The following is a 119,057-nucleotide window of genomic DNA, read 5'->3' on the forward strand; positions in this document are numbered from 1 at the left end:
CCGGCTCGGGTGGGGTGGCCTGGTGTGAGCCGCGCCGTGCTCCCCAGGGGTGGGGGTGGGGTCGGAGGGCCCTGGTGCTGGTGAGGCGCCGGCTGCGGGGAGTCTCTGGGCTTCCCCCGGGCGGGGCGTCCCGTCTTTCTGCCCGTGTGGGGGGTTCTCTCTTGCTGGCTTGAAGTCTGGCCGTCCACTGCTTCTCTCGTGCCCTGTCCTCTGCCGGGCGCGTCTGTGTGCGGCCTGCTGCCGGCTCTTCCGGGCGGCGCGGTGGGCTGGGCTCTGGGGTTCGCGCCGCTGGCCGGCCTGGCTGCGTGGGGCCGGTGGGCCCTGGTTCCCTGGGTGCCACACCTGCTGTTTGGGTTGGGCTCTCTGGGCGGCTGGGGCCGGACTCTGGCTCCCACGCACACTGGGAGTCAAATATATTGTGCACACAAACACACGTATACTCACAGACACACACACACCGTTATTCATACATACAAACGTACATACATTGGTACCTACGCTCCCACATACATACACAAATACATTACATCCGTACATACTCCAAGTCCGTCCATCCACACGCACATTCACGGTACAAACATACACATATTGTACATATACATTCACTGTACAAACATACATACATATACTGTACATATACATTCACTGTACAAACATTCATATACACATTCTGTTTATATACATACATACACTCATGCACATAATCACGTTTCATCAAACATATATCAACGTTGTGGCCCTAGGGTAAACTGGGTAACACAAGGCATATTGACAAACCCATTGTTACTATAACAATCCACAAGATTAATATAGGTTGCCTCTCTCTCTTCCCTTTCATCTTTCGGTATTCCTTTTTTTTTTATTTCATTTATTTATTTTTATTATCTTTCTAGCTATCATTATGTATACGTATTGTTGCATTTTAACAACTGTATTGTTGATAATAGAGGTAAACTATTGATTTTTTTCATGATCAATAGTGCTTTTCTATTGATATTTGTATTGCTCCTGTTTTAGTGTAAAAATTCTCATTGTCATTACTATTTTATTTCGCTAATTGCTTATTTACTATCACTTTTACAATCATATTTGTACATATTGTATGGGCTGGTGTCGTTCTATTGTTGTTGATGTTATTGTTGTATTTGCTGTTGTTTTTGTCTCTCTGTTTAATCCCCCTCTTATCCCCACAATTTCCCCGTCTTCCTTTTTTCCTCTTTCTATCCCCTCCTGCTCCGGCCCGGCTGCACCAAATGATAATATAAATACATTTAATAAAGTCAAATTCAAATAAGCCAACAAGAGAAGTATCCTACACTTCTCTTTTGTAAAGTAAATCCGAACAGCCGATATGGGCTATCAACTATATGATTTGCCTGAAAAGCTGGACAGGACAAAAAAAAAAAAAAAAAAAAAAAGGGTTGGGAGACAAAATCGATTCGAATACCAATCGAATCTTATTTTTTTTTATCAATCCAACAAACCACTACACAGCAATACCATAACAATGCAATCCAATTCCAAAACCAAACCTGACCCAGCAACACTCAGAACTGCAATAAACAGAGCAATTGAGGAGACACAAACACTACACAGAACAAACCAAAAGTAGTGAAAAAAAATATTTACACACAACAGTAGCAATACTAGTTATAATTTCAGCATAGCAGTGATTAAAAATCCCTCATTTACATTATCATTAGACATTTATAAAAAAAAAAAAAAGAACAATAGTGTCACAGTGGCTTACACTCGCATCGCATCTCATAAGCTTGACAAAACACTGTGTCCAATGTTTTCACAAAGATAAAATAAGTCAGATTTCTGGTTAATTTAATAGTTTAAAAAAAAAGTACATTATTGCAATCAGTTGATAAAACATTGTCCTTTACAATTACAAAAGCTTTTAAAAAAAAATCTACTAGTCTGCTGGCATGTCAGCAGACTGGGGTAGATCCTGCTGAAATCCTATGCATTGAATGAATACAGAAACGTTTTGAATCCTAAGAATATCGTTTTTGAATCGAAAAACTCGATATCAACACGTGACCCCAAGAATCCATATTGAATCGAATCGTGGGACACCCAAATATTTGCAGCCCTTTATATATATATATATATATATATATATATATATATATATATATATATATATATATATTTATATATATATATATAATATATATCCACAAAACATTGGAAGGTTTTAAATTTGCTTGAGGGCTTTGAAGGCTACAACGGTGACTCCCACTAGAATTATTTTTAAAACTCTAAAAAAAAAAAAGTGTTCTCTCATTATTGAGAACGAGAGGCAAAATTCCCCAAAAATGTATGCAGTTCCCCTTTATGCTTTCCTAAGACTTATTTTACTGAGGCAGATCTCAACAATGAGGCAAACAAAAACATACTTGTGAGCTTGATGTATTTTTAATGACAGTTCAGTATCAAACAAAGTACAAACGGTACCACAATTAAATCAAATTAAATTCAATGTACGTAAAATAAGAATTGCTTTTTTTTTTTATTTACAGGCGACAGCATTGACTACCCCCAAAAATACAATGACAGTAAAACAAAAGTTTCTCATAATAAAATACAAAGTACTTTATTGATCCCTGGGAGGAATTCAGCACAATAATCATGGCATTCAGTAAGAAAATATAAAAAATGTCTCCCATCAAAAAACAATTTATGGGGTTCAAACAAGAACAACACTTGAGCCTGCTTAATGTCAAATACCCATGTTTCTTTCACACAAACATAAGTTGGATTTTTCGAGCACCTACTGGCCTTCCACTAAGATCCTTAATTGCTACTGCAGCCTCCTGCCGGGTCTCAAATACCACAGTTGCAGTACCTTTAGTTAATCCACTCCTGTTGTACTGCAACGAGACCGACCCAGGGATGATACGATACCCATGGCAAAAATCATAGATTTCTTCCATTTTTACTTGGAATGGTAAATTAGACAACTTTACACAGGTAGGACCACTGAAACACTGCTCTTGTAGACCACCGCTAACATGACAACCGTTGCCTGTGTCAAGTGGGACCCTGTAGTCTCCATATGACTCATCATAGCCTCTGTGGGCTTGAGGCCCAGCATTCATAGGCATATCAGCAGGAAGACCTTTAAAGTCAAGGTACTCGCTGGTACCAGCCCCAGAGAACTGATCAAATCTTCTCTGTGGACTTTGAAACGCAGGTGGCTCAGAGCTCAATTGCCGCATCTGGGCCTTTGATATACATTCGAGGGCAACCTCCGCACCAAGATATCGCTGTCCATTTAGAGTAAGGGCGCCCATGGCTGCTGACTCAGAAGGAAAGACAACCAAAGCTTTCCCGATTCCTGCGCCTGTATTATCATGTAGGAGAAGCACATCATTTTCTGTGATGCTGAACCCAAGGAAGAAGTCCATAACCTCAACTTTCCGTACATCGTAGGGAAGATTCTGTACATACAGGCACACCTTCTGCATGTCAGGATGTCTGGGGAAAGATGGTGAACTCTCATTAAACCTTTGTGTGTTTTCAGAAGGGCTGACATTGGTACTATTTTTCTCCAAAATAGATATCATTTTTTCTCTTGAAATGGAGCGGGTATGAATCCATCGATTGAAAAATGATTTTTTCTCCTGGGCTGTTGCCTCACGGTACTCTCGCAGGGTCTTGAACAGCACAAAAGCAGACCTACTTTTGCGATCATCTGCGGTAACAAACAAGATCTGGTCATCCGCAAGGTTTGCGTGGCGAAATAATCTTTTCATGTCTTCTTTCTCTACTGCAAAGGAGAGATTTTCCACGAGAACACAGAACTCCTCACGAGAGGATGAGGAGAGCCTCATCGGACCTGTAGGAGATTGGGACCTCATATTATGTTGAAAATTCCGTGGAACCTGTAACGGTGATCCTCGTGTTTCAAGCCGGCTATCTCTCCGCAGCCAATCCTGTTCGCATGTTGAACTAACCTCCACATAGCGAGAACCAATGTACTCCCTATCCTTTTTCAGGGCTTCCTGTACTTCCTCATAGCTGAAAAATTGTACTCGACACATCCCGTTGTTTTTTCCAGAATGATTTTTCATCAGATTCATGTTAACGATTCGTAAACCACTGAAAAACTCATAAAGATCTCTTTCAGTCACAGTGTATGGCAGTCCTTTGAGAAAAACCCAGGTAGACTTGTCATTTGATGAGGATCTCTGTTGGCGGGTCGGGGGGGAGATCTCACGTCGACTTGCTGCTCTTGTGCTTGCGTCAGAGTCCATGGATCGTCGGGCATGCCTGACATTGTCTTCATTGTGGCTCTTTTGAATTGTCTCCACCTTTTTTGCGCTTTTTTCAAGTAAAGTCTGCATCTCGGTTTTGCTACTGAGTAGCAAAGTAACACGCCCCCCCTTAATTTGACCCCCTGATCGGGTCATGGCTCTCCTCGCATCTTCATCAGAAGCAAAAATAATAAAAGCTTCTTCCCTCTCCCCGCCAATTATGTGTACTCCGCTGTCTGGAATTTTGAGGCCGGTGAAGAACTTGCGAATATCCTGAGAACCAGCAGCAATCCTCAATCCCTGTAAACGGATGACGACTGCCATGCTGAAGCACAAACAACAGCACCTGCAGACAAAAGGGTATAGAATAGCATTATTCCCAATAGAGCTTTCAGCTCTACACTTCCTACCATTCCAATATGTCACCACATAACCTCATTAGCAATGCCAGCTGAGGATTTTCATTAGACAAGAAAAGGGTCTAAAAATGTGTGACACTCCAAAGCTCAAAATGGTAAGAGGAACAACTTGTGTGGACAATGTCTCACCACAAGAAGATTTATGTTATGTTAAAACCTAATGTGGATCAATACCATTCCTGTCAATCACACCATTATTGTAAAATATGCAGATGAAAAATGCCTTCAAATGCAACCAACTTTCCCCGAAATGTTCCCGTCGACAGAGAACTCTGTCGTAGCCTCAGTGGTACAATCCTCCATCCAAGGTTGACGAGCCATCCGGAAGTTGTCCAACAGTAGAGTACACAACAAAGGAGCCCTTTGTTTCCCATTGCTGCAGTATCATTACAGCAACATCCATCCATCCATCCATCCATTTTTTACCGCTTATCCGTTTTGGGGTAGCAGGGGGTGCTGGAGCCTATCTCAGCTGCATCTGGGCGATCGGCGGGCAGCATAAGAACTGGAAAACATCCCGTAGAATTGTGACACTACACAAGCGTGTTCTATGATGCAGCCCATTAAAAAGCAGCTCTCTGGAAGCATATATTTCAAGGCGAAAAAGAACCTGAGTCTATGTTTAGAATTTCCTCCATTTCCTATACCACTTGTCCTTATTAGGGTCACAAGTGTGCTTGAGCTAGATCGGCTAACTGTGCACCATTTAACTGCTCATATAGACAAACAACTATTCAAATCTCTATACAATTCTGTCTCCAATGCAGCATTTCTGTAAACTCCACACATTACGTCCTACAATTCATACAACAAAATAGACAAAACTCAATTCTATTCATTGTACTGTATTTTCAAGTGTAACTCTCACACAATAGAAAAGAGAAGTTACCACATAAGAGGGACCAAAAGGGTACAGTACAATAACCATCACAAAACACAGATTAACAACAACCTTATATTCAATGGTGTATATACTGCTCTAATTTTATAATAGTATCACCCATATACTGCAGCCACAACACAGACTTGGGTTGCACAATTAATACAATTTTAATCACAAATTAGGATAATTTTATGCACTATTAACATTAAAATCTAGCACTTTCACAACCAAAAATCAGCCAACCACCAGGTAGGGAACGAAAGATTAAGGTTTAATTAAGATGGCTGCATGACGAGCAAAAAGTGGCCCGGTATCAACTTTTGCAACAGACGACTCATGTAAGAGTGAGTCGTAACGTTGAGAGCAGAGGGTGACAGTGAGGTGGTTTTTGGTGGTCACAACCAGGAGCAGTGGTCTCCAATCTAGGACATTCCTGTTGGTGTTCTCCCTTGCAGCACACCTCGCTGCTTTCCAGACACGCACACTGCCGGCCCCAAACCAGATCGAGCTCAGTCCAGGAAATGTGACTAACTGACCAGCTCTAAAGACACTCCACCTTTACCCTCAACCACCATCGCTCGCCTGCAATGGGAATGTTTCTTTTTAATTTTCAAATTTATTAAAAAAAGAGAAGAAACAAAAAAATGCATGCATATAAGGATGGACAGCCTCTGGCAGTAATTACAACCTCAAGTAATCATTAAACCCACAATCTCCTCCCGTGGCACTCACCCTCATCATAATGAAGTGCTCCAAGAGGATGGTAAAGGATAACATTGTCTCCAGAACCCCCCACCCCACCACCACATTCGACCCGTACCAGTTTGCTTATTACCCTATCCGTTCCACAGAGGACACCAACTCCTCTGAATTCCACCTGAGCTTAGAACATCTGGAAAGGAAGGAGACACACGTGCGGAGGTTGTTTCTGGACTTCAGCTCGGCGTTCAACAATCATCCCGCAGCACCTGGTGAGGAAACTGGCACCCCTTGGATTCAGCACCCCCCAATGTAACTGGCTGTTTGACTTCCTCACAGACGGACCCCAGTCTGTGAAAGTTGCGACATTTCCCTGAGCATCGGCTCCCCCCAGGGCTGTGTCCCGAGTCCGCTGCTGTTCACACCGATGACGCATGCCTGCTGCGCCAGGTCCACTACTAACCACATTATGAAGTATGCGGATGACACTACAGGGAGGAGGTGAAACATCTGGTTGATTGGTGCAGAAGCAACAACCTGGTCCTGAACATTGACAAGACCAAAGAGATAATCATCGACTTCAGGAGGAACCAGCCCAGCCCCACTCCACTCTTGATCAACAGCATATCAGTGCGGAGGGTAAGCAGCACCAAGTTCCTGGGAGTGCAGATAACTGTCAATCTGACCTGGACCCTACAAACCGGAGCTCTTACAAAAAGAGCTAAGCACCCAACCCACTATTCTCACCACATTCTACAAAGGCACTATAGAGAGCCTACTGACCAACTGCATCTCTGTCTGGACTGGTGCCTGCAGTACCTCAAAGTCTGCAGAGAGTGGTGAGGACGGCAAAAAAGATCATCAGGACTCCTCTTCCTCCTATCCGGGTGATTGCAAAAAGCCGTTTGCCCGACCAGGGCTCAGAAAATCAGTAGAGACGCCTTCCACACCCACCAAGGACTGTTTTCACTGCCGGACTCTGAAAGGAGGTTCCGCAGACTTGTAACAGCTTCTTCCCTCAAGCCATAAACCTCATGAACTCATCAAAATAATCCCCTCAATTACCCCCAAAATGGATTACCTTGCTGGACTATACAGACAATATGACATACATCCATAAACGTGGTTGCATATGCAAAAGTGCAATATATTTATCTGTACAGTATCTATATCAGCACCTTCTTATGTAAATGCAAACACTCTGCACCTTATTGCTCTTTTATTCTGCACTACAACCAGCTAATGCAATAAAATGTTGTTCTTATCCGTACTGTTAAGTTCAAATTTGAATGACAATAAAAGAAGTGTAAGTCTAAGTCTGTTTGAATACAATGCCAAAAGCTTGGCACACCTATCTTTGGCCAGTTTTGCCCATTTCTCTTTGCAGTACTTGCCAAACTCCATCAGGTTGGATGGGAAGTGTTGTTTTTCATCCAGGCTGTCTCTGTACATGGCTGCATTCATCTTCGTCTAGTCAGGGAGGTGCCCATCGGGTTGATGGTCACTTTGTCAGAGATACAGCATTTCTCTGTGGAGACAGGAGAACCTTCCGGGAGGACAACCATCTCTACAGCAAACCAACAATAAGGCCAGTATGGCATAGTGGCCAGTTGGAAGCCATTCTATGGCGTTACATTAGTGCCAAAAATCATAAAAACTGTTATCGCGCGCTGATTCTCCACACTTTCCGCGCACGGCGCCTTTTTGCGTGCGCCCGGTGTCTTTGTGCGCGCGCTCCGTCTCGGTCTAGCATCTCTCCTCGCGCTGTCATGTTTGTTTTGGTACTTTGGGGGCGGGAATGGTTAGACGGCCCCTTCTTTCTGATTGGCTCTGTGCGCTGTCAGTCAATGGCAATGTGGCGGCCATCTTACCTCAGGGAGTAGGCCCCGCCCTGTACATAGTTGTCAAGGAACATGTATTATTTAAATAACCATAAGTTGCTCAATTTTCAACTAATTTCCAAATGGTTCGATTTGTTATAAATGTCACGTTTTCATGGGGCTATCATGGCTGAACAAGTAAGTATTACACTATTATCTCTCAGATTTAATTTGCCTAATATATGGGGCTAGCTTTTTTTTTGTTTTTTTAGATACATATTTTTAACTCTAATCTATACTGATCTGGGCTGATATCTAATTTTCCATAATTTGAGTTGTTTGCAGAAACCTAAATACTTTTTAAAGTAATATTAAAACCATATTCATTAATTGTAGTGATAACCTGTCATTCATTATTTGACTAAAATAGTAATTGCAATCATAACAACAATAATTAGGCCAATATGCTAATCATGTGGTCCTGATATGAAGTATGCATGGATAAGTGAGTTCGCGTAGACTCTGGTGTAAACTTAAAGTAGATAGAGGAAAGAAAACTAATAGTCCCCCATTGTGGCATACATTCAATATTTACATATACAAGTATTAAATAAATAAAAATATTTTTCAAAACAGACAAGTGAGGAAAGAAAACATATTTGAAAATATAATTTCAATCATTGACTGACATCTGTCAAATGGTTGTATGTGTATGAAAAGAGAGATATTGATCTTGACACAAACAAATTCTAAGAAGTCCAAATTTAGTGGAGTTGTGGAAAATGCCAATTGAATTTTATCTAAAAGTCTTTGAAAAAGGTAGTCTCATCTGTTGAGAGAACATCACATAGTTAATGAAGTGTCAAGATCAATATCTCTCTTTTCATACACATACAACCAGTTGACAAATGTCAGTCAATGATGGAAATTATATTTTCCATCCATCCATCTTCTTCCGCTTATCCGATGTCGGGTCGCAACAGCCTAAGCAGGGAAACCCAGAAATCCCTCTCCCCAGCCACTTCGTCTAGCTCTTCCCGGGGGATCCCGAGGCGTTCCCAGGCCAGCCGGGAGACAGTCTTTCCAACGTGTCCTGGGTCTTCCCCGTGGCCTCCTACCGGTTGGACGTGCCCTAAACACCTCCCTAGGGAGGCGTTCGGGTGGCATCCTGACCAGATGCCCGAACCACCTCATCTGGCTCCTCTCGATGTGGATGAGCAGCGGCTTTACTTTGAGGTCCTCTCGGATGGCAGAGCTTCTCACCCTATCTCTAAGGGAGAGCCCTGCCACCCGGCGGGAGAAACTCATTTCGGCCGCTTGTACCCGTGATCTTATCCTTTCGGTCATGACCCAAAGCTCATGACCATTGGTGAGGATGGGAAAGTAGATCGACCGGTAAATTGAGAGCTTCGCCTTCCGGCTCAGCTCCTTCTTCACCACAACGGACCGGTACAACGTCCGCATTACTGAGGACGCCGCACCGATCCGCCTGTCGATCTCACGATCCACTCTTCCCCCACTCGTGAACAAGACTCCTAGGTACTTGAACTCCTCCACTTGGGGCAGGGTCCCCTCCCCAACCCAGAGATGGCATTCCACCCTTTTACGGGCGAGAACCATGGACTCGGACTTGGAGGTGCTGATTCTCATTCCGGTCGCTTCACCCTCGGCTGCGAACCGATCCAGTGAGAGCTGAAGATCCCGGTCGGATGAAACCACCAGGACCACATCATCTGCAAAAAGCAGAGACCTAATCCTGCGGTCACTAAACCGGAACCCCTCAACGCCTTGACTGCGCCTAGAAATTCTGTCCATAAAAGTTATGAACAGAATCGGTGACAAAGGACAGCCTTGGCGGAGTCCAACCCTCACTGGAAATGTGTTCGACTTACTCCCGGCAATGCGGACCAAGCTCTGGCACTGATCGTACAGGGAGCGGACCGCCACAATAAGACAGTTCGATACCCCATACTCTCTGAGCACTCCCCACAGGACTTCCCGAGGGACACGGTCGAATGCCTTCTCTAAGTCCACAAAGCACATGTAGACTGGTTGGACAAACTCCCATGCACACTCAAGAACCCTGCCGAGAGTATACAGCTGGTCTACAGTTCCACAACCAGGACGAAAACCACACTGTTCCTCCTGAATCCGAGGTTAGACTATCCGGCGTAGCCTCCTCTCCAGTACACCTGAATAAACCTTACCGGGAAGGCTGAGGAGTGTGATCCCACGATAGTTGGAACACACCCTCCGGTCCCCCTTCTTAAAGAGAGGAACCACCACCCCGGTCCGCCAATCCAGAGGTACCTCCCCCGATGTCCACGCGATGCTACAGAAACTTGTCAACCAAGACAGCCCCACAGCATCCAGAGCCTTAAGGAACTCCGGGCGGTCCTCATCCACCCCTGGGGCCTTGTCACAGAGGAGCTTTTTAACTACCTCAGTGACCTCAGCCCCAGAAATAGGAGAATCCACCACAGATTCCCCAGGCACTGCTTCCTCATAGGAAGACGAGTTGGTGGGATGGAGGAGGTCTTCGAAGTATTCCTTCCACCTGTCCACAACATCCGCAGTTGAGGTCAGCAGAACACCATCCGCACCATACACGGTGTTGATAGTGCACTGCTTCCCCTTCCTGAGGCGGTGGACGGTGGTCCAGAATCGCTTCGAAGCCGTTCGGAAGTTGTTTTCCACGGCTTCCCCGAACTCCTCCCATGTCCGAGTTTTTGCCTCTGCGACCGCTGAAGCTGCACACCGCTTGGCCTGTCGGTACCTGTCCACTGCCTCCGGAGTCCTATGAGCCAAAAGGACCCGATAGGACTCCTTCTTCAGCTTCACGGCATCCCTCACCGCTGGTGTCCACCAAGGGGCTTTAGGATTGCCGCCCCGACAAGCACCAACTACCTTGCGGCCACAGCTCCGATCAGCCGCCTCGACAATAGAGGTGCGGAACATGGTCCACTCGGACTCAATGTCCAGCACCCCCCTCGTGACATGTTCAAAGTTCTTCCGGAGGTGGGAATTGAAACTTTCTCTGACAGGAGACTCTGCCAGACGTTCCCAGCAGACCCTCACAATGCGTTTGGGCCTCCCAGGTCTGTCCGGCATCCTCCCCCACCATCGCAGCCAACTCACCACCAGGTGGTGATCGGTAGAAAGCTCCGCCCCTCTCTTCACCCGAGTGTCCAAAACATAAGGCCGCAAATCCGATGACACAACTACAAAGTCGATCATGGAACTGCGACCTAGGGTGTCCTGGTGCCAAGTGCACATATGGACACCCTTATGTTTGAACATTGTGTTTGTTATGGACAAACTGTGACGAGCACAAAAGTCCAATAACAAAACACCACTCGGGTTCAGATCCGGGCGGCCATTCTTCCCAATCACGCCTCTCTAGGTTTCACTGTCGTTGCCAACGTGAGCGTTGAAGTCCCCCAGTAGTACAAGGGAATCACCCGGGGGAGCACTTTCCAGTACTCCCTCGAGTGCTCCCAAAAAGGGTGGGTACTCTGAACTGCTGTTTGGTGCGTAAGCACAAACAACAGTCAGGACCCGTCTCCCCACCCGAAGGCGGGGGGAGGCTACCCTTTCGTCCACCGGGTTAAACTCCAACGTGCAGGCTTTGAGCCGGGGTGCAACAAGAATTTCCACCCCAGTCCGTCGCCTCTCACTGCCGGCAACGCCAGAGTGGAAGAGGGTGCAGTCCCTCTCGAGAGAAGTGGTTCCAGAGCACTTGCTGTGCGTCGAAGTGAGTCTGACTATATCCAGCCGGAACTTCTCCACTTTGCACACTACCTCAGGCTCTTTCCCCCCCAATGAGGTGACGTTCCACGTCCCAAGAGCTAGCTTCTGTAGCCGAGGATCGGACCGTCAAGTGCCCTGCCTTCGGCTGCCACCCAGCTCACATTGCACCCGACCTCTATGGACCCTGCTATGGGTGGTGAGCCCATTGGATGGGTGATCCACGTTGCCTCTTCGGGCTGTGCCCGGCCGGGCCCCATGGGAACAGGCCCGGCCACCAGGCGCTCGCCATCGTGCCCCACCTCTGGGCCTGGCACCAGAGGGAGGCCCCGGTGACCCGCGTCCGGGCGAGGGAAATCTGGGTCCATGTTTTTTCTTCTTCATAGAGGTCTTCGAGCTGCTCTTTGTCTGATCCCTCACCTAGAACCTGTTTGCCTTGGGAGACCCTACCAGGGGGCGTAAAGCCCCCGGACAACATAGCTCCTAGGATCATTGGGACACGCAAACTCCTCTACCACGATAAGGTGGCAGCTCAGAGAGGAAAAATTATATTTTCAAATATGTTTTCTTTCCTCACTTGTCTGTTTAAAAAAAAAAAAGTATTTATTTAATATTTGTATATGTAAATATTGAATGTATGCCACAATGGGGGACTATTAATTTTCTTTCCTCTATTTAACTTAAGTTTACACCAGAGTCTACCCGAACCCTCTTTTCTATGCGTACTTCATATTCAGACCACATAATTGGCATATGGGCCTAATTATTGATGTTATGATTGCAATTACTATTTTAGTAGAATAATGAATGACAGGTCAGGGTTTCCCACACATTCATTTATTTGTGGCGGCCCGCCACGAAAGAATTACGGCCGCCACAAATAAAAATAAAAAATTTTTTTTTTCCTGTTTTGACTCGGTTGATCGCTCATAAAAGCAATGGGACTCTGTCTGTGAATGGAACTTGTAAATACATATATACATATTATATAAATATGTACATAAGGTGTTGTAATTACATTCCAACTCCGCGTTCTTCTTGGTCATCGCCGCCGCAGCCTCCCCACCCCTTCCACCCCCCGCCGCCCGACCACACCACCACAAATAGATGCCTGACCTGTGGGAAACACTGCAGGTTATCACTACAATTACTGAATATGGTTTTAATATTACTATAAAAATTATTTAGGTTTCTACAAACAACTCAAACTATGGAAAATTAGATATCAGCCCAGATCAGTATAGATGGCAGAGTTAAAAATATGTATTTAAAAAAACAACAAAAAAAGCTAGCTCCATACATTAGGCAAATTAAATCTGAGGGATAATAGTGTAAGACTTACTTGTTCAGCCATGATATCCCCATGAAAACGTGACATTTATAACAAATCGAACCGTTTGGAAATTAGTTAAAAATTGAGCAAGTTATGGTTATTTAAATAGTACATGTTCCTTGACAACTATGTACAGGGCGGGGCCAGCTGCCTGAGGTAAGATGGCTGGCACGTTGCCATTGACTGACAGCGCTCAGAGCCAATCAAAAAGAAGGGGCCGTCAAACCATTCCCACATCCAAAGTGCCAAAACCAAAATGACAGCGCGAGGAGAGATGCCAGACCGAGACGGAGCGTGCGCACATAGGCACCGCGCGCGTGCACGCAAAAATGCACCATGCGCACACAAAAAGGTGTTGCACGCACGCGCGAAGTGGAGAATCAGCGCGCGATAACACTTTTTATGCGCTTGGATTTTTGGCACTAATGTGACGCCATACCATTCCCTCATAGTTTGCTAATGTGTGCCTGAAAGACTCTCAGACCAAGAGAAATGCAAATACTCTGGTCTGATTAGACAAAGATTGAACTTTTTGGCGTGAATGCCAGGCGTCATGTTTGGAGGAAACCAGGCACCGCTCATCAACATCACCAATACCATCCCAACAGTGAAGCGTAGGGGTGGCAGCTTCATGCTGTGGGGATGATTTTCAGCAGAAGGAAGATAGCGGGAACGATGAATGCGACAATGTACAGCGACAGCCTGGATGAAAACCAAGGCTTCTCAACCAATCTGACAGCGCTTGAGAGGTGCTGCAAAGAGGACTGGGCGAAACTGCCCGACAGGTGTGCCAATCTTGTGACATCGTTTTCAAATAAACTTGAGGCTGCAATAACTGCCAAAATGCATCAACAGAGTACTGAACAAAAGTTGTAAATACTCATGTACATGTGATTTTTTAAAATAAAATTAAAGAAAAAGCATTTTAGATTGTCATTATGTGGTATTATCTGTGGAATTTTGAGGACAAAACTTAATTTATTCCATTTTGGAAAAATGCTTTTAACAAAATCTGTAAAAAGTGAAGCGCTGTAAATACTTCACAGAGCGGACGTCACGCATGCCAAACCTCCAAGGTCCACAGAATAGAATATAAAGCAGAAGTGCCCAAAGTAGAGACGACTGTAACAGCAAACCTGAACCAGGTGACACCATATCTAGCCGTTTTCAAAGGCACAACACAATATCTGATGCAAAAACGGCATATATGGCCAATATTCACATATATATATATATATATATATATATATATATATATATATATATATATATATAATATATATAAATTGGTTGTCCAAAAGTACGCAGTATAGTACAGGCTCTTCGTGAACAATTCCCATTAATGGGCTGCGGTTTTTCAGTTTTGCAGGTATTTTGTGCGTGTAGCTGTGCTAGCATTCACATTAAAATGAAGGATAGGAAGTGTACGCATGTCAGTGCCACAGTCTACTCGTCAAATGCAGCGCATCCCACTGCCCAGCTTTTAGACTAGCAGGAATCATGGCTAGCAGAGTCATGGCTAGTGAACGCTGTAAACTTATTAGCTAGAAATATCGCCCCAAATGCTTTATAAAAATAATATCAAAAGTTTCCCTCTAGTTAAAACAATTATTTGTGGTCTTAATTTGTGTAATTAAAATAGAACACACGAACATGCTTAATCATGATCGTTTTGACAGCTCCTCCTCTCAAAATGGACTATTGCATCTTACTGCACATGTGCAGATTTGATTCAAGAAGACATAAAAACGCAAATTTTTGTGTTTTGAGAGGTTTTAAGAAGGCAAAAGAAGTGTAGAGATGAGGAACGGTGCTATAAACTAACTTTTTTTGTTGAATATAAAAAAAAACTCCATAAAATTTGCTCATGTCCTTTTTTCTGTATTTTACTCCTCACTTACGCTCTATTTTTACACATTTTCTAATGCAGAGTGTTTGCATCTGTTATTCAATCTATAACTATATTCTACATTATTTTTCTATTGTGTTCATTGGGGAATTAACCACCTGCCATTTGAAATATATATTTCTACAGGATTGTCTCAGAAAATTAGAATATTGGGATAAAGTCCTTTATTTCCCGTAATGCAACTAAAAACATGAACATGCCATACATTCTGGATTCATTACACATCAACTGAAATATTCAAGCCTTTTATTTTAATATTGCTGATTATGGCATACAGCTTAAGAAAATCAAAAATCCTATTTTAAAAAATTTGAATATTTCCTCAGACCAAGTAAAAAAAAAGTTTTATAACAGCAAAACAAAATCAAACATTTGAAAATGTCAATTAATGCACTCAGTACTTGGTTGGGATTTATTTTGCACGGATTACTGCATCAATATGGCGTGGCATGGAGGCAATCGGCCTGTACACCAGTTACTGCTGGTTTTGGCACTGTGAGCAGGTGCCAGATCATGCTGGAAAATGAAATCATCATCTCCATAGAGCTTTTCAACAGATACAGCTTCAATAGCCGTATTCCCATGGTCAAGCCACTCCTGAAATCTAGACAACGCAAGTTGCCTCAGTCAGCAATGGTTTGGGGAGCCATGTCAGCTGCTGGTTTTGGTCCACTGTGTTTCATCAAGTCCAGAGTCAATGGAGCTGTGTACATGCTTCCATCTGTTCTAAAGCTCTGTGGAGATGATTTAATTTTCCAGCATGATCTGGCACCTGCTCACAGTGCAGAAAACCAGCAGTAACTGGTGTACTGACCATGGCATTACTGTCCTCGATTGGCCAGCCAACTCTCCTGACCTAAACCCCATAGAGAATGTGTGGGGTTTTGTGAAGAAGAAGCTAAAAGACACCAGACCCAATAATGCAAATGAGCTGAGGGCCGCTATTGAATCATCCTGGGCATCCATAACACCTCAGCAATTCCACAGGCCGATTGCATCCATGCCACGCCGCATTGATGCAGTAATCCGTGCAAAATGATTCCCAACCAAGTACTGAGTGCATTAATTGACATTTTCAAATGTTTGATTTTGTTTTGCTGTTATAAATCTTTTTTTTTTACTTGGTCTGAGGAAATATTCAATTTTTTTGAGATAGGATTTTTGAGTTTTCTTAAGCTGTATGCCATAATCAGCAATATTAAAATAATAAAAGGCTTGCAATATTACAGATGATGTGTAATGAATCCAGAATGTATGGCATTTTCATGTTTTTAGTTGCATTACGGAAAATAAAGGACTTTATCACGATATTCTAATTTTCTGAGACAGTCCTGTACATACATACATTTACACATTAATAAATACATTAATATCAGGGCTGTTAAAAATAAAAGTATCTTGTGATTGATCCAAAAAAATATTGCATTTATCATTAACACTCATTACTCAGATTTTTTTTTTATCATTAGACAGCCCTAATATATGCACTCACACATAATTGAACCACTATTACTACTGTGAGAAGCACAGAGTATTGCTTGTGGAATTAGCCTTAATATGCACATAAGTATGTGCCAATGAATATTTTTCTGTTTTCATTATGCAATGGTATATTTATTTCTACTTACCCCTCTGTCATATGTCAATTTAATTTAATTATTTATGCTTTTTTTAAAGTTTACTTTTAAAACAAAAGCCTTGCTAACATACCACTGCTTAATATAAAATTAAAATAACAGTTTTATCCAAATAATTAATTAGACATGATGAATAAACGTGATTTTGTATATTGATAAATCATCAACAATAACTGTGCACCCCCCCCCAAAATGCAGGTACATCCACACCTGGAAATGTCCATTAAAGAAAAATATTGCTAACATTCATCGCAACATCCACTTATTGCATTTCTCGTCACGATATAACAAACTCGGCGTCCTCCACACAGTCTGTGAAAAAACAGAACATGGTGCATTGATGACGTCACATGCACAAGTCCCCATCCGCCATTACGCACACCCACTGTTTCCAGGCTACCATCATAATAAAAACGTTGTGGTGTATCCGATGCGTGGAAATGACTTTTCTTGACTGAACCTCAGTCGTTCCAAACAGGGTTCACGTTCCAAACAAACCAATGGTTTAGAAAAAAACAGTAGCTAGCAAGCAGACCATCTTGCTAATCCTTGGGCACACCAGACAATGACGACAAACAGGCTTCAAATAGAGTCAATGTGACTACATAACCCCAACAGCCGATAACATAACTTACACAACTCAGGACTTTCGTCAAAGTATTTTAGGGGGAAAAAGCGAAAATCGTTGAGCTGGACCACGATGTGCCTGCGTCTTCACCTCCCTTGTTGTTCGCTGTTTTCCTTGCTTGGAAATAAATGGCAATGACTTGTAATAATTGTACACAGCGCCACCTACTGTCCGCGAAGAGCAACGCAAATGCAAAACATCCATCCATCCATCCATTTTTTACCGTTCAAATACAAACCAACACTATTTTATTGTATTCCAAGGCAAAAAAATGTTTTTTCTAGAACAGGGGTCGGGAACCTTTTTGGCTGAGGGAGCCAAGAAAGCCAAATATTTTAAGAGAGCCAAATAATATTTTGCTTGCATTTTTAAAGTACAGTGGGGCAAAACAAGTATTTAGTCAGCCACCGATTGTGCAAGTTCTCCATCTTAAAATGATGACAGAGGTCTGTAATTTTCATCATAGGTAGGTACACTTCAACTGTGAGAAACAGGATGTGAAAAAAAATCCAGGAATTCACATTGTAGGAATTTCAAAGAATTTATTTGTAAATTATGGTGGAAAATAAGTATTTGGTCAACCATTAAAAGCTCTCATTGATGGAAGGAGGTTTTGGCTCAAAATCTCACGATACATGGCCCCATTCATTCTTTCCTTAACACGGATCAATCATCCTGTCCCCTTAGCAGAAAAATAGCCCCAAAGCATGATGTTTCCACCCCCATGCTTCACAGTAGGTGTGATGTTCTTGGGATGCAACTCAGTATTTTTCTTCCTCCAAACACGACGAATTTAGTTTATACCAAAAAGTTCTATTTTGGTTTCATCTGACCACATGACATTCTCCCAATCCTCTGCTGTATCATCCATGTACCCATTTTGGTATAAACTCAACTTGTTGTGTTTGGAGGAAGAAGAAAACTGAGTTGCATCCCAAGAACACCACACCCACTGTGAAGCATGGGGGTGGAAACATCATGGTTTAGTGCTATTTTTCTGCTAAGGGGACAGGACGACTGATCCGTGTTAAGGAAAGAATGAATGGGCCCATGTATCGTGAGATTTTGAGCCAAAACCTCCTTCCATCAGTGAGAGCTTTGAATGGTTGACCAAATACTTATTTTCCACCATAATTTATAAACAAATTCTTTAAAATTGCTACAATGTGAAATCCTGGATTTTTTTTCACATTCTGTCTCTCACAGTTGAAGTGTACCTATCATGAAAATTACAGACCTCTGTCATCATTTTAAGTGGGAGAACTTGCACAATCAGAGGCTGACTAAATACTTTTTTGCCCCACTGTAAGTCCAACATTTTTGGAGGATAATAAGTCTCTTATTATTTTCAATAACATTGTTATTCTAAAGCTAACCAATAATAAATAAAATACTTCTTACCATTAATGCGACTTTTTGAACAGGTGCGGTAGGAAACGGATGGATGGATTAAAATCCATGAGAATGTTTTATATTTTGAACGTTATTTTTAACACTGTGATTACCAGCGGAATTATTTATTACTTATCGTGTTAAGCAATGTCAGCTCAGATTTATCTGAAAGCCAATGCAGTCATCAAAAGAGCCACATCTGGCTCGAGAGCCACAGGTTCCCTTCCACTGCTCTAGAGCTTCACTTTGTCCATGCACAAACTAAAATGACCTCATCAGTTCTTATGAACAAAGATATGCTTAAATTACGTGTATATAATTAGCAGTGATGAGGAATGTGGCCCTAGTGTGTGAGTGTGAGTGTGAATGTTGTCTATCTACCCCTTAATCGGAGCAAAGCATTTTTGGTTGAAAAAAAGAGATAAAGAAGTAAAATACAGCACTATGTCATCAGTTTCTGATTTATTAATTTGTATAACAGTGCAAAATATTGCTCATTTGTAGTGGTCTTTCTTGAACTATTTGGAAAAAAAGATATACAAATAACTTAAAGATTGTTGAAAAATAAACAAGTGATTCAATTATAAATAAAGATTTCTACAGATAGATAGAAGTAATCATCAACTTAAAGTGCCCTCTTTGGGGATTGTAAAAGAGACTCATTTGGATTCATGAACTTAATTCTAAACATTTCTTCACAAAAAAGAAATCTTTAACATCAATATTTATGGAACATGTCCACAAAAAAACTTAGTTGTCAACACTGAATATGGCACTGTCGCATTTCTTTTCACAGTTTATGAACTTACATTCATATTTTGTTGAAGTATTATTCAATAAATATATTTATAAAGGATTTTTGAATTGTTGCTATTTTTAGAATATTAAAAAAAATCTCACGTAACCCTTGGCATACCTTCAAGTACCCCCAGGTGTACGCGTACCCCCATTTGTGAACCACTGCCCTAAACAAATGCGAGAGTAAAATGTTGCAATTTAAAATGCTGCAATCACATTAATGTCACAAATCAAACATAAAAGCAAAAAATGCTGCATTTACCAAAAAAAAAAAAACACAAACAGCATGAAATAAATGCTGCATGTTCACGGGACAGAACAAAAGGGTGGATTTTTGGCATTTGCAGCACTTTTCATTTTGCATTTATGTTTTCAAAACCTGTAGCATTTATGTGACTGCATGCAACAAATTAAGCATCACTTTCTTTCTGTGGGTCAATAGAAAATACCTTAATAATTGCCAATACAAACAACCTGCACAATAGAACTGTACATACATTAGAGCAATTGTTAAAAAAAGGTAAAACTATAGTCCGCTGTTATATGTTGAATAAAGTATAAATATATATTTATTAATATAATGTACGTTTTTACATTAGTTGTTTCTGTGAGTGAATAAAAAAGGCACAGTACTTTAACACTTGACGGATTAAAATGCAAACAACCTGTATATACAATTGCAAATTTAAAAAGAAGATAAGCTTAGTACTAGGTTACATTTTTAGTACAGTACAAATAATAATATTTAATAAAATAGCATATATTATGTTTTTACATTAGTTACTTGTGTTAATGAATGAAACATATTTCAATACTTGACAAATTAACATACAATTAACTTGTACATTAGACTCCACATTAGGGCAAGTGTTAAAGAGGGAAACACTGGTACTCCGTTACATGTTGAGTACAGTATAAAAAAAATTCAAATACTATAATATATGTTTTTACATTAGTTGCTTCTGTGAGTGAATAAAAAGAACAATACTTAAATACCTGCCGGATTAAAATGCAGTCATCCTGTATATACATTAAGGAAATTGTTAAAAATAAAAAATAAAGTACTTTGTTACATGTTTAGTACAGTATTCATAATTAAAACATACTATAAGGTACATTTTAAATGAATTGCTTTTGTCAGTGAATAATAAGTATTGTAATACTTGACATATTAACTGGCAAGAAGGGCAATTGGTAAAGAATAAATTAAAGTAAGACTAGTACTACGTTACATGCTGAGTAAAAGTAAAGTGATGTATCTTTTTGCATTAGTTGGGTCTGTGAGTGAATAAAAAGTGCAGTACTTTAATATTTGCCAGATTAAAATGCAATTAACATTAGGGAAATTGTAAAAAACAAAAAATATATATATATATATAATTAGGTTTTGTATTCTGTTACATGTTTAGTACAGTATAGCTAATAATACTACGAAAACAAATACATTAGTTGCTTATGTGATTGAATTAAAAGTTTAAAATGCAATTGACCTGTACATTAGAATTCACATCCATCCATCCATCCATTTTCAACCGCTCATTCCCTTCGAGGTTGCGGGGGGCGCTGGAACCTATCTCAACTACAATCAGGCGGAAGGCGGGGTAAACCCTGGACAAGTCGCCACCTCATCACAGGGCCAACACAGATAGACGGACAACATTCATATTGATTGTTATAAAAAAAGATAAGCTTAGTGCTTTTGTTACATGTTAAATAATACATAATAAAACAATACTATATAGTTGCTTCTGTGAGTGAACAAAAATACTTTAATGCTTCCATCCATTCATCCATTTTCTACCGCTTGTCCCTTTTGGGGTCGCGGGGGGTGCTGGCGCCTATGTCAACTGCATTCGGGCGGAAGGCGGTTTACAACCTGGACAAGTCGCCACCTCATCACAGGGCCAACACAGACAACATTCACGCTCACATTCACACACTAGGGCCAATTTAGTGTTGCCAATCAACCTATCCCCAGTTGCATGTCTTTGGAGGTGGGAGGAAGCCGGAGTACCCGGAGGGAACCCATGCAGTCAAGGGGAGAACATGCAAACTCCACACAGAAAGATCCTGAACCCGGGATTTAACTCAGGACTACTCAGGACACATGCACTAACCCCTGTTCCACCGTGTTGCAAATACACTTTTGTACAAATAACCTGCATATTAGAACATTTATATATTTAAATGGGTTATACTTATTCAGCGCTTTTCTACCTTTAAAGTGCTCAAAGGCTGTATAGCCTGGTTGGTAGAGTGGCCGTGACAACAACTTCAGGGTTCCAAGTTCGATCCCCGCTTCCGCCATCCTAGTCACTGCCTGTCAGGTAGTGTTGGTGACGAACCCCAAGATGCATAGATGACCGGCTTGGAAAATGAAAACATGTTTTCAATGTTAAAAAAATAAGGCAGGGAAAACACAAACCAGAAACCAGGGAAACAGTAAACGGGGACAGGAGTCGGGATCCAGGGAACAGCCCTCAGTAGTGATGGGTCCGGCAACACCGATGCATCGGCGCATGCGTCGAGCTCATTGAGCGAAACCCTGTGTCGGTGCACGCAGGGGTGCCGAAAAGAGGGGGAGAGACGGATTCCAGGGGCCCATGATGGAGGGGGGCCCAGAGAGCCCCCTAATGATGATGAAATTATATGAAATTATGTGTTGGGGGCCCTGTAGATTATTTTCATGGGACCCAAAATCCCTAGCGGCGCCCCTGGGTGCGCGTACCGCTCTTAGAAAGTCACGTGACCGATCATGAGCTGTGTTGGTCTCGTGACCGATACGCGAACTGTCGCACTGACGACTGCGCGCCAAACTGTGTTTATAAGGAAGCGCATCTGTCAAAGAGATGCTGCTGCCAACAGAATCGCCGCACTTCTGTCAGTGGTCATTTGTAATTTATCGTCGTCAGAGATCATTTCCACCGTGTGGGAATATTTTGATCATATATCGGAAAATAAGGTATTTGTGTTTATTTCCTATGTCGTTTCATCCTGTTCTCTCAAAGTTTCTAGCATTGTCACACCCACACAAACATCCTATTGGTTACATTAAAAAGCAGAAGGCCAACAATCCCTTCGACAGCTCAGTTGGTTGAGTGGAGGACTGTAGACGTTCACGCCGAGTTCCTCAGGGCATTTATCGAATCCAGCTCGAACTCATTACCTTTTTACCATGAATTGATTAACGTGGACCCCGATTTAAACACGTTGAAAAACTTATTCAGGTGTTACCATTTAGTGGTCAATTGTACGGAATATGTACTGTACTGTGCAATATACTAAAAAAGTTTCAATCAAACAATCAATCAATTAACAGTGCATATTCAGAGCCATGTAAAAAAAAAAAAATTTAAAAATCCCAGTCCACAAGTATCCTCATTCACTACACGTTCTCTTAGATTTCCATGTTATGATATATGTGCATACCATTTAGTGGTCAATTGTACGGAATATGTACTGAACTTTGCAATCTACTAATAAAAGTTTCAATCAATCAATAAATCATGTTCACATTATTTATTGAATGTATCTAAAAAAGATAAAAATATATTTTTATTTAAATGCAGATATGAAATAATCCTAAATGAAATACAATGCCTTGGTTTATATTATTGTATATACTAAGGTCATAAAATCAGTGTCAGTTGAGTCGGTCCATAGGTTGCCTGTAGGGATTTTTAATGTCTAGCAGATGTCAGTATTTAGTGACACAGTATCAGTACAGTTTTGCAATGTGTCGAAACAATACATAAAGCCTCATCAACCCATCACTAGCTCTCAGCTTCCATAAAAAAAGGTAGTCCACAGCAAACAGGAAACAATACTCCAGCACTCACTGGAGGGCAAGGCAGGTTTAAATAATGCCTCTGATTAGTGCTCAAGCAGCAGGTGAGCAGGTGAACACTAATTAGAAGCAGGAGGAAATAATAAGTAACCATGGTAAACAAAACAAACAAGGGTGCACAAAAAAACAGGAACCTAAGGAGTCTTAGATTGAAAAATAAAAAACATAATCCAGACCACAGATTTGTTTTAACTATTAAACGAACCAAAAATATGACTTATTTTATCTTTGTTAAAATATTGGACACAGTGTGTTTAAGCTTATGAGATGCGATGCAAGTGTAAGCCACTGTGACACTATTGTTTTTTATTTTGTTTTTTTATAAATGTCTAATGATGTCACTGAGGGATTTTTAATCACTGCTATGCTGAAATTATAACTACTGTTATACTGTTGTTGATAATCATTTTTGTTTCACTACCTTTGGTTTGTTCTGTGTCGTGTTTGTGTCTTCTCAATTGCTCTGTTTATTGCAGTTCTTTCTGAGTGTTGCTGGGTCCGGTTTGGTTTTGGAATTGGATTGCATTGTTATGGTATTGCTGTGTAGTGGTTTGTTGGATTGATTAAAAAAACAATAATACAAAATAATAATTTAAAAAATCAAAATAAAAAAAATAGATTTTTTCAAAAATGAGAATCGATTCTGAATAGCACAACGTATTCGATTCGATTCGTATTCAAATCGATTTTTTCCCACACCCCTAATATATATATATATATATGTATATATATATATATATATATATATATATATATATATATATATATATATATATATATACACACACACAGTGGGGCAAAAAAGTATTTAGTCAGCTACCCATTGTGCATGTTCTCCCCCTTAAAATGATGACAGAGGTCTGTAATTTTCATCATAGGTACACTTCAACTGTGAGAGACAGAACGTGAAAAAAAATCCAGGAATTCACATTGTAGGAATTTTAAATAATTTATTTTTTAAATTATGGTGGAAAATAAATATTTGGTCACTTCAAACAAGGAAGATCTCTGGCTCTCACAGACCTGTAAATTTTTCTTTAAGAAGCTCTTCTGTCCTCCACTCGTTACCTGTATTAATTGCACTTGTTTGAACTCCTTATCTGTATAAAAGACACCTGTGCACAGCCTCAAACAGTCAGACTTCAAACTCCATTATGGCCAAGACCAAAGACCTGTCGAAGGACACCAGCAAAATAATTGTAGACCTGCACCAGACTGGGAAGAGTGAATCTACAATAGGCAAGCAGCTTGGTGTGAAAAAATCAACTGTGGGAGCAATTATCAGAAAATAGAAGACGTACAAGACCACTGATAATCTCCCTCAATCTGGGGCTCCACGCAAGATCTCATCCCGTGGGGTCAAAATGATTATGGGAACGGTGAGCAAAAATCCCAGAACCACACGGGAGGACCTGGTGAATGACCTGCAGAGAGCTGGGACCAAAGTAACAAAGGTTACCATCAGTAACACACTACGCCGACAGGGAATCAAATCCTGCAGTGCCAGACGTGTCCCCCTGCTTAAGCTGGTATATGTCCAGGCCCGTCTGAAGTTTGTCAGAGAGCAGATGGATGATACAGCAGAGGATTGGGAAAATGTCATGTGGTCAGATGAAACCAAAATAGAACTTTTTGGAATAAACTCAACTCGTCGTGTTTGGAAGAAGAAGAATACTGAGTTGCATCCCAAAAACACCATACCTACTGTGATGAATGGGGGTGGAAACATCATGCTTTGGGGCTGTTTTTCTGCTAAGGGGACAGGAAGATTGATCCGTGTTAAGGAAAGAATGAATGGAGCCATGTATCGTGAGCTTTTGAACTAAAACCTCCTTCCATCAAAGAGAGCTTTGAAGATGAAACGTGGCTGGGTCTTCCAGCATGACAATGATCCCAAACACACCGCCCGGGCAACGAAGGACTGGCTCCGTAAGAAGCATTTGAAAGTCCTGGAGTGGCCTAGCCAGTCTCCAGACTTCAAACACATAGAAAATCTGTGGAGGGAGTTGAAAGTCCGTGTTGCTCAGCGACAGCCCCAAAACATCAATGCTCTCGAGAAGATCTGCATGTAGGAATGGGCCAAAATACCAGCTACTATGTGTGCAAACCTGGTGAAGACCTATAGTAATTGTTTGACCTCTGTTATTGCCAACAAAGGTTATATTACAAAGTATTGAGTTGAATTTTCGTTTTTGACCAAATACTTATTTTCCACCATAATTTATAAATAAATTCTTTAGAATTCCTACAATGTGAATTCCTGGATTTTCCCCCACAGTCTGTCTCATTTTTTTTTTTTTTTTTTTTTTCTTTCCCAAGATGGCGGCGCCCGGACGGGCTGCAACATCGCGGAGCTCTTGCTAAAGATGGAACATTTGGCAGAAATTCCGGACAATTCTGCAAACTTCATGGCTGGCTCACATCGTGGTCACTCCGTGATCACGTACGACCGCCAGACACTTCTGGATGTGGACATATCGGGCCGTTTTGGACTGATAGACGCGTGGTTGCTAGACGTGCTAACTAGCATGGGAATACTTCGGCGGCTACATCCAGCGGCCTGTGAAGCAGGGGAGTATAGTAGCAGCGGGGGCCGTCTACGGAGCAGACGCCAGCGGTGTGATCGGAAACGCGGATGTCGAGCGGGGGTAAAAACAAAGCAGAAGGCTAATCCCCACAGAACACCACTTCCCTCCATCCTGAAGCCGGATTTAAATGGAAGATGCGAGACTACTGGTCTGGGTAAGGAGTCAGTTAAATTAGAACAAGTTTTTTCTGCTTTGAGTGTATCAGAGTTGGACATGTGTTCTACCAAGGTGGCTAACTATGATGCGTGCAGTTTATCAAAGCAACAAACAAACAATCGGAAAATTCCCGTTACTGAGGTAGCTAACCGATGCGTGCAGTTTATCAAAGCAACAATCAAACAATCGGAAAATTCCCTTCGTATCAATTCCTAGATATGGTCGTAATTATACTAAATGCACTGGGCATAATAAACACAACATTATTAATATTGCTACTACGGATAATTTGATCAAAAATTCCCTAAAACAGCACACTAACTATAATATAGTTTTTTTAAACATAAGATCATTGTCTCCCAAAACGTTGTTAGTTAATGATATTATCAGAGACAACAATCTTAACGTCATCGGTCTCAGCGAAACCTGGCTTATACCAAACAACTTTTTTGCGCTAAATGAGGCATGTCCTCCTAACTTTACACATGCGCATATTGCCCGTCCTCTTAAAAGGAGTGGGGGGGTCGCACTAATATACAACGAAAACTTTAACCTTAGTCCTAACATAAATAATAAATATAAATCGTTTGAGGTGCTTAATATGAGGTCTGTCACACCGCTGCCTCTACAACTGGCTGTTATCTACCACCCCCCCGGGGCCCTGTTCGGACTTTATCAATGAATTCTCAGAGTTGGTTGCTGATCTAGTGACACACGCCGATAATATAATCATAATGGGGGACTTTAATATCCATATGAATACCCCATCGGACCCACCGTGCGTAGCGCTCCAGACTATAATTGATAGCTGTGGTCTCACACAAATAATAAATGAACCCACGCATCGCAACGGTATTACGATAGACCTAGTGCTTGTCAGGGGTATCACCGTTTCCAAAGTTACGATACTCCCGTATACTAAAGTATTGTCCGATCATTACCTTATAAAATTCGAGGTTCAGACGCATGTTCGTCAAACTAATAATAATAATAACTGCTATAGCAGCCGCAACATTAATACGGCCAAAACGACAACTCTTGCTGACCTACTGCCCTCGGTAATGGTACCATTCCCAAAATATGTGGGCTCTATTGATAACCTCACTAACAACTTTAACGACGCCCTGCGCGAAACCATTGATAACATAGCACCGCTAAAGTTAAAAAAGGCTCCAAAAAGCGCACCCCGTGGTTTACAGAATAAACTAGAGCTCAGAAATTATTATGTAGAAAGCTGGAACGCAAATGGCGCACGACTAAACTTGAGGTGCACCAACAAGCATGGAGTGATGGTTTAATAACTTATAAACGCATGCTTACCTTAGCTAAAGCTAAATATTACTCAAATCTCATCCACCGTAATAAAAACGATCCTAAATTTTTGTTTAGTACGGTAGCATCGCTAACCCAACAAGGGACCCCTTCCAGTAGCTCCACCCACTCAGCTGATGACTTTATGCAATTCTTTAGTAAGAAAATTGAAGTCATTAGAAAGGAGATTAAAGACAATGCGTCCCAGCTACAACGGGGTTCTATTAACACTGATACGATGGTATATACGGCGGGTACTGCCCTCCAAAATAGTTTCTCTCGTTTTGAGGAAATAACATTAGAGGAATTGTTACAACGTGTAAATGGAATAAAACAAACAACATGTTTACTTGACCCTCTTCCTGGGAAACTGATCAAGGAGCTCTTTGTATTATTAGGTCCATCAGTGCTAAATATTATAAACTTATCACTTTCCCCGGGCACTGTTCCCCTAGCATTCAAAAAAGCGGTTATTCATCCTCTTCTTAAAAGACCTAACCTCGATCCTGACCTCATGGTAAACTACCGACCGGTGTCTCACCTTCCCTTTATTTCCAAAATCCTCGAAAAAATTGTTGCGGAGCAGTTAAATGAACACTTAGCATCTAACAATCTATGTGAAACCTTTCAATCCGGTTTCAGGGCAAATCACTCCACGGAGACAGCCCTCGCAAAAATGACTAATGATCTATTGCTAACGATGGATTCTGATGTTGCTGCTCCTCGATCTTAGCGCTGCTTTCGATACTGTCGATCATAATATTTTATTAGAACGTATCAAAACACGAATTGGTATGTCAGACTTAGCCCTGTCTTGGGTTAACTCTTATCTTACTGATAGGATGCAGTGTGTCTCCCATAACAATGTGACCTCGGACTACGTTAAGGTAACGTGTGGAGTTCCCCAGGGTTCGGTCCTTGGCCCTGCACTCTTCAGCATCTACATGCTGCCGCTAGGTGACATCATACGCAAATACGGTGTTAGCTTTCACTGTTATGCTGATGACACCCAACTCTACATGCCCCTAAAGCTGACCAACACGCCGGATTGTAGTCAGCTGGAGGCGTGTCTTAATGAAATTAAACAATGGATGTCCGCTAACTTTTTGCAACTTAACGCCAAAAAAAAGGAAATGCTGATTATCGGTCCTGCTGGACACCGAACTCTATTTAATAATACAACTCTAACATTTGACAACCAAACAATTAAACAAGGTGACACGGTAAAGAATGTGGGTATTATCTTCGACCCAACTCTCTCCTTTGAGGGACACATTAAAAGCGTTACTAAAACGGCCTTCTTTCATCTCCGTAATATCGCTAAAATTCGCTCCATTCTGTCCACGAAAGACGCTGAGATCATTATCCATGCGTTTGTTACGTCTCGCCTCGACTACTGTAACGTATTATTTTCGGGTCTCCCCATGTCTAGCATTGGAAGATTACAGTTGGTACAAAATGCGGCTGCTAGACTTTTGACAAGAACAAGAAAGTTTGATCACATTACGCCTGTACTGGCTCACCTGCACTGGCTTCCTGTGCACTTAAGATGTGACTTTAAGGTTTTACTACTTACGTATAAAATACTACACGGTCTAGCTCCATCCTATCTTGCCGATTGTATTGTACCATATGTCCCGGCAAGAAATCTGCGTTCAAAGGACTCCGGCTTATTAGTGATTCCCAAAGCTCAAAAAAAGTCTGCGGGCTATGGAGCTTTTTAATTTCGGGCTCCAGTACTCTGGAATGCCCTCCCGGTAAAAGTTCGAGATACCACCTCAGTAGAAGCATTTAAGTCTCACTTTAAAACTCATTTGTATACTCTAGCCTTTAAATAGACTCCCTTTTTAGACCATTTGATCTGCCGTTTCTTTTCTTTTTCTCCTATGTCCCACTCTCCCTTGTGGAGGGGGTCCGGTCCGATCCGGTGGCCATGTACTGCTTGCCTGTGTATCGGCTGGGGACATCTCTGCGCTGCTGATCCGCCTCTGCTTGGGATGGTTTCCTGCTGGCTCCGCTGTGAACGGGACTCTCGCTGCTGTGTTGGATCCGCTTTGGACTGGACTCTCGCGACTGTGTTGGATCCATTATGGATTGAACTTTCACAGTATCATGTTAGACCCGCTCGACATCCATTGCTTACCTCCTCTCCAAGGTTCTCATAGTCATCATTGTCACCGACGTCCCACTGGGTCATTATTGTCACCGATGTCCCACTGGGTGTGAGTTTTCCTTGCCCTTATGTGGGCCTACCGAGGATGTCGTAGTGGTTTGTGCAGCCCTTTGAGACACTAGTGATTTAGGGCTATATAAGTAAACATATTTATTGGTTGATTGAAGTGTACCTATGATAAAAATTACAGACCTCTGTCATCACTTTAAGTGGGAGAACTTGCACAATCGGTGGCTGACTAAATACTTTTTTGCCCCACTGTGTGTGTGTCGGTGTGTGTGTGTGTGTGTATATATATATATATATAACCCCTCATGAAACAGATCTGTAGAGATGAAGTAGTCTTGTGATTTTTTCCCACACCTACATATATATATATATATACACACACAACGTATATAAAGTTACAGGACATTTTAAATAAATATATACATATATAAAACTATGGATGTCATTGGTCATTCATCCACCCTTCAGCATATTTTTTTTAATCTAGTTTTAGAACAATGAAAACAGAAATAACCATTTCAATCGATGGTCTTTGTTTGTGGCCCGAACTTGAAAGTGGAAGAAAATGTAAAACATTCTATCTTTAAAAAAAATTAAGAAAATAGGTGATTGAGAAAATGTTTTTCTTTGGTGTTGTGATGTAGAAATATGGCCTGGTAGTCACCTACATTGAACAACAAATGCTGTAAGTTCACTATGAGCTAAGATGTTGCAAGTTTATACTTCTTCCTGCTCCTTTTCATTCATAATTTACTTTGTCAATTGTTTATTTTGTTTTGAATTTAATGAAATAAAATGGGAAACGCAATTGCTTTCATGATGCATATGCTTAAAATGACCAAAACACGGTAAATATTGTACACATATATATATATATATATGTGTATATGTATATATATGTGTATATATATATGTATATATACGTATGTATCTGTACATACAAACATATATATATATATATATACATATATATATATATATATATGTCTTGATTGGATTATCCAGAGAATAGTGCTCGATACCGTGGTAGAGCGCAATATGTAGGTGTGGGAAAAAAAATCACAAGACTACTTCATCTCTACAGAACTGTTTCATGAGGGGTTCCCTCAATCATCAGGAGATTTTAATGGAAGCATTCACATACAATGGTTTATATAGAGCACAGAGTGGGTGGGTACAGGCAGGCGTAGGGTGTGGTGATTGGCTCATGTGTTACCTAGGAGGTGTTTCCGTCTGTGGCGGCATGTTGAAATGATTTCACTGCGCTTGTTGAGGGATGATAGATCTGGATGATATATAATAAACAGTTTCTCTTTTAAGCATAGGTTGCATCTTTTATTACCACTGTTGTAAGGTGTGCTGGATGCTGGAATTTGCCATGTTATTGAATATTCAACATTATTGTCTATGAGGTTCCAAATGTGTTTGCTGAGTTCTGTAGAATTCTGCAAAGTCTGGTTTCTAAAGGAGGCGTTGTGATTATTCCATCTTGTTTTGAACGCTCCTTCGGTTAATCCTACGTACGTGTCGGATGTGTTAATGTCCTTGCGTATTACCTTTGCTTGGTAAACGACTGATGTCTGTAAGCACCTTCCGTTGAGAGGGCAATCAGGTTTCTTGCGACAGTTACATTCATTATTGGTTTCAGAGTCGTTTAGTCTGGGGGTAGGCAGTCCTTTTGCAATTGCTTTGTTGTGGTTTGAAATGATTTGTTGCATGTTATTCATACAGCTGTAGCTCAATTTAATGTTGTTCTTGTTGAATATTTTTCTTAGGGTGTTGCCTTTGGGGAAGTGTTTGTCGATCAGAGTGAGGAACTTGCGGCCAATGCTGGTTGAGACGTCTTTGCTGAATGGCGGATTGTACCAGATGATGTTGTTTCGTTTTCTGCTCTTTTTTGGTTGGTTTCCTGGAGTGGGTTCATAGGTGAGGGTGAAGTTGTATCCGCTTTCATCAAGTGCTTTCTGGTACGGGGGGGTTGCTTGGTCGAATTCAGCTTTGCTGGATGACAGCATCGATAGCCTTTTATTAATTCCGGTAGGTATTCTTTTCGTGGTGGTGGGTGGGTGGTTGCTGTCATGGTGCACGTATTGGAGTGTTGTGTTAGTTTTATATATAGTTTCCATAGTTTTCCATAGTTCCATATCCATAGTTTTATATATGTATAAAAGAGGAGGAAACTCCCAACGAGTTCGCACGTCAACACAACACACACACAACGTATATAAAGTTACAGGACATTTTAAATAAATATATACATATATAAAACTATGGATATGGAACTATGGAAAACTATGGAAACTATATATAAAACTAACACAACACTCCAATACGTGCACCATGACAGCAACCACCCACCCACCACCACGAAAAGAATACTTACCGGAATTAATAAAAGGCTATCGATGCTGTCATCCAGCAAAGCTGAATTCGACCAAGCAACCCCCCCGTACCAGAAAGCACTTGATGAAAGCGGATACAACTTCACCCTCCCCTATGAACCCACTCCAGGAAACCAACCAAAAAAGAGCAGAAAACGAAACAACATCATCTGGTACAATCCGCCATCCAGCAAAGACGTCTCAACCAACATCGGCCGCAAGTTCCTCACTCTGATCGACAAACACTTCCCCAAAGGCAACACCCTAAGAAAAATATTCAACAAGAACAACATTAAATTGAGCTACAGCTGTATGAATAACATGCAACAAATCATTTCAAACCACAACAAAGCAATTGCAAAAGGACTGCCTACCCCCAGACTAAACGACTCTGAAACCAATAATGAATGTAACTGTCGCAAGAAACCTGATTGCCCTCTCAACGGAAGGTGCTTACAGACATCAGTCGTTTACCAAGCAAAGGTAATACGCAAGGACATTAACACATCCGACACGTACGTAGGATTAACCGAAGGAGCGTTCAAAACAAGATGGAATAATCACAACGCCTCCTTTAGAAACCAGACTTTGCAGAATTCTACAGAACTCAGCAAACACATTTGGAACCTCAAAGACAATAATGTTGAATATTCAATAACATGGCAAATTCCTGCATCCAGCACACCTTACAACAGTGGTAATAAAAGATGCAACCTATGCTTAAAAGAGAAACTGTTTATTATATATCATCCAGATCTATCATCCCTCAACAAACGCAGTGAAATCATTTCAACATGCCGCCACAGACGGAAACACCTCCTAGGTAACACATGAGCCAATCACCACACCCTACGCCTGCCTGTACCCACCCACTCTGTGCTCTATATAAACCATTGTATGTGAATGCTTCCATTAAAATCTCCTGATGATTGAGGGAACCCCTCATGAAACAGATCTGTAGAGATGAAGTAGTCTTGTGATTTTTTTTCCCACACCTACATATATATATATATATATATGTCTTGACTTTATTAATTCATGCTTGCAGTTGAGCCAAGGCCCTATATATATATATATACATATATATGTATATATATATATAGGGCCTTGGCTCAACTGCAAGCATGAATTAATAAAGTCAAGACATATACATATACATATATATATATGTATACACATACATCCACACACACTGCAAGTGTGTATACAAAACAGAGGGTTTTTTGAAGATTATTGAGGGCTTTGAAGGCTACAATGGTGACTCCCACTAGAATTATCTTTAAAACTCTAAAAAAAAAAAAAAGTGTTCTTCTCTCATTATTGAGAACGATAGGCAAAATTCCTAAAAATTAATTCAGTTACCCTTTATGCTTTCCGAAGACTTATTTTACTGAGGCAAACAGAAACATACTTGTGAGTTTGATGTATTTTTAATGACAGAACAGTATTAAACATACAGTTAGGGACATTGTATAATATACAAACAGTACCACAACTAAATCAAATTAAATTCAATGTATGTAAAATAGGAATTGCATTTTTATTTTTTTTATTTTTTTTTTTACAGGCGACAGCTTTGACTTCCCCCAAAAATACAATGACAGTAAAACAATAGTTTCTAATAATAAAAAAGAATAAAATACAAAGTCTTTTATTGATCCCTGGGGGAAATTCAGCAAAAATAATCACAGCATACAGCAAGAAAATAAAAAAAAATGTTTCCCATCAAAAAACAATTTATGGGGTTCAAACAAGAACAACACTTGAGCCTGCCTAATGTCAAAAACCCATGTTACTTTCACACAAACTTCAGTTGGATTTTTCGAGCACCTACTGGCCTTCCACTCAGCTCCTTAATTGCTACTGCAGCCTCCTGCCGGGTCTCAAATACCACAGTTGCAGTACCTTTAGTTAATCCACTCTTGTCGTACTGCAATGACACCGACCCAGGGATGATACGATACCCATGGCAAAAATCATAGATTTCTTCCATTTTTACTTGGAATGGTAAATTAGACAACTTTACACAGGTAGGACCACTGAAACGCTGCTCTTGTAGACCACCGCTAACATGACAACCATTGCCTCTGTCAAGTGAGACCCTGTAGTCTCCATATGACACATCATAACCTCTTTGGCCTTGAGGCCCAGCATTCATAGGCATATCAGCAGGAAGATCTTTGAAGTCAGGGTACTCGCTGGCACCAGCCCCAGAGAACTGATCAAATCTTCTCTGTGGACTTTGAAACGCAGGTGGCTCAGTGCTCAATTGCCGCATCTGGGCCTTTGATATACATTCGAGGGCAACCTCCGCACCAAGATATCGCTGTCCATTGAGAGTGAGGGCGCCCATGGCTGCTGACTCAGAAGGAAAGACAACCAAGGCTTTCCCGATTCCTGCGCCTGTATTGTCATGTAGGAGGAGCACATCATCTTCTGTGATGCTGAACCCAAGGAAGAAGTCCATAACCTCAACTTTCCGTACATCGTAGGGAAGATTCTGTACATACAGGCACACCTTCTGCATGTCAGGATGTCTGGGGAAAGATGGTGGACTTCCATTAAACCTTTGTGTGTTTTCAGAAGGGCTGACACTGGTACTATTTTTCTCCAAAATAGATATCATTTTTTCTCTTGAAATGGAGCGGGTATGAATCCATCGATTAAAAAAGGATTTTTTCTCCTGGGCTGTTGCCTCACGGTACTCTCGCAGGGTCTTGAACAGCACAAAAGCAGACCTAGTTTTGCGATCATCTGCGGTAACAAACAAGATCTGGTCATCCGCAAGGTTTGCGTGGCGAAATAGTCTTTTCATGTCTTCTTTCTCTACTGCAAAAGACAGATTTTCCACGAGAACACAGAACTCCTCACGAGAGGATGAGGAGCGCCTCATCTGACCTGTAGGAGATTGGGACCTCATATTATGTTGAAAATTCAGTGGAACCTGTAACGGTGATGCTCGTCTTTCATGCTGGCCATCTGTCCGCAGCCAATCCTGTTCGCATGTTGAACTAACCTCCACATAGCGAGAACCAATGTACTCCCTATCCTTTTTCAGGGCTTCCTGTACTTCCTCATAGCTGAAAAATTTTACTAGACACATCCCGTTGTTTTTTCCGGCCTGATTTTTCATCAGAGTCATGTTAACGATACGTAAACCATTGAAAAACTCATAAAGATCTCTTTCAGTCACAGTGTATGGCAGTCCTTTGAGAAAAACCCAGGTAGACTTGTCATTTGATGAGGATCTCTTTTGGCGGGTCGGGGGGGCGATCTCACATCGACTTGCTGCTCTTGTGCTTGCGTCAGAGTCCATGGATCGTCGGGCATGCCTGCCATTGTCTTCATTGTGGCTCTTTTGAATTGTCTCCACCTTTTTTGCGCTTTTTTCAAGTAAAGTCTGCATCTCGGTTTTGCTACTGAGCAGCAAAGTAACACGCCCCCCCCTAATTTGACCCCCTGATCGGGTCATGGCTCTCCTCGCATCTTCATCAGAAGCAAAAATAATAAAAGCTTCTTCCCTCTCCCCGCCAATTATGTGTACTCCGCCGTCTGGAATTTTGAGGCCGGTGAAGAACTTGCGAATATCCTGAGAACCAGCAGCAATCCTCAATCCCTGTAAACGGATGACGACTGCCATGCTGAAGCACAAACAACAGCACCTGCAGACAAAAGGGTATAGAATAGCATTATTCCCAAAAGAGCTTTCAGCTCTGCGCTTCCTACCATTCCAATGTCACCACAGAACCTCATAAGAAATGCCATCTGAGGATTTTCATTAGACAAGAAAAGGGTCTAAAAATGTGTGACACTCCAAAGCTCAAAATGGTAAGAGGAACAACTTGTGTGGACAATGTCTCACCACAAGATGATTTATGTTATGTTAAAACCTAAAGTGGATCAATAACATTCCTGTCAATCACACCATTATTGTCAAATATGCAGATGGAAAATGCCTTCAGATGCAACCAACTTTCCCCAAAATGTTCCCGTCAACAGAGAACTCTGTCATAGCCTCAGTGGTACAATCCTCCATCCAAGATTGACGAGCCATCCGGAAGTTGTCCAAGAATAGAGTACACAACAAAGGAGCCCTTCATTCCCATTGCTGCAGCATCATTACAGCAACATCCATCCATCCATTTCCTACCGCTTGTCCGTTTTGGGGTGGCAGGGGGTGCTGGAGCCTATCTCAGCTGAATCCGGGCGGTCGGCGGGCAACATAAGAACTGGAAAACATCCCCAAGAATTGTGACAGTACACGAGCGTGTTCTATAATAAAGCCCATTAAACAGCAGCTCTCTGGAAGCATATATTTCAAGGCGAAAAAGAACCCGAGTCTATGTTTCGAATTTCCTCCATTTCCTATACCACTTGTCCTTATAAGGGTCACAGGTATGCTTGAGCTAGATCGGCTAACTGTGCACCATATAACTGCTCATATAGATAAACAACTATTCAAATCTATATACAATTCTGTCTCCAATGCAGCATTTCTGTAAACTCCACACATTACATCCTACAATTCATACTCACAACAAAATGGACAAAACTCAATTCTATTCATTGTACAGTATTTTCAAGTGTAACTCTCACACAATAGAAAAGAGAAGTTACCACATATGAGGGACCAAAAGGGTACACCATCACAAAACACAGATTAACAACAACCTTGTATTCAATGGTGTATATACTGCTCTGATTTTATAACAGTATCACCCCAATACTGCATCCACAACACAGACGTTGGCTGCAAGATTAATACAATTTTAATCAAAAATTAGGATAGTCTTATGCGATAGTAACATTCATATCAAGCACTTTCACAACCAACAATCAGCCAACCACCAGGTAGGGAACGAAAGATTAAGGTTTAATTAAGATGGCTGCATGACGAGCAAACAAGTGGCTGGTATTAACTTTTGCAACAGACAACACATGTAAGAGTGAGTCGTAACGTTGAGAGCAGAGGGTGACAGTGCGGTGGTTTTTGGTGGTCACAACCAGGCGCAGTGGTCGCCAATCCAGGACATTCCTGTTGGTGTTCTCCCATGCAGCACACCTCGCTGCTTTCCAGACACGCACACTGCCGGCCCCAAACCAGGTCGAGCTCAGTCCAGGAAATGTGACTAACTGACCAGCCCTAAAGACACTCCACCTTTACCCTCATCCACCATCGCTCGCCTGCAATGGGAATGTTTCTTTTTAATTTTATAATTTATTAAAAAAAAGAAGAAACAAAAAAATGCATGTATATAAGGATTGACAACCTCAAGTAATCATTCCAGTGTCTAAAAAACCCACAATCTCCTCCCTCAATAATTATCGTCCCGTGGCACTCACCCTCATCATAAGGAAGTGCTCCAAGAGGATGGTAAAGGAAAACATTGTCTCTAGACCCCCCCATCCGACCACCACCACCACCACCACTACATTCGACCCGTACCAGTTTGCTTATCACCCTAACCGTTTCACAGAGGACACCACCTCCTCTGAATTCCACCTGAGCTTAGAACATCTGGAAAGGAAGGACACACACATGCAGATGTTTCTGGACTTCAGCTCGGCGTTCAACAGAATCATCCCGCAGCACCTGGTGAGCAAACTGGCGCCTCTTGGATTCAGCGACCCCCAATGCAACTGACTGTTTGACCTCCTCACAGACAGACCCCAGTCTGTGAAAGTGGCGACAACACCTCCACTGCCATCTCCCTGAGCAACAGCTCCCCTCAGAGCTGTGTCCTGAGTCCGCTGCTGTTCAAACCGATGACCCATGCCTGCTGCGCCAGGTCCACTACTAATCACATTATGAAGTATGCGGATGACACTACAGGGAGGAGGTGAAACATCTGGTTGATTGGTGCAGAAGCAACAACCTGGTCCTGAACATTGACAAGACCAAAGAGATAATCATCGACTTCAGGAGGAACCAGCCCAGCCCCACTCCACTCTTCATCAACAGCACATCAGTGGAGAAGGTAAGCAGCACCAAGTTCCTGGAAGTGCAGATAAGCACCCAACCCACTATTCTCACCACATTCTACAGAGGCACGTTAGAGAGCCTACTGACCAACTGCATCTCTGTCTGTACTGGAGCCAGCAGTACCTCAAAGTCTGCAGAGAGTGGTGAGGATGGCGAAAAAGATAATCAGGATTCCTCTTCCTCCTATCCGGGTGATCGCAAAAAGCCGTTGCCTGACCAGGGCTCAGAAAATCAGTAGAGACGCCTCCCACACCCACCAAGGACTGTTTTCACTGCTGGACTCTGAAAGGAGGTTCCACAGCCTTGTAACAGCTTCTTCCCTCAAGCCATAAAACTCATGAACGCATCAAAATAATCACCTCACCCCACAAAATGGGTTACCTTGCTGGACTATACAGACAATATGACATACATCCATAAACGTGGTTGCATATGCAAAAGTGCAATATATTTATCTGTACAGTATCTATATCAGCACCTTCCTATGTAAATGCAAACACTCTGCACTTTATTGCTCTTTTACTCTGCACTACAACCAGCTAATGCAACAAAATGTTGTTCTTATCCGTACTGTAAAGTTAAAATTTGAATGACAATAAAAGAAGTGAAAGTCTAAGTCTGTTTGAATACAATTCCAAAAGCTTGGCACACCTATCTTTGGCCAGTTTTGCCTATTTCTCTTTGCAGTACTTGCCAAACTCCATCAAGTTGGATGGGAAGTGTTGATTTTTATCCAGGCTGTCTCTGTACATGGCCGCATTCATATTTGTCTAGTCGGGGAGGTGCCCAAGAACCCGATGGTCACTTTGTCAGAGATACAGCATTTCTCTGTGGAGACAGGAGAACCTTCCGGGAGGACAACCATCTCTACAGCAAACCACCAATCAGGCCAGTATGGCATAGTGGCCGGTTGGAAGCCATTCCCTCATAAAAGTTTGCTAATGTGTGCCTGAAAGACTCTCAGACCATGAGAAATACAAATGCTCTGGTCTGATTAGATAAAGATTGAACTGTTAGGCGGGAATGCCAGGCGTCATGTTTGGAGGAAACCAGGCACCGCTCATCAACACAACCGATACCATCCCAATAGTGAAGCGTAGGGGTGGCAGCTTCATGCTGTGGGGATGATTTTCAGCAGCAGGAAGATAGCGGGAACGACAGCGACGGCCTGGATGAAAACCAAGGCTTCTAAACCGATCTGACAGCGCTTGAGAGGTGCTGCAAAGAGGACTGGGCGAAACTGCCCGACAGGTGTGCCAAGCTTGTGACATTGTTTTCAAATAAACTTGAGGCTGTAATAACTCCCAAAATGCATCAACAGAGTACTGAGCAAACGCTGTAAATACTTATGTACATGTGATTTTTTTTAATTGAATTAAAGAAAAAGCATTTTAGATTTTAATTATGTGGTATTATCTGTATAATTTTGAGGACAAAACTTAATTTATTCCATTTTGGCAAAAATGCTGTTAACAAAATGTGGAAAAAGTGAAGCGCTGTAAATACTTCACAGAGCGGACGTCACGCATGCCAAACCTCCAAGGTCCACAGAATAGAATAGAGAGCAGAAGTGCCCAAAGTTGCGACGACAGTAACAGCAAACCTGCACCAAGTGACACCATATCTAGCCATTTCTCAAAGGCACAACACAATATCTGATGCAAAAACGGCATATTTTTGGCCAATTATTTATATATATATATATATATATATATATATATATACATACACAGTGGGGCAAAAAGTATTTAGTCAGCCACCAATTGTGCAAGTTCTTCCACTTAAAATCATGACAGAGGTCTGTAATTTTCATCATAGGTACACTTCAACTGTGAGACACAGAATGTGAAAAAAAATCCAGGAATTCACATAGTGGGAATTTTTAATAATTCATTTGTACATTATGGTGGAAAATAAGTATTTGGTCAGCCATTCAAAGCTCTCACTGATGGAAGGAGGTTTTGGCTCAAAATCTCACAGTACATGGGCCCATTCATTCTTTCCTTAACACGGATCAGTCGTCCTGTCCCCTTAGCAGAAAAACAGCCCTAAAGCATGATGTTTCCTCCCCCGTGCTTCACAGTAGGTGTGGTGTTCTTGGGATGCAACTCAGTTTTCTTCTTCCTCCAAACACGACAAGTTGAGTTTATACCAAAATGGGTAAAAGACATGCACCTGGGGATAGGTTGATTGGCAACACTAAATTGGCCCTAGTGTGTGAATGAGAGTGTGAATGTTGTCTGTCTATCTATGTTGGCCCTGCGATGAGGTGGCGACTTGTCCAGGGTGTACCCTGCCTTCCGCCCGATTGTAGCTGCGATAGGCGCCAGCGCCCCCCGCGACCCCGAAAGGGAATAAGCGGTAGAAAATGGATGGATGGATGGATGGGTACATGGATGATACAGCAGAGGATTGGGAGAATGTCATGTGGTCAGATGAAACGAAAATAGAACTTTTTGGTATAAACTCAATTCGTCGTGTTTGGAGAAAAAATAATACTGAGTTGCACCCAAAGAACACCAAACCTACTGTGAAGCATGGGGGTGGAAACATCATGCTTTGGGGCTGTTTTTCTGCTAAGGGGACAGGACGATTTATCCGTGTTAAGGAAAAAATGAACGGGGCCATGTATCGTGAGATCTTGAGTCAAAACCTCCTTCCATCAGTGAGAGCTTTGAATGGTTGTCCAAATACTTATTTTCCAACATAATTTATAAATAAATTATTTAAAATTCCTACAATGGGAATTCTATGATTTTTTTTCACATATTGTCTTTCACAGTTGAAGTGTACCTATGATGAAAATTATAGACCTCTGTCATTATTTTAAGTGGTAGAACTTGCACAATCGGTGGCTGACTAAATACTTTTTTGCCCCACTGTATGTATGTATGTATGTATGTATGTATATGTATATATATATATATATATATATATATAAATTAGTTGTCCAAAAGTACGCAGTATAGTACAGGCTCTTCGTGAACAATTCCCATTAATGGGCCGCGGTTTTTCAGTTTTGCAGGTAATCTTGTGCGTGTAGCTGTGCTAGCATTCACATTAAAATGAAAGATAGGAAGTGTACGCATGTCAGTGCCACAGTCTACTCGACAAATGCAGCGCATCATGCTGCCTAGCAGGAATCATGGCTAGCGGAGTCATGGCCAGTGAACGCTGTAAACTTATCATTAGCTAGAAATCTCGCCCTGAATGCTTTATAAAAATAATATCAAAAGTTTCCTTCTCGGTAAAACATTTATTTGTGGTCTTAATTTGTGTAATTTAAATACAATACACAAACAAGCTTAATTATGATAGTTTTGACAGCTCGCCCTTCTCTCAAAATGGACTATTGCATCTTACTGCACATGGGCAGATTTGATTCAAGACATAAAAACGCAAATTTTTGTTTCGAGAGGTTTTAAGAAGGCAAAAGAAGTGTAGCGATGAGGAACGGTGCTATGAACTAACTTTTTTTTGTTGAATATAAAAAAAATCCATAAAATTTGTAATTTAGCTATGTGGTATATTGTACACTTGCTTATGTTTTCAGAAAGCATCGCTTAGTTATATAACATATATAACAGTATACTGACCTATCTTTAACCATCTGTAAAGCATAGAATGTCACAATGGCCCATGTATAGGGATGTAACGGTACACAAAAATTTTGGTTCGGTACGTACCTCGGTTTAGAGGTCACGGTTCGGTTCATTTTCGGTACAGTAAGAAAACAACAAAATAAACATTTTTTGGTTATTTACTAAATTTGTAAACAATGGCTTTATCCTTTCAACATTGGGAACACGAAAATAATTCTGCCCATGTTAATCCCCATTAAACTGCCTCAAGTTGTTGCTTTGATTAAATAAAATGACAAAATCTTTCTTCTACATATAAAAAGTGCAACATTAACTAGTTTCAAATCAACTCATCATGCTTAATTTATTACAGCATTTGGGAAGCCTGTAGTTGACTTTTATTATGTAAATGTTGTATTTTTGTCCACATGTGATAGCAGGGACCCTGCCAATCAAAACTAGGCTGCTACATTACTAATGATTAATATAACTATAGCTGAAAAAATACTACAATGGCAATAGGAGAGACTATTCATCCCTGGAACATCATGGACTTCATGTTAGTTCATGTGAAATAACACAGACAAGGCTTTGCTGCCCCTAACACACACACACGCGCACACACACACACCCACACACAGCAAAGTGAGCTAACGTTACGCTAAAAGCTAATTAGCCTTTACCTCAAGCCAGAACTGCGAGCGAGCTGAGCTGCAATTTAAGTTTCTAGAAGGTCAACGGGCTCATAGTGATGCTAGAAGTAGTTGTGACTAGGAAGTGTTTTTTATCATTTGGGGAGAGCACGATGTCCGCTGCTAAACACATATCTGCTCGACGCTGAAGCATTGAGAACATGCGAATACGTACTGCTGATTAGTTTTGTATATAACCAATCAGGTGGTTGTGTGGACGCGACAATGGTGGGTGCTCAGACAGAGGCAGAAAGCAGAGCAGCTTGTTAAGACATTAGCTTACAAACTCGTTCGATACACCTCCGAACCGGACCGAAAACCCCGTACCGAAACGGTTCAATACAAATAAACGTACTGTTACACCCCTACCCATGTATGTCCTTTTTTGTGTATTTTACTCCTCACTTACACTCTATTTTTACACATTTTCTAACATAGAGTGTTTGCATCTGTTATTCAATCTATAATTACATTCTACATTATTTTTTTAATGTGTTGATTGGGGAATTAGCCACCTGCCATTTGAAATATATATTTCTACATACATACATATACACACAAATAAATTAATATCAGGGCTGTTAAAAATAAAAGTATCTTGTGATTAATCCAAAAAAATATTGCATTAATCATCAACACTGATTACTCAGATTTTTTTTTTAATCATTAGACCGTCCTAATATATACACTCATACATCATTGAACCACTATTACTACTGTGAGAAGCACAGAGTATTGCTTGTGGAATGAGCCTTAATATGCACATAAGTATGTGCCAATGAATATTTTTCTGTTTTCATTATGCAATGGTATATTTATTTCCAGAGGTGGGTAGTAACGCGCTACATTTTCTCCGTTACATCTACTTGAGTAACTTTTGGGATAAATTGTACTTCTACGAGTAGTTTTTATGCTACTTTTATTACTCCGCTCCATGTATCTACATTCAGCTCACTACTCGCTCCTTTTTTTATTGATCTGTTAATGTTTGTTTCGGTTTATGACAGACCTTCAAAGTAATATAGTATACAAAGTCACTGGTGACGTTGACCAAACAAACAGAGCCAGGTGGTTACATGACCCGACTTAAACAAGTTGAACAACTTATTGGGGTGTTACCATTTAGTGATCAATTGTACGGAATATGTACTGTACTGTGCAATCTACTAATACAAGTTTCAATCAATCAATCAAAAGTGTAAAGGAAAAAAGACACTTTTTATTTCAACAGTACTTCCCGTCAAAAGCCTAAAGACTGATCGCACAGTTCCTATCTTCACAATCAAAGTGCCGCTCCATCGCGCCTGCGCTAACAAAATAAGAGTCCGAAAGCCAGAGCAAACAACCTAGCAAGCTACGGAGTTTGCCGCCAATGTATTTCTTGTAAAGTGTATTTAAACGAATATGGAAGCTGGACGAATAAGATCCCAAAAACCAACGACTTTTATGTGGTATTAGACAGAAAAGAGGAACTTTTTTTCTCTTCCATTTGAAAACGTGGACGTTATCAGCACTGTCTGATTCCAATCAATGCAAGTCATCAGAATCAGGTAATACACCAACTTATATTCTTGTCTTCATGAAAGACAGGAATCTATGTGTTAAACATCATGTATGTATATTCATTAAAACACCTTTAACATGTCAACAAAAACGGCAAATTAAATAAATATAAATTATATACTGTATATATAAATGTATGTATATATATATATATTTCTATATATATATATATGATATGTGTGTGTACGTATATGTATATATGAGGTAGATCACCCACTTGGTAATTTATTAAGTAATTGATAAACGTTGAAAAACTTATTGGGGTGTTACCATTTAGTGGTCAATTGTACGGAATATGTACTGTACTGTGCAATCTACTAATACAAGTTTCAATTATTTAATCAATCAATGAATGCCTACTAAGCCTATGGTGCTGTTAAGTTATTGTGGCTCAATGTGCCTTAATTTTTTTTATTTTAATGTACTATTATTTAATATATATTATTGTTTTAGTTGCTTAAGAGATATTACTGGCTCTGAATTTGCTAATTGTTTTTTTATGTTTTTGTGCGTTATTTGTTGCCGTAATCATTAAACAATCAGGTTACTCATCAGTTACTCAGTACTTGAGTAGTTTTTTCACAACATACTTTTTACTTTTACTCAAGTATATATTTGGGTGACTACTCTTACTTTTACTTGAGTAATAAATCTCTAAAGTAACAGTACTCTTACTTGAGTACAATTTCTGGCTACTCTACCCACCTCTGCTTATTTTTAGGTACGTCAATTTTATTTCATTATTTAAGTTTTTTTTTAAGTTTACTTTAAAAAAAAAAAAGCCTTGCTAACATACCGCTGCTTAAAATACAATAAAAATAACTAATAATTAGTTATTTTTATAATTTATAATTAGTTATTATAACTAATTATTATTCACCATGACTAACTAATTAGTTATCCAACTAATTAGTTAGTCATGGTGAATAAACGTGATTTCTATATTGATAAATCATCAACAATAACTGTGCAGCCCCCCCCAAAAACGTAGGTACATGCAAACCCGGAAATGTCCATTAAAGAAAATATTGCTAACATTCATCGTAACATCCACTTATTGCATTTCTCGTCACGATATAACAAACTCGGCGTCCTCCACACAGTCTGTGAAAAAACAGAACATGGTGCATTGATGACGTCACATGCACAAGTCCCCATCCGCCATTACACACACCCACTGTTTCCAGGCTACCATCATAATAAAAACGTTGTGGTGTATCCGATGCGTGGAAATGACTTTTCTTGACTGAACCTCAGTCGTTCCAAACAGGCTTCACGTTCCAAACAAACCAATGGTTTACGGAAAAAAAAAAGTAGCTAGCAAGCAGGCCATCTCGCTAATCCTTGCAAACACCAGACACTGGCGACAAACAGGCTTCAAATAGAGTCAATGTGACTACATAACCCCAACAGCCGACAACATAACTTACACAACTCAGGACTTTCGTCAAAGTATTTTGGGGGGAATAAGCAAAAATCGTTTAGCTGGACCACGATGTGCCTGCGTCTTCACCTCCCTTGTTGTTCGCTGTTTTCCTTGCTTGGAAATAAATGGCAATGAGTTGTAATAATTGTACACAGCGCCACCTACTGTCCGCGAAGAGCAACGCAAATGCAAAACATCCATCCAACCCTCCATTTGTTTACCGTTCAAATACAAAACAACACTATTTTATTGTATTCCAAGGTAAAAAATAAATAAGGGGTCGGGAACCTTTTTGGCTGAGAGAGCCATGAAAGCCAATTATTTAAAAAATGTATTTCCGTGAGAGCCATATAATATTTTGTCCAACATTTTTGGAGTATAATAAGTCACTTATTATTTTTAATAACATTGTTATTCTGAAGCTAACCAATAATAAATAAAGTACTTCTTACCATTAATGCGACTTTTTGAACAGGTGCGGTAGGAAACGGATGGATGGATTAAAATCCATGAGAATGTTTTATATTTTGAACGTTATTTTTAACACTGTGATTACCAGCGGAATTATTCATTACTTATCGTGTTAAGCAATGTCAGCTCAGATTTATCTAAAAGCCATTGCAGTCATCAAAAGAGCCACATCTGGCTGAGAGCCACATCTGGCTGAGAGCCACATCTGGCTGAGAGCCACAGGTTCCCTTCCCCTGCTCTAGACCTTCACTTTGTCCTTGCACAAACTAAAATGACCTCATCAGTTCTTATGAACACAGTTATGTTTAAATTACGTGTATATAATTAGCAGTGATAAGGAATGTGGCCCTAGTGTGTGAGTGTGAGTGTGAATGTTGTCTGTCTATCTGTGTTGGCCCTGCGATGAGGTGGCGACTTGTCCAGGGTGTTGGCCGCCTTCCGCCCAATTGTAGCTGAGATAGGCACCAGCGCCCCCTGCAACCCCAAAGGGGATAAGCGGTAGAAAAAAGGATGGATACTAATTGTTTATATACATGTTACAGGTTGTATACCCTTTATTATTTAATGTATAAAATGTGATGAATATTTAATGGTCCACAATTGAAACAAGCCTTTTGGCTTTTTGTGCCATCCATTTGCCTTTTTAAAGCATTACATGGATTCAATTCTTTAAGATGTCAATGAACTTCTCAATCAATCAATCAGTCAATTTCAACATTTCAGCTTTTCCCCCACAAAATAAATACAGCGGCTGATAGGAGCAAACACATAGCAATGCCCAGACGCTTTAAACACAGAAAATAATTCAGAACCAAATACTGTAAAGACAAAAACCCTAAAGCCTAAACAAATGCAAGAGTAAAATGTCGCAATTTAAAATGCTGCAATCACATTAATGTTACAAATAAAACACAGAAGCAATAAATGCTGCATTTAACAAAAAAACCCCACAAACAGCATGAAATAAATGCTGCATGTTCACGGGACAGAACAAAAGGGTGGATTTTTGGCATTTGCAGCACTTTTTATTTTGCATTTATGTTTTCAAATCCTGCAGCATTTATGTAACTGCATGCAACAAATTAAGCATCACTTTCTTTCTGTGGGTCAATAGAAAATACTTTAATAATTGCCAATACAAACAACCTGCACAATAGAACTATACATACATTAGAGCAATTGTTAAAAAAGGTAAAACTATAGTCCGCTGTTATATGTTGAGTACAGTATAAATATATATTAATTAATGTAATGTACGTTTCTACATTAATTGCTTCTGTGAGTGATTAAAAAAAGCACATTACTTGACGGATTAAAATACAAACAACCTGTATATTGTTGCGTTCGGACCAGATCTTCTGCTGGTCAACCCCCAGGTTTTTTTGATGACACATACGCTGGTTTTAAATGAATCCCAGACAGAGTAGCTTATTTTGACCTTTATTCCAAAGCTTTGGGAGACCAAATCTATGCACGACACATTAAAATCGCATCGGCCTTTATTGTGCAATGACAATAAAAACCTATCCTATCCTATCCTATGGAAGTCCTGCCTTTTACACTATTTCGCTCCCCCCCCTCCCCTCCTTTCCTCTCCCTCCAGAGCGAATCAACATATCTATTCTCCTTCTAAGCCTGGGACATTTGAGATAAGAAGGGTGTTATGGCTGCTAGTTACATTCCAAGCTTCAAGGTCTACACATGCCCACCACTTAGCTGTTTTCAAATATGACTAGGATTTAAAAAGATATATATCCCCGCCAATCTTCTACACAAGATCTCTAACACAATTACAAAACTTCTAAAGCACCTGCCCCACATTAAAGTTTTAGCAAGCACTAAAATAAAAGCCTAGTTACATGGGAGATGGATGGATGGAGTCCACATCAAAGTCGTCATGGTCAGCGAGGGAAACAAGCAATTCTCGAAAGTCATCACTTTGCTTGACCCCCTTCAGAGACATAGCAAACCCAGAAACAGGGTGGGGTTGACCTTCTACGGCTCTAACAATGATGCGGGTGCATAGAGACCTAGCACAAGGTGCGATAAAGCAACCCCATGAGCTAGATTGGCCAAGAAAACTGCAAAGGAGACCAGGACAGACTTAATTAGGTCAGTACATCTGCCAAAAGTGCCTTGAAGCCAATCTTTGAAGGGGTCAGAGACTCCGGACACTTCAGTAAGTTCCTTAGACAGGGCTTGGAGGCCCTCTAAGGCCCTCTGGACCGAGCCATCGGGGGCGGTGTTTTTAGGATTGAAGGTACAACATTGGTCACCAAACATTGCACACACACCTTCTTCCTTGGCTAGGATGTGGTCAAGGGCTATGCGGTTCTGGATGGCCATGAGGGAGGCCGGGGCAAGTTGTTCAACAAGTCCCTCAACAGCGTCACGAGTCAGATTGGTCAGTCTCAACCGATTATAAAAAACATAGTTAATGCGTTCTACATTTTTAGTAGCAGTCACAGGGAAAATAGCACCAATGATAGGAAGGTTCTCGAAACCTGCACAGGATTCACACCACAATTTATGTTGTCCGGGGACCCCCCTTGGTTGCCCTATTGCATCAAAGTAAACACTATCAGGGGTTCTCATCAAATCAAAAGGAGCCCCTTACACTCCTCCTAGATAGTCACTGTCGTCAGGAAGGAAGGACTGAGGAAGGAAGGACTGAGGCACAAGGACATTCGAACAAGGCTAAGTACCAGTCTGTCAGGGAATACTGCTGGGTGTAACATCCTGCCTTCCGTCTATCAAAATCAGGGTAATTCAGGTAACGAAACGGGGATCAACATCAAACATTTCACTTATTGTAACGACACCAATAGTTATGCTGAAAACAAGTAAGAGAAGTTGTATAATATTGAGTACATAGGCTGGTCTCAAGTAAGGATATATGATAGCTTTGGATATATGATACAGAAGTTGAGCAGATCTGGTAGATCTACACGACGGTAGACGGTAGCTCAACGGTAGATCTCTCTCGGCGTCTTCTTCTGGGCTGGGAGACAATGTGTGTAAGTTACTAAAGCCTCGCTCTTCTATGACCTGGGGGGAGAGGTTACAAGCACATCACCCCCTTCAGTGGCTACCAGTGAGTCTTCTGCCTGCTCCCGTTCTTCTTTAGATGCCTCAGGCTCAAAAGGCGCTGCTAGGGGGATGAGTGGGGCAGGTGATGTGGCGATGTCGGCAATGACATCTGCTGGAGATCTGTCAGGTTCTTCAGCAGGAGTGCAAAGGGAGAGGTGGTACCAGGTGTCCCGTTTACCCACCAGTCGAAGGGCGTGGGACGTCCGTTCCACGACCTTGAAGGGACCGGTCTATCTGAGCTCCGTCCACTTGCGCTTGATGACCTTGATCTTGACCCACTCAACGGGCGGAAGGGTTCCTTGAGGGGTGGATTGTTGCCCACGAATCTGTGCAGAGAAATTATTACACAAATTCTGAATTTGCTCAACGTACCATTTTGTTTTTAGGCTGATTCCTCCTTCCAGGGTGGTGGCTGGACCTGGGAAGGGCTGACCTGTGTGCAGTTCATAGGGTGAAAAACCAGTTTTGTTCATGGACGTTCGAATGGTCATTAAAGCCAATGGTAACCCGTCAACCCACTTCAATTTGGTCTGTGCACAGATTTTAGCCAATTTTGTCTTGATGTTTTGGTTCATTCCCTTGACCTTACCTTGGGACTGAGGATGGTACACCAAACCGAACCTGTGTTTTAGTCCGAGAGCTTTTTCGACCAAGGCTAAGTGAACATTTTTAAAATGGGTGCCGTTATCTGACCTACTCTTTTCGGGGAAACAATGTCGGGCTATTTGGCCATTAACAAGCCATTTAATTACTGATTTTGCGTTCTCTTTTGAGGTTGGGGTTGCTTCCGGCCAACCACTGTAATGGTCAGCGCAAGTCAGCAAATACATTTTCCCCTGTACCTGATTGATCATCTCAATGAAATCACAAACTTTACACAGATGTTACCTCACCTATTCCATATTCCAAATTAATCTACTAAACCACTATCGATGTGCAAAATCGTTATTTTCAAATAAAATTTAGTTATAACTTTCTACCTACTGAAAAATGTTAAAACTACTCCAATTCCCCCTTACGGCAAGCGCCCTGACAGCAGTCAAGCCTACATCAAATCATGGCACCTTCTACATTCCTGTTGTGACAACCAAGAGAGCAACAATTGGGAAACTTAGCCACCCTGCTAACCTAAACAATCGTATTCCTATCTTCTCCAAATTAAAGCCAACACCGAAGCCTATTAATAACACCATCAGGATGGGTCTGTTCAATGTCTGGTCTCTGAATAACACATCATTTCTAGTCAATGATTTTATTACCACTTCTAAACTTGACTTTGTGTTTTTACCTGAAAAATGTTAAAACTATGGAATGTGTCAGAGTCGGATGATTGTCGATTTTGTTGTAAGGAGTCTGAATCCACCCTCACCTCCTCCCCCTTCTGTTTCTGAAAAAGGGACTGTGTTTGTAGTACTATCACTCTCAGAAACATCTAAGAAAAAAGTCAGCTGATAGTCAAGTAAATTATTCAATATGGTGAAAGCGACAAAATATGCTTATAATTTATATTGACATAAATACTAGAAAAACACTAACCTTATAGCGGATACTTTTACAATAGTAATTTGACATTCTACCACACCTGGTGGCCACAATAATTCGTTAAATAAAGCTCATGTTGTAGAAAGTTGAATGATGCGGACACGTTTGTTACCGAATGCTTTCTATCAGACTTCTGTCTTGGCGACTTTGTGTATGTGAAAAGCAACTATAATTATTTGATATGCTTAAATGTCATGTGTACTTTTAGCTCCGCTGTTATGTATTTGCTAGCTCCTCGTAGCCTACAACCGGGGTGTCCAAAGTGCAGCCCATAGCTATGTGTTTAACAGACAAATCAAATCAAATCAAATCAAATCAACTTTATTTATAAAGCACATTTAAAATTTACCACAGGGGTAGCTAAAGTGCTGTACAATGGGCAGGTTAAAAGATAATACGAAGACCGAGCAAACAACACAATACAAACAGAACATGATAAAAAATAAATAAATAAAACATAAAAACATAAAAACAGGTTCACAGCAGGTGTATAATGGGGTGCCATTACAGGATGGATATCACTTAGTGTTAAAAGCCAAGGAATAAAAGTATGTTTTTAAGAGAGATTTAAAAACAGGAAGAGAGGAGGCTTGTCTAACACTCAGAGATAGGTCGTTCCAGAGCTTGGGAGCAGCAGCAGCGAAAGCTCTGTCACCTCTAACCTTCAGCCTTGTGTCAGGGACCGTCAGTAGCAGCTGATCGGCTGATCTTAGGGATCGAGTGGGGCAGTAAGGCTGAAAGAGGTCGGAGAGAAATGTTGGCGCAAATAGAAGGAGTTTAAAATTGATTTGATAACGCACAGGGAGCCAGTGAAAGGACGCTAATATAGGGGTGATGTGCTCACGTCTGCGGGTCTGTGTTAGCAGACGAGCAGCAGAGTTCTGCACGAGCTGCAGGCGGGCGAGGGAGGCCTGGGTAATGCCTACATACAGGGCATTGCAGTAGTCTAGACGATTCGAGATAAAGGTGTGAATTAATTTCTCGAGGTCATGTCCTAACAGAAGCGGTTTCACTTTCGCTATTTGGCGTGATTGATAAAAGCTTTTTTGAACGATGCTGCTGATTTTTTTTTCGAATATAAAATCTGAGTCGAACTTTACCCACAGGTTTGTGACACAGTCGCTGAGATACGGGGTCAGAGTGCCGAGATCAACGTTGGGGGAGGGAGAGCGACTTGGACCGAACAACATAACTTCTGTTTTGTCTTCATTTAGACTCAGGAAGTTAGCTGAAAGCCAGGCTTTGATGTCGTGTAGGCAGTCAATGAGACGTTGAACTTTTTTGTTTTGTGCCATGGGAAAATAGATCTGGCAATCATCGGCATAAAAATGAAATGCAATACCATACTTCCTAAAAATAGAACCAAGGGGGAGAAGGTAAAGCGCAGATAAGATTGGGGCAAGGATTGAGCCCTGGGGGACCCCGTGTTGTAGAGGAGCTGTGGAAGACATAAAACTGTCTATTTTTACACAAAAACTCCTGTCGGCTAGGTACGACCGGAACCAGTTGAGGGCGGCGCTCTTAATACCCCCACAGTTCTCAAGACGAGTGATTAAGGTGGTGTGGTCGACGATGTCGAACGCAGCAGACAGCTCTAAAAGCACCGGGACGACATATTTGCCAGAATCAGTTGACAGGAGGATATCGTTAAAAACTTTTAGAAGCGCTGACTCTGTGCTGTGGAGGGCTTTAAAACCGGACTGGAACAACTCAGTGATACCATTATCCTCTAAGAAGGGCAACAACTGACTGTAGACAACTTTCTCTAATATTTTGGAAATGTATGGAAGATTAGAGATAGGTCTAAGGTTAGAGAGGAGAGAGGGGTCGAGGCTTGGTTTTTTAAGTAGAGGTCGTACCACTGCATGTTTAAACTCTACTGGAACTATTCCAGAAGAGAGGCTACTATTGATAATGTTAAGGACACTTGATCCAATAGTAGCAAATACCTCCTTAAACAGGCGAGGTGGGAGGGCATCTGCAGGAGAACCAGAGGGTTTCATATGACTAACTGTGTCATTTAAAAAAGAAAAGAACCCCGGCTCAAACTGATGGAAAACAGAAGAGAAATGCAGAGGAACAGAAGGGTCATATGAAGGCTGGGATAAACTGGCTCTAGTTGACGCAATTTTGTCAGGGAAAAATTGGAGCCAATTTTCACAGAATTCAGAAGAAGCATCAAAACCAACAGATTTAGGAGCATCAATGACAATGTTAATAGTTTTGAACAGAACTCTGGGGTTGTTACAGTTATAAGATATAATCTGAGATAGATACTGTATATAGTCATCTCTGCTTTTACAGTCATCTGAAAGGAAAGCAGGCTTTCTCTAAAAATGGCAAAGGACACATGCATCCTGTCCTTTTTCCATCTTCTCTCTGCTCTTCTGCATTCACGCCTGGCTGCACGAGTGACGTCATTCAACCAGGGCTGAGGCGTGGCTTTAGAGCGGCGGCACTTGAAAGGAGCGATCGTGTCCAGTGTTTGTAAACAAATAGAGTTGAACCCAGAAACCAACTCTTCAGTATTTGGACATACAGAGGCTGCAGAATTATCATCACAAAGAGTTGAAAAAATGGACGAGAACATAGCAGGAGATAACAAATTAAACATGCGAGAGCGTTGAGGCGGAGCGCACAATTTAACCGGACACTGAGAGGGAATATCAAACAGGATCGGCATATGATCAGAGAACACAGCGTCGCAAATGTCCAAATTTAAAACACACAAAACCATAAGAGAGCACTAAATCGAGTGTATGCCAGCGTTCGTGTGTAGAACCACACACAGACTGTACAAAGTTAAAAGAGTCAATGACATTCAGGAAGCTCCTGGATAAAGGTTCATCTGGGCAGCAGGTGTGAATATTAAAATCACCAACAATTAGGACACAATCATATTTGGGGAGGATTTCGGCCAGAAATTCAGAAAAGTCATTTATAAAGTCTTTGTGGTACTTGGGTGGTCGATATACGACGGCACACAGGACGACATCAGAAAGACCCAGTTCAAACATGCATAGTTCGAAGCTTGAAAAGGAGGATTGCAGGTGGATCTGACGACATTTAAAGTCATTTTTAAAAACGACTGCTAATCCTCCTCCTTTTCGGCCGGACGACCGCGGACAATTAAAATAGGAACACTCCGGAGGCGGAAGTTCATTAAGAGCGGCGGACTCACCGACTCCCAGCCATGTTTCTGTCAAACAGAGGAGGTCCAGTCCGCGGGACACGTATAAATCCTTCAGGATAAATGTTTTGTTGGTCAAGGATCTTGCGTTAACAAGACCGAATTTAACGGGGGCCGGCGCGTCCAAGGCCGCTGCTAATCCAGGTGGGGCCCGACACACAGCCCGCAGGTGGCGGGAATTCACGCCGCGCCTCCGGGGGCGGGGACAGCAGGAGCGAGGCGGGCGAGATTCCCCCTGCGGACCGACGACGGGAATAATCCAGGACCCGGCGGGATCCAGCGAACACGGGTGCAGGAAGAAACCAGGCACTGGACCATACCTCCTTCGGGAAGCCACGGAAAGCCGGGGTAGGAGTGCCCTAACTCTCACCAGCTGGCTGCCACGTTTGCCGCGGCGCCGGTGGTGCTTTCGCGGGGGGGGGGGGGGCCAGTGGACGAAAAAGGAAAGCAGGAATCCGGCCAGGTGAGAATGATGACTTGGACGTCGAAAAACCAACGTCGAAGTTGATCATGTCCGTGTGAGAGGGACACAGATCCAACAGCGTCTGGCGATTATACACCAACGCTGACAGGGACAACAAAAAAAGTGAACAGCACACAAACAAACAGAGCTGACAGCAGGAGACGGCAGGCCACAGCACATACTGGCGCCATCTTGGATTTTCCCATCCAACTGTAACAATTGAAAATCTGGTATTTATGTGTCGGTTCAATCACTGGCAGCTACGCCTTGTTTCATCATTTGACCTAAGTCCTTGGTTTTGTAGGCGGGACAGAGACCAAGGGAACAATGTGGGACAGCATCTTATACCATACTAGTTCTTGCAAAGGTATGTCAACATCAGCAGCCACACCTTGAGTTCCAACACACACGTATATATATATATATATATATATATATATATATATATATATATATATATATATATATATATAAAGGAGCCAAAGGCCTCCTGGTATAAGTCGTCTAACTGGTTACCATAACATATGGCGGGTCGGGTGGTGGTACACACGGAAACAGCTCAGTCAGCCAGGGTTTTCACTGATAGAACAGTTGGAGCAGGAGTTGGGGTACTCAGCAGGTGTCAGCCATTCCTGGTGCTCCAGGCTGTGGTATGAGCTCATGCTCATGGAGGAGCCTTGATAGTGGTGTCGCAGCTTGGTGGTTGTATCGTCAGGTAACACCAGGAAGGTCCCTTCTGTGCGATATTGAATGTTAGGGTACAGTTCGTAAAGCAGGTCATTACCAAGCAGGCACGGTGTGTGCAGGTCGACCACAAAGGGGTGCTTCAGTGCGTGTCCAGCAATTTGAACCGGAAGTGGTTTGGTGACAGGTAACATTCTTGTGACCTCAGCCAAGCCTTCGACCTTCAAAAGGGAAGTACACAGTTTCTTTGGTACCTCTGCATTCAGAGATGAGTGTGTGGCACCAGTGTCAATCACGAACTGATAACATTGTCCATTGACACTTATGTCCAGCATGGGGCCTGTCTGTATTCCCTGCTGGGGCTTCTGCTGTGGGCGCCCTCTGCCACGCCTTCGTGTTTGTCTAGCGGCATGACGGGACCTTTCCCGTTCGGAAATGTTGGGACAGTCTTGAACCCAGTGATCAGGTTGGTCACAGCCGAAACAGTTTCCACCCCGGACTGGCCTTAAAGCATCGCGTTGTCCACCACCCGAGTCCATCTTTCTGGTCTCACGTCTGTTGAGGATTCTTTTCTCCGCCTGCTGGAGCTCAAAAGGAAGGTCACCCACTGCTGAATATACTTTAGCTGATCTTTGACCTTTCGGTTCTTTTGACATTTTTGCTTCAGTGATTTGTAAATTAAGGATTTGTTTCCTTGTTACTCTGTCACAGCCTTGTCGTTGTCCTCTTGCTTAGTCTAATTCTGCATATCACGTTTAAAATTACAGCGATAATTGTCTCATTAAATGTTAATCAATACCCCTATTTCAAAGATTATACCTACTACTTTGTATATATTTAAGTAACGTTTTAAATCAACGAAAGATTATCTATAAGTTAATGAGACTATCATTTGTATCTATCAGTTAGTTAGTTGTGCACTCTGGCTTCCTGTCGTGCATGATATTCTACAAAATAAAAGCATGCATTTATTTCAGTTATTCTTTGTAGTTTGCTCTCTGTCTGTTTACTTAAGCTCTCATAGCTCAGTATGTCCTCTGATTAGAATGTGTTTAACGTTTGGGGGACGATTTGTTATGACTGGAGCGGTAAGTGTGGCGACTTTCGTTTGTACTTTTTCTGCCCTCTTCAGACGCCCTTGTTACTAAGACACATTCCTTATCTCAAATGTCTCACCCAGAAGCACAGCTGTATTATATCAAACCTTAATAATAACAAACAACATTTATCATTCACTCTGACCTACACAAAATGGCCCGGGAGAGTGAAGTCACTGGGCTTCCCTGCCTCCCGCGACCCGACCTTCGATAAGTGGAGGAATAAATGGATGGATCATTCACTCATATGATTTCTGAACTAGGTATTATAACAACAACTATAAATACAAATGTATTTCAGCTTTAGGAGTTAACAACCAACCAAACAAACAAACAAACTTGCAGCGAACCACCACCAACAGCATACGCTGACACACGAATACCATTTACGAATACTTTAATTTGTCACTTTCTCATCCTTTCTTCAACTTGCTTTTTCATTTACAAACCACATCCTGTATCCCTCTCTTCCTTACACTTCACACAATGTTTCTATTTCTATTCTCCTCTCCTAGAAACCATTCACGTAAGGTTATAACCATCCATTCTCTTCACCTTCCCTTCAAACCTCTCCTGCTCTCTCTTTCTCTACGCTTCACTTTACCATAAAACTTCCAGTTACTTTTCTTAATTTACCAAACGTTTGAGTTCACTACTTTACGAGTGTTGTAAACTCCCTCTTAACCCTTTCAAGAAACGTTTTCTTTTTATTTCTTTTTTAACCTCCATCCATCCATTTTCTACTGCTTAATCCCCTTGGTTCCCAACTCAGCTAAAACCGGGCGGAAGGGGGCGTACACCCTGGACAAGTCGCTACCTCATCGCAGGGCCAACACAGATAGACAGACAACATTGACACACTAGGGCCATTTTAGTGTTGCCAATCAACCTATCCCCAGGTGCATGTCTTTGGAAGTGGGAGGAACCCAGAGTACCCGGAGGGAACCCACGCATTCACGGGGAGGACATGCAAACTCCACACAGAATGATTCCGAGATTGAACCCTGACAACTCAGGAAATTCGTATTGTGAGGCAGACGCACTAACAACTCTGCCACCGTGAAGCCCGTCTTTTTTAACCTCTACCTGTTAATTTCTTTGTCTACAACAGTACATTAAATTGATCATTAAACAGTAACGAGTCATCACATTTTCCCTCGCCGCCATCACATTCCTGTCTGTCATACTCCTTGGCCATTGTGTCGCTTTCGTCTCAGTATCTATCGTCCCTGACGACTAGTTTCGAACCCTTTACTCCGAGTCAATTATCCCAGACAATGAGGTCCGAACCCTTTAAGACATCCCCGATGACGGGTTTCGAACCTTTTACACAGAGTCACTCGTCCACGACGATGGGGTTCGAATCCTTCACTCTTTTAGGGGAGACCAAATCCCAAACAGGGCGAGTGACACCCAACTATTTGCTTACTCGTCAGCAGAGGTGGGTAGTAACTTTTTATTTCAACCGTACTTCCCGTCAAAATCCAAAAGACTGATCGCACAGTTCCTGTCTTCAAAATAAAAGTGCCGCTCCATCACGCCTGCGCTAACAAAATAAGAGTCTCCGAAAGCCAGGGCAAACAAGCTAGCAAACGACGGAGTTTGCCGCCAATGTATTTATTGTAAAGTGTATAAAAACAAGTATGGAAGCTGGACAAATAAGATGCCAAAAACCAACGACTTTTATGTGGTATTAGACAGAAAAGAGGAACTTTTTTTCTCCTCCATTTGAAAATGTGGACATCTGATTCCAATCAATGCAAGTCATCAGAATCAGGTAATACACCAACTTATATTCTTGTCTTCATGAAAGATAGGAATCTATATGTTAAACATGCATGTATATTCATTAAAACACCTTCAACATGTGAACAAAAACATGTTCACATGTTGAAGTTGTTTTAATGAATGTACATGCATGTTTAACATATAGATTCCTATATATATGTGTGTGTATAAATGATTTGTGTGTGCTTGTATGATATGTGTGTGTATAAATGATATGTGTGTGTATGTATATGTATATGAGGTAGATCACCTCGACTTGGTCATTTACTAAGTAATTGATAAACGTTGAAAAACTTATTGGGGTGTTACCATTTAGTGGTCAGTTGTACGGAATATGTACTGTACTGTGCAATCTACAAATACAAGTTTTAATCAATCAATCAAATCAATGAATGCCTACTGAGGCTATGGTGCTGTTAAGTTATTGTGGCTCAATGTGCCATTTTTAAATTTTATTTTAATGTACTATTATTTAATATATATTATTGTTTTAGTTGCTTAAGAGATATTCCAGGCTCTGAATTTGCTCATTGCTATTTTTATGTTTTTGTGCATTATTTGTTGCCGTAATCAGGTTACTCATCAGTTACTCAGTACTTGAGTAGTTTTTTCACAACATACTTTTTACTCTTACTCAAGTAAATATTTGGATGACTACTCCTTACTTTTACTGGAGTAATAAATCTCTAAAGTAACAGTACTCTTACTTGAGTACAATTTCTGGCTACTCTACCCACCTCTGGTTATGGCTCTTTTTTCCTTTTCAAAATATTGTACCTTTTCCTTTTTAGGGTCCACATTTTCGCCACCTTGTGGCTGTGCATCATCTTTGCCACCAGACATAATTGGCCTAGTCTCTCCCTTGTGCTGCTTTCAGCTCCACACAACTCACCCTATAGAGCTGTGAGGTGTTCCCAATCACCCTGGCTGATGAGCAGCAGCGTGGCCGTGGCGCAATTCGTCCTCTTGCGGCTTTTTGATGTCCTTCGGTGTTCTTCTTGTTGTCCTTTTCACTCGAAGAGCACCGTTCTTATTTGATTGTAATGGCAACCTTCACCTTCAAGTGTTCAAATTTATTGTCATTACTCAACAAGTTTGAGGGAGTGATCCTACGCAGTAGCAAACATTGCATATGAAGTGAGGTCCAGTCGGAAATCCAGTTTATGCATATTTATTAACGAACTTGTAGGGTGAATGAAACATACCAGGGATTATTGCAGTGATATTGTGTTATATGTTCCCCTGTCTGCTGTTGTCCGCTGTTGTCTGCTGTTGGTAAGAACGGTTTTTGCTCCCACACCTGAGTCCTTCCCCCTTGGCTCACCTGTGCTCCTACATATGCCTTCCCCCCTGCACTGCTCAACCAAAAATCCCGCCGCCTAGTAACAAAAAAAGGGAATAACAACTCAAATTAAGGATGCCGTAAATGGCTCCTACACTTACTCTTATGCTTTCTAAACTCACTATGTTCTCTACTCTCTGTACATATCCTACCAAGTCAGACCCCACACTGTTTCAATGTCCATTTCTCTGATGATGCAATTGTTGATGTCTATAGTGCTACTGTCAACCAAACCTTCCTCATCCCACCCCCCGGATTGTAAATAATTAAATGTATATGGCTCGGGATCTTTCTGTGTGGAGTTTGCATGTTCTCCCCGTGAATGCGTGGGTTCCCTCCGGGTACTCCGGCTTCCTCCCACTTCCAAAGACATGCACCTGGGGATAGGTTGATTGGCAACACTAAATTGGCCCTAGTGTGTGAATGTGAGTGGGAATGTGGTCTGTCTATCTGTGTTGGCCCTACGATGAGGTAACGACTTGTCCAGGGTGTACCCCGCCTTCCGCCCGATTGTAGCTGAGATAGGCGCCAGCGCCCCCCGCGACCCCAAAAGGGAATAAGCGGTAGAAAATGGATGGATGGATGGATGGACTCTGATGATTAACTTGTGCGATGACTGTATTATGTTGATAGTATATATTTGTACCATGAATTGATTTACGTGGACCCCGACTTAAACAAGTTGAAAAACTTATTCGGGTGTTACCATTTAGTGGTCGATTGTACGGAATATGTACTGTACTGTGCAATCTACTAATAAAATCCTCAATCGATCAATCAATCAATCAGTCAACACCCATGCTGCTTTGCACATTGAGCAAAGATTTTGCACACCAAGAAATTAAAAAAAAGTACAACCTAAATTTTAAAAATGCTTTATTGTATGTTTTTACATTAGTAATTGATTTTACATTTATACAACACTAAAAATTGGCCCTCATGTGTGAATGTGAGTGTGAACGTTGTCTATCTGTGTTGGCCCTGTGATGAGATGGCAACTTGCCCAGGGTGTACGCCGCCTTACGCCCGAAACGCAGCTGAGATAGATTCCAGCGACCCCAAAAGGGACAAGCGGTAAAAAAATGGATGGATGGATTTATATTTTTTTGATGAGAACTTATTTTGGGGAAACAAACACTGAGAGCCACTTGGGAGCTGACTCTTTTTTTTTAATGAGAAGCCATAAAAGTGTACACCGCCTTCTGCTCGATTGTAGCTGAGATAGGCACCAGCGCCCCCCGCGACCCCAAAAGGGAATAAGCGGTACAAATGGATGGATGGCTGGAGCCATAAAAGGAGCCAGAATTGCATTTGTCATGACAATGTTGTAAGCACATTACCAATGGCGCGTAATTTGCAAAATGCGCAACCGCATTTAATGTCAAATCAAATCAAATCAAATGTTTATTGGATTCATCACTATACAGTGTACATCCACGACAGAACTACTGACTAAACTACTACCACAACTTGGTTTACTATTTATAAAATATAATAATGTAGGGTTACCTGGAACTTTTAATAGGCCACCCGGCCTGAATCCACACTTGGTAGTAGTTTAGTCAGTAGTTCTGTCGTGGATGTACACTGTATAGTGAAGAATCCAATAAACATTTGATTTGATTTGATCTGTGTTGGCCCTGCGATGAGGTGGCGACTTGTCCAGGGTGTACCCCGCCTTCCGCCCGATTGTAGCTGAGATAGGCGCCAGCGCCCCCCGCGACCCCAAAAGGGAATAAGCGGTAGGAAATGGATGGATGGATGATTTGATTTGACATTAAATTTGCAAAATGCGGTTGCGCATTTTGCAAATTGCGCGCCATTGGTATTGTGCTTACAACAGGTGTCTCAAACTCACTTTACCTGGGGGCCACTGGATTCAGAAACTGGGTGAGGCTAGGCCGCAAGAAAAGATTTCTTGAAAAAAATCTAACATGCACTTTTTAATGAATTCACCTTCTTTGAATGGTTTTCCCGCCCTAGCAACATACTTGCCAACTCTCGCGATCTTTCCAGGAAACACCTGAATATCAGTGCCCCTCCCGACAATCTCCCGGAGCAATCATTCTCCCGGTTTTCACACGGACAACAATATTAAGAGTGTAACGTGATGGCACTGCATTTAGTGTCCTCTGTAACCTGCCGTCTCGTCAATAGGGGACGGGGTAGTGGGCTGTGGGGGTGTATATTGTAGCCCGGAAGACTTAGGGCTGCATGGGATTCTGGGTATTTGTTCTGCTGTGTTTATGTTGTGTTACGGTGCCGATGTTCTCCCAAAATGTGTTTGTCATTTTTGTTTGGTGTGGGTTCACAGTGTGGCGTATATTTGTAGCAGTGTTAAAGTTGTTTATACGGCCACCCTCAGTGTGACCTGTGTGGCTGTTGATCAACTATGTCTTGCAGTCGCTTACTACGTCTGCAGAAGCCAAATACAGCAGGTGGCTGGGCTGGTTTGTACAGGTAATAGAGGACGCTAAAGGCAGTGCCTTCACGGCACCCCCTTAATACTGTTCCATGGGTGAAATTCTGGAGAATGACAACCCCCGGAAGGGGCACTGAAAATTGCGAGTCTCCCGGAAAAATTGAGGGTGTACAAGTATGCTGCTGTGAAGTGCTGTTCACATAAAACTCACGGGCCGCACCAACATTAAATTTTCATAATAAGATGCGGGCCACAAAATAACGTCTCGCGGACCACAATTGGCCCGCAGGCCGTGTGTTTGAGACCCCTGGCTTACATCAACAACACGTTCATGGATGTTCATGGTGAATGAATTCCAGATGTTTGTTGTGCAAGTTTATCAAGAAGACAAAATGTGTGCAGCTGAAAGTCTTGCGGGTTTTTTTCCCTCCCATTCTGACTCACCTTGACGAACCGCAGCAGTGTCCGCTCATCGTCACGTGACGTCATCGCGCACACCAAAAAACTAATATTTTAAAATGTAATTAACGACATAATTTGTTTATTGTTTTTGGGTATTGAACACGCTGAGGCGCATTATTGTGGACTTGTGGACACTTTAAAAACGCTACTCCCAACTCCGGGCTAAAGAGTGCTAGCCGCCGTAGCACAACAGCAGGGTAGCCGAACATCAGCCACGATAACCCCGTGTGGATTTGACGTCGGCACGCATTGTGGCTTGGATGTTTGGCAAAGGGGATATCCCTGGGAATTTGGACGATGGACGAGGACTGTGACATGCAGCACTTTGTGAAGTGAGTATCCAGAGAAAGGCATCTATTTGGGTACGTTATGTAAATGGAGTCGAAACATGCAATGAAGCTAAAACAAAACCTCCCCCCCGGCTAGCATGCTCGTAAGCCGGATGGGGATGGTCAATGTGCGGTTATGATTAATATCAGCGGAACATAGTTTACCAAACTATTAAGTACAGCTGAGCTTTATTCAAATGCATACGAAGAACGAGGTTTGTAAGCAGTCTGGGCGGCGTTCATGTTGCGAGTAACATCGAACCTCGTTAGCCGCTAATGCTCGCTTTGAGATTAGCATCGTAGGCACAGAAGGACAATCCATTACTTCCCTTCGCGAGAACACTAACAAAACGTGCATACCCAAACATAAAAACATGCACTTACACGTCGCATTTTAGGCACAACAAGCAAATTAAGGTTGTCGTGAATGTAGCATACAGCTAGCTTAGCAAAGTTAGCTTCACTGGTTCGGACATAGCTTTTGGTAACACCACTGCCTCGTAAATATGAGCTGACGTTTCTTTTAACAATTGTGTATGAAGAACAGCTCAATCAAGCGAATGTGATTAAATGTCCCTGATATACACGGTGCAATGTTTCATAATGGACAGGTACTGCCTTTGAAAAAGGCCATGTTGGGCTGCATCAAAGACTTCCCGTGTTTTTTAACCACTAGTGTCCCGTGAGAGAATATGTAATTTCATCTATTTGGGTTAAAAAACATTTTTTGCAAACCGGTAATAATAATCTGCAAATGTGCCGTTTTTGGGTGTCAGTGCGGTCCAGAACCATGTAACCGTGTAATACTCTTCCATATCAGTAGGTGGCAGGAAGTAGATAATTGCACGGAGGACCAGGGGTTAGTGCATGTGCCTCACAACACGAAGGTCCTGAGTAGTCTTGGGTTCAATCCCGGGCTCTGGAGCTTTCTGTATGGAGTTTGCATGTCCTCCCTGTGACTTCTGGGTTCCCTCTGGGTACTCCGGCTTCCTCCCACCGCCAAATACATGCACATGGTGACAGGTTAATTGGCAACACTAAAAATTGGCCCTAGTTTGTAAAAGTGAATGTTGTTTGTTTATCTGTATTGGCCCTGTGCTGAGGTGACAACTTGTCCAGGGTGTACACCGCCTTCCACCCAAATGCAGCTGAGATTGGCTCCAGCACCCTTCACGACCCCAAAAGGGACAAGCGGTACAAAATGAATGCATGGATGGATGGATGGACTCTTCCATATCAGTAGGTGGCAGCAAGTAGATAATTGCACGGTGGAACAGGGGTCAGGGCATGTACCTCACAATACGAAGGTCCTGAGTAGTCCTGGGTTCAATCCCGGGCTCTGGATCTTTCTGTGTGGGGTTTGCATGTTCTCACCGTGACTGCGTGGGTTCCCTCCGGGTACTCCGACTTCCTCCCACCGCCAAAAGCATGCATCTGGGGATAGTTTGATTGGCAACACTAAATTGGCCCTAGTATGTGAATGTGAGTGTGAATATTTGTCTATTTGTGTTGGCCCTGCGATGAGGTGGTGACTTGTCCAGGGTGTACTCCACCTTCTGCCCGAATGCAGCTGAAATAGGCTCCAGCACCCCCCGTGACCCCAAAAGGGACAAGCGGTAGAAAATGGATGATTGGATGGATGGACTCTTCCATATCAGTAGGTGGCAGCAAGAAGATAATTGCACGGTGGACCAGGGGTTAGTGCATGTGCCTCACAACACGAAGGTCCAGGGTTCAATCCTGGGCCCTGGATCTTTCTGTGTGGAGTTTGCATGTTCTCCCCGTGACTGCGTGTGTTCCCTCTGGGCACTCCGGCTTCCTCCCACCTCCAAAGACATGCACCTGGTGATAGGTTGATTGGCAACCAAAAATTGGCCCTAGTTTGTGATTGTGAATGTTGTCTGTTTATCTGTATTGGCACTGGGATGAGGTGACAATTTCTCCAGGGTGTACCCCGCCTTCCGCCCAAATGCAGCTGAGATTGGCTCCAGCACCCCTCACGACCCCAAAAGGGACAAGCGGTACAAAATGGATGGATGGATGGATGGACTCTTCCATATCAGTAGGGGCAGCAAGTAGATAATTGCACGATGGAACAAGGTTTAGTGCATGTGCCTCACAATACGAAGGTCCTGAGCAGTCCTGGGTTCAATCCCGGGCTCTGGATCTTTCTGTGTGGAGTTTGCATGTTCTCCCCGTGACTGCGTGGGTTCCCTCCGGGTACTCCGGCTTCCTCCCACCTCCAAAAACATGCACTTGGGGATAGGTTGAGTGGCAACACTACAAATTGGCCCTAGTGTGTGAATGCGAGTGTGAATGTTGTCTATCTGTGTTGGCCCTGCGATGAGGTGGCAACTTGTCCAGGGTGTACGCTGCCTTCTGCCTGAATGCAACTGAGATAGGTTCCAGCACCCCCCGCGACCCCAAAAGGGACAAGCGATAGAAAATGGATGGATGGATGGATGGATGTGGGGAACATGGTTTGTAGTGATCACATATGCAGAAGACAGCCTGCAGGTAAAAATATATCTGTTGTTTAACCAAAAATTAACAAAAGATGAGTGTCGCTAGGAAAACTTACTGAGTAGCCTAGTTGTTAAAGTGTCGTCCGCCCTGATATATGTAGGTTGTGAGTTCAAACCCCGGCCGAGTCATACCAAAGACTATAAAAATGGAACCCATTACCTCCCTGCTTGGCACTCGGCATCAAGGGTTGGAATTGGGGGTTAAATCGCCAAAAATAAATCTTGCGCAGCACCGCTGCTGCCCACTGCTCCCCTCACCTCCCAGGGGGTGAACAAGGGGACAAATGCAGAGGACAAATTTCACCACACTTAGTGTTTGTGTCATTGGTACTTTAAACTGAAGCTTAGGGAAGGCGATGCAAAACAGAACTAAAACTGAACTGGTTGCGAAGTTAACAAAAACAGAATGCTGGACTATAGTAAAGACTTACAGCGTGTGGAGTAGACAGCGTCCACAAAGTACATCCGAACATGACATGACAATCAACAATGTCTCCGCAAAAAAGGATAGCGACAACTTAAATAGCCGTGATTGCTAAGACCAAACAGGTGCGGGGAATAGCGCTCAAGGAAGACATGAAACTTCTACATGAAAATACCAGCACAACAGGAAAAGCAACCAAATTAGGAGCGTAAGACAAAAACTAAAACACTACACACAGGAAGACACCAAAAAACTCCAAATAAGTCACGGTGTGACGTGAAAGTACTTTTGAGACAAGAGCTATAGTCATGCATGGTCGGTTATGGTTTGAAATCTTATCCAAAACTTGCGAGAACAACTTTTTATTGTCAATATCAGCTGCTGAGTTTCATTTTTTAATGTTTTCTGCTGGTGGTGTGCCTCCACATTTTTTCAATTAAAAAATATGCCTTGGCTCAAAAAAGGTTGAAAAACACTTGCCTAATTAATCATTTTCAATGCTTCAGAATGTGCTCTCCAACAAACATCTATACCATTCCAGGTGCATTTTTTTGTTTGTTTTACACGTTCAACTACCATGTTTACAGCTTTATTCGGCATCGATGTGTTTTCTTGGTGTACATATACTGTATGTCTTCTTTTCTGTTAGATGAAACATTTTGTTGTTGCTGTGATGGAAAGCCACAGAAAACCATTGTGAATTTGAAAACAAAAACAGTGTTGGAAGGGCAAATGAAAACATTCAAAATACTTCGACATTGCAGTATATGGATAACCATTTAGAGACTGGTCTTCAATGGAAGTGTCTTAGTCTAAGTCAACCTAGCCAACAGTGTAAAGTAAATAGTAGTTTAACGTTTTGTGTGATACAAGAGGAAAAACTGCATTTGTTTGACAAACTGTCCCTTTTTGTGGCCACAGCCCCTGAGTTAATTGTAAACTTATCTTTGTTTTTGCCAGGTGTGGTGTCACAGTGGAGGGCTCATTTCTCTGATTTGGATTATTCTCGGCCGTGCATCATCCACGGGCCCACTAATCCTAGACCAGTTCCTCAATGGACACTCTGCTCAAGTCCGAAATCAGGTACTAGACAGCAGGCCGCATGGACCTCACTCATGTTGCCAAGGACCATACTGCACGGATCGGACACCAGCAGTATTTTCTGTTGAAAGTCATCTGTCGTCATGACTGACTAGCCCCCTTTTTTTGTTCTATTGAGCAATCGCAAACCACAATGACTTGAATTCACCTTAGTGTTGATGGAGAGGATTCTTGTACACAGTAGTCAAAAATTAGGAGTTCAGTTTTAGTGATATTTGGTAGTTTTTTCGGCCACGGCATAGTAGTGTTGTCCCAATGCTAATATTTTTCTAAAAATATTTTTCAACATGAAGGGTACCACAAAAGATTTATTTATTGACTTTATTTTAACAAAATATTATGATACATTAAACCTGTGTGTTGTTGCAATCAAATAACAATTTTGAATTCAAATAACATAGTAACCATGCTAGATAACTTCTCTTTTAGTAGTAAGTAAGCAAACGGGTTACAAAGCTCCTAATTTAGCTGCTGATGAGAAGTAACATATTGTATCTTTTATGAAAGAATTGAAGGACCAGTGGTAGAAAATGGATGGATTCATCTATCAGCTCATTAATTGTTAACATCTGGTTACTTTCTGATTTAAAATCTCGCTACACTTCTGTTAAAATGTAATAGGGACCTATTATTCTGTTGTTTGGATACTTTACATTAGGTTTGTCTGATACTACACATGTGGGTATTGATCCAATACCAAGTAGTTAAAAGGTTATACATTGGTCATAATTAAAGTTCTTCTGTGTCCAGGGACGTATTTTCTGAGTTCATGAACAATAAAAAAAATGACAAAATATTTTGTGACCATATCGATGTAATCATTTTAGTATCGGATATATAGGGCTCTTGTACTTGGTTCTGTTACAGTCAATATTTGTACAGATCCACTTATTTGTTTACATTCAGGAGCATTAGTTTGCTATTAGCCGTTAGTTACTGTATCCTCCTACAATGTGTTGTCAAGCATATTTCGCTATTCTTTGTCCTGCAGGGAATGTACTTGTAAGACTCGTAGTTTATTTGTCACCATGGAAGCAAAGACTAGTTATTTAGGAGTAGCTAAAGCATTGCGGTCGGACGTTAGCTGCTTGCGAGCTATGTTTTAAAGCACCGCCTCCTGAGCGGCATTTCAGTGTTTATAGCCTCACCTTTATTGTTCATTTTGAAGTAAAAATATGTTAATGCTTTCTCTTTTGTCTCCAAACTGTTACCACTTCTAAGTGCTGTGTGTGTGTGTTGACTCACGACATGCGCCTCGATTCATATTACCAGCGTTGACACTACAGGGCGCCATCATGTGCATTAAAAAAAATGAAGGCAATATAGTACCTTTTTAATTCTTTAGTACCACCTTACTTTATTAGTAGCGGCATATCATACAACATTAGGGCATAGTATTCAGTAACACTTTGAGGAGTGTCAATGCAGTAAAACCTTTCAAGCTGCTGCTGTATGTCACACGCTCGAAATAAAAACAAAAATTCAAACCAAAAATATGACAACACTGCTACCGACTAGCTTATGCTACCAATAGTGGTGTAAAAGAACAAATTCAAAAAATAAATGTCAATATATTTCACAATTACAAATAAAACGGCTGGTGTTCATGTTGTGCGTGCACACACACTATAGTTACTATGTTATTGTTGAACCAATGAGTAAAATCATATGCTTTGTCAAACACTGCAGACCAAGTACCAATAAAAAAAATAAAGTGTGGAGTGAAAGCACAGTCCAAATGGCAGCAATAAAAACTACCGGGTAACAAAAAGTATGAAATCTATTCAGCTTCCTCAAAAAGAAAAGCACATTTTGTGAGGATGATGTGTTTAGGGAGATGCACACAGGTATATTGACAACATATAGTTGAAAGACTTTGGTTAAAATGATAGTTAAATCTATTTTACACACAACCTCTCTGTGCTAACTGTCGAACCGAGAAAGGCGTAGACCGCATCTTCCAGAGGTTCGACATGCCTCCGCTTTAAATGTTCGTGCATCACAGACATACTGCAATTAAAAGAGATCCTCCGTTACGTGTTAAGGGGAAATTGTTCCTATATTTTCCATGTTCTCATCCACGTTGTTTAGCAAGAGGCCGCTAGAGATAGGCACCATTCACATTCACACATTGTGTACCAATTTCCGGTACCTGGGAATCAAAACCGGTGCTCAACGGTAGCAATTTTCAGTACTTTTGTGTTTGTTAATAGATATTGGGTTGTTTTTGAGAATAAAATCAAATTTGTTTATTGCAACATTTACAAATGTGCAGGTTGTGATCACCGCTGTCCAGTTGTTGTATGACATTAAGTTTCAATTAAAGTTGTAAGTCCAAGACGTTAGATGGTAGTAGTGTACAAGTTTCTAGTGTTTTTTTTGTTGCACCCTAAAAAGTGTATGCACAGTAAGTATTGTACCTATTACACACCAACAGTTTGTTTGTCACACATAGAACAATAAAACAACCAGTCTTCACGAGAGCTTAGTGCAGTGTTTCAAAAGAATGGTGGGGACAAAACGAATTATTTCTAACAAAACATGTAAAATGTTCTTACTGTTGTAAACTTAAAGAAATGTCAGAAGCGAGTGTATTGTTTCTATAAGTATGAATGTTTTTGGTTTTTTTAGTAAAGCGTAGACAATACTTCTTTTATAAGCATTACGTCATCTATTACACGATATGTGGGAAAAATGGCATCACATCCGGTAGTGTTTGGCCCAAAATATATGATCTGTCCATCAATATAGTGATATATTACATGTACCATGATTTGTATGTCATATATTTAAAATCAGAGCACACTTACATGGAGAAGAATGTTGTTTTATTCGCCAATGAACCGCTGAACGAAATGGAACAAACCTTCATAAGTAAATTAATTTCATGTTTTGTAGTTAAATAGGGTGAACCAAGCTGCCGTGATTGACATGTCAGTTTTCCACCCGTGTGCATGTAACTTACACATTAATAATCGCTTTAATAATACTCTTTACATACATACAGACATTTCGAGCTGTGCGCAACATTACATTTGTAAAATAATATTGGCAAAAATATTATATTTTATACAGTAATATTATGTACATATCTGAAACTTTTGTATCGTATTGTTCAGTAGATCTGTCATGTAAAACATACATATATCAATCAATATTACCCTTCTGATGTCTTCATATCTAACTTTTTGGCAACATTTAAACATCACAAAATAGTGATTTAAGCGTTAGGAAATGGATGGAATTTATATCGTCATACATATTGATACCTATTATGAAAAAAGTCCATCATGATGATTTTTTTTCCCCCGTTATTGCCCAACTCTATGTGTAGTAGGGATGTCCTGATCCAGGTTTTTGCACTTCCGATCCGATAACGATATTGTTTTTCCACTTCCGATCCGATACCGATACTGGCCGATACTGGCCTATCTGAGCATGTATTAAAGTTTAAAGTTATTTAGCCTACTTAATTGTCAGATTCATGCTGGAAAGGATTTTAGTACTCTTGATAACAACTAGCCAGCTGAATTAGGTGAGTTTGAATAATACACAATAGTTGGTATTCAGGGATAAACACAAAATATCAAAAATTATACATGACAAACAGAAATGGCATCATTAAACAGTAAAAAAGTGAACAGTATAAAGTGCAAATAATGTTGTAAACATTATTAAAAAAAGCAAAACACACAAACATGAGTGGGATAAAATGTCTGTAACTCAGCATCAATACTTGCTCTTGAACAAGTGTAAACTTTAAAAAAAAAAAAAAAAATCTACACACTCCCTTCAATTGTTTGCCCCAGTCAGGGGGGGCAAACAATTGAATTCCAAGCATAATGGGGAGATTCTTTCTAACAAAGACGAGCACTTCAAGATGCTCAGGTGTCAGCCTGCTCCTGTCTTCATCTATGATGAGTGCTAAAAGCCTCTCACTCTAAAGAGTCATTAAAATGTCTTACAACTTTACCACCATGCTTGACTTTATTGTGGCATGTTTTACACTCCACCTCATCTTTTTCGTTTTGTAGGGTAAAATAATCCCACATAGCTGACATTTTTACCGTAACTTTTAATTCACATGGTCGCCTGAACGGTTAGAACACAGACCTGTGGATGTTTTGAAGGTGTGCTGGAAAATGCAGAACGGAAAGTAGGGAGCAGCAGAAGAGTGGAATGTATTATTTAAATCGGTGCGTTGGAAAACACGGATCAGAGGTTTTTTTTAAACTGGATCTGGATCGGCATTTTCCTATGCCTTGTCAATACGCATTTTTGGGCAAATATCGGCGGATCGGATCGGGACAACCGATCGGGACTACACATTGTGTAGCATAAAATGACGGGGAAAAAACAAAGCGCCTGTCCAGTTAATCTCTTGATGCACTGTACTCAGCTCTTGTGAAGGTCACACATTTTTGGAGGGATTTTAGATTTTTTTTTATTTTGAATTATACCATCTGAGGTATATTGAATTATAAAGATTCAACATATTGTGCATTGTATGTCGTCACAATCTTTTATTTGGTTTGTCTTTTCATTTGACATTGTCTTGTTTATGTGTTCTGTATAGAAGTTCCACAAATGCAGTGTCAGATAATTACATCAAGTCAAAGCTGGAAAAACTGAACTGATTTCCTTTAACTCACTCTCAGGTATTAATTCTCTTCTCTGTGTTGACAGTGTTTAAACACACACCATTAGTGGAATACACATCTAAAATCAGTGTCTTTGTTGTGAAAGTTTAGCACTTGAACAATGTGAGTGTAGATCTTGTAGCAACTTTGCTGCAAATTTGTCTTGAAGGCTTCATTGGAGACTAGGAAAAAAATCTAATCTTAAAAGAACAAATGACCCAGATACCAAACATTTATAAGATTGCCCTAAGTAAAGTAGATATGCACTTGCCAAAAAAGAAGTACAGTGGTACCTCGGTTTTTTAAATCCCTTTCCAAAAGTTTCAGAAGAAGAAGAAATTTTAACCCAATTAATCCGTTCCGGACACCCAAAATAATGAAAACAAAACACATTTCATAGAGAATAATTATAGTTTTGCATGCAGAAAACAATGTAAAATACATATACTGCAGCAGCTGACAAATGTTACCTTTATTAAAAATTCTTGTTGGCCAATACAGCAATGGAGGAAGTGATACACAGGAAGCCGACTACTTTGTCAGGTGCAAATACCTTCTTAAGCAATGCTTGCATCTTCTCTATATTTTTTTATATTTAAACCGTTATACTTGTTAATTTGATTGTTTATTCTATTTTATATCTGTAAATACCCTATTAACATCTCTCAACTCTGCTAGCAATTTAAGTGAGGCACCGAGACAAGATTTGTAGTCAATAAAGAAACATAAATATCTAGCAGTATGTATAAAAAGCCGGGGCAAATTTTGAAACTTTTTTTAATTTATTTTTTTTCAAAGACTGAGTCCTATGAAATCGGGAAACCACTGTAATGATTCTTATGTTGTTGTATGAAGACACCTTTGTGCTTTGTTGTCCGTTGTTACTAGGACATATTTAGGTTGGCAAGACAATTTTTACTTAAGTCTCAACAGGTGCAACTGCAACTTAATTCTATTTTTGAAATCACTATAAACCATAGATGTAAAACACAGATGTACATTTCAAAAACTGGAATGTTTTCAGCTTCCAGAAATTAACATGAAGCCGTGCATTATCATGCTGCAACATAAGGTGATGATTGAGGATAAATGGCACAACGATTCAAAATGTCATCAATAAAAGAAGTGCTCATTAACACAGAATTTTCAACAATGTTAGTCTTTTTGTGTGCGTAGACAAAATTAGAGTTCTTTGAGTTTAGCCTATGAAAAATGGGAGCAAAAACAAGAGAGTTGTGTCCATATTTTTGTTGAGTGTAGATTGGCCAACATGGCCTGTTACACAATAATCTGCTTTATATGTGTAGCAATACCTAATCAAAAAATGTTGTACTAATAATCTTCTCCTGTCCTCCCCACTTTATTTCTCTTGATGTTGTCATTAAAACGCAGAGACGAAGGAAGTGGTGCTTCGGTGAGTAAATTTGATTATTTCATATATCTGCTATGCTGACAAATGCTTTGATAGAGAAGGGGGTTCAGAGGTTCAGACTAATGTATTGGTTTCTTTTATTGTAGGTAAAAGTGGAAGGGCTGTCCAAGGCGGCGCTCATCAAAAGTCTATCTCCCAGAGTCATGCTGTCCAATCATCTGTTGCCTAAAGGGGCCAAGATGAAGGTCAACCTAGAAGATCAGGGTCGTCAGAAAGTGTCCTTCAGCTTCTCACAGACCAAGAAGCCACTGCACAGCCTCTTCGTTATACCCTCCAGTCCAGAGAGGTCTGACGCTGAAACTCTCACTGCTTCGCCACAGCCAACAGTCGACAAGGGAAAAGCCGCTGACAGCAAAAATGAGCAAAAGCAGACACGCACCTCGCTAAATGAACAGACACCCTCACAGGTTCCAGGCTTTGCTGCTAAACTGAAAATGGACTTGGCCAAGATGCATTTCAAGAAGCAAATACTGAGCGTGTCGATAACTAGGCAAAAACGAGCATCTCTTGATTCAGATGAGACATCGACCTGTGATTTGCTAGGTATGCAAACATCGACAAATAACAGTGTTATCAAGTTACCAAGTACCCAGCATCAGATCCCTATCGGTGTGAGCCCCTCTAAGGATTCTAACAAGGACTCATCTGAGAGTCGGCTACTGTCCAGCCTCAAGAAGCTTGCTGCATCTCCAGGAAAAGAAGAAAGATTTTGTAGTAATGAACAGGATGGTAACACATACAGAAGGAAAACCAGGTCGCAAACTGGCACAGAAATGGATGAAAATTCTATCCAAATGTCTTCAAGACACAAATCATCTGATTCTAGAAGTAAAAGTAATTCGGAAAGCAGTAGCAAAACAGCAACAAGAAGGTTTTCACCTGGGTCACAGGGGGAAGAAAAGGAAAAAAGTTCATCTAGGAAATTTGAGAATCACGAAAGGTCATCCAGTTACACAAAACCAGACCGCGACTCCAGATACACATCAACGCGGTCAATGCGAACAGAGAAAGATCGCAGAAGATCCAGATCCAGGTCCAGATCGCAATCTAGATCTAGAGGCTCTCGAACAAGTTCATCTTATTCCAGATCAGAGCGATTGAGAACCGACAGAGGTTCCCGCATAGAAAAATCCTACTATCATGATTCGGATCGCAGATCGTACAGGAGTCCTCCGCGCAGAGACAGGCGACGATCTCGCTCGCGCAATGACAGAACTCGTGAAAGTTCTGGCTCTGAAGATGACCATCGCAAGACGAGGTCAAGGACAAACGACGCCAATAAATCATCTTCCTACTTGAACTCTCAGAAAGATTACAAGTCTTCATCTTACTCAAAATATGGGAAGACATCAAAGGATACACATCATTCATCTGAGTTTGATAAAAAAAGTCAATCCTCATTGTCAATATCAGAAAGGACTTCAAAGCGGTTCTCAGAGTCTGATTCCCAGCGCAAGTCATCTCCTGGTGTAGAATTAAGGTACTATAAGTCTAGCGGCCATCATATAGAAGAGACCAGCAAGAAATCCAATTCTTTGAATCTGCAGACGTTAGATCATGTAAAACGTTACCATGAAAATCATCCAAAAAACAACTTGATTGAAATTGAGGCAGATCAAAGGACTGAATTACAAGCAAACTCTGAACACGCAGGTAGTAATCCAGAGTCAGTACAGATGACCTGCTCGCCAGAGAAAACCAGTGAGCATGATAATGACATATGTCACAACCTCAGTGAAAAAACAGGACATAAAACTGTAGAAACGTGTTTACCTGGTGAAAAAGAAATATCCAATCATACAGCAGAGACAAGAGAATGTGACCACCTGGATGCTGAGGAAAGTTTAGAGGGAAGAAAATCAAGTCTCGAAGGTGAGAAAGAACATGCATCAAATACACCTTCAAGTGAAAGCCTGCAGCATGCCGATGTACTCCTTAAAGGAATAAACGATGTGAATGAATGCTTTTCTCTTCATACATCAGATGTGACATCAGATGATGCAGTGGAAAGTTTACTCAGTAGTAGTGATGGCAAAGTGTGCAACCAAGATGTGAAAGATGTTGATTATTCCCAAGGTTCAAAGTCTTTATTTACCATTGAAGACATACCTTTCACACTAGATGTCCAGAACTGTAAACCAGAGGATGAGGTGGGTAAAGCTGTGATTCCCATTGAGCAGGCTGACACAAACCCACCACTGCAATCTGAGACACCCTGTAAAACTGAGACTCTCATGACACTTGAACAGCCAAACACAGATGACGCTAAAACGAGCAGCGCCACAAAAAAGTCCCGATGGGATATTGTCGGGCAGAAAAACCCATGGAGTGATGATTCACAACAGGCAAATTGTGCAGAGAGTGAACAGTATGTTGAAAAGCTTCCTTGTGTAAAGAAAATCGAATTTTCCACAAATGAAAGTACACCGGAACCTGAAAGACATTCTATATCGGGGAAAGGGTGTGAGAGGCTAATGCAGGCAGATTGTTATGATGACCAAGAAGGGCATTTGCCGGGTGACACTGGCATTGAGAAAACAACTCCCGTCCTGCCTCTGTGCCTCAGTGATGCACCACAGGTCAACAATACTACACAGATGCAGAGCTGGACTAGTAATTTGAAAGAGAAATCTGGAGGCCAGAGCGAGGCCAGTGATAGTGAAAACTCTGATTATGACTCCGATTGTGGCAAGGCAAGTAAACGATTGCACTCTGTAGTGGTAGTACCAAAGAATTCATCCCTTACAAGTGAATCACGTGACACTGGAGCTTCTTCAGCCAGTCCAGTGAATAAACCAGAACCCCACAATAGCAGCATTAATAGTTGTGAAATGCAATATCAAATCAATGCTCAACAAAGGCTGGATGGTGTTGTATCCAACACTAGTATGCTTTGTCAATCCCAGAGTAATACAATTGACAGCACCAGTCACTCTGAGGGAACCACCTCAGCAGGCGTCTCACAGCCTTACTTGACTGGTCCCATCAGTGTCCACGAAGGTATTCCTAATCCCCCCCATAGCCTTGACATTTCCAGACATACTCAACAACTGCAACATTATGTTAACAACGTTGACGGGACACTCACCCATTACCAACAATCTTCAATTGTTGACGTCAATAACATGATGAGTGGATTCAACCAGAGTTGGAATTCTTCACAGCCAGAGCTGCCCAGTAGTACATATCAACAGCCAGACAGCAGCCATGGACCACTGTTACCAAACTGTAAACTTTTAGAAGCCGTTCCTAAGGAACAGCAACATGGACATCACAATCTCTCGTGGCATCATCAAGGCTCCAAAATACAGACAAGCCAAAATCTCTACCAACATTTGCATGAACAGTATCATGATCGTGCAAGTGAAATCCACCCAGATTCTCTCACGAATGACCATGATGACTACTGCAAGGCTAAACTATCCTTGCGTAACAAAACAACCATCGAGTACAGTGGACCCCCAGGGTCGACAAGTTTTGTGCAAGGTCATGAAATTAGCAGCAACAGCAGGTGCTCTGCAGTCCCTGATCCCCCAAGAGAGATCAGTTTTAGGGCCCACAGGAACAGGGGCCCACCAAAGAAAAGGCGGCCAGAGATCGAGTCTGATTCTGACAATGAGGCTGAAGCTGGACCTGCGGGCAAGAGGGATCGTCTATTAGGAGAGCTTGAAGAAGCTAAAGAAAGTCAAGTCAAAGCTGAGGTGGTGCGGCCATCACTCGCTCTCCGGGACTTCCAAGACTCCAGTAAATGGAAAGAACTGGCCAAGACAAAAAAGATGCCTCCTTATTTTGACCTAATTGAAGAGAATATGTACCTAACTGAGCGGTATGCCCAAACAAACACATTCTCAAAACTTTGAATGTTTTCAGTTTTTGTTTAAAGTTTAAAGTTTTGAAATTTTTGCAGAAAGAAGAGCAAATCTCACAGAGATATCAAGAGGATGCAGTGTGAGTGCCCGATGCTTCCCAAAGAGGAGCGTTCAAGGGGAATGTTGGCTTGTGGGGAAGACTGTTTAAATCGGCTGCTGATGATCGAATGGTAAATTGATTATATAAGTTGATAGCGCACTTCTTTGAATTTTCTTTGTCAGGGGTTTTCAAAGTGTGGCACAGTGAACTGACATTCTAAGAATATAATGCTGTTGAGGCCTCCCGTGCTCGCTAAAAAACACATTTTCTGCGGCATATTTCTCACTTTATTCATAAACCAAGAACTAAATACATTCTAAATTCTAATCTTTTCAATTAACCTTTGACATAACTGAAGTTAGCTTAGCAGCTTTGAACAATGAAAAAAAAATTCTCAAGATGCTGTGCCTTCCTCAAAGTATGCTTTAAACCCATGTTCTGTTTTTTTGTGTTTTTCCGAAGCTCCTCACGGTGCTTAAATGGGTCATACTGCTCGAATCGACGTTTTCAAATGAAGCAGCATGCTGATTTTGATGTCATCCTCACAGAAGACAAGGGCTGGGGTCTCCGTGCAGCTAAAGACTTGCCTTCGTAAGTGTGGAGTGTCATCTGCTTTTCTGGACTGTGTCAGGGTCAGATTTAAATAATCGTCTCGCATTTCTGCCTCAGAAACACTTTTGTGCTAGAATATTGTGGGGAAGTGTTGGACCACAAAGAGTTCAAAGCAAGAGTGAAAGAATATGCACGCAACAAGAACATCCACTACTATTTTATGGCTTTAAAGAATAATGAGGTGAGTCAAATTGATTACTTTGATAATTAAGGGCTGGTAGAAATGTTTGACTTTGCGTTGTCTCTCCAGATCATTGATGCAACACTAAAGGGTAATTGTTCTCGGTTTATGAACCACAGCTGCGAGCCCAACTGCGAGACTCAAAAGGTACGTAAGCAAAAATAAGCAGTCCAATTTATTATTTGCTCGTCATTCAATGTAACCATGTTCACACACGAATTATCATATTATTTTAGTGGACGGTCAATGGCCAACTTCGAGTTGGCTTTTTCACCACAAAGGCAGTCGCTGTGGGAACCGAACTGACATTTGACTACCAGTTTCAGAGATATGGGTATTTGATTCATTAATGAAACTTTAACTGCATGACATATATATTATGACATATGTGATATATATTGACTGATGATTGAGTTGTAATTTACCATGCCTTTAGGAAAGAAGCCCAGAAGTGCTTCTGTGGAGCCCCCAGCTGCAGAGGCTTCCTGGGAGGGGAGAACAGAGTCAGCGTCCGAGCAGCTGGAGGGAAGATGAAGAAAGACCGTAGTCGAAAGAGTGCGCTCACCACGGTCAGTTCTCGTTTTTTCCTGTAGCAAGTCTGATATGGTAGGGTTTTTTTTTACTTAAATGTTTAACTAAATTCAACACTGTTATCTATTCTGAATTCCCTAAAACATACAGTGTACATGTTGTTCCTCAGGTTGATGAGGAACTGGAGGCCTTACTAGAGAATGGTGAAGGGCTCTATGATGAGAAGCAAGTGGTGTCCCTGTGCAGACTTATGGTCCGTGTAGAAACCATGGAGCAGAAACTCACCTGTCTCAAGCTCATACAAGTATGTAACAAAATCAACATTGATTGCATTAGACAGATTTTTGGGGTTTTTCATTGTCATGTCTCAATGTTCTTATCTCCTGTTTCATTGTGTGTCATATTGGGCAGCATAATGCTGACTTGAGTCATTGCACAAAACATTGGACAATAACCTTGAGACAAAGAATCGTGTATGGCCAACTAAACAGGCGCCATGATTGCTACCAAGGACGTGTGCAGCTCTGCTCGGATGCATGCAATTGCTGCCGTTTTGTTGTTATTTTTTCTGACTAAATACAAACCCCGTTTCCATATGAGTTGGGAAATTGTGTTAGATGTAAATATAAACGGAATACAATGATTTGTAAATCCTTTTCAACCCATATTCAGTTGAATATGCTACAAAGACAACATATTTGATGTTCAAACTGATAAACTTTTTTTTTGGGAAATAAATAATTAACTTTAGAATTTGATGCCAGCAACACGTGACAAAGAAGTTGGGAAAGGTAGCAATAAATACTGATAAAGTTGAGGAATGCTCATCAAACACTTATTTGGAACATCCCACATGTGTGCAGGCTAATTGGGAACAGGTGGGTGCCATGATAGGGTATAAAAACAGCTTTCCAAAAAATGCTCAGTCTTTCACAAGAAAGGATGGGGCGAGGTACACCCCTTTGTCCACAACTGCGTGAGCAAATAGTCAAACAGTTTAAGAACAACGTTTCACAAAGTGCAATTCCAAGAAATTTAGGGATTTCAACATCTACGGTCCATAATATCATCAAAAGGTTCAGAGAATCTGGAGAAATCAATCGACGTAAGCGGCATGGCCGGAAACCAATATTGAATGCTCTGACCTTCGATCCCTTAGACGGCACTGTATCAAAAACCGACATCAATCTCTAAAGGATATCACCACATGGGCTCAGGAACGCCTCAGGAAACCACTGTCACTAAATACAGTTTGTCGCGATATCTGAAAGTGCCAGTTAAAGCTCTACTATGCAAAGCGAAAGCCATTCATCAACAACACTCAAGAACGCCGCCGGTTTCGCTGGGCCCGAGCTCATCTAAGATGGACTGATGCAAAGTGGAAAAGTGGACTGTGGTCTGACGAGTCCACGTTTCAAATTATATTTGGAAACTGTGGACGTGGTGTCCTCCGGAACAAAGAGGAAAAAAAACATCCGGATTGTTATAGGCGCAAAGTTCAAAAGCCAGCATCTGTGATGGTATGGGGGTGTATTAGTGCGCAAGGCATGGGTAACTTACACATTTGTGAAGGCACCATTAATGCTGAATGGTCTTTACAGGTTTCGGAGCAACATATGTTGTCATCCAAGCAACGTTATCATGTACACCCCTGCTTATTTCAGCAAAACAATGCCAAGCCATGTGTTACAACAGCGTAGCTCCATAGTAAAAGAGTGCGGGTACTTTCCTGGCCCGCCTGCAGTCCAGACATGTCTCCCATCGAAAATGTGTGGCGCATTAAGAAGCGTAAAATATGACAACAAGACTCCGGACTGTTGAACAACTTAAGCTGTACATCAAGCAAGAATGGTAAAGAATTCCAATTTCAAAGCTTCAACAATTAGTTTCCTCAGTTCCTAAATGTTTATTGAGTGTTGTTAAAAGAAAATGTGATGTAACACAGTGGTGAACATGCCTTTTCCCAACTACTTTGGCACGTCTTGCAGCCATGAAATTCTAAGTTAATGAGTTTGAACATCAAATATGTTGTCTTTGTAGTGCATTCAATTGAATATGGGTTGAAAAGGATTTGCAAATCATTGTATTCCGTTTATATTTACATCCAACACAATTTCCCAACTCATATGGAAATGGGGTTTGTTACATACTAAAACCAATCAATATAGTTTAATGCATGCTAAGGTATCTGGGGGTGGAAAACCCTCTCAGATTGGTGTTACATGTAACAATGCACATTAGTCCATCTAATTGTCTCAAAAATAAATATATTTTATATTTTATGCTTAGATTATGCATAGGGCTAATAAAAAAAAAAAGCAAAAACACAAACTTTGGGTATGAAAATGGCACCCCTGTCTAAATTGCTTTGAGACCCTGACCATGTTCTTAGGCATTAACGCATGTATTATTATGCCCATCCACTGTTTGCATCTTTGGTGAGATTTATTGTGCCTAATCTCTGTGTCATGCAGGATACTCAGAATCCTTCATGCCTAAAGCAGTTCTTGGATCATCACGGCTTGTCTTTGCTCTGGATCTTCATGGTGGAAATTTCTGAAGCCAAAGGGAACAACGCTAACAACATCAAATTGCAATCACAGGTGATCAGTATGAATTTATTTAAATTGTGATGTTGTTATTAAGAATTATAATAATAATTGAATCGGTACGGCTTTTTAGATCCTGCAGGCCTTGGCTGTGTTACCCATCTCCACTAAAAACATGTTGGAAGAGAGCAGGATCCTGACCTTCATTCAACGATGGGCCCAGACGAAAGCGCTCCTTCAGCCCACTGAGATGGACGGCTACTCCAGCGAAAACACCTCTCGGGCTCAGACACCCCTCAACACCCCTGACGGCTCCTCAACGAAAGTCGGACCTGAATCGGACGGGGATGCCTCAAAACCGGCTGTGTACCAACGCCCCAAAATGATCAGCGAGAACAGTCTGGACAGCGCCCTCTCTGATGCCAGCAAAGCATCTGACGGCAAGGAGGAGGAAGAAGAGGATGATGATGAGGAAGAAGATGAATCCACACAAAGCGCAGTTGGCGATAAACAATCAAAGGTAGATACTGCGAGTGAACCAGCTAATCTGGTAAACGAAACACAGGAAGACGAGGTAAAAGATGTTAAAAAGGAAAAACAGGAAAAGACAGAAATGGCTTCAGCTAGTCAAGACCAGACTCACAGTGAAGATATAAAAAACCCTACAGAGTTAGAGTTGGAGCAGAAGGATGCTGAAGTAAAAGTGGAAACAATTGATGAACTAAAGAAGGAACATGAGGAATCAGACAAACTTAACATAGAACAGCAGACTAGTAAGACAGCCGCAGAAAGCACTAATGTGGTAATCGACCAGCCTCTGGTTGAGACTCTGCAGGAACCAGCTATCCAGACGGTTGAAATGGATGTTACTGACACTCCAATTGAGCAGCCTGCAGAGGAGGTGATTGCAGAGGAGGTGATTGCAGAGGTGGTTGGAGAGGCAAAAGCATTGACTGCTGACAAAGCTATTCCAGGCCCTGGTATTCAAGCAGATGAATCAGCCATTATTGCTCCCCCAAGCTGTGACACCCCTGAGGTCTGTATACCCGCGGAGGTCACAACAGCCCCTCTAGATCCGCCAGTGATAGGAACGCCTTCTCAGGATGAAGAGGAAGCTGTTTCAGATGTGGAGAGTGAGAGGAGTCAAGAGCCTCAAGTCAGCGCTTTGGACATTAGTAGCATGGCTGCCAGGCTACTGGACAGCTGGAAGGATCTCAAGGTGAGTTCAGAATAAAAAGGGCCAATGTCATAGTATTTTTTCATATTTTAAAAACATCTCAAATGTCCCCTAATAGTGTACTGCAGTGGTCCCCAACCTTTTTGTAGCTGCAGACCGGTCAACGCTTGATAATTTGTCCGGGGGGGGGGTTATTTTTATTTTATTTATTACTTTTTTTTAATAAAAAATTGAGGTTTTTGAGGTTGGTGCACTAATTGTAAGTGTATCTTGTGTTTTATATGTTGATTTAATAAAATGAAAAAAATGTATACAAAATTATTCTGCCGCCCGGTACCAATCCGCTGGTAGGGGACCACTGGTGTACTGGTTGTATTGGCCAAAGTAGCGTTGATGCTTGAATTTACACTAAAAGTTGAAAAGTGCTTTCAGTAAACCCTAAGAAGAACTAAATATTTTGTGTGTCTGTAGCTTTAAAGTAGAACTGCACTTTTTTCAAATGTTCCTATTATTCTGTAAAACAAGCACACATGTTTTTTTTATGCACCCAAAACCAGTGAAGTTGGCACGTTGTGTAAATCATAAATAAAAACAGAATACAATGATTGGAAATTCCTTTTCAACCTATATTCAATTGAATAGACTGCAAAGACAAGATACTCAACGTTCAAACTGGAAAACTTTACAATTTTGTGCAAAATTGTGCAGAAATGCTCATCAAACACTTATTTGGAACATCACACAGGTGAACAGGCTAATTGGGAACAGGTGGATGCCATGACTGAGTATAAAATCAGCTTCCATTAAATCATTCACAAACAAGGATGGGGCGAGGGTCACCGCACAAATGCGTGAGCAAATTGTCGAACAGTTTAAGAACATTTGTCAAGATTTTGCAAGGAATTTAGGGATTTCACCATCTACGGTCCACAATATCATCAAAAGTTTCAGAGAATCTGGAGAAATCACTGCACGTAAGCGATGATATAACGGAGCTTCGATCCCTCAGGCGGTAATGCATCAAAACTCGACATCAGTGTGTAAAGGATATCACCGCATGGGCTCAGGAACACTTCAGAAAACCACTGTCTGTAACTACAGTTTGTCGCTACATCTATAAGTGCAAGTTAAAACTCTACTATGCAAAGCCAAAGCCATTTATCAACACCCAGAAACGCCACCGGTTTTGCTGGGCCAGAGCTCATCTAAGATGGACTGATGCAAAGTGGAAAAGTGTTCTGTGGTCTGACGAGTCCACATTTCAAATATTTTTTGGAAACTGTGGATGTTGCGTCCTCTGGAACAAAGAGGAAAAAAAACATCCGGATTGTTGTAAGCGCTAAGTTGAAAAGCCAGCATCTGTGATGGTATGGGGGTGTATTAGTGCCCAAGGCATGGGTAAATTACACATCTGTGAAGGCACCATTAATGCTGAAAGGTACATACAGGTTTTGGAGCAACATATGTTGCCATCCAAGCAACGTTATAATGGACGCCCCTGCTTATTTCAGCAAGACAATGCCAAGCCACGTGTTACAACAGCGTGGCTTCATAGTAAAACAGTGCAGCACAATATGATGCCTAAAATACCACAACAGAGCCCCCGGACTGTTGAACAATTTAAGCTGTGCATCAAGCAAGAATGGGAAAAAATTCCACCTGAAAAGCTTCAAAAATTGGTGTCCTCCGTTCCCAAACTTTTACTGAGTGTTGTTAAAAGGAAAGTGGTAAATATGCCTCTGTGCCAACTTTTTCAATGTATTGCAGCAATTAAATTCAAAGTTAATTAATATTTGCAAAAAAAAAATTGTTTCTCAGATCAAACATCAAATATTTTATATAAAATATAATTCACAATTCACTATTTTGTCTTTGCAGTCTATTCAATTTAATATAAGTTGAAAGGATTTGCAATTCATTATATTTTCTTTTTATTTACGAATTACACAATGTGCCAACTTCACTGGTTTTGGGTTTTGTAAATAAATGCGAGCAAAAGTATACTTACAATAGAGCGTCTGGGAGTCGCTCTATTCTGCTTATAAACCACTGAAAGGGGAACTTCACTTTTAGAATTTTGCTTACTATCATTATTAAAGACATGAAGACGGAAGGATTTTTTTTTTTTTTATGAATTCTGACTTAAATAAATGCAATTTGAAGTCTGCTTACAATGGAACCTATGGGAGTCGCTTACCGCTGCCTATAAAAGCTCTTAACATCTACAAATGCCTCCATCAAGGTTTTATATACATGCGTTATGTATATATGTAATGTAGTGACGGGCACATTTATAATAACAATATTTACGTGTTTTGATCTTTTTAAACATAAGCGGTGCATTAATTTAAAAAAAGATCGCTTTATTTTCTTCATCATTAATTACTCACTGCAGGCTATGAGAGCCATTAAACATAACAAAATATATATCATTTACTGTACAATGTCTGCTGTCATTAGAATGCCAAGTGATAGTATCTTGTCATAATCCTGTTATAGGTGAAAAATGACTCATAATCCTTGCAAACAAAGGGGGTGTGGAACAAAGAGTTTTCATGTCGTTCTCACCGTTTCCGGTATTAAATTGGCTGTCAAAGTGTGCCAACTTGTTGGATTACATCCCCATTGTTCTACCGGTACTATCCAGGTGAGAGGTGTGATTTGAACCACAAAGCACTTTACCACACAATGATGTAAACAAAGGCCGACAAGCTAGTGATTTACGGCGTCGCCATAAGTATTTTGTCTGTGTTAGCGCTTATAATAACATTATCACTAACACTTGGTTAAATTTCAAGTCGTGAAATGTAAATGAAGTACTGTTGGTGCTTTTTGGATGTTTTTCATTGTGTTTTATGGACGGAATAAAGGACCCCCTATTGGCTCTGCTGTAAGCAAACCTTTATTAGAATGCATTAAAAAATATACATCCGGTGTCATGTCTTTCATAATGATTGTGAAAGACAGGCAAAATTCCAAAACAAGGTGAAGTTCCTTTTTTAAAAGACATCCAAACACTTCCCTCAACAATTTATATACAGACAGTAAGTGTATATAATAATAATAATAATGTTAGTCACAATGAAATATTTAAGTATTTTGCACAGTTTAAGCATACGGCTCAACACTTTCACAAACGCATCTCATTATTCTGTCTTCTCCTTCATTTTGCGGCGTAATCTTGTTCCTATTTTTCCTCCTGTCCATTTCCTTCGACGACACTAATTACTACTCATTGCAGACATGAAAACCAACAAACATAATAAAACATCACTTACTGCACAATGTGTGCTTTAACTGGCAATGCCGACTGTTAGGATCTTGAAATATTCCCTTTTTAGATGAACGACTCATGATTCTTGCTAAGGAAAAACAATTTCCTGGTCTAAGTTGGCTGTCAAAGTGTAACAACTTCTCAGTTTATGTCCACATCAGTTTACTGTCCAGGTGAGAGGCATTCTTCAAATCTACAAATTACCTTTGACTCGTTCAGAGGCGGGAAAGCAGTTCACCAGCTGTTGACGTCAATACAGCAGCATAAGAAAGTTGCCTCTGTGATCAACATGCATGTCCTTAACATTAGCTCTTTTAATAACAATATCGCTAATATTTTGTTAATATTTAGGTCACAAAATGTAAATGGAGTATTGCTGGAGCTTTTTGTATAGTCAGTAACTGGATTTTATGGTCGGAATAGATGCATCGATGTCATGGCTCCCATTGGCTTTATTGTATGCTGACTTATTTACGTTTATTTACAAGTTAGAATGCAAAAAGTGTGTTGTTGTCTATAATAAGGATTGTGAATATAGTCCAAAAAAAAAGTGCCGTTCCATGTTTATGGTAAATGGGTTATACTTGTATACCACTTTTCTACCTTCAAGGTACTCAAAGCACTTTGAAACCATTTGCACATTCACCCATTCACAAACACAATCACAAATTGATGGCGGGAGCTGCCATGTAAGGCCTTAACTACGACCCATCAGGAGCGAGGGTGAAGTGTCTTTCTCAAGGACACAACAGATGTGACTGTGATGGTAGAAGCTGGGGATCGAACCAGAAACCCACAAGTTGCTGGCACGGCCGCTCTACCAACCAATCCACAGTGTCCCCAAAAGGCTAATGAACTGTACACACCTGTACACACCAATATTGTTAACTTTAGCCATGTTTTTATATATACATTGGTACCGGTACACCTGCCCCATTCCGCCCGCCCCCACATACATAATCAGTACTCAGTCCTTGTACGCCATTTAAAAAAGCAGAGAGACAGAGTCAAGAATGCGTGGGATTCTTGATTCATCTGAATATTACATGCTCAAACAGACCAGTTTGTTACGCACATTGTTTGGTAGTACAATAACAGTATACAAAAATGAAAACATCATTTTGATGAAAGTTTTAGTTTAAAAAGATTCATATGAAAAGGGGGAATAACAAAGGTTAGACTATACACTGTAACTGTATTTGTCGGATTTAATAGCTGATACAATGTGACAATGGGTTCTGTTAGCACCACTAGCGTAGCTATGTGAACTACAGCGCTAACATTACTCTCACATTTAAACAGCAACATCATTCTAATTTAGCCTATTTGCTAAAGAAAAATCAAATGCCAAAAGTTACACCTCCCACGTCTGTAGCTGACTCCACACTTTGTATCAAGATGTGTCGCAAAGCTTACTATTTAAAATAAAAGGCTGTCCTTATTTAAGTGGTGGGCGTATACTAGGGTCAAGTTCATCAATCTAGGACCAGATGAAAGATGGTACAATGACGTTGTGAAGACCTGAAAATATGCAAATTTTATACAATAAAAAGGCAATTATGCATAATTGAGAACTGTTTTCTGGTCTGAGGTCCAATTTGTGCTTGTCTTACAGGAGGTGTACAGAATACCAAAGAAGAGTCAGGTGGAAGCTAATGGTAAGTCAGTTTCACTGCTTTTTCATAGCTCCTGTAATTTCAGTGGGGATTGTACCAAAAACACCTTGTGTCAATTAACACAGATCGCAGTCGAGATCGTGATACAACTATGACATCGCGGAATACCTCTGGTAGCCGTGAAAAGGATCGTGAAAAGGAACGGGATAGGGACCGAGATTATGACAGAGACTGGGACAGGGAGCGAGACAGAGACCGGGACCGAGACAGAGACCGGGACCGAGACAGAGACCGGGACCGAGACAGAGACCGGGACCGAGAAAGAGACCGTGACAGAGACAGGGACCGGGACCGAGACAAAACTCCGCGTAGCTCTGAGAGACGAAGGAGACGGTCGACATCCCCGCCTTCTTCTTATGAGAGGAGCAGTCGGCGAACTGAGGAACGGTAAGAATTTGCTATTTCAGCAGCATCTAACATGGCCTCCAACGATGTCAAAATGTATTGTTTTCTTGAATTCAGATTTGACCCGCCAAAGACACCAAGGGGCATTAGCGTCAAGGAGCGCAACAAGCTTTCTACAGAGGAACGCAGGAAGCTGTTTGAGCAAGAGGTTGCTCAACGTGAAGCCCAGAAGCAACAACAACAGCTTCAGCAGCAGCAGCAGCAGCTTCAGCAGCAGCAGCTCGAGCAGCAACACCAGCAGCAGCAGCTCCAAACGATGGCTTATGACCCTGCCTTGGCCTACGCTTCCAGTTCTGGCTTCATCACCTACCCACCTGGATATCCCATTCAGACCTTTGTGGATCCCACCAACCCAAATGCAGGCAAAGTACTACTACCCACCCCTGCCGCCGATCCTACACTAACTTATGAACAGACTCCTCTTCTTGGACTCACGTCACCATCATCCACTTCACAGGCAGCCCCTGCGTCGACTATCTCTCAGCACATCGCCACCGGCAACATCACCCCTGCTGACACCCAGCAGTACGCTCCGCCCGCTGTCGGTGCCCAGGACACTGGTGTGTCCGTCTTCTCTGTTCCTCCCCCAGCAGCCCCACAGGTGCAGGGACAGCAGAACTACACTACTCTGTGGGATCCAGCCACCCAGCAGGCGGTCACCGTGCAGACACAACCGACACAGCAGTACACTGCAGCTCCAGCACCGCCTCCCACGCCAACAGCCATTTATTACCAAGGCCAGCCGTGCCAAACCATCTACAGCATCCCCACTGCTTATCCTCAGACCAACACTCCAGTCATACAGGTGGGCCAGCACTAACTATGCATTTTATTTAATGCTATATATGTTTTACCTGATCTTTATTTCATCTGGATATTGTAGGCGTATTCTGAGCCCGCAGCTAGCTATCTGCATGGACAGACTGTTTATCCTGGTCATCAGCAAGGCGTGGTTGTGCAGCAGGGAGGCACAGTCACCACCATTGTTACTTCCCAAACTGTCCAACAGGTAACACGTTAACATTATTTTGTCTCGTCTTAAAGGGGAACAAGCCTTCGTTTGGATTTTTGCCTATCATTCACAATACTTGTGTAAGACAAGCTCATGTATATTTTTTGTTTTTTATGCATTCCAACTAGGGCTGGGCGATATGGCATTTTTTTAATATCGTGATATTTTTAGGCCATATCGCGGTACGTGATATATATCTCCGTATTTTGCCTTAGCCTTGAATCAACACTTGATGCATATAATCACAGCAGTATGATGATTCTATCATCATACATTAAAACATTCTTGTTCATACTGCATTAATAAATGCTCATTTTAAACTTTCATGCACAGAAGGAAATCACAACTAAGTCAATTTACCAAAACTGTTTTTATTAAAGTTGTTAGCAGGTGACTTTTCAAACGATGCTACATATTAGCAGTAATGCTACTTTTGGTAGGAACGCTTGTGTCCCACACTTGATAAATCACGGTTGTTTGTTCAACATATTCCCGCTTGAAGCCGAACCACCGCCAGACGATGGACCCTAAGCTGTTTTTCTTGGGAATTAATTTTTTCTTCATTTGTTACGAGATTCACACCTTCTCTCTCTCTTATTATCCCTCGCACGGTTTCGCTACCATCACAGCTACTGTTAGCCACACTGCTACCTTGCTGCTGGTCGAGGGTGTATATGTATGTGACGTATGACATGGCAGTATGTGACGTGTGTAAGTTTGAGCGCTCGCTGTCTGTGAGAAGGAGACACAAGGAGTGAGAAGAGCCTGTAGTGTAATGCCCGCAGCTAAAAGCAACTACTTGAGAACGTATACTCCGATATTACGAGTAGGGCTGCAACTAACGATTAATTTGATAATCGATTAATCTGTCGATTATTACTTCAATTAATTGGATAAAAGAGACAAACTACATTTCTATTCTTTCCAATACTTTATTTTAAAAAAACAGCATACTTAGACTTAAACAAACTTTAATGATCCACAAGGGAAATTGTTCTGGCACCATATCCTTTCGACTTGCCAAATAAAACAAGGCAAGTGTTACAAAAATGTATTTTTTTTGATAAAGTGCACCATTGTCCTGCACAATAGCAATAATTTTGCTTAGGGGAATTTCAAACCTGGCTACTACCTATTCCAACCATTCTGCAATGTTGGATGCTGAATGTCTTTCCTCTAGTGGCATGGTCGTGAGGCAGATTGACTTCATGTTCCATTCCTCTCCAATGTAGTGGCATGTATTGCCAAAGTAGGTTACACTTGTCCACACATCAGTAGTGAGAGCAAGTTTGCTCTAGGTGGCTTTTATGTCAGTCTACACTGCATGGAATGTCCGCTCGTACTTCCTCTCCATCAGTTTGGTAAAATGGTTCCTCGAGGGAAGAGTGTAACCAGGGTTGAGGATTTGAATAATTTGTCTAAAACCTTCATCCTCCACCATTGATAGTCGCCTCATGTCAGTTAGCAACATATTCAGGATAGCATCAGTCAATGCAGCCGCTTGCTGTGGTGTGCACACCTTACTTAGTACCAAGTCTCTGATGCTGCCTTGTTTCTTTCTGAAATGAGAGAAACCATATTATGAATGTACATAGTAGCATCATTTCCTTATAACTCAATACATACCCAGTTGATTTAATTAATAATTTCTGACGTGAAAGACAAATACGCCACAACATTAAAAAAACAGCTAAATTAAATAAATTCACATTGGAGTTGCAGTATACACCAATAACAACACAGAAATGTATCTCATCAGATCAAAACTTCATCAGGTATAATACACGTTTCTGTTCTGAATGATAAAGGATTCACTATAGACTACCTCTGAATAATAGCATGAAATATTCCAGCACCCTCATAACGTTTAGTTATACTAAAGCGTCACTCAAGTCTAAATAGATTTATATAGCTTTATTGGGCCCGGCTACATTGATCCATTATGTAACCAACCTGAAATATTTCTGTCCGTTACGTTTATACGTGCGTTTTCTCTCTGAAAACGGATTCGACTGTGCCGGAGACACATTATCAACCCCGTGTTGCAACAAAGACATAACGTTACAGTTACTCACAAAAAAAGCTGAACTTATGAATGACTGCCTGTTGCGACTCAAAACAACACAGAAAATGAAGTCACCGCACTATGCAAAAAGTTCCTGACACTCTAAAAGTTAATACACAACAGTTGCTGCTGCGCTTCTAGAAAAAAATCTCCTCGTTAACAAAAGATTAACAACACACAAAGACAGACACAACGGATCAATATACTCGGACTATGGATTTAAAAAAAGTTATGTACCGTGAGGTCTTCTCTTCATCCATTTTTCCTCTTCAGGTGCTGCCGAAGCAATGTTGTCCTCCGTTCCACGCGACGTCCAGCTGCACGTTTTGCAGGAAACTGTCTTCTTTGAAGTCTTTTAAAGTAAAGTGTTCCGACACTTTTGACGACTTATGTCGTACACTTTTCTCCATTGACGCAATAACCTCGAAATGTTTCTCCGCTGAACTATCCGTACTGTTACCCTCCGCCATTTTTCGAACGTTTCCACAAAGGAGACGGCGTGGTCACATGAGCGGCACATGACACTAATTGGCTGGCTCACTGCCACCACATGAGACTTAGCCTCAGCGCAGCCCAGGCGCTGTTTTGTACTGTTTTTGTACTTATTTTGATTATTGTTTTTCAGCTGTTTGTAAATGTTGCAGTTTATAAATAAAGGTTTGGGGGGGGGGAGCCTCCGCGCATGCGCATTGCATACATCCAACGAATCGATGACTAAATTAATCACCAACTATTTTTATAATCAATTTTAATCGATTAGTTGTTGCAGCCCTAATTACGATATAGTCATTTTCTATATCGCAGAGAGACCAACCCGCGATATATCGATATGTCCCCCAGCCCTAAATCCAACGCACAAACACTAGCAAAAGTCTGCTAACCATGGGGCCAAAGATATTTGGTTTATTCTGCCTATAAAGCACTCTAAAAATATCCCAAAAATGTCATTGTTTTTTATACAAGCTGTAAGTCTATATGTAATGTAGTAACAGGTACATTCATAACATGAAATAATGAAGTATTTTGGTCATTTTAAGCGTACAGCGGCGTATTAATTTCACAGATGTATTATGTTTGCTTTTTCCTTCAACAACAAACATTAATCTTGACAGACTTCAGGAGATCCATCAAAGACGACTACTGTAGGACAAAATATGACCCAGAATCTTATATTTTTTAGCCTGAATATACAGAGAATGAGCTACAAATTTTAGATGCTGTGTGCTACACGGATCCAGTTTTAGTGGAACAGAATCCTTCAGCAGTATTGTTAAAGGCTGAACAAGATATACAAAGTATGAACATAATTAAAAAACACTTACTGTACAATGTCTGCTCTCACACAATTTTGGTGTTTTAGCAAGTTGGACATTTATTCCATCCATCCATCATCTTCCGCTTATCCGAGGTCGGGCCGCGGGGGCAGCAGCCTAAGCAGGGAAGCCCAAACTTCCCTCTCTCCAGCCACTTAGTCTAGCTCTTCCCGGGGGATCCCGAGGCGTTCCCAGGCCAGCCGGGAGACAGTCTTCCCAACGTGTCCTGGGTCTTCCCCGTGGCCTCCTACCAGCTGGACGTGCCCTAAACACCTCCCTAAGGAGGCGTTCGGGTGGCATCCTGACCACATGCCCGAACCACATCATCTGGCTCCTCTCTGTGGAAGAGCAGCGGCTTTACGTTGAGCTTCTCCCGGATGGCAGAGCTTCTCACCCTATCTCTAAGGGAGAGCCCCGCCACCCGGCGGAGGAAACTCATTTCAGCCGCTTTTACCCGTGATCTTATCCTTTCGGTCATGACCCAGAGCTCATGACCATAGGTGAGGATGGGAACGTAGATCGACCGGTAAATTGAGAGCTTTGCCTTCCGGCTCAGCTCCTTCTTCACCACAACGGATCGATATAACGTCCGCATTACTGAAGACGCCGCACCGATCCGCCTGTCGATCTCACGATCCACTCTTCCCCCACTCGTGAACAAGACTCCTAGGTACTTGAACTCCTCCACTTGAGGCAGGGTCTCCTCCCCAACCCGGAGATGGCACTCCACCCTTTTCCGGGCGAGAACCATGGACTCGGACTTGGAGGTGCTGATTCTCATTCCGGTCGCTTCACACTCGGCTGCGAACCGATCCAGTGAGAGCTGAAGATCCTGGCCAGATGAAGCCATCAGGACTACATCATCTGCAAAAAGCAGAGATCTAATCCCGTGGCCACCAAACCGGATCCCCTCAACGCCTTGGCTGCGCCTAGAAATTCTGTCCATAAAAGTTATGAACAGAATCGGTGACAAAGGACAGCCTTGGCGGAGTCCAACCCTCACTGGAAACGTGTCCGACTTACTGCCGGCAATGCGGACCAAGCTCTGACACTGATCATACAGGGAGCGGACTGCCACAATAAGACAGTCCGGTACACCATACTCTCTGAGCACTCCCCACAGGACTTCCCGAGGAACACGGTCGAATGCCTTCTCCAAGTCCACAAAGCACATGTAGACTGGTTGGGCAAACTCCCATGCACCCTCAAGAACCCTGCCGAGAGTATAGAGCTGGTCCACGGTTCCACGACCAGGACGAAAACCACACTGTTCCTCCTGAATCCGAGGTTCGACTATCCGGTGAAGCCTCCTCTCCAGTACACCTGAATAAACCTTACCGGGAAGGCTGAGGAGTGTGATCCCACGATAGTTGGAACACACCCTCCGGTCCCCCTTCTTAAAGAGAGGGGCCACCACCCCGGTCTGCCAATCCAGAGGTACCGCCCCCGATGTCCACGCGATGCTGGAGAGTCTTTTCAACCAAGACAGCCCCACAGCATCCAGAGCCTTAAGGAACTCCGGGCGGATCTCATCCACCCCCGGGGCCTTGCCGCCGAGGAGCTTTTTAACTACCTCAGCGACCTCAGCCCCAGAAATAGAGTCCACCACAGATTACCCAGGCACCGCTTCCTCAAAGGAAGACGTGTTGGTGGGATTGAGGAGGTCTTCGAAGTATTCCTTCCACCGATCCACAACATCCGCAGTCGAAGTCAGCAGAACACCATCCGCACCATACACGGTGTTGATAGTGCACTGCTTCCCCTTCCTGAGGCGGCGTATGGTGGTCCAGAATCACTTCGAAGCCGTCCGGAAGTCGTTTTCCATGGCTTCCCCGAACTCTTCCCATGTCCGAGTTTTTGCCTCCGCGGCCGCTAAAGCTACTCACCACTTGGCCCGTCGGTACCCGTCCACTGCCTCCGGAGTCCTTTGAGCCAAAAGAACCCGATAGGACTCCTTATTCAGCTTGACGGCATCCCTCACTGCTGGTGTCCACCAACAGGTTCTGGGATTACCGCCACGACAGGCACCAACAACCTTGCGGCCACAGCTCCGATCAGCCGGCTCGACAATAGAGGTTCGGAACACGGTCTATTTGGACTCAATGTCCCGCACCTCCCTTGTGACATGTTTAAAGTTCTCCCGGAGGTATGAATTGAAACTCTCTCTGACAGGAGACTCTGCCAGACGTTCCCAGCAGACCCTCACAATGCGTTTGGGCCTCCCAGGTCTGTCCGGCATCCTCCCCCACCATCGCAGCCAACTCACCGCCAGGTGGTGATCGGTAGAAAGCTCCGCCCCTCTCTTCACCCGAGTGTCCAGAACATGAGGCCGGAAATCCGATGACACAACTACAAAGTCGATCATGGAACTGCGGCCTAGGGTGTCCTGGTGCCAAGTGCACATATGGACACCCTTATCTTTGAACATGGTGTTTGTTATGGACAATCCGTGACGAGCACAAAAGTCCAATAACAAAACACCACTCGTTTAGATCCGGGCGACCATTCTTCCCAATCACGCTTCTCCAGGTTTCACTGTCGTTGCCAACATGAGCGTTGAAGTCCCCCAGTAGGACAAGGGAATCACCCGGGGGAGCACTTTCCAGTACTCCCTCGAGTGTACCCAAAAAGGGTGGGTATTCTGAACTGCTGTTTGGTGCGTAAGCACAAATAACAGTCAGGACCCGTCCCCCCACCCGAAGGCGAAGGGAAGCTACCCTCTCGTCCACTGGGTTGAAGTCAAACGTGCAGGCTTTGAGCCGGAGGGCAACGAGAATTGCCACCCCAGCCCGTCGCCTCTCACTGCCGGCAACGCCAGAGTGGAAGAGGGTCTAGTCCCTCTCGAGTGAACTGGTTCCAGAGCCCTTGCTGTGCGTCGAGGTGAGTCCGACTATATCCAACCGGAACTTCTCTACCTCGCGGACTAGCTCAGGCTCCTTCCCCCCCAGTGAGGTGACGTTCCACGTCCCAAGAGCTAGCTTCTGTAGCCGAGGATCGGACCGCCAAGTGCCCTGCCTTCGGCTGCCGCCCAGCTCACAATGCACCCAACCTCTATGGCCCCTCCTATGAGTGGTGAGCCCATTGGAAGGATGACCCACGTTGCCTCTTCGGGCTGTGCCCGGCCGGGCCCCATGGGGACAGGCCCGGCCACAGGGCGCTCGCCATCGTGCTCCAACTCCGGGCCTGGCTCCAGAGCGGGGCCCCGGTGACCCACGTCCGGGCGAGGGAAATCTGAGTTCATTTTGTTGTAATTCCATAGAAGTCTTTGAGCTTCTCTTTGTCTGATCACTCACCTAGGACCTGTTTGTCTTGGGAGACCCTACCAGGGGACACGCATTCACGGGGAGAACATGCAAACTCCACACAGTATCACACTCATTATGTATTATTCTAACTGATCTTTCTTTTTTGTAACATGCCAAATAATTAAGTGTACTTATGTTATTTCCTCGTATTTCTGCACAATAACTGGTTATGGTAGAGGGTATGGGGTGATTTTGGTCCAGAACATTTTTTTGCCACTTTAGGTTGTATATTTTTATGAGAAGACATGCACCTGGGGATAGGTTGATTGGCAACGCTAAATTGGCCCTGGTGTGTGAACGTTGTCTGTGTCGGCCCTGCGATGAGGTGGCAACCTGTCCAGGGTGTAATCCGCCTTCCGCCCGTGTGCAGCTGGGATAGGCTCCCCGTGTCCACGTAAGGAAGCGGATGGATTTTCTCATCCAATATTACACCCTAAGTTATTATTATTTTCTTTTTTTACCCATTGCTTGTCCATCTATTTATTTGTGTTTGACTTTCTCTTCTGCTGCTCCAGAAGTCATTATTTGTAGTTTTACTGAGATTCAGACATAGTTTGTTTTTGTCAAACCATCTCTTAAATGTATTATCTTCTGTTATTTGTATTAGCTTCTGTTTGTTCTCTCTCCTAAACAAAACGCGGATGTTCTGTTGTGTGTTTACCTGGCACAAGACACTGTAATCGGTGGTTCTCTAGTGTTGTTCGTGAACCTTCAGTTCCCATATTTGTCTTCTTTCCGGGTTGTTGGGAAAGCAATGTAAAAGCTTTTCACAATTCTCACAGGTGGAGCAGCCCAATGCTGCACAACAGGGCATTTTTACATGCCAAAAAACTAACGAGGCAGCACCTCAAACATAGCAACAGCTCAAAATCAGTAGCAGTCATGGAGCGCTGTAGTCACGTGAGTGCCTTTTGACCAATCATTGAGGAGATTGCCTGAAACCTAGTTGGCCATAATCTTTATACACGACTCTGTCATTGTTTGGCCACGAGTGCCCCCTCGAGGGCTGCCCAAAAAATATCTGTCTCAGCATTTTGCCACAGGTGTACTCAATTCTATCCATCCATTTTCTACCGTTTGTCCCTTTCGGGGTCGCAGAGGGTCGCCGGAGCCTATCTCAGCTGCATTCGGTTGTAATACAATTTGTGGCAGTAATGACAATCTCAAACAAACAAGAGAAGTCTGAAGCTAATAAAGAAGTTTCTTAAACACAAAATTTGATTAAAGTTGCAAAGCTGTATTTTTATTTGCACTTAAATATTATTTACAGTTTAGTCAAGAAGCATATTCATTATTAATGTAGTTAATTCCTTTTAGAACAAGAGGAATGTATATATATATACATTTTTAGTCAGTGTTTTATCAGTCCGTTTTTATGCAAAACATTAATTTAGTACTTATTTTTCTAATCAGTTTGGCCTAAGGTTTGTGTTAAATAATAATCTTTGTGAGTGACATATGCTTTTTTATATCATTTGAAAAGGTTGTAAACTGTAAGTAAGTCAGATATAATTATTTAATACTATTAAAATCCTGAGTAATATTACTAATTCAGTGCTAATATTTGAGTGGGCCCCAGGCCCCTCTGTAGTGGAAAAGTTGGGCCTTGAGGCCAAAAAGGTTAAGAACCCCAGCTTTATGTAATGCTGATGCTTTTGTCAAAATTTTGCTTTGGTTATGTTTTACAGACTATCTTCAAGCCGCTCTCTAACCGTCTCTTCTGTGGGCAGTCTTATTTATTTGCCTACACTTTGACTGCCTTTCCACCCCATCAGTCGTGTTGTATTTTTTAGCACTTTCATATGGAGTCTACAGACAGATATGAGTTTGATCTGTATGCTACTTTTTATTAGAATTGGTAACAGCAAGGGATGAATGTGCATGAATGAGCTAGTCTTCCCCACAACAAGATGATAGAGAAAAATAAGGAATTTATTGACTGCAACTTTGGACCACAACTGGATAAAACTGGCAGAGTTGCGCAAAACCCTTCAGGCAAACTTTTTTAGGCAAACCTTTTTTCATATGTGTAGTTATCCACCGATGTAAGTAAGGCAAAAAGTTCCAAATCCCTAATGGATCGTTCAAAGCAAGTTTGGATGCTTTATAAATGTCTGCGCCATGCATCCATGGTTTGATTTCAATTCAGAAACACCACTGAGCATTTAAGAAATATGCTGTTTTTTTTTAAATGTCATTAATTTTGGAAAATAATGATTCTATAAATAGATTGATTTGATCTGTTTGTGTCGTGGATTTTGTCTGAAGAAAACATCTTCAAAAGTGTATGCTTATTATTATTATTTATTTATTATTGTCATCAGTTTTAGCTACATAATTACTATTGTCCTTTTGTAATATATAGATTCAGGGTTGTCTTATATTCATGAGTGTTTATTATTGGGTTGGAAAATAAATACATAATATAACCAAAATAATAGAAAAATACTCTTTATTGTTATTCTGTTTTATTAATATCCATCCATTTTCTCCCACTTATTCTCTTTGGGTTTGCGGGGGGCGCTGGTGCCTATCTCAGCTACAATCGGGTGGAAGGCGCAGGGCCAACACAGATATACAGACAACATTGAGTTTGAGTTTATTTCGAACATGCAAGCATACGACATGATACATCATAATTTCCAGTTCCTCTTTTCAACATGTTCGAAAAGGAGTAGGAAGAAGCAGAGCTTATTAAATCCTACCCCTTTTCTTTTACATAACAGTTGCTAAAACTTTGGTTCACTTCCTGTTGTCAATGTATTCCAATATACTCCATAAGTTTCACAATAAAAATAAATAAATAAATAATTGGTGAAGTAACTTGTATTCCATATGATGAGATAAGTAAGGTTATTTTGAGAATGAAATAATTTATGGATGGATGAATAAATTCAGAATGTTTATCATGATTCTTCTTCTTTGTACTTTGTAAACACTTTAAGTTTGATGAGTTTCTTGAAGTGAATCATATTAATACATTGTTTGATTGCTTTGCTTAATCCGTTCCATAATTTAATTCCACAAACAGATATACTGAAGGTCTTAAGTGTTGTACATGCGTACAAATATTTTAAATTACTTTTTTCTCTAAGATTATATTTCTCCTCTTTTGTTGAGAAGAATTGTTGTATCTTCTTGGGTAGCAGGTTATAGTTTGCTTTGTGTATAATTTTAGCTGTTTGCAAATTCACTATGTCGTGGAATTTCAGTATCTTTGATTCAATAAATAAAAGGTTTGTATGTTCTCTATATCCAACATTATGTATTATTCTAACTGATCTTTTTTGTAACACTGTGAGTGAATGAAGTGTACTTTTGTAATTATGTCCCCATATTTCTACACAGTAACTCTGATATGGTAACACTAGTGAGCAGTAGAGAATATGAAGTGATTTTTGGTCCAGAACATACTTAGCTTTATTCATTATTGATGTTTTTTTTTGCTACTTTATGTTGTATATTTTTTATATGAGGTTTCCAGTTCAGTTTATCATCAATCATTATACCTAGAAATTTGGTTTCATTTACTCTTTCAATTTCTATTCCGTCTATTTGTATTTGTTTGACCTTCTCTTCTACTATTACCAAATAGCATTGTTTTAGTTTCACTGAGATTCAACAATAGTGTGTTTTTTTCAAACCATCTTTTTAATGTGTTCATTTCTTCTGTTATTATTTGTATTATCTTCTGTGTGTTCTCTCCTGAACAAAACGCTGTTGTATCATCCGCAAATAATACTAACTTGAAATCTCTTGTATCTTTACAAATGTCATTTTTATAGAGATTGAATAATTTAGGTCCTAGTATTGATCCCTGAGGTACACCACAGGATATATTTAGCGTTGTAGAAGTGTGTTCGCCTGGCTTGACGTATTGTTTCCTGTTCGTTAGATAACTTCTTATCCAGTTTAAGACTAACCCTCTGATGCCATATCGTTCTAGTTTTGTGATTAAAATATTGTGATTAATTGTGTCAAATGCTTTGGTTGGATCCATAAGCACTGCTGCCGCACATTTTTTACTATCTATTGCGTTGGTAATTTCTTCTGTAATTTCAATTAAAGCCATTGAAGTTTAAACATTAGCTCTATATCCATATTGGTTCTCTTTGAGTATTTTATTTTTACTCATGAAACTCTCTAATCTGTTATTGAAAAGTTTTTCAATGATTTTAGAAAATTGTGGAAGTAAAGAGTCAGGTCTATAATTTGTAAATAGATGTTTGTCTCCAGTCTTATAAATTGGTGTAACTTTAGCTATTTTCATTTTGTTTGGAAATGTACCTGTTTGAAATGATAGGTTACTAATATACATTAATGGTCCTGAGATCTCTTCAATAACCTTTTTTATCGTTTCCATATCAATTCCGTTACAATCAGTTGATGTCTTAGATTTACATTTTTTCATGATTCTAACTATTTCCTCCTGTGTCACATTACTGAGGAACATGGAGTTGGGATTTCGCTCTATGGTATCATTATAGTCCTCAATTATAACTGGGTCTGGAATCCTTTCTTCCAATTTTGGTCCAATATTTACAAAGTAATTATTAAAGCTTTCAACTACTTCCTTAATGTTGTCTTTATGTTTATTTCCATCGAAGAAGTATCGTGGGTAATCCCTCTGTGCCATTTTTAATAATGCTATTGAGAATGTCCCATGTTGTTTTCATATTATTTTTGTTCTTGTCCAATAATTCACTGTAATATTCTTTTCTACATGATCGTAGTATGTTAAACTTGTTTTTCTACGTGTTGTGCTTAATTTCTGCCTCTGTAGTTCTTTGTGCTATTAATTTTCTATATAGTGTATTCTTCCTACAAGCATTTTTTAATCCTTTTTTCATCCATGGTTGATTATTCTTTCTCTGCTTACTACGGAGTTGTTTCCATGGACAATGTTTGTCATAAAGTATTATGAACTTGTTTAAAAAATGTTCATATGCTTCATCAACCTCTTCTTCGATGTACACATTGTCCCAATCTTGCTTTTGTAGCTCAATTTTGAAAGCAATCATCGTCTTCTCTGTGCACAGTCTTCGAAATGTCCTTTTGTCTTCCGCGTTCTTTTTGCAGTTTCCCTCATATATTGTAAAAACTGGCAGATGATCACTAACGTCGGTTATAAGTAGACCACTTGTAGTGTTATTTTCAAAATCATTTGTAAAATTATCAATAAGCGTGGCACAGTGTCCTGTGATTCTGCTTGGCTTTGTGATTTTAGGATATAAACTGTTGCTGTACAATAGACTTTTGCTTGTTAGTGTTCAATAAGTCAATGTTAAAGTCACCTCATAAGATCATAATTTTTTTACCATTGTCCTTGTAAGTTGCCTTTATCTATGCTTCAAATGTTTCTATACTTGACTTAGGTGATCTGTATATACAACTGATGAATGTGATTTTGCCTTTTTCCTGACATACTTCAATGGTAACACATTCTAAGATATTATCTATAGCAAATTACATGATTTTCTCACACAGCTACTCCTCCTCCATTTTTGTTGGTTCTGTTGATATAGTTTAGTTCATATCCTTCCAGATCAAAATCTATTCCTTTTTTATCATCAATCCATGTTTCTGTGACGGCGATCACTTTGAAGGGGTCGTTGATGTGTTCCAAAAAGTTCTTATTGTTGTTATATTTGCATACAAGCTTCTGTTATTAAAATGAATAATTGACAATTTATCACATTTAATGTTGCTATTATATTGCTCATCTGTGTAATAAAAACATTTATTACTGATGTGGGAGAAAAAAAATGTATCTGGATCTATATCATTTTCCAAATCCTGGTTTTTGTGATCTTTGTTGCAGATGTTTTTTAGTTCCATATTTTCTTGTTCAACAATCTTTGATGTTGTTTCAATAATCTATATAAGTGTAGGTGGATGCAATCCTGAATCTAGGTCTTCTTTTTTAGTCGTCCCTTGGATCATAGTAGTGTTGATGTTGAATTTAGGTGCTTGTTTTCTGTCAGTCCATTATCATCGTTGTTGTGGAAGCTGTGTAAACTTAAAAAATTGTCCAGGTCCTTGATGTCATTGACATCAAGTACTCTTGCTTCAGGACCTCCATTCAGCTTGATTTAGAATTTACAGTTGGCGCTCCAAGTTCCCTGGATTTTTTCCTGCTTTCTTTGCGATTCCAGCATTACGTTTTGTGAGATGCTCATTTATGTATACATTTGTTCCCTTGACCTTCTTTCCCTGTTTTAGCAATTCCATTTTAGATTTTCTGTTTACGAGTTTCACAAGCACGACTGAGTGGCGTTGTTGTTTCTTCTATTCAGTGGGATGCATGTTTCGATGGTATTAATGTCGATTTCAATTTCCTTTGTTTGCAAAAAGTTGACCACTTGCTGTTCTGCTGAGACAATATCCATTTTGTTTGGTTCACCTTCATTATTCACAGCTTTCGCATAGGATCTTGGTTTAATTCGGTGCCCTGTCACAATGATATCATTCATTCGTTTATCCTGCTCCATTTCATCTATGATATTCCACATCATGTAGTTGTCTTCTTGAAGGGTCTTCATTTGTTTGCGCATATCTTCTTAAAGGGTTTTCATTTGTTGGAACATATCAGCGGCTTCATTTTTTCTGGTGGTGTTCTGAGTTTGCAAACTTTCTATATTTTGCTTCAGACTTTTCACATCTTGTTTGTGTTCTGTTGTTGCTTTTCTCAGATCTTTTTTCATTTATGTAATTTCTTCTTTCATTTCTTTCATATCTTTTTTCCATCCACCCATCATTTATTTAATTTCTTTTTTCAATTCTTCTTTCATTTCTTTTTTAAATTCATGGAGTATTTTTTTGTAGTACCCCTTCTTGGTTCCCATCATGTTCTGTGTCCAGTCTCAAATTTTGTTCCCAGTTGTGTCCTGTGTCAGCTGACACCGAACGTTTCGGGATTTCAGTCTTTCCTTTAACTTTTGGCATCGCGGCAGGTCGATGACGTCAGTGCCTCTTGTGTCTTAACGGCAGTTGCTTTAGCGACTTGCGGCACTTTTACCTTGTTTGTTTCAACAAATCCGTACCTTGCGCCGTTTAGAAATCAATTTGAGGTGTCAGCCTGTCAACTTGTATCACTCTGCGACGTTGGAAGCACTTTAAAACAGCTGTAAACTCGCCATAGCTTTTGGTTGCTAGGCAACCGCGTTGAATGCGATAAGGCGCCGATGGTTTGTTGCTAACGACTCTTCCAACTTGTCTTATTTCAGCGAATCAGTGCCTTTCCACTGACCAGAATCAGGTCAAAGATGCTAGGTGACTCTCCTGTGGCTGTGATCGCAAATCAGTGGTCAAAATCTTCAGATTTAAAAAAAAAAACTAAAAAAACTTCTGTAGCAGAAGCGAAGCCTTTTTTTTGCGTCCTTTCTCATTGTGACACTCAAATTTACACACTATAATGTCTTTAAACCAATGTGATTTTTTTGTCTAATAACAAACAAATGGTTAGCATCAACATACTGTTTTGTTTGGTCACAAGGGGGTAGTGTACATCTAACTTTGTAACTAATTCTTAAGAGCGGCGTTCAGTCACAGAAGACTTGAAACCACAGTTGTTAAGTATATATTAGGTTTCCATGTTCAAACAGTAATTACAGGTGCTGATGCACTCCCCCCCATTTTCTCCAGGAAATGATCGTACCCAACAATGTGATAGATCTGCCGCCTCCTTCCCCACCGAAACCCAAAACTATCGTTCTACCTCCCAACTGGAAAGTGGCTCGGGACCCTGAGGGAAAGATCTACTATTATCATATTTCGACAAGGTGCGATGTGGTTGTAAAAGCACCCCTTTTATGTGAAGTATTTCTAGTTCTCGTTATTCCGTTTCTTTATTGTCCTCTTTTTTTTTTTTTCATTTTTTTTTTTCATTTTATTTAAGGCAAACGCAGTGGGACCCTCCCAACTGGGACGGAAGTAGTGACACAACTACTCTGGACCTTGATTCCGAGATGGACCTGGGAACTCCCACTTATGACGAGAACCCCTCTAAGGTAGGCTTTAAAAAAAAACAAATGTGGGAATTGTGCACTTTGCTTGTTGTCCATAAATCTGGTGTTTGCTTCCTTCTTACGTTTTCTTTTCATTCCCAGAAAGTTTGAGGTTGGATGCATAGCATGATTATAGTGTTTGTTCTTTGAGGTTGTTTAAGATGGTGCACACATGATTACTTTCAGCTGTGTTTTATGGAGGAGAACAAACGTCATCACAACACCATCTCCACTTTAATGAGCTTGTCCTCGCATATTTTTCCCTCAGACTATTTCTACGACTTGGTTGACTGTCCCTTGGCCTGCAGCTTCTAAAATAAATACATGATCTGCTCATCTTCTTTTCAACAGCCTCATTTGTTTTCCCTTCTTCATTTTTGAGGAAAATGGAAAGCATCTGGAGAACCCAGCAGTCATTTATTAGGTTTTTTTTGCTTTCACAGTGTCTCTTTTTGTCTCTAGACATCATGTAGGCTCATTTCCACTTTGGTGTTGGTGTGGATTCAGTGGATTCAGTTCAGCGTGTTGGCTGTGAACTGACTCCTCACCAACTGTTATTGTGTTACAACTTATGTTTAGTCAAAAAAAGTACTTCTATTGTTGTGCGTAATATTTAAATGAAGAATAAATGTCACGTAAAACTATATGATTTGTTCTTCAACGTTACTATAAAGCAGTGACCAAACATGCAGCTTCAACACAAGTATGTCAATTTCAAGTATTCTTTCCGCCACAATACCCAATTGTATGCTGAAAATAACTATAAAAACATTATGTAATGTAATACTATTGTGGATTCAGAGATTAAATGTAGAACAAAGGTAGAGTTCCACTAATTGTGATAGGTTTGTGATTAATGGTGACTTCTATGTTTATAATTCTCATGCAGTGGTTTCCATGGATTGGCAATCTACTTGGGGTGTAGCTGAGGCGGAGTCAATATGACGCCGTCATAAGATTTGCTCAATTGGGTATGACGCGAGAATTTCTTTTTAAAGGGCTAACTAAACATTATAAATATATTTAAAGACAAATGTATTAGTATCAACATATTTTTGTTGTCACATTATGTTGTTTCTGCTTATTTTATTACTACAATGTAACACAGGCTGTACTTTGTAAACCTTCACCAAACCAGTGAAAGGGGAATAAAAGTGAGACAGAGTAATCCATGTTTACAAAAGGAAGAGCAACAAGGTCACACAGCTTTCCTTCCACATTGTTGTGACACATGCTCTTCCAATTATAAGCCCTATACTTCACCGTCCAAGCACGTTATTTTTTTAATCTCCACACTTTTGTGCACTCGGCTGTTGCCTTCTTGTCTTCTTATGTCGTGACATCCTGGCAGGATATCCGTGCTTTGTGTCAAGGAGCTAGCGGGCAGGTGCTGCTTGATGCCCGTTTTGACCTTGTGCTCTGTCAAGATTTATAAATATAGATGCTCTTTGCAGTGCTGATTTTTAACCCCCTCTGTGGTAATCTGTGTTAAAAATAGCAGCACTGTTGTTGGTTTCCTGAAACAAGTACTCAATCATTTTTCTAAGGATATTATTAGAAATTCTCAAGCACAATAAAATAATCACAATTTTCCTTTATTTAGGTAAATATGCCAAAAATGTAGAGTTTATTTTATCCTAGCCCCGTTCCTTGACAATGACCTGATATCATCAGGCACTTTGTTATACTTTGTAAGCACCATATGCGTATGTCTTGAACCGACCTATTCAATACATTGTTAGAATTATTTACTTAATACTTGAATGCTACTGGTGGTTGTCTCCACAAGCTGGATAGTGTGTACCACGGGGCACTGAGATTCATCACAAACTGCGCTCCCCTTACTCACCATTGTGTCTTATACTCAATGGTTAACTGGACATCTTTATGTGGTCGACGCCTCAATCATTGGTATGTTTTCATCTACAAAACCACTCTCTGTATCACTCCGCCTTATCTATCTTGTCTTTTAACAAAAAAACAAGGAAGTCACAATCTGCGATCAATGAATGTTCTTCAATTTGTCATTCCCAAAGTAAGAACTGAACTGGGCAAGAAAGCATTTAGGTTTTCAACACCAAAGGCTTGGAATAACCTACAATCGAATATTCAACTTCAAACCCTTGTTACATTAAATAAGTTTAAAGCTTCTGTGAAAGGATTGCAGTCTACCTTGTCTGTATGCACATGTGTCATATGAGCAAGTTTTAATGTTGTAAATGTGATGTTTTATGTATTTACTGTTTTTAATGTAACCTTGATGCTGCCCTCTTGGGCAGGTCTCCCTTGGAAAAGAGATCTTTGATCTCAATGGGATTTTACCTGGTTAAATAAAAGCTAAATAAAAAATAAATAAATAAAAAATCCGTGCCATACTTTTAATTCTACATACAGCTATACTAAATGTTTTCTGTGTTGTGCACACGTACGTACAAATGCTTTACCTACAGCATCTTAGTGAATATATGAATACAATAATCTGGGATTTGGCGGTCATTGTTCACCTAAAAAAGATGTTTAAAAGACTTGACTCATTCACGAACATCACAATGAGGTAAAAACTGGTATTTTTTCGGCTGTAAGTACAAGCAATATTTCGTCGTTGATATAGAAGAAACTTGTAAAGTGATCATTATGTCCAAGAGCAAAGTGTTTACCTGCATTTATTGTGAGTTACTTTAAGCTCATGAATCAGTGACGTACCACCATTCAATTACCGATACTTGTTTTGGAAAGTTTTTGTTTTTAGTACTTGTTTTTAGGTTTTTGACCAACTTTTAATGGAATAACAATGTTAAAAATCTATTATTGTGGGGTTTTTTTTGCAGTTCTCAACCAAAACAGCTGAAGCAGACACTTCCAGTGAATTGGCTAAAAAGAGTAAAGAGACATTCCGCAAAGATGTGAGTATGCCTCCTGCCATGAAGGTTCTTCTGCATCCATGTTGATCTTATATTCTATCATATTTGTGTTGCACAGATGTCCCAGTTTATAGTGCAATGTTTGAATCCCTACCGCAAGCCGGACTGTAAACTTGGCCGCATCTGCAACACAGAAGACTTCAAGCACCTTGCAAGAAAGGTAATATTACAAAACAACATTGTCTTCACTGCCTAAAATTCCTACAAAGGTAATCGTAAGCATTTCCATGTAGAAACAACATACCGTATTTCCTTGAATTGCTGCAGGGGATATAGTATGTTCCTGCCTTCAATTACTGCCGGGTCAAACTCGCTTCCCCAAAAAATTAGCGCATGCTTAGTATTACCGCCTGGTCACACTCGTGACGTCACGAGTGACACTTCCCCTGTCATCATTTTCAAAATGGAGGAGGATGATTTCAATACCGGTAATTTGAAATCGCATAAAGGGAAGAAGATTAAGAGCTATTCAGTAGGATTTAAGGTCCAAGCTTACATCAGACTAAAATTTTTACTGCATACATTTGGTAAGTGCTGGAGTGAGAAGAGGTTTTAAAATAATTAGCGCATGCTTACTTTTACCGCATGCCTTTGGTAAGCGCAGGAGTGAGAAGAGGTTTTAAATTAATTAGCACCCCGGCGGCAATTCAAGGAAATACGGTACTCTGAATAATTGAAAATGATGAAGAGCAGTAAGGAATGTCTTTTTATTGCATATCTTGCTCCTTGATGCCTCCTGCAGTCCTACTGACTCACCCATATTGTGTTAGACAAACAACAAATTGCACCATTAGAATGTACAAAATTCTGAATAGGCAGGAATGTAGGCCAAAGTGATATGTGACAAGTTAATGTCTTTAACCAACAACGCGTGTTGTTAAAATGACTTGCTCTGAACACATGCGTGTGCGTGGCATGCTACAAAATTCATGACATATTTAGCGGTGAAAACTTATCTTCGTCCTCAAGACATACTGAAAAAGACTGGGGTTTGGTATACAGATGGGGCATTTAGATCAGAGGTATCAAACTCTTTTTTTACTCTTGTTTACACATGCTCTTAGAGGGCTGCCTATTACTGCCAAACGTATGTAATATACCAATGTAACTGTAGATTCATGATATTAAACAAATACCCCTTCACTTGATTATTATCATTTGGCATCACATATCAAGGTGACAAACAGATATTTAAAATTAATTGGGTGAACTTTACTAAGAATTGTTCCGGTACAACTATTTTTACTTCCAATACCAATATTGAAGCCTAGACCATTGAATCCGATACCGAGATTAATCCGGTACAATATCAGCAAGAATCATAGTCCATACTTGTATTTTGTAGTTGGGAATTAGGGCTGGGCCATGTGGGTGAAAACTGTATCGCAATATTAGCTTCGTATACCGTTCGATATTGATAGTTATTAATATTTTTTATGACCTATCAAAAAAAAAGCACTTGGAGAAAAATGTATTAAATGTAAACTTTTTATTTGAAATGTAACCTTTATATTCCCCTTAGTAATCAATTTAGGGGGATTACGGTGGTAATCTGACTTGGGTCTTTTTTGGGGAGGAGGGATTGGCCACTCTGTCAAAGTGACTTTACCTGTTTTAGCGACCAATTTTTTTTGCTCCGTGCAGCACTCATTTTTACTTTATATTCTCACTCCTGGCAATGAGTCAACCATGAGACAACAAGACGGCGCATCCAAACTTAATAGTTAATGTTGTTAGCTAACTGGCTGTTAGCGTGTCACTAACACTGATCAATGATCACTTCCTGCGTTGCGCGGTTACTTGAGAGCGAGTGCCTCATGCAACCAACCTTGCTTCGAAACTTTTTCAGACGAAGAATATAAAAAAATAGCATTTTTTGGACGCAGTTTTTATTGAAATGGACTGTGTTTCTATGGATGTTGTTCCATCACCCAGCTTTATGTGGAATATTGGAAAGGGCTTAAGCAAGTGACATTACTAAGAACAATGGTGGGTATGAAAAACACTAATCTTATGACAGGTTTTACGCTTTTGAAGTGGAGTGTTGATTTGTTTTGGCAACATGTAGTGGTCACAATAATTAATGAAGTTAAGGTCATGACACAGTAAGTTGAATGATGCGTACACGTAGCTCACCCAAAGCTGATGAAAAAGTTGCATTGCGTTTAAACTGAAGTCACATGTGAAAATATCAGATTCCATGAAGATTTGGACTACTTCCTGATGTGGCCTGAATCTGATGCGAAAATATTAGATTTAAAGCACTTTTAAAGGCCTACTGAAATGAGATTTTCTTATTTAAACATGGATAGCAGGTCCATTCTATGTGTCATACTTGATAATTTCGCGATATTGCCATATTTTTGGTGGCTAATAAAAAAGCCTCGCCTTTACCGGAAGTCACAGACGATGACGTTACCCGTGTGAGGGCTCCTCACATCCTCACATTGTTTATAATGGGAGCCTCCAACCAAAAGAGCTATTCGGACCGAGGAAACGACAATTTCCCCATTAATTTGAGCGAGGATGAAAGATTTGTGGCTGAAGATATTGATAGCGAAGGACTAGAAAAAATTAAAAATAAAATAAAGTTAAAAAAAAAGGCGACTGCATTGTGAGCGATTCAGATGTTTTTAGACACATTTACTAGGATGATTCTGGGAAATCCCTTATCTTTTTATTTTGTTGCTAGTGTTTTAGTGAGTTAAAATACTACCTGATAGACGGAGGGGTGTGTCCACGGGTGTCTTGACGCCAGTCTCTGAGGGAATTAGTCACGGCAGCAGCAGCACGACAGAAGCTCCGCTGATCTCCGGTAAGAGACGACTTTTTACCACAATTTTCTCACCGAAACCTGCCGGTTTTCGAGTGGCCGGGAACCATGTTCGCTTGACCGCTCTGATCCATAGTAAAGCTTCACCTCCGGGAATTTTAAACAAGGAATCACCGTGTGTTTGTGTGGCTAAAGGCTAAAGCTTCCCACCTCCATCTTTCTACTTTGACTTCTCCATTATTAATTTAACAAAGTGCAAAAGATTCAGCAACACAGATGTCCAAAATACTGTGTAATTGCGCGATGAAAAAAGACGACTATTAGCCGCTAGTGGTGCTGCGCTATGTCCACTCAAACTCGAGACGTCATGCGCACGCGTCATCATTCCGCAACGTTTTCAACAAGAAACTCCGTGGGAAATTTAAAATTGTAATTCAGTCAACTAAACCGGCCGTATTGGCATGTGTTGCAAAGTTTATATATCAATGATGAAATATTAACAATAAGACTGCGTAGTCGGTAGTAGTGGGTTTCAGTAGGCCTTTAAAGGTTTAAACTGGCAAAAAAATCTGATCTGTGTCACTTAAGGGCAGAGGTGGGTAGTAACGCGCTACATTTACTCCGTTACATCTACTTGAGTAACTTTTGGGATAAATTGTACTTCTAAGAGTAGTTTTTATGCAACATACTTTTACTTTTACTTGAGTATATTTATAGAGAAGAAACGCTACTTTTACTCCGCTCCATTCATGTACATTCAGCTCGTTACTCGCTACTTTTTTTTTTTTATCGATCTATTAATGTTTGTTTTAGTTTTTCAAAGTAGGATCTACGCATGCCTGCGTTTCACCAATCACATGTAGTCACTGGTAATGTTGGACCAATCAAACAGAGCCAAGCGGTCATGTGACCGTCACACGTCGAATCCCACTTAAAAAAGTTGAAAAACTTATTGGGGTGTTACTATTTAGTCGTCGATTGTTCGAAATATGTACTGTGCAATCTACTAATAAAAGTTTCAATCAATCAATCAAAAGTGTAAAGGAAAAAAGACACTTTTTATTTCAACCATACTTCCCCTCAAAAGCCTAAACACTGATTGCACAGTTCCTGTCTTCACAATAAAAGTGCCGCTCCATCACGCCTGTGCTAACAAAATAAGAGTCTCCGAAAGCCAGCGCAAACAAGCGAGCAAGCTACGGAGTTTGCCGCCAATGTATTTATTGTTAAGTGTATAAAAACAAATATAGAAGCTGGTCAAATAAGATGCCAAAAACCGACTTTCATGTGGTATTAGACAGAAGGAAGAACTTTTTTTCTCCTCCATTTGAAAACGTGGACGTTTTCAGTACTACTGTTTCCAATCAATGCAAGTCATCACAATCAGGTAATACACCAACTTATATACTTGTCTTCATGAAAGATAAGAATCTATGTGTTAAACATGCATATATATTCATTAAAACACCTTTAACATGCAAACAAAAACGGCAAAATAAATAAATATAAATTATATACTGTATATATATATACTGTGTGTGTATGTATATATATATATATATATATATATATACACAGTGAGAGTAAAAAGTATTTGATCCCTTGCTGATTTTATTGGTTTGCCCACTAATAAAGACATGATCATTCTATACTTTTAATGGTAGATGTATTCTAACATGGAGAGACAGAATATCAAAACGAAAATCAAGAAAATAACTTTCAAGAATATATTTTATTCATTTGTATTTCATTGAGGGAAATAAGTATTTGATCCTTCTAGACAAAAGCAGTTAATACTTGGTGGCAAAGCCTTTGTTTGCAAGCACAGCGGTTAGACGTTTGTGGTAGTTAACCACAAGGTTAGCACACATATCAGGGGGAATTTTTGCCTACTCTACTCTGCAGATCTTCTCTCTATCATTCAGGTTGGTGGGCTGTCGCTTGGCAACTCGGACCTTCAGCTCCCTCCATAGATTTTCAATAGGATGGATGTCCGGAGACTGGCTGGGCCACTCCATGACCTTAATGTGGTTCTTCTTGAGCCACTCCTTTGTTGCCTTTGCTGTATGCTTTGGATCGTTGTCATGTTGGAAGACCCAACCACGGCCCATTTTCAGCTTCCTGGCAGAGGGGAGGAGGTTGTCCCTCAAGACTGCACGGTACATGGCTCCATCCATCTTCCCACTGATGCGGTGTAGTAGCCCTGTGGCCTTGGCAGAGAAACACCCCCAAAACATAATGCTTCCACCTCCATGCTTGATGGTGGGCACAGAGTTTTTTGTGTCATAGGCAGCATTTTTCTTTCTCCACACACGACGTGTAGAGTTTAGGCCAAATAGTTACATTTTGGTCTCGTCTGACCATAGAACCTTCTCCCAAACACTTTGTGCATCTTTGAGGTGATCATTGGCATACTTTAGGCGGGCCTCCACATGTGCCTTCTTAAGCAGGGGTACCTTTCGGGCACTGCAGGATTTTAACCCATTCTGTCGCAAAGTGTTGCCAAATGTTTTCCTGGTGACTGTGGTCCCAGCTGCCTTGAGGTCATTCACTAACTCCTGCTGAGTGGTTACAGGACGATTTCTCACAGTTCTCATGATCATTGCAACCCCATGAGGTGAAATCTTCTGTGGAGCACCAGATCGAGGTCTGTTGATGGTTATGTTATACTTTTTAAATTTTCCAACAGTTGCACGAATCTTTGTTACTTTGATTCCCAGTATCTTGCTAATGTTTTTGTAGCCCATTCCAGATTTGTGCAGGTCAACAATCCTGTCTCTGAGGTCCTGAGAGAGTTCTTTTGTCTTACCCATGTTGGAGAGCTTGGAATCTGTCTGAGTCTCTGATCAGGTGTCTTTTATACAGGATATTAGTTAGAACAGGGGGCTTCACGGTGGCAGAGGGGTTAGTGCGTCTGCCTCACAATATGAAGTTCCTGCAGTCCTGGGTTCAAATCCAGGCTCGGGATCTTTCTGTGTGGAGTTTGCATGTTCTCCCCGAGAATGCGTGGGTTCCCTCCGGGTACTCCGGCTTCCTCCCACTTCCAAAGACATCAATCAATCAATCAATGTTTACTTATATAGCCCTAAATCACTAGTGTCTCAAAGGGCTGCACAAACCACCACGACATCCTCGGTAGGCCCACATAAGGCATGCACTGGCCCTATTGTGTGAATGTTGTCTGTCTATCTGTGTTGGCCCTGCGATGAGGTGGCGACTTGTCCAGGGTGTACCCCGCCTTCCGCCCGATTGCAGCTGAGATAGGCGCCAGCGCCCCCCGCGACCCCAAAAGGGAATAAGCGGTAGGAAATGGATGGATGGATAGTTAGAACAGATGTCTTCAATTCAGTCCTCAATTCCAAAGTTGATTGGGAGTGTCTAACTGCTCTGTGAAAGCCAGAAATCCTAATACACACTAGGGGATAAAATACATTTTCCCTCAATGAAATACAAATCAATTAAAATATATTCCTTAAAGTTATTTTCTGGATTTTCTTTTTGATATTTTATCTCACCATGTTTAAATACATCTACCATTAAAAATATAGAATGATCATGTCTTTATTAGTGGGCAAACCAACAAAATCAGCAAGGGATCAAACAATTTTTACTCTCACTGTGTGTGTGTATATCCATCCATCCATTTTCTACCGCTTATTCCCTTTCGGGGTCGCGGGGGGCGCTGGCGCCTATCTCAGCTACAATCGGGCGGAAGGCAGGGTACACCCTGGACAAGTCGCCACCTCATCGCAGGGCCAACACAGATAGACAACATTCACACTCACATATATATATATATATATATATATCTCCATCCATTTCCTACCGCTTATTCCCATTCCCTTTTGAGGTCGCGGCGGGCGCTGGCACCTATCTCAGCTACAATCGGGCGGAAGGCGGGGTACACCCTGGACATATTAATATATGATATGTGTGTGTATGTATATGATACGTGTGTGTATGTATACATGAGGTAGATCACCTCGACTTGGTCATTTATTAAATAATTGATTGACGTTGAAAAACTTATTGGGGTGTTACCATTTAGTGGTCAATTGTACGGAATATGTACTGTACTGTGCAATTTACTAATACAAGTTTCAGTCAATCAATCAATGAATGCCTACTGAGCCTATGGTGCTGTTAAGTTCTTGTGGCTAAATGTGCCTTTTTTTTTATTTTAATGTATTATTTAATATATATATATTATATATAGTTGCTTAAGAGATATTCCTGGCTCTGAATTTGCTCATTGCTATTTTTATATTTTTGTCCATTATTTGTTGCCGTAATCAGGTTACTCATCAGTTACTCAGTACTTGAGTAGTTTTTTCACAACATACTTTTTACTTTTACTCAAGTAAATATTTGGGTGACTACTCCTTACTTTTACTTGAGTAATAAATCTCTAAAGTAACAGTACTCTTACTTGAGTACAGTTTTTGGCTACTCTTACCACCCCTGCTTAAGGGTAAAAATGGCATTCAGTGTGCAGTATAAATGGGGCCATATTACAAAAGTCTAGCTTGTGTGCTTAGCTTGACTTGACTGAAATAGATGAAAAGACCATCCCTGAGTGATTATTGGAGGACATTTAAATGGTAACTGGCTGTCCAACTTTGTACAAGTAAACACTCAGCAGGACCGCCTGTATCAGAGCTTATATCGGAGAGTTTACATGCAATATAATGCCGATTAATCCATCCATCCATTTTCTACCGCTTACTCCCTTTGGGGTTTCGGTGGCTGGTGCCTATCTCAGCTACAATCGGGCGGAAGGCGGGGTACACCCTGGACAAGTCGCCGCCTCATCGCAGGGCCAACACAGATAAACAGACAGCATACACACTCACATTTACACACTAGGGCCAATTTAGTGTTGCCAATCAACCTATCCCCAGGTGCATGTCTTTGGAAGTGGGAGGAAGCCGGATTACCCGGAGGGAACCCACGCATTAAAGGGGAGGACATGCAAACTCCACACACAAAAATCCCGGGCCCGGGATTGAACCCAGGACTACTCAGGACCTTTGTATTGTGAGGCAGACACACTAACCCCTCTTCCACAGTGAAGCCTGGTTTTGTTTTTGTTACAATGAGCCCCCCAAAATGTTGTTTTACCAAATATTGTGACAGTTGTTGTAAATGCAATTGCTAGAGAGACCAACCCTTAGACAAAATATTAACCCGTACACTCTGGGAATTCTTTTGTACAACAGCGTTTATAAGACAAAAGGTCTCAAGCCACCACTTTTTTATTGTTTCATAGATGTCCTGACACAGTAAAACTGTAAATATGAGCACATACAATTATCAGGAATACATTATAAATAAACAGATTTCCACCAACTTTGTAGAGGTTTGGCACATGGACTAGGGAGGAATCAAACAATGTTGTTGAGGATCTGGATAAAGAGGCAGGAACAACAAACAAGACAGTTACAATTCAGTCCTCTACTAAAATATTTGATATTTATATTTAAAGATGGCATCAAACTGACTACTGTCGTCTCATTTCCATGCTCAATGAATGCAGTCAGAGCTACACTTTGCCTAGCTGTGATGTTGTTCAAGTAAGCACTCAGTTTTACGCTTTTTTAAAACTTTATTTTACAATTCAACACGGCAACCGCAGCCCTTATAACGCTTTTAGTGCTGCATCCCTAGGCTAGCCTAGCCACAACAACGCCACAGTACTTGCGCATTATGCACCGACGACGGTTAGGACGAACCAGGTTGCATTCAATCATGAGCATCAAATATTACAACTCAAGTTGTTTTTTGCACGTTCTGTATCGCTGCTACAATTATAACAATTTGTTGTAGATTTTGGAACAAATTACTTTTTTAAATTTATAACATTGCTTCTCCAGGGTGTACGCCGCCTTCCGTCCAAATGCAGCCGAGGTAGGATCCGGCACCCCATAAGGGACAAGCGGTAAAAAATGAATGGATTTATATCATTAAAGTATTTCAATTATTAGTCTGTTCATCTCGGTTGTTAAACAATTCCATCAGAATAATGTGTTTTGTTTTTGATTTTTTTACAAAACTTGTTTGTCATGTTTTAAGTTCAGGCACCTTTTTAGCACCGGTACCGATTTGGCACTTGTTTGGGTTAAAATGTAAATGATACCAATTCCTTCATAGATGAGGTCATTAAACGTCATATGGTCTATGACTTTGTGCCGTGGCAAATTAGAGTATTATGAGAAATATAATTATTACTTAACGGGGTCACTAAATTGTTCATAAGTGTGAATGGTTATCTAACAGGGATAGGGGATACGGGCTAAAGTTAAAATTGCAGTCCCCTGCGATAGCAATATGTATCACAATATAGTGTTTGGTATATAAATGATAATTGCAATATTTCAAAATGGTTTACAAAGACTCAAAATTTGGCTGCCTACATGCAGTAACATGTTGCATAATTTCAGTTTGTATTATTTTCTGAAAGCTATTGTGTATCTATTTGCTAATTTATTGTTAATATCTGGTTACTTTCTGTTGAAACCTGTTTCTAACTACACTTCGGTTAATATTTAATACGCACTTATTATCTTCTTTGGATACTTTACATTAGTTTTGGGCTATACAAGATTGGGTATCGATCCAATACCAAGTAGTTACAGGAGCAGTATTGGTTATACTAGTGATACTTAAAATTTTTCACATCATTGAATATTTACTTCTTTTTTTTTTTACAATTATGATCAGACAAAAACAAAATTGGGATGTAACAATATCAATGAAATATTTAAATTATGACAAACTATTGGCTCTGATTTAAATAATTTGGTTTTTGATCTTAAAGTCCTCAACTTAGATTTTTTGGATAGTAAAAAAAAAATCAATCTAACCATCACGGTCACGTCCTGATACTATACTACTCGGTTTCATTACTGTCGATATTTGTATCGATCCACCCACATTTGGTTACATTTGAAGCGCTCTTGCTGTTAGCATATCCTCATGGGGTGTGTAGTGTAGCATGTTCAGCTATTCCCTGTCCTCCAAGGATGATATTTATAAGAAACAAAGTTTATTTGCCGCCATGGAGACGAGGATTACTGACTTAGAAGCAGCTATGCACTGTGGAGGGATGTTAGCTGCCAGCAAGAATGCTACATTCGTTTGCTTGTCGCTGTCAAATTTGTGTTTCAGAATGTGTCAACATGTATTATTACGATATAACGATACTATTAAAGGCTCTATCGTCCGACAAACTTATATCATTTATATCATGTAAAGTGCGCAAGCTTTTGTCTATTAGTGCTGTTTGATTGGCTATTTGGCAGGTGAGCAGTCCAGTGTGCACCCGCCTCTTGTCCAAAGTCAGCTGACCTGTGACCCTGATGAGCATAAGTAGTACAGAAAATGAATAGATGAGTCATAAAAAATGCTGATTAATACATTTTTGGTGATCTAGCTATGCCAGCGATGCAGCGAGCAGAACAATTACATGTTCCTCCACCAGGTGGCAGAAGCTTCATAATGAGTGTCCTGCTGTCATTTAGGCATCATGTTTGTTTGCTGGTGAGCCATGACATTTGTCTCATCTACTAACCCCGTTTCCATATGAGTTGGGAAATTGTTGGATGTAAATATAAACGGAATACAATGATTTGCAAATCCTTTTCAACCCATATTCAGTTGAATATGCTACAAAGACAACATATTTGATGCTCAAACTGATAAACATTTTTTTTAATGCAAATAATCATTAACTTTAGAAGTTGGGAAAGGTGGCAACAAATACTGATAAAGTTGAGGAATGCTCATCAAACACTTATATGAAACATCACACAGGTGTGCAGGCTAATTGGGAACAATTGGGTGCCATGATTGGGTATAAAAGCAGCTTCCATGAAATGCTAAGTAATTCACAAACATGGATGGGGTGAGGGTCAAAACTTTGTAAGCAAATTGTCGAACAGTTTTAGAACAACATTTCTCAACGAGCTATTGCAAGGAATTTAGGGATTTTACCATCTACAGTCCGTAAAATCATTAAAAAGTTCAGAGAATCTGGAGAAATCACTGCAGGTAAGCGATGATATTTCAGACTTTTGATCCCTCAGGCTGTACTGCATCAAAAACAGACATCAGTGTGTAAAGGATATCACCACATGGGCTCAGGAACACTTCATAAAACCACTGTCAGTAACTACAGTTGGTCGCTACATCTGTAAGTGCAAGTTAAAACTCTACTATGCAAAGCCAAACCCATTTATCAACAATATCCTGAAACGCTGCCGGCTTGGCTGGGCCCGAGCTCACCTAAGATGGACTGTAAAAATGGAAAGGTGTTCTGTGATCTGACGAGTCCTCATTTCAAATTATATTTGGAAACGGGGGACGTGGTGTCCTCCAGAACAAAAAGGAAAATAACCATTCGGATTGTTGTAGGCGCAATGTTCAAAAGCCAGCATCTGTGATGGTATGGGTGTGTATTAGTGCCCAAGGCATGGGTAACTTACACATCTGTGAAGGCACCATTAATGCTGAAAGGTCCATACAGGTTTTGGAGCAACATATGTTGTCATCCAAGCAACGTTATGGACGCCCTTGCTTATTTCAGCAAGACAAGTGTTACAACAGCGTGGCTTCGTAAAAAAAAGAGTGTGGGTACTTTCCTGGCCCGTCTGCAGTCCAGAACTGTCTCCTATCGAAAATGTGTGGCGCATTATGAAGCGTATAATACGACAGCGGAGACCCCGGACTATTAAACGACTGAAGCTCTACATAAAACAAGAATGGGAAAGAATTCCACTTTCAAAGCTTCAACAATTAGTTTCCTCAGTTCCCAAACGTTTATTGATTGTTGTTAAAAGAAAAGGTGATGTAACACAGTGGTGAACATGCCCTTTCCCAACTACTTTGGCGCGTGTTGCAGCCATGAAATTCTAAGTTAATTATTTGCAAAAAAAAAAAAAGTTTGAGTTTGAGCATCAAATATGTTGTCTTTGTAGTGCATTCAACTAAATATGGGTTGAAAAAGATTTGCAAATCATTGTATTCCGTTTATATTTCCCAACTCATATGGGAATGGGGTTTGTAAAAAAAAATGCTGCCTAAACAATTTGTAGATGCCCAGTGGGATAGGTTGCAGTCGTCTAAATGCACGCGTTTCTACCTCTTGTCCTTCCTTTTTCAGTGCCCCAGCATTGTTTAGTTTGTGCGCCTGCGGGATGCGGTTCCTGCACACCAAGATTCTTGAGGGTGGGAAAAAAGAGCAGCCGGACTTGAAGAATGAAGCCCAAAAGTCACTGCGTGTGTAATTAGCGCTGTCTGCTGACCTTTTTTTTTTCTTTTTGTTCTGTGTCTCCAGCTAACTCATGGAGTCATGAACAAGGAGCTGAAGGCCTGCAAGAACCCTGAAGACCTTGAGTGTAACGAAAACGTCAAGCACAAGACCAAGGAGTACATAAAAAAGTACATGCAGAGGTTCGGCGCCGTGTACAAGCCCAAGGAGGACACGGACGTCTACTGACAGCGTGCGCTTGCATTTTGTCATGCTTTATTTATGATTGATGGAGGGGAGGAGCCAAGATAATTCCCACTGACTGATGACTTTTATCCTGACTTTTAAACTCCACAAAGAAAATGTTGATGCTTTCTACTGTCGACGACGGATCAAAAAGCAAAACTCGACTGCTTTTATCAGCGGAGGTCCGAGCTGAAGACTCCAAGAAGTCTTCCCAGCTTTGACTCTGGCCACAATCAACACCTTTTATCTCTTCCACTGGGAACGCCATGTTGGATGTGCCACGCCCTCTTTCTTCTTCTAACTGGACTCACGCTGAAGAAGAGTGTAGCATTGTGATTTTAACTTATCTTTGTTTTTTAATGCCTATTATTAATATTATTGTTGTTATTCACAACAGTTACACACAAAACAGCCTTTTTATTTCTTTCTTTTTTTTCCTGTCAGTTCTCACAAATCAAGACAGCCTATATTGCATAATATGAAATAGTTCTGGGAGCATTTAAATAGACAGAAAAATTTAGTAACATGACTGTCATTTCATGGTTCTACAGTGTATATATGTTATTATGATTATTATTTCCAAATGTGTATGCAGGAGGGTGACTAGGTGGACCCTCACATCTAAACCCCCTCACTGGTTTATGTCAGCTCATTGGGGGAGATTTTCATCGTTTCGGGTTATTATGTTTCTATGTACAAAGTAATTTTCACCCTACTCAGCTGTAAGTATTGCATAAGCACATTGTCATACCGAGTGTACAAACATTTTAAAAGATAATAAACTGGGTTTTTTTTGTACACTCCTGCTCATTTTCCATGCCGCACAACTACACACAGCAGGTCACAGACTTATAATGACAATAATAATACTGTACAGTAGGGGTGTGAATCTTTGGGCACCTAGCCAGTCTATTTAGAATTGATTATCGATCCAACACGATTCTTACTTTTGCTGACTTTTGCAATGAATTTGGTATAATTACAATGAAACATTTTCCAAACAGGTTACACAATAGTGAAGCTCCTTGTGGTTGCACAGAGATGGACTAAAAACATTTGTTAAAATAGTTTCTTATGAAAATATGCTACTTTTTTTTTTTAAACAATTTTTAAAATGTTCAATAAATTTAGAATCGGGATGAATAAAAATAGCGATTCGGATGTGTATCGATTATTTTGTGCACCACTAATGTACATGTCACAGACTTGTTAAAGTTAAAATCCCAATGATAGTCACACACACTCACACACTAGGTGTGGTGAAATTTGACCCATCCCCTTGTTCCACCCCATGGGAGGTGACCGGAGCAGTGAGCAGCAGCGGTGACTGCGCCCCAGAATCATTTTAGTGATTTAACCCCCAGTTCCAACCCTTGATGCTGAGTGTCAAGCAGAGAGGTAATGGGTCCCATTTTAATAATCTTTGGTATGACTCGGTTGGGCTTTGAAGACTTTCTAAGTCTGATTTAGACATTATACCTCTGATTTTCAAAAAGTTGTTTTGGTGGTAAAAAGTTGCTGATGTTAGTGACTTAATATGGCTGTCAAAGTTTAGGTCTGAATCCATTATTACTCTTAGATTTCTAACCTGATTATCGGATGTCAGGGTT

The 119,057-nt window shown here is 41.0% G+C and overlaps 3 protein-coding genes across 5 annotated transcripts; 1 reads left to right on the plus strand and 2 right to left on the minus strand.

Moving 5' to 3' along the window:
• Positions 1–2,408: 2,408 nt before the first annotated feature.
• On the minus strand, positions 2,409–17,466 carry LOC133561995 (RNA-binding protein 12B-like). The gene is made up of 2 exons (XM_061915765.1): positions 17,351–17,466; positions 2,409–4,614 (listed from the first exon to the last, which is right to left on the minus strand). Exon 2 carries the CDS (start codon positions 4,590–4,592, stop codon positions 2,751–2,753), a length of 1,842 nt encoding a protein of 613 aa, XP_061771749.1. The 5' UTR covers positions 4,593–4,614; positions 17,351–17,466; the 3' UTR covers positions 2,409–2,750.
• A 16,167-nt stretch (positions 17,467–33,633) lies between these two features.
• Positions 33,634–45,371, minus strand: LOC133561996 (RNA-binding protein 12B-like). Its single transcript, XM_061915766.1, has 2 exons — positions 45,248–45,371; positions 33,634–35,660 (listed from the first exon to the last, which is right to left on the minus strand). The coding sequence occupies exon 2, from the start codon at positions 35,636–35,638 to the stop codon at positions 33,797–33,799; it is 1,842 nt and encodes a 613-aa protein (XP_061771750.1). The 5' UTR covers positions 35,639–35,660; positions 45,248–45,371; the 3' UTR covers positions 33,634–33,796.
• Positions 45,372–61,816: 16,445 nt separating this feature from the next.
• On the plus strand, positions 61,817–118,245 carry setd2 (SET domain containing 2, histone lysine methyltransferase). 3 transcript variants are annotated; one of them, XM_061915769.1, is made up of 23 exons: positions 61,819–62,126; positions 66,033–66,155; positions 72,206–72,227; positions 72,332–76,071; positions 76,153–76,284; positions 76,617–76,745; positions 76,824–76,947; positions 77,017–77,094; positions 77,184–77,281; positions 77,384–77,516; positions 77,648–77,782; positions 79,953–80,081; positions 80,161–81,246; positions 86,094–86,136; positions 86,220–86,541; positions 86,617–86,926; positions 87,017–87,364; positions 87,443–87,568; positions 101,899–102,035; positions 102,152–102,263; positions 105,089–105,163; positions 105,240–105,341; positions 117,289–118,245. In XM_061915769.1, exons 2-23 carry the CDS (start codon positions 66,127–66,129, stop codon positions 117,448–117,450), a joined length of 7,572 nt encoding a protein of 2,523 aa, XP_061771753.1. In that variant the 5' UTR covers positions 61,819–62,126; positions 66,033–66,126; the 3' UTR covers positions 117,451–118,245. The 3 variants fall into 3 exon arrangements, with proteins under 3 accessions (XP_061771752.1, XP_061771751.1, XP_061771753.1); XM_061915768.1 differs by having other exon boundaries at positions 61,817–62,156; positions 86,617–87,364; XM_061915767.1 differs by having other exon boundaries at positions 61,817–62,126; positions 86,617–87,364.
• Positions 118,246–119,057: the final 812 nt, after the last annotated feature.

Source organism: Nerophis ophidion, linkage group LG11, assembly GCF_033978795.1.
Source record: "Nerophis ophidion isolate RoL-2023_Sa linkage group LG11, RoL_Noph_v1.0, whole genome shotgun sequence".
NCBI classification, from domain to species: Eukaryota; Metazoa; Chordata; class Actinopteri; order Syngnathiformes; family Syngnathidae; genus Nerophis; species Nerophis ophidion.

Excerpts from the sequence above, each read along its gene's own strand:
- LOC133561996 (XM_061915766.1), bottom strand. The coding sequence starts at position 35,638 with ATGGCAGTCGTCATCCGTTTACAGGGATTGAGGATTGCTGCTGGTTCT.
- setd2 (XM_061915768.1), top strand. The coding sequence starts at position 66,127 with ATGGACACTCTGCTCAAGTCCGAAATCAG. Across the intron at positions 66,156-72,205 it reads CTGCTCAAGTCCGAAATCAG|AGACGAAGGAAGTGGTGCTT; the intron begins GTACTAGACAGC and ends ATTAAAACGCAG. Across the intron at positions 87,365-87,442 it reads CCAACACTCCAGTCATACAG|GCGTATTCTGAGCCCGCAGC; the intron begins GTGGGCCAGCAC and ends TGGATATTGTAG.
- LOC133561995 (XM_061915765.1), bottom strand. The coding sequence starts at position 4,592 with ATGGCAGTCGTCATCCGTTTACAGGGATTGAGGATTGCTGCTGGTTCT.